Source organism: Salmo trutta, chromosome 4, assembly GCF_901001165.1.
Source record: "Salmo trutta chromosome 4, fSalTru1.1, whole genome shotgun sequence".
Lineage (NCBI taxonomy): Eukaryota > Metazoa > Chordata > Actinopteri > Salmoniformes > Salmonidae > Salmo > Salmo trutta.
This window is the reverse complement of record NC_042960.1, coordinates 45,968,074-46,098,414: the sequence shown is the minus strand read 5'-3', so window position 1 is coordinate 46,098,414 and position 130,341 is coordinate 45,968,074. Positions and strand designations below refer to the sequence as shown.

The 130,341-nt window shown below is 41.9% G+C and overlaps 5 protein-coding genes and 1 pseudogene across 11 annotated transcripts; 3 read left to right on the top strand and 3 right to left on the bottom strand.

The window, feature by feature from the left end:
* Positions 1 to 9,986: 9,986 nt before the first annotated feature.
* LOC115192471 (zinc finger matrin-type protein 3) lies at positions 9,987 to 16,540 on the bottom strand. Of its 3 annotated transcripts, none has more exons than XM_029751001.1 (6): positions 16,354 to 16,540; positions 13,358 to 13,749; positions 12,359 to 12,499; positions 11,891 to 12,060; positions 11,458 to 11,558; positions 9,987 to 10,216 (listed from the first exon to the last, which is right to left on the bottom strand). In XM_029751001.1, the coding sequence occupies exons 1-6, from the start codon at positions 16,469 to 16,471 to the stop codon at positions 10,008 to 10,010; spliced, it is 1,131 nt and encodes a 376-aa protein (XP_029606861.1). In that variant the 5' UTR covers positions 16,472 to 16,540; the 3' UTR covers positions 9,987 to 10,007. The 3 variants fall into 3 exon arrangements, with proteins under 3 accessions (XP_029606861.1, XP_029606862.1, XP_029606863.1); XM_029751002.1 differs by having other exon boundaries at positions 10,057 to 10,191; XM_029751003.1 differs by having other exon boundaries at positions 10,126 to 11,344.
* Positions 16,541 to 27,430: 10,890 nt separating this feature from the next.
* Positions 27,431 to 35,135, top strand: LOC115193033 (phosphatidylinositol 4,5-bisphosphate 3-kinase catalytic subunit alpha isoform-like; annotated as a pseudogene).
* Positions 35,136 to 35,299: 164 nt separating this feature from the next.
* On the bottom strand, positions 35,300 to 38,070 carry LOC115192470 (kininogen-1). Its single transcript, XM_029751000.1, has 7 exons — positions 37,751 to 38,070; positions 37,481 to 37,597; positions 37,299 to 37,374; positions 36,901 to 37,073; positions 36,159 to 36,266; positions 35,876 to 35,974; positions 35,300 to 35,724 (listed from the first exon to the last, which is right to left on the bottom strand). Exons 1-7 carry the CDS (start codon positions 37,961 to 37,963, stop codon positions 35,377 to 35,379), a joined length of 1,134 nt encoding a protein of 377 aa, XP_029606860.1. The 5' UTR covers positions 37,964 to 38,070; the 3' UTR covers positions 35,300 to 35,376.
* Positions 38,071 to 43,290: 5,220 nt separating this feature from the next.
* LOC115192469 (lysosome-associated membrane glycoprotein 3) lies at positions 43,291 to 46,102 on the top strand. The gene is made up of 6 exons (XM_029750999.1): positions 43,291 to 43,447; positions 44,127 to 44,311; positions 44,549 to 44,674; positions 44,934 to 44,988; positions 45,107 to 45,280; positions 45,488 to 46,102. Exons 1-6 carry the CDS (start codon positions 43,402 to 43,404, stop codon positions 45,628 to 45,630), a joined length of 729 nt encoding a protein of 242 aa, XP_029606859.1. The 5' UTR covers positions 43,291 to 43,401; the 3' UTR covers positions 45,631 to 46,102.
* Positions 46,103 to 46,560: 458 nt separating this feature from the next.
* LOC115192468 (methylcrotonoyl-CoA carboxylase subunit alpha, mitochondrial) lies at positions 46,561 to 64,300 on the top strand. Its single transcript, XM_029750998.1, has 19 exons — positions 46,561 to 46,865; positions 47,535 to 47,578; positions 49,095 to 49,234; positions 49,318 to 49,413; positions 49,548 to 49,669; positions 49,788 to 49,935; positions 50,058 to 50,179; positions 50,272 to 50,383; positions 51,002 to 51,083; positions 51,250 to 51,377; positions 52,927 to 53,110; positions 53,222 to 53,331; positions 53,419 to 53,635; positions 59,877 to 59,963; positions 62,015 to 62,064; positions 62,167 to 62,304; positions 62,555 to 62,659; positions 63,013 to 63,084; positions 63,229 to 64,300. The coding sequence occupies exons 1-19, from the start codon at positions 46,813 to 46,815 to the stop codon at positions 63,343 to 63,345; spliced, it is 2,127 nt and encodes a 708-aa protein (XP_029606858.1). The 5' UTR covers positions 46,561 to 46,812; the 3' UTR covers positions 63,346 to 64,300.
* A 110-nt stretch (positions 64,301 to 64,410) lies between these two features.
* Positions 64,411 to 123,333, bottom strand: LOC115192467 (probable phospholipid-transporting ATPase IF). Of its 5 annotated transcripts, none has more exons than XM_029750996.1 (31): positions 123,095 to 123,333; positions 102,047 to 102,163; positions 101,825 to 101,914; positions 101,362 to 101,442; positions 100,900 to 101,007; positions 99,000 to 99,128; positions 97,577 to 97,680; positions 96,138 to 96,185; positions 95,949 to 96,013; positions 95,737 to 95,818; positions 95,457 to 95,607; positions 91,707 to 91,904; positions 91,451 to 91,609; positions 91,051 to 91,229; positions 89,107 to 89,175; positions 88,927 to 89,000; positions 88,623 to 88,726; positions 88,053 to 88,234; positions 81,282 to 81,485; positions 79,817 to 79,970; positions 78,623 to 78,725; positions 78,371 to 78,516; positions 78,204 to 78,263; positions 77,732 to 77,859; positions 77,454 to 77,592; positions 76,575 to 76,640; positions 76,296 to 76,399; positions 75,405 to 75,570; positions 74,643 to 74,728; positions 70,190 to 70,326; positions 65,768 to 65,854 (listed from the first exon to the last, which is right to left on the bottom strand). In XM_029750996.1, the coding sequence occupies exons 1-30, from the start codon at positions 123,122 to 123,124 to the stop codon at positions 70,221 to 70,223; spliced, it is 3,432 nt and encodes a 1,143-aa protein (XP_029606856.1). In that variant the 5' UTR covers positions 123,125 to 123,333; the 3' UTR covers positions 65,768 to 65,854; positions 70,190 to 70,220. The 5 variants fall into 5 exon arrangements, with proteins under 5 accessions (XP_029606854.1, XP_029606856.1, XP_029606852.1 ...); XM_029750992.1 differs by lacking the exon at positions 74,643 to 74,728 and adding an exon at positions 73,625 to 73,755; XM_029750997.1 differs by lacking the exon at positions 65,768 to 65,854 and adding an exon at positions 73,625 to 73,755 and having other exon boundaries at positions 70,223 to 70,326.
* Between the last annotated feature and the right edge of the window lie 7,008 nt (positions 123,334 to 130,341).

Sequence of the window (130,341 nt, the reverse complement as noted above, 5' to 3'; positions counted from 1 at the left end):
ATAATTACATTTTTAATAAAGAACTGTACACATTTGTGACATCAATATGTAAAAAAAATCCTAAATAATTCTATACAGTAATATGAGATCTGTATGTAAAACTATTACATTTGTAATTTAGCAGATGCTCTTATCCAGCGTGACTTATAGTAAGTGCATTCGTCTTAAGATAGCTAGGTTAGACAACCGCATACTGTATCACAGTCAGATATACAAGATATGAGCATTCCATTCCAGCTAAACAATGGATATATAGCATTTTGCAAAAAACACAATTTCATACACATCTAAAATCTATTCATAAAAATCTGATAACAATAACATTTTACAAACACATGAAGGTACCCATAAGCAATCATTTATGATAAAAAAAAACACAAATGCAAAAAATGTGTGAATATACTGTAGCAGTACTTGACTTGGACTGAAATAGGTTCCTGTACTCATTTTGAAGCTCTGCAATACTTTTGAGCTAATATTCTATAAGAGGAACAGGAGCACAAGCAGTAGGACATTTGAGGTGCTGGTACTCAGCTCTGCTAAGCTCCTGCCCAAGTCAAGCACTGTACTGTAGCATTTTGGAAATAAACTCTTAATTTACTCTCTCCTCAGCTCAGCAGTATTTCCAGACAGACCAGTTGATTTTGGTACCTGAATAGTGTCTTCAAAGGGCACCTTATTTAAAGTAAACTGACTGGCTGTGATGAATCTGTAGTTGGAGAGTAATCAGTCACTGGGCCTGTACGTGCTTTCCACAGGTGGCTGGACCCAGCTCTGGTGACAGCAATCCCTCACAAATAGGTCCTCGGAAATCTTCCTTTCATTGAACAATTTCCAGTGTACAATTTCCAATGTAGTGATTTTAATAGGAATGACTAAAAAAGGGAAGTGCAGTCCGAGTGCTTGGTGGTTTGAGAAAGTGTGGGTGTTTGTCATTGACAGGGGATAAATGCCCTGGCTGATGCAGACGGTGATACGTTCCCACTTCTTGTGCGAGTGAGAGAAGGGTACAATGGCCATGTCATTTCATTCTTTCCCCATTCCATTAGAGACGGGGCACTATTAGTCACAAGGTAGCCAGTGCTGCTGACACCCAGACTGCTGTGGGGATTAGGTGTGAAATGAGACACTAATCTAACCAATGCAGTCACATAGACCACATTTTATACTATTGATCAAAAAGTAAATGACAGGAAGATATCTACTTTACAAAATAAAGATATTTCCATTAAATTGTACTTAACATAGCTCTGTCAATTACATAGAAGCTCAGAAGAGAGTGAGAGTCAGAGGATGCTATTGATATATTTGGCACTATATTTAACATTTCTTATCTCACTATGAATATGGAGTAACATAAAAGTCACCAATAAGTAGCCCCAAATTGGCTTTTTGGCTCAATTTTGGTATTCAAACAATGAATGAGTAATGAATACTTCACTATCATACTGTATCTGAAAACAGTGGTGGAAGGAGGACGCCGAAGGGACATGGGGTCAAGGGAGGGTATTTCACAACTATGGAGAACAAAAACTGAGCAGTGGTCATTGTGTCAACTGAACCAGCCTGCTCACCTTAACCAATGTACACGGCATAGCTCTAGGAGGCTTGAGGAAACTCAGTGCTTCCTCTCCTTCCTCCCCAGCACCAGAAGAACTTAAGCCAGTGCGAGACTTGCTTAAAAATGTACACTTCCTCTGTATTACCATGGGAACATAGCTTTTTTCCTTATCTATAGGGACCTGTTTAAAATCCAGAGTGCTATTCCCTAAGAGGCCAGGGGGGAATTTGACAAGAGTGGATAGCATTTGTTATGGTACTTCACAGGAGAGAACATTATTATTATGAAAACAAGTCTCCTCATCTCTCAAATATGGCACTCTCCAAGCTCAGATACAATACCCCCACATGTCACTTGGATAGAGAGCACTTAGTGCCTGCTGGTTCCAGCTCTTAATGAGGGTATATTTTTTACAGAACCCACTTTGCCCCTTTCCCTTGGTGACCAACAGAGAGTCATTCTACATTTTAGTCATTTAGCAGACACTCTTATATCCAGAGCAACTTACTGGAGCAATTAGAGTTAAGTGCCTTGCTCAAGGGCACATCAACATATTTTTCACCTAGTCGGCTTATGGATTCAAACCAGCGACCTTTCTGTTACTGGCCCTATGCTCTTTTCTGCTAGGCTACCTGCGGAGTCCACAGCTAAATGCAGGACCTCTATGGCGTGGTAAGGACAGATCCATAGCCCCCCTCTGATTTCATTGTGGGGGACAATAACAATGTTTAACCTTCCACATGAAAATAGAAATAAGAAAGATAAAAGCGAAAGAAAAAGGACACAGCCCTCCACACAACCTATCCAATCAGTCTTACAAGAGAAAGAGCTTGGTGACAGCTTGGTAAGTGAGTGCTGTCTCGTATGACTGCTAGGTGTATCACTAACCATGATCAAAAAAGGCAACAGTAAAGATGTATGTAGTTCCCCATGAAAGATGCAGCGCCCCCCTTGGACCAATCAGTGTATTTTTGTAAATGACAGATCTCTATGGCAAGACTCATCATTCACCCAAGTTTTGTCAAAATCGGGCCAGTGGTTAAGATATCGCGTGTGGCTAACTTACGTACAGTTAATTACTATAGCGCCCCCCTTGGGCCAATCAGTGTAATTTTGTAAATGCCGGATCTATATGGCAAGATGCATCATTCACCTAAGTTTTGTCAAAATCGAGCTAATGCTGTCTGAGATATCACGTGTGACTAACTAACGTACGTACGTGCAAACGTACGAACAGAGACAGAGACACAGTCGCCGCCCCGATTTCATCACGGAGGACAACTAGTCCAGAGGTCACGCCTATCACCATTAGCTGTTTGCAGGTCTGTGACTGTGATTACTCTTGTGTTGTCAAGTGACCAGTGTAGACTAAATGTGACCCTTTGGCACCCCCTGCTGTCCAGGAGTCAGCTTTACTTCTGAGCCATAACAGTTCAGAGAGCTAGATCCCTTGATATATATATATATATCAAATAATACTGTAGGTGGTTTGGTTGTGAATCCTGCCCATGCATTTAGGACAGTAGTCCTAATGTCCGAAAAATACATTCAATTGATGTATTTCCTTTTATGTTGCACTGACAATATCACAAAAGGGTTGCTCTCCCCAATTGGCACCTTTAAGTTTGGGTAAAATCATAAATATTTTCCACAGACAGTTATAAAACATCTGAGGTCCATTTTATGTCTCTGTCAGGCTCCTGAGGTCACTATTGGCTTCAGTAGGAAAATACCCTAACATCTATCAAGGCTTTTTAGTCTCCCTTTCGGAAACATTTCAACTCTCAGGAGACTTCAAAAGCAATGTTCAAAAACAAATCTGCCATTTTTCAACAAGCGAGAACAGTACTAGGATGTTGCCTGGGAACTCCAGGTATCTGAAACTGAGGTTATCCATCTAGTTACTGCATCTCAGTGCAAGAGGTGTCACTGCAGTCCCTGGTTTGAATCCAGGCTGCATCACATCAGGCCGTGATTGGTAGTCCCATAGGACGGCGCACAATTGGCCATAACGTCGTCCGGGGTAGGTTGCCATTGTGAAAAATAATTTGTTCTTAACTGACTTGCCTAGTTAAATAAAATAAAAAAATACATTTAGATCCTGTCAGTTACTGTTGCCTTTCAGGAGTTATTCATCAGTGGTTTCCTATTATGAGTATGCTATTAGCCTAACAAATACACCAGCATATGGTGGAATTATACACATACCAACCTGATTTCCTGGGACTGCAGGCCTTTTAGTTTGAGGGTTCTTGAGATGATGGATGGATGACTATGTAGACAAACACTAGGGCCATTATTTTCGGCTGCCGTTAAAGCAGCTCAATTGTCAAACAAATGCTTATTTGCAATTCCAACCTGTTAAAGGCGGCGTTCTTCTACACTGAACAAAAATATAAACGCAACATGTAACAATTTCAAAGATTTTACTGAGTTACAGTTCATATAAGGAAATCTGTCAATTGAAGTAAATTCATTAGGCCCTAATCTATGGATTTCACATGAGGAATACAAATATGCATCTTGTTGGTTACAGATACCAATGGTAGGGGCGTGGATCAGAAAACCAGTCCGTATCTGGTGTGACCACCATTTGCCTCCTGCAGCGCAACACAGCTCCTTCACATAGAGTTGATCAGATGGTTGATTGTGGCATGTGGAATGTTGTCCTCCTATTCCTCTTCAAATGCTGTGTGAAGTTACTGGATATTGGTGGGAACTGGAACATGCTGTCGTACATGTCGATTCAGAGCATCCCAAACATGCTCAATGGGTGACATGTCTGGTGACTACGTAGGCCATGGAAGAACTGGGACATTTTCAACTTCCAGGAATTGTGTACAGATCCTTGTGACATGGGGCCGTGCATGCTGAAACATGATGTGACGGCAGTGGATGAATGGCACGACAATGTGCCTCAGGATCTCATAACGGTATCTCTGTGCATTCAAATTGCCATCGATAAAATGCAATTGTGTTTGTTTTCTGTACCTTATACCTACCCATACCATAATCCCACCGAAGATCCCGCAGGTGAAGAAGCCGGCTGTGGAGGTCCTGGTCTGGCGTGGTTACACATGGCCTGTGGTTGTGAGGCCGGTTGGACGTACTGCCAAATTCTATAAAATTATGTTGGAGGTGGCTTTTGGTAGAGAAATTACATTCAATTCTCTGGCAACAGCTCTGGTGAACATTCCTGCAGTCAGCATGACAATTGAACACTCCCTCAAAACTTGAGACATCTGTGGCATTGTGTTGTGTGACAAAACTGCACATTTTAGAGTGGCCTTTTTTTGTCCCCAGCACATGGTGCACCTGTGTAATGATCATGCTGTTTAATCAGCTTCTTGATATGCCACGCCTCTCAGGTGGATGAATTATATTGGCAAAGGAGATATACTCACTAACAGGAATGTAAACAAATTTATGTACAATATTTGAGAGAAATAAGCTTTTTTTGTGGGTATGGAACATTTCTGGGATCTTTTATTTCAGCTCATGAAACATGGGACGAACACTTTACAAGCTGCGTTTACATTTTTGTTCAGTATAATTTCTTGCAATAACCCTCTGTGACTGTAAAGAATATTTCTCTCAAAACTGTGATTCCTAAAAGATTTGTCCGGAGATTTGGTCAACTCCGTCAGATTTGCCTAAAATCCTAAATGAATCAGGAATGAGCAGGGTCAGCTATACCATAAGGACCACTAATTCATGTCCTCATTACATGTAGTGCAACAAGACAACTCATAGTCTGTAAATTTAAACTAACAATATTGGAATCACAATGGTCACAACCAAATCTGTCAACTCCATCTGCCTGATAGATTAAGATACATTTAGTTAGGTTTTAGAGTCATAAAGCAACTGAGGAAAAACACAATTGCTACTGTGTATTCCACTTGAATGAATCAGAAAATGCAATTTTTGTCAAATCAAATCAAGCTTTATTTATACAGCACATTTCAGACATGGAATGCAATGCAATGTGCTTCATATTGTCATCCACCTAAAACATAAACTCAGTCAGATTTTTGTATAACGTCAACTCCATCAGAGTGCTGAAAGATCTGATGGTATGGTTATGAGTTAATTGGGGATTTTCAAATTAATTATTTTCGATATTTTACAAAAAAAATGCCGGTTTTGAGAATCTGTTGTCAACTCTCCGCCAGTGGCTTGTCAACTCCGTCACTGATGGCTAACCCATGTAAAATAGATTATTTTTGTTCAATATTCTGTTTTTTTATCACTGTTCTAAAAACATATGCTTAAACAATTGAAGTATTTGCTATGCTAGCCCTTAGGGATAGGCTAATGTTTGCTTTATAAATGTACTTTTAAGTTCTAAATCTAGAAAAAACATGCCAAAACGCTAACAAAATTAGCCCTGGAGCATTAATGCTTTTAAACAAAAACAAAAAACAGTTTGGAGAGTTGTATTAAATATTTGAATAATCTAATGTTAGAATTAAACAATCAAGGCCTTTAAACACTTGTTGGACAATAATTGTAAACATTTAATTGCTTTTATGGTGTCTGACAAAGTTGACATAAATCCAGTTAGATTATTATTTTTTATTTTTTGGAGGTTGGGGGGTTGTTGTTCCTTTACATGGTTTGTCCCCACTTTCAAGAATCCCTGAGCTCTAAAAAAGCTAAATTGTCTCTCAGCCTCATGGCAGAATGTGTAAAATAGCATGAGATTAGCTATAAAACAGCACATTTTTATTTCTGAACACTTCTACATTAATGTGGATGCTACCATGATTACGGATAATCATGACTGAATCATAAATAAGGATGAATGAGATGATACAGAGGCATAAATATCATACCCCCCGAAAAACGTTACAGATGCATGATTTTTGTAAGTTTGTAAGTTAAGCACTCATCATTGATCACGATTCATTCATGATTATCCGTAATCATGGGAGCATCAACATTAATGTAGAAGTGTTCAGAAACATTTTATATTATTAATTACAATACAAGTGACTACAAAATGATGCAATGCATTATTTACCATTAATTTCTACGTTTTAGCATCATTGTTCAAATAAATAAGTAGGGGAGTGTATATATGAAGGGTTACAGCAGGTTACAGCAGCCTGGTTACACTTTTCGCACCTTTTCAATACAAAGTAATTTTCGTGGCAGTTTAGGATAGCATTTTTGTTAAGCCTTGCCCTTTTCCTAACTTTAACCTCAGTCTCATAACCTGCTATGTTAATTCTCCTAAACTGCTGCGGAAATTCTCCTAACTTGCTACCATCCATTTAACATAACATATAACATAATTACTTCCTGTTATCCTCCAACAATTGACAAACCAATCAGAATAGAGCAAAGTAGTTACTAGGTCAAAATTTGATTACCATTACGATCCCAAAACAACTGATTCATCATATTTTAGAACTACACTACATTTAGAAAGCAATGTCTCCTATAAAATAATCCTAAACTCCTTTCAGTCATCCATTCAGAAAACATAACATTTGCCATAGTTTATCTGAGCAGTAGAGGGGGGAAAAAAACAAAGATACTTTAGGGTCATATCTTGCCATACATACTGTACACTAATCAAGATTAACATTTCACTAGAGAGATGCTTTATTTTGATCAACGCAGAGTATTAGAGCAGTATTTATGTCTGGGGGCATAATCTGTAGACCACAATATTAACGGGGAACACAAGTTTGTCAGCTGACCCTGTCATACAATGCACACATTCTCTCTCACACACACACTGCCACCATGCAACTCCCAATCCCCAACCCAGTTTCTCAACTCAATACATCCAGACAAATAACATGTATAACATTTTTTTATTAAATAGTTAGTCAATATTGTACCGTGACCAAAATAGGTGTTTCAATTGTTTCTAAAACAAATGTTGTCATTCTGTTATTCTTCAAATATACGTACATTCAAGACATTATAGAATTATTTTCTCTAAAGGGAAGTCAATTCAATTTAATTGGGATCTTTGGATCCCACATTTGCAATATTGCACCAGAGGAAATATTTCTGCCTCCAATGGAAATGGAGTTGATTGTTCTTGTGAATCATGTTTGTGCCGAAGGCAGCCATGAGATCAGATGTGATTGTGTGACATTAGAAAGGCACTGCAGCTATCCCTTATTTTCATCCCTTATCCATAGATATAATTCACTTCTTTCGACATTTATAAATCCATCTGTCTTTGAGAAATTATATTTCTGAACAACAGATAAAGAGAGCCAAACTCAGAGCCAGCCATGCATAGCGGACAATGATATCTTGTTGGAGGAGAGGAGAGTAGGAAATCAACAATGGTCTGAGTACACAGATAGGTCCATTGGATAGTGTTTGTTGTGCCTGTGTGGATCTCCCTGGGGTATGGCCTGTTCCCATGCCAGGTCACACTCCCTGATAGAGCGGCAAACAGATGTGCTGCTGCAGCACTACACTACTACCAGCAAGGAATGGCTCCTGCCTAATACCTCAGAGGACAGAGCACAGACTGCATAGCCACAGCCATAAAACTAGCATGGATGGATGTGTAGCAGCAGCCAAACACAACTCCACTTACTTAAACAGAAATAGGGCATCGAATGAGAAGACTACTAACATTGGACTAACGAATTGCACTCAGACCCACACTGTATACTCTGAGATACACACTCCCCTTTTAAGGGTTATGTTACATATCATTATGAAAGTGGTTAATTCCACTGCTGTGCTAGTTCCAGATAGAAATAGCTTATTTGCTCTGGGTGGTTAAGCTGAACAATATAGATCACTTAATGTGTAACATAATCAATGTATCCCATTTAATGAGTGGTTTCAACTCCCAAGAAAATCACAGCCCTGGGTGCAGTCCATCACAAAATGAAGGTTGAGAGGCACTGAATATGTATTAAAACAGCTTGAAAAAAAGTGGAGATGAGATTGCTGGGAGAGTTCCAGTAGGCCATTGCAATACAAGACAAATTAGGTTTAAGGAACGGGCAACATGTGGATGGATCCAACATTAAATGTGATCGACTTCCCTTTGGACCACTCTCTGTAAACATTTGATACAAATCAGATCGAGAAACATCAATAGAACTTTAACAAATAACAATAATTAAAGCAAATCCTGTAATCGTGTAATGTTGTCTCCGGCTGGAGAAGCCTGCTACTTTTAAATATCTAACAAATTCAATCAATCAATCAATCAGTATGAAACTCCACCCACTCCTCTATAACAAGGGCAATACTCCTTCCCATACACTACCTTGTGTCCAATATAATGGTCCCTTTTCTATCTCTCGCAAACTGGCCTAGTTCCTCCACTCCCACTAGTAGCATATTAGGAATATTTAAATATATTTATATTCTGATAATATCATGCACACATGTACATTGCACAAACATAATTTATACAGTGCAATACTAAAGTATAATCAAGTGTATACAAATAAAGTGATGTTGCACATGAAGCTCCCCCCTACATTAGATAACAGTAGATATTTTGTCTGGCTAATTGTCTATAAAAACAAACACTCATAAAGAGAAAACGATACACAGTAAATCTTATAAATCAAAAGGCAATGTTAAATTAAGACAAATAAACCATGGTCTGACTAGAACTACAAAAAAGGCAATTTTAAAATAGGTTACAAGAGCATTTATGAAAAACACATCATCTGAGAGCCAGAGAGAATACACTGTTAACGAGCAATCATTTTTCTGTGACTGAAAAAAAAAAAGAACCAGACAATGAACGCCTAGATTTACTTGTACACATGCATTGGATTAAGGGGTAGATATATAGGAACAAGAACTCAAGCTTTGTGTTCCTCCTCTGAACAAATTGGGCTTTGAACAGCCTAAATCCCCTTTTCTCTAAATTATAAAGAGTAGAGGTCATGTGGAAATAACCCTAAATCCCCCCAATTAAAGCTAGTCCTGCTCTGGCCTGCTCTATATTCTCCTGAGTTACTCTGCTTTTCGAAAAGCACACCTCCCATAGGGAAGTCAAGGGCTGACAGCAGCTGGCTTTTATAGCATCCCAAAATAATAAGGGACCAGGACCAGAGGTTGAGTTGACTGGCATGCCCAAGATGCTTGGAGTCATACCAAACCCATGTAAACACAGATGAGGAAAGAGAACAGTCAGTCAGATTTTTACAATTGAAAAAATACCTATCACTTAATAATTGTCATCGCAATCACAGTACATTCACCTGGTCTGGTCGAAGCCTGTAATAGAACTTTGCTTTCCTCTACTACACATAGCAATGTTCAGCTACTCAAACTCAAGTAATAACAAGGTTTAAACTGGGGAAAGGAAACCGATTGTGAGATAAAGTTCCCCAATACCCCACAGCCTGGTGGGTTCTTTCTATACTATTGGCAAAATTCAGTGTGAATCCCCCCCCCCATTCCCCTCTCTTCCCCGTGCTGCGGTGCTGCCCTCCTAAGTGTAGCCCAGATTCTCCATCTCGCTGCGGTAGCGCTGCTCCGACACCTTGCTCTTGTGCTGCTTGCTCTCCAGGTGAAGGCGGAAGTTGGCCTCCTCGCTGGCCCCAGAATTGCACATGGAGCAGTAGAACTGGCCGCTGGGCGTCACACACATGGCCAGGTCTCTGGGGATCCTCTGCCTGGGCCGGGGGTTGTAGTAGGGGGCTGGGTCACACATCAAGACATACACACCATAATGATGGCGAGTGAGTGATGGAGTGAGTGTTGAGCTGCTGCTCACCAGTGAACACAGTGTGAAAAGATGAGTGTGGCAGATAGATGCCAGGCACTGCAGGGGATGGAAGGCTGGCTGTGCATAGGATGAGCTTTCCACTGCCATGTCCATATGAATGTTACAAGAAGAAATACACGTGTCCCTCATTAGAAGAAGGGAGATGTACTGTATGTTGGTCAGAAAATAGATGCTCTGCTGTATCTGTGTGTATGGCTGGAGGCAACCATCACAGGCCCTTGCAGAGTAACTCTGACAGACAAAGCACATTTCTCTGCGAGAGACTGTTACACAGTTCTATTTCTGGAATTAAATCAGCAAAGTCTCTGTGCCCTGAGGGTAGGGAAGGGAGTGGGTGCAGTTGTGTCCTATGATCCAGGGGGAGAAGGCCATGGTGCAGGGTATGTGGAGTGGGGTGGTGGGGGGTTGGGGGTGGATAATAATAATAAAAAACAATTGGTGGGAGTTTATATTTGTCCTATTTCACACATGTACAATTGTGTATTAATTTGCATATCGCAGCTCTTCGGAGAGTGGTAAGGGGATGAACAGTGGACTGTGAGTGCTCTGTCTGATGGACACCTGCCACCTGAGCAGGCTGTGTCTGTGGATCAGCAGAGCGGTCGTCGGTTGCTGTACTGGTTTACATATCCAAAGCGCTGGGCCTGTGCTTAGTGAGTTCACAGTGACTAACCAGACTCAGCCTCGGCCACCCCCTCAACTTTCCTACGACATTTCCCTGGCAAAGGTGGCGATGAGAGAGGGGTATTCACTGCTGCTACGACCATGAAGCAAAAAACAATAGCCTCCACCTGCTGGCTGCCTGGACATGTGATATTTACATTTCATACATATTCACATGCATATCAGTCTCATTCACCAGCTGTCAAAGGCTTCATTAGTATCAATGAAAAGGAAATGGGCAACCACATCTACCCTCAAACATATACTGTACCTTCTGAAGACTATGAATATCCCTGAATTCATCTGATCGTTATGGGCCGTTCTGGCTCTGACAAGGCTTACTTGTCCAAGGCTTACTTACTTTACTTACATCTGATCTGTACATCAAAATTGTGGAACAACAACACATTTTTCCTTACATATTGTTAAAAGTTATTTGCTGTTTGGTCATACTTTATTACTGGCATGTCTTTGGTTCAGTGTGCTGTACCTGGCATGGCAGGAGGCACCTGTGAGGTCCTGCGGTTCTTGATCAATTTGTACTCGCTCCCCTCTTTCTTCGGACGCCTCTGGACACACTCAGTCGACTCTCTGAAAGATTGATAGATCATGTTACTGAGAGCAAGTCTTTAAAGTAACCCATGTGCAGTTTATAAACCGAACAATCCTTAAATAGCTAACAATCTAACAATAATAGCCACTATGATGGACAACATAATGGAATGCATCTTTCAAATGCTATTGCATTTTGCTTTAAATGGAAGCATTGAAACATAATCTGGATTGCATTTCATATAAGAGGGCATGGCTGAAGGGGCAGGATTTCTGTGTTAAGTATGGTTGGTTTAATAGCCATGTGCACATTGCATCTGTTGTTTGTCTTCCTGGTGGTAGGTGGGGAGGCAGTAGAAACACCCACTCACATGATGCTACTGCTCTGCTGGGCCTCAGCCAGCCGCAGTCTCTTGGCATGGTTCTTGCCCTGGTAGTGCGCCTGAGCCACGGCAGGTGAGCTGAACGAGGCGTCACACAGCTTGCAGTAGTCGTTCTCCGTGGCTAAGATCACCCTGCTGGCACCGTTAAATGACACCGGCTGAACACAAAAAACAATGAGTGAGTTTATACAAAGGGCTCTTTCACCAGCCAAAATGACACTCTTGCCAGTTCCAACGCTACATATCAAAAGAGTTAAAAACTTCAGTGATGACAGTTTTCTACAAACCATCATGGATGTTTCTAATGAGGAGATTCTATTTGATTTCAGTTCTCTAGATCAACAACAGAGATCCAAACAGTGAATGTGCTGAAAATCCACAGGCCTTGTACTTGCTCATACAGTACTATACTTTGCTGAACAATAACACATTCCTTGTGCCAACGCCAAGCGTTACCTGTTTTGGAGTTGCACTCTCAGTTGGTGCAGTCGTGAGGGGTTGCTGGGAAACTGGTTCTATTACCTCTGTAATCCTGATGGCAGGCAGCTGCTGGCTGCCTGCATAAAAATTTCTCAGCTTCTTACTGTGGTTTTTACCCTGGAGAAGAGACAATGTATGATTCAATCCCACAGCCACAGTTCAGTCCACTCATCGCACTGTCATTGTCATAGTGTCATATAGCAAATAATTGCATCATCATTGAGTGCATGGGTTAAGCATTCCATTTTCTACTTACATTTATGAGGGGATAACAGTGATGACTGACATGCCAAATAAACAAACATGGAATATACACTAAGTGTACAAAACATTAGGAACACCTTCCTAATATTGAGTTGCACCCCCCTTTGCCCTCAGAACAGACTCAATTTGTCAGGGCATGGACTCTACAGGGTGTTGAAAGCATTCCACAGGGATGCTGGCCCATGTTGACTCCAATACTTTCTACAGTTCTGTCAAGTTGGCTGGATGTCTTTTGGGTGGTGGACCATTCTTGATACACATGGTAAACTGTTGAGGGTGAAAAACCCAGCAGCTTTGCAGTTCTTGACACATTCAAACCTGGCACCTTCTACCATACCCCATTAAAAGGCACTTAAATATTTTATCTTGACCATTCACCCTCTGAATGGCACACATAGACAATCCATGTCTCAATTGTCTCATCTACACTGATTGAAGTGGATTTAAGTGACATCAATAAGGGATCATAACTTTCACCTGGATTTGCCTGGTCAGTCAATGTCATGGAAAGAGCAGGTGTTCCTAATGCTTTGTACACTCAGTGTAGTTGACATGCATGAGAAACATTTTCTGCCATCAAAATATATGTGTTGGGGTAGGCCTACAAGTAAGCTTGTCCCCAGGCTCAATTGCTACCACATATAGAAAGAGAGACAGCCTGCTGGTGGACGAGATTAGGGTACAAGCTACATGTACAGTAAATCAGCTCACCTGGTAGTGGGCCTGTGCCTGCTGGGCAGAGTTGAGGGTGACGTTGCACAGTTTGCAATACAGAGGCTTACACAGCTCATCCAAGGTAGCGTCCTGGTCTGTGGCCCCGATCTGAGCCTCTTCCTCCTGGGGCTTGGTGCTGAGGGCCACCTGGGCAGTGGGAGGTGGGACAGGGCAGGGGGGGCCCTGCATCAGCTGGAGGTGAGCGGGTGGTTTGGCAGACAGAGGGCTGTAGATGGGGAAAAGGAGGGGGTCCGGGGCCACTAGCACTGGTCTAGACGGCCTGAGGGTCTGTGGAGGGGGTCCAAGGGTATGTGTAGAAGGCATTGGCTGGAACAGCGGCTGTTGCTGGCCAAAAAGGCTCATTGAAGGCGTCAGCATAGACTCTGGTCCTGAGGGCCAATGCAATGATGGCAAAGTATGTATTAGACTGGATTCTACACTTATTATAGCCATGTAATAGCTGTATAACATTGGGAGGAAGCAAGAACTACAGTCATCAACTGTGTTCATTTCTCCTTGGTGAAACTGACACTAACAAATAGAACAATGGTGGGTTTCACAGTCCAGAGGTCATTGTGAAAATGACGCTTCCCCTGCAGTCAAGCATGGGCTCTGCTCCTTGCGAAAATAAGTTCCTCAATCATCTCTTGATCTGGCGCTGATTCAAACAGACTATTGCTTGCTTGACTGGATACATTTCAGGCAATCATGTGTGGCCACATTTTTTCTGCATAAGGGTTGATGTGGGGGATGGGTCAGTGGCTGCGCTCATGTCTGATGTTTCTGCTGCATCAACTCAGATTGGAGACCCAATAACAGTGTGGGATGTTTTTGATTCCAGCAGCCATGCAGTGACACCAAGTGAATGGCATGCTTGAAACTGAACTTTCCGATAACAAACAAAATTATTTTCCCGGCAATACTAGGCCCACCGTGTACATCAATGTTATTCTGATAAATGACAAAACGTAATCCAAACACCTGAAAATTCTCAAATATGAGCGGGAAAACAATTATCCAAGAAAATAGATTACTTTATATACATGTTTTCTGGGTTTTGCAATGAAGTAGAAACAAAACTGCTAATCTGCTTAGCCTTGTAGTGCAGTATACTGTAAACTGCTTTTCTTTCCCCATGCAGAGTAACAAGGAGACAAACCTGAATCACATGCTCATTGGAGAATATAGCCTAATCCCCAAAATAGTCAGGAACCTACATTGTCATCGCCCAAGGTCAAAGTAAAAGTAATATTTTAGAATCTTGAGTATAAAACACTTCTCCTGGGACTTAAAACACTGGGATCTCAAGTAAAATGCAAGTCCTGGGATATTAATGAGTATAGTAGTCATTGGCCATGTATCATGAGGAATGGCCTTGGGACTCTGAGTTGGAGCGAAGTATCTTAATAAGAAAAGTATTTTAGGGTTTTAAAGGACAGGTTTCTAATTCCATCATTTGGTATCTGTGCAGAAGAAAAAATAACCAAGAACCTTCAAAAGTTGAATAGCCCTTCACAGTGAGAGGTGTTTGTCCACATACTTATAGTTATTTCATGCCTTTTATACTGTCACCTATGCCACATCAATTATGAAGTGAAGAGTGTATTGCTCATGCAGTGGAAGCAAGTGCATGACTAGTCTTTGAATGGAGAAAGGTTGGAGGGAACTCATAAGAACTTCATATTTTAATTTCAGAATTACAGTCCTCTTATTCTGACAAGCATTTCGCTATACTCGCATTAACATCTGCTAACCAAGTGTATGTGACCAATACAATTTGATTTCATTTGCGAAATGTTCAATGCCTTGCAAAGTCTCAAGATAGACATGGTTTTAGCTTGGAGATGTGTTGAAAGACCTTGAGACCTATGGTATTTTGTTAATACTCAGTAATGCAGATAAAACAGATTAATTGCGGCTTAAATGTACCCATTAGTTAGCCTAGTTAGAAATGGCAACACAGCAGTTAGGCTATTGAGTTAGCAGTCTGAAAGGGCTCATTATTGCCAGTTCAAGTGAGTGATAGTTGATAAGAAGACTATAGGCTAAGATTAGGGGGCAGCTTGGAGGCTGTCATAAAACAAGACTGAATGATCAAATATCTCAATACTAATGTTTACCAATAAAGCTATATGAAATCAGGGTAAAGTACAAAATGAAGTTGCTTATCAAGCATTTATAACATCTCCAGGGATGTGACCTGCCAGACTCAGCTCTCTCGACCTAATTTAGTGGACAATGCCATTTCATATGATTACAGCAGACTGAGTTGACCTATTCAATACAATTAGGTCTGGAAAGATGATGTTGCAAAATATGCTATATAACAGGTTTAATCACTTAAGAGAATATTGCTTGGATAACAAGGTAAACTCAAGTCCAGACCCAAGCTGTTATTCATAATAATCCTTATCACCACCATTATCATCATGTGAATAATGTACACCACACCATGTTGTGTCAACGAGCTTGTGCCATGACAAGAGTAGACAGATTTCAAGAGTTGGGAACCGAGACTGTGAAAAACATGGTCCTCCCCCTAAAAAAGGGGACCATCATGTCATTCTACACCCACCGGTCTGACCATTATTACTTTAGCTGATTTTACATGAAACACCAGTCCACCGCATCACACCTGCACTGAAAGAGAATGAGGAACAGAGAGGGTGCTGTGGATATAGCAAATCAACTAATTTAGGTTGACATATATATTTTGGGTTGAATTGATCAGCAACCTATTATACCTCTGATTACAGATTTAATTTCAACATGACTGTTGGTCTAATCTCTTCAAATTAATGGGAAGGCTCAACCTCGACAAAAATGTTTTATAGCTGTACAGTAGGCTAGTACAACATACAGTATCATACCAACATGTTTACACCCTCTTCAATCAGCAAACTGCACTGGTTACATTGTAGCTGAGGCTGCATGCATCCATCCATTCGCAATGTCACGGCTACTGACAGCAATGAATGCGACCCTTTTCCTACCTGGTAACCGGGCGAAATAATGTCTGTTATCCCGATAGTTTAAAGGCGCCGAATTTCTGTAATAATCGGCACTTTGATAATAAGCAGCATCTCTATTCTTGACATGTAACGCCATCATTGCATCCTGGCCAACTTCGAACCAGTTTAGACGTGAGAACCCAGCAAGCTACTTTCAACCGCGAAGAGGAGGGGTGTGTTTTCAGAGTTATACACTATTATTTTTACGTTGGGCTACATTTTAGTGAAGCCTATCATAATAAACCCCAAACATTGAAACTACATATTTAAAACATTTGGTAAAGGTGAATCTTTGAAAAATATGCTTTATGAGTGTGTTGTTCTCTTGTTGGTACAGTCCACTTACTGCATTCAAGCTATCCGACACTCGGAAATTCATGGTCAACCTAGCGTCAACACACTACATTTAACGATATGATATCACACCGAACACAGTTGATCAGAACTGGAGGATTTGAATGACATTTTGGATGACATTTTGGTGTAGATAAAATACCATACTGATAACTCATTATACTCAGTATTAGGGTAGTATAGGACTTGGTCTTGAAAAATCCAGTGATAACTCTTTATACTCAGTATTAGGGTGGTATGGGATTTGATCTTGAATAATCCAGGGAAATTATGAACTCGACTAGCTAAGGGACAGTTCGAGGTGTCATGAAAAAAATGCATACCCCAACGTGAAAAATATTTTCACATGACCCTCCCCTTGTACTGCAAAATAAATTGTGCACCCCTCATAGAATTAACCCAAAATAATGTTTACGACCACAAATATCAATAACAGTAGCGACCCTGTGTTTATAAACGTGGATACTGATTTTGCTACTTAAACATGTTTTTGTAGCATGGTCGATGCCACGCAGGGCTGTGGGCTGGATAATGAGGCACATATATAAAAAAATAGACAGATATTTCACCGGATGTAAAAATGTGAAGCATCCGCTTGGCATTTCGACTCACTACAAAATTTACTTGTGAGAGGAAGCCAAGTGGCCAGCAGTTGGAAAATATGAAAGTAGATGGATTTTGGCCGGTATTCTGCTAATTTTCTCATTGATAAAACATTTGATCTCAATACCGTTTGCTGTTCCCAAAGCTAGAATCTGTTTTGAACGGAGTTGACTAAGTTTTGTAGACTTTGCCCTTTGCCCAAGTTTTTACAAATCATGTTGTTTAGAAGTGCAAAGGTGAATTGAGTTATTGCACACGCGCACTTCACAGTGCAGGCATTCCCTAACGGAAATATGCAGATGTATTCTAGAACAGGCAAACCGGATCTCGTTAGCTCCCTCCTTGCTTGTTCTGCCCACTATGATTTATTTGTTCCCATTGAAAACAACAGGATATGGTCTATCTTTTAGTTATAAAAATCTTCGGTGGAGGGTTCGCGGACCACCACGGACATGCGTACTCTCCATGCCTGTTTCTTTACACTACGCTCACAGCCGGCTGCAGACATTGATCAGCTGGGAAATCAGATTTTCTACATTTTGATGCCATATTTCTAAATATATAAAATATATGCAACGAATTAATTTTTTCACCAACATGTTTCCGTGCCAATGCACCACGCAACCAATAAACAAAGCATACCTACTTCGGGCACTTCAGTATCATAGTTTGCGTTTTCAACACCACAATAAACTATGTCAATCTCGACACGCAGATAATGCATACCACCCAATCTTTGTAGGTTTACCCAATTCGAAGGCTTGGTTTGACAATCTCTGAATGTCATTCAACTGTTTGGTGTTTTGTAACAGATGTCTCTTTCCATTCATCAAATGGCCAGCTGCACAGTTTGGATTAATTTATTTCATTTGTCAATTTAAAAAAAATACATTGATATAGACACACAGTACATTTTTAAGTGACCGGGATTGCACAATAAATCTGGGATTTATTTCCATTGTGGTCCCTATTTTTTACATGAAAACATTTACATACTGTAGATACAGACACATTATAGATTGAAAAAAAAATGCTCGACCTCCAAATGAGTATGAGGGGAGAGTTTAAGTACAGTACTTACAAGCTTGTTTTGGTTGGTCTGTAGTTTATTCTTTAGATGTTTGGGGCTGCTGGTGAACCATGATGTGCGGGCATCATCAAAGTGACACTAGACTAGCAATTTGCCAGTCGATAGGCTGTCTATAGCTAGATTTCCATCCAATTGGCGACAGATTTTCATGCGAATAGACTAGAATCTGCAAAAAAAATACAATATGTGCATTTTCCCATCAGAGTTGTGTTTCCATCAAATTGACTTGTTGCGGATAAAAGTCTACGCATAAATTTGTAGTGCACATGAAAACAACGTATGCAGCTAAATTCCCATACCAAATAAAAAATAAAAATGTATCGTTTTCCATCAAATTTTAAACTCCAGGCCTACAGATGGTTTTGACACAAAGAATGTTGATTAGGTATGTGGCACATGCGCTCTAGCCAACAGTTTGCAGATACAGTGGGGGAATTTTGGGTATTTTGGATACCTAATGAGAGTATTATGGACAAAAGTGCAAGATCATTTTTATTTTTCAAACTGCAGCCAAACATCATCATGTCACCAGAATAAGACCATCGATATTTACTGAAAGGAGCATCAAGCTCATCACCATGCACTTTCACCACCCTGTGAAGTTCATATTTTATTTTATCTGTAGCCTAATAAACTGCATGCTTTCCCGTGATGTCGTGACATTTTTTATCTGACGTACTTTACTCGCATAAAAAGGTTAGATGGAAACATGGTTAATGTCAAGTCATTTTGAGGATGCTGGAATTATAGGCTATTTTGGACCAACATGCACATGCCTACAGGATTTTTTTAAAGTAGCCTCATTAGATTAAAACATTGTGACTGGTTGTGTTTATGCCACATATAAAAAAGTTACATTAATAATATTTAGGCTACATTGAAGAGCCTGATACATTTTCCTGAATAACCAAGAAGTTCGGGGTATGTGTGTGTGTGTGGGGGGGGGGGGGGTTAAAAAAGATGTACATTTATACAGTACCAGTCAAAATTTGGACACACCTACCCATTCAAGTGGTTTTTCTTTATTTTCAGAATTTTTTCTCCCAATAAGCGCAAACCAGATGGCATGGTGTATCGTTGCAGAATGCTGTGGTAGCCATGCTGGTTAAGTGTGCCTTGAATTGCAAATAAATCACTGACAGTGTCACCAGCAAAGCACCCCCACACCATTACACCTCCTCCTCCATGCTTCACGGTGGGAACCACACATGTGGAGATCATCCGTTCACATACTCTGCGTCTCACAAAGACACGGCGGTTGGAACCAAAAATTTTACATTTGGACTCATCAGACCAAAGGACAGATTTTCTACCGGTGTAATGTCCATTGCTTGTGTTTCTTGGCCCAAGCAAGTTTCTTCTTATTATTGGTGTCCTTTGGTAGTGGTTTCTTTGCAGCAATTCAACCATTAAGGCCTGATTCACGCAGTCTCCTCTGAAAAGTTGATGTTGAGATGTGTCTGTTACTTGAACGCTGTGAAGCATTTATTTGGGTTGCCACCTGAGGTGCAGTTCACTCTACTGAACTTATCCTCTGCAGCAGAGGTAACTCTGGGTCTTCCTTTCCTGTGGCGGTCCTCATGAAAGCTAGTTTCATCATAGCGCTTGATGGTTTTTGTGACTGCACTTGAAGAAACCTTGAAGAAACTTTAAAAGTTCTTGACATTTTCCGAATTGACTGACCTTCATGTCTTAAATGAATGGTGGACTGTCATTTCTCTTTGATTATTTAACCTGTTCTTGCCATAATATGGACTTGGTCTTTTACCAAATAGGGCTATCTTCTGGATACCACACTTACCTTGTCACTACACAACTGATTGACTGAAATGCATTAAGGAAAGAAATTCCACAAATGAACTTTTAACAAGGCACACCTGTTCATTGAAATACATTCCAGGGGCCTACCTCGTGAAGCTGGTTGTGAGAATGCCAAGAGTGTGTAAAGCTGTCATCGAATCAAATCAAACGTATTTATATAGCCCTTCTTACATCAGCTGATATCTCAAAGTGCTGTACAGAAACCCAGCCTAAAACCCCAAACAGCAAGCAATGCAGGTGTAGAAGCACGGTGGCTAGGAAAAACTCACTAGAAAGACCAAAACCTAGGAAGAAACCTAGAGAGGAACCAGGCTATGAGGGGTGGCCAGTCCTCTTCTGGATGTACCGGGTGGAGATTATAACAGAACATGGCCAAGATGTTCAAATGTTCATAAATGACCAGCATGGTCAAATTATAATAATCACAGTAGTTGAGGGTGCAACAGGTCAGCACCTCAGGAGTAAATGTCAGTTGGCTTTTCATAGCCAATCATTGAGAGTATCTCTACTGCTCCTGCTGTCTCTAGAGAGTTGAAAACAGCAGGTCTGGGACATCAAGGCAAAGGTGGCTACTTTGAACAATCTCAAATCTAAACTATATTTTGATTTGTTTAACACTTTTTTGGTTACTACATGATTCCATATGTGTTATTTCATAGTTTTGAGATCTCACTATTGTTATTCAATGTAGAAAATATTTTTAAAAAATAAAGAAAAACCCTTGAATGAGTAGGTGTGTCCAAACTTTCGACTGGTACTGTACATTTTTCATTCAGATTTTTCAGGGGGGCTGCAGCACCCTCAGAACCCCTACTTCCAGCGGCTATGTCCAACACTCATTTCGTATGATATGTACGGAATAATACAAAATGCTCTGAGACCAGGTTGCTCTAAAACACCGAGCGCAAAAGATCAGCAGACAAACCATAGCTCCACTTTCTGTGAGATGTGTGCAGCTGAATCATGATTGGTAGGCTACCATGCATTTGTTCGTTATTTTTTATAATGCAATTTCATTGCAACTGATAGCTATGGTAAAATAAAAAATAAACCAAGATTCATCATAGATGATAGGAGAAATCTGCTGTCAAGTCGTGAGTAGCCCAAAGTCTCGCACTTGAGTTGCATTATCGAAGGAGCAGTTTGTGCCGGGGAAAACAGTCGTCAGTCATTAGTTAACACCAAATCAGATGTTATTAGTCACATGCGTCGAATACAACAGGTTTAGACATTACAGTGAAATGCTTACTTACAAGCCCCTAACCAACAATGCAGTTTTTAGAAATGAATAAGAACAAGAAATAAAAGTTACAAGTAGTTAAAGAGCAGCAGTAAAGTAACAATAGCGAGACAATATACAGGGGGTACAGGTACAAAGTCAATGTGTGGGGGCACCGGTTAGTCGAGATAATTTAGGTAATATTTACATGTAGGTAGAGTTATTTAAGTGACTATGCATAGATAATAACAGAGAGTAGCAGCAGCGTAAAGCGGTAGTATGGGTAGCCATTTGATTAGATGTTCAGGAGCCTTATGGCTTTGGAGTAGAAGCTGTTTAGAAGCCTCTTGGACATAGATTTGGCGCTTAGGTACTGCTTGCTGTGCAGTAGCAGAGAGAACAGTCTATGAAAAGGGTGGCTGGAGTCTTTGACAATTTTTAGGGCCTTCCTCTGACACCGCCTGGTATAGAGGTCCTGGATGGCAGGAAGCTTGGCCCCAGTGATGTACTGGGCCGTACGCACTACCCTCTATAGTGCCTTGCGGTCAGAGGCAGGCAGCAGTTGCCATACCAGGCAGTGATGCAACCAGTCAGGATGTTCTTGATGGTGCTGCTGTAGAACCTTTTGAGGATCTGAGGACCCATTCCAAATCTTTTCAGTCTCCTGAGGGGGAATAGGTTTTGTCGTGCCCCCTTCACAACTGTCTTGGTGTGCTTGGACCATGTTAGTTTATTGGTGAGGTGGACACCAAGGAACTTGAAGCTCTCACCAAGGAACTTGAAGCTCTCAACCTGCTCCACTACAACCCTGTCAATGAGAATGGGGGCGTGCTCAGTCCTCCTTTTACTGTTGTCCTGGCACCACACGGCCAGGTCTCTGACCTCCTCCCTATAGGCTGTCTCGTTGTTGTTGGTGATCAGGCCTACTACTGTTGTACCATGGTCAAACTTAATGATGGTGTTGGAGTCATGCCTGGCCGAGCAGTCATGAGTGAACAGGGAGTACAGGAGGTAACTGAGCACGCACCCCTGAGGGGCCCCTGTGTTGAGGATCAGCGTGGCGGATGTGTTGTTACCTACCCTTACCACCTGGGTGCGGCCTGTCAGGAAGTCCAGGATCCAGTTGCAGAGGGAGGTGTTTAGTCCCAGGGTCCTTAGCTTATTGATGAGCTTTGAGGGCCCTATGGTGTTGAATGCTGAGCTGTAGTCAATGAATAGCATTCTCACGTAGACATGGTGAAGGTGGTGAAGCTAGCTTGCGCTAGCTGTTAGCAAATGAGGTCTAATCGCAGTGCCAGTAACAGGCAGCATGCCTTGGTAAATGGTAACATTTAACGCTAATAGCTGGTTAGCAAAATCTTATTAAAATAACTAGCTAGATAGATATCTTTAGATTTCAATGATAACTCACTGACCATAACCAGAACAGGAGCCTTAGCTAACTAACACGTAACATTGTTGGCTACCGTTACCTGGTTGCTAACGTTACGTTAGTTAATATCAAAACAGATCATGAGTAGGAAAGGTCAGCTTGCAAATATCTTGTGAATGCCACCTATAGTACTTAACGGGATTTTGTTTTCTTAACTTCTGACTGTGAATTATATGATCTAGCTAACTATAGTTAAGTCACACCTAGATTTACTAGATAACTTTGCAGTTGTGATAATATTGTATGGCTATTGCAATCCATCTAAAGTTAGCTAGCTATTCAACTAACTAACATTATTAAACACAGCTGTAACCTTATGCTATATTATTAGAATAACAGTCTTATCATGAAACTACCAGCAGAGTCGTTAGTGAAATTTGCTACATGATCAGGATTGGACTGTTATTTATCTCCCTCTTGCCTTGGTAAGCCAGCTACACACACCCACTCATTGCTGCATGATTTTCTTGCTCGAGCTAGCTACCTACATTTGTTGAGGGGTTGTATCACAGTTTGATGTGGGCAATTTATTGTGATGATAACGATTCTGCTTCTTCCCTCTGTCTTCACACAGTCTGGTATCACAGACTAGACGTAATATAGTAAACGAAACACGGGGACACTCAAATTCCTATATGTTATGTTTGGTGTGGTTCCATGAGACAGAAGGTTACTTAAAGGAGAAGTTTTATTATTTTTTTACAACCAAATCAAAAAAAAAATATGTAAATGGCAAGTTATTGAAGGGTCCAGACACGGTTCCTGATTTGACCTCGTTTTGAAGATTACTCATTAAGAAATGCTAGCAGCCATGACTTTTTAGTGATTTCCCATGTTTTTGAGAAACTTGCCCCAAACAGAAAATCACTTCCTCATCCTCGTTGTGTAGTATGGGGGCCCTGGAAAACATCCAAATACATCCTTTTAGAAAAGCCAAAGTCATGTCAGTTTCTACAAGAAAGCGCATTATCAAATTTGATCACATTTCTGTAGAAGTGTGGGCAGAATGTTTTAATATTTTGCATAGAATTTTTACAAACAAAAGTGCATACCACCTGTAGCGAGTACCAAACGCTGGCCGCACATTCTGCATGATTGATTGTCTATTGGAACAATTTAAAGTAGGGGAGTGCCGGTATGAAAGTAATATGGGGCGAAAGTAACACAACCATTTTCTCAGATAACGCTAAAGCTAGAATGACGTAGTGAAGTCAGCACGTTCCTGATGTGGAGGACGAGCTCCCTGCAAAAAAAAGAGGCCCATTCTGACTATGTTTCACCGGGTTACCAACAAAAAGTGTTTTTCAGTTGTATAGTTGTTTAAGGTTCCAAACATATTGTCATTTTCGTAACCCATCTAGTGACTAAATGACAGCATATGTTTCAAATGTCAGACTAGCTAGTTTGGGTGTTAGCCGGGGAGGGATGGGTGGGACGAAAGTAACACAATGTAAATTGATGACCTGGAATACTTTTTTTTGTGACTGAATGTTTGAAAATTATGACATCATTAGAATTATGCCTTCATCAATTGACTTGATGGATCAGCTTCTCACAAGCTTTTATCGGCAGGTTAGTGGTTAAAAATATTATTTATGATTCTGGGAGTGAATTACCTTATGTCAAGCCATGGAAATTTGATAAGTATGATGAGTTTTCTGTTTTGTGAAGAGAATAAAGACAATAAAGAGGTTTATTCTATCAAGACCCGAGAAACTCACTAGCCGGCTACCACCGGGTTACTCAACCCTGCACCTTAGAGGCTGCTACCCTATATACATAGACATGGAATCAATGGTCACTTTAATAATGGAACACTAGTCACTTTAATAATGTTTACATAGTGCTTTACTCATCTCATATGTATATACTGTATTCTATTCTACTGTAATTAGTCAATGCCAGTCCGACATTGATCGTCCTAATATTTATATATTTCTTATTTCGCTTTAAGATTTGTGTATTGTTGTGAATTGTTAGATATTACTGCACTGTTGGAGCTAGGAACACAAGCATTTCATTACATCCGCAATAATATCTGCTAAATATGTGTATGTGACCAATACGTTTGATTTGACAAGGCCAGCTGGAGCGCACCTGACTGGTAGGGCTAGGCATGAATAAGCATTGAAAATTGTGAAAAACATCTACTTGTCACGTCGGTTGAAAGGAGAGGACCAAGATGCAGCGTGGTGAGCGTACATATTCTTTTAATTAGAAAAGACGCCGAACAAAACAATAAACATTACCCAACAAACCGTGACGCTAAAGGCTATGTGCCATAAACAAAGTCAACTTCCCACAACACAAGGAGGGAAAAAGGCTACCTAAGTATGGTTCCCAATCAGAGACAACAATAGACAGCTGTCCCTGATTGAGAACCATACCCGGCGAAAACATAGAAAATAAAGAACATAGAAAAATGAACATAGAATGCCCACCCTAGTCACACCCTGGCCTACCCAAAATAGAGAATAAAAAAACTTCTCTATGGCCAGGGCGTCACACTACTACATTCCCATTAAAGTGAGATGAGAAAATTATTGTTAATATAACTATTATGTGATCCATTTTAGTCAAAATAGGCAAAAAATTGTTGTTGCGCCACATTGCGATGTTGACGCATGGTTTATTTTTATACATTTTGAAGCTATAGCATTAATTATTAAATTGATACGAACATTAAATTATGGCTAATAATACATTTGTTGAAAGTAATGAGCATTACAAACCAGAAACATGAAGACAAGAAAGATTGTGTGCCCTCCTCGCCAGCTGTTATTTCTGTTTCAAGGCTATTTCACTCCCGCCCCGCTGGGAGGTACAAAAGTAACATTGCGCTAGTTCTGTTCTCGGTCTATTTCATTTAAACTCATTTACCCTAGAAATGAAATTATAGTTGCTTATGCTAGAGGACATATATACGTTTTGTCATAAAATATGGTGTCTCTAGCTCTATCGATCTCTATGTAATTAGGGAAAAAAAGAAAAGTGTTTCTTTTGTCCTGGTTCTCCCCAAAATGCTACAGCCCACACATCTTTGTAAAAGAGGAATTGTTGTTCAATATTTTGTTTATCATTAGGTGATTGTGTTTCTATCTCGTGTCTTGGTATAGGCTCTGAGATTAAATAGTAGGCTATATTATGTTGTGCTCCTATCTCACAGCAATACTACAGCCTAGGCTTACCCATACTGTCCAGGCTACCGGTCTATTTACTTTCGAGCATGCTTGGCTATTAAATGAGCGATGGATAAATGGTAGCCTAATATCTGTTGTGTAGCGGGAATAAACCAGTATGTCAGAAAATATGATTGATTTTAGCTCTATACAATAAGTCAATCAAACATATTAGGCTACATGTTGCTATGCAATCTTCTTACCAACGGCAAATGCATCCGTTTTATCATTAGGCTATTTTTTATTGTTTTTAAAACATATTTTTTATTATTGTGTGTCAAACACCTCCATTTCCCCCAAAATAACAATATTTGCTTGTAATACAATTCTTAACCATTTTAAGTTGTGCGTACTCATGGTCTGAGATTTGAGTGGAGATAGGCACACTTTCCTTTCAAATTGAAATTTGATAAATACCAACAGTTTGTGGGAAAAATGGCGCACGCAAGGTTTAGAGTCTTTTTCGTGTGTGCACATTTAATAATTGAGGCCCCCGTTCTTTTTAAGGTAAGAAGCCAAATCTGTTTGATTTGTCAATTACCGAAGTCTTAATCTCTTTTTTTTGTCTATATCCTCAGCCGTACATGTTTCTGTATTCAAATAAACTAGGTTTAGTGTTTCTTTTCTCCACATCCTGTGTTTGAGGAAGCTCCCTCATTTGGCTTACACCCTGATGACAAGACTGGCCTTTCACATTGACCAGAGCACAACTGTTTTCCTTGCCATACAGTAGTTGTCATTGTTAGCTGCATGTTTACTGCCATTAATGGTTTTAGACAGTGATAGCAAAAAAAGTTAAAGGTCTTGTAGAGCTTACCTTGTATAGCATAGGGCTACTTGTTGTTGCACTCTCAGGGAAAGGGAAAACTTTGGTATTTGGTGACAAATGTTGTAGGCTCTCGCTGTATGTGGAGGAGAAATAACTTCACTCCCGGAGACGGATGCATTTCTGTTTGTCATGTGACTCACAGACTGAGTAGGCTAGATCATCATGGACATTGATGGAAATAAACATGATTTGGCATAGCTGCTATCAAAACATAGGTTAGTTTGTCATTGGGTGTAGTGTTTTCATGCATTAGGGTCCACTGGTGAGTTGTGGCTAGTTATTCTGCTGCCCAGAAGAGGTGTGAAACTCTACACAGTCACACTACAGCAAGAGGCGGGGCTGGATATAAGCTACTGTATGATATTTATTTTCATAATTCAAATGTGCTCTTTTTTTGTTCTTCAGGAGATAAGGAACTATTCTCTATGAACTTTGTCTGAGTGTGGACTGTAGAAATGCCTCCTAGACCATCTTTTGGTGAATTATATTTGATGCCCCCCAGGATCGTTGTGGGTTGCTTGTTACCAAAGGGATGATCCTGACCCTCGAGTGCCTTCGTGAGCCCACGCTCATCGCCATCAAACATGAACTGTTCAAGGAGGCCAGGAAGTACCCCCTGCATCACCTACTACAGGAAGAGACTTCTTACATCTTTATCAGTGTTACACAGGATGCAGAGCGAGAGGAGTTCTACGATGAAACTAGGAGATTGTGATCTCAGGCTCTTTCAGCCTTTTCTGAAGGTCATGGAACCCGTTGGCAACCGAGAGGAGAAAATTCTTAACAGAGAAATTGGTAAGACTTAGGCTACTTACTACCCTGCCTCCTCTTTGTAGAGAGTAAAAAAAAACTTTTCAACAGGCTTACGTTTATATTAGATATCTTCTAAAACATCATATCTGTGAGTTTTTTTTTCTTCAGGATTCGCAATATGTTTACCCTCCCAATGTGGAATTGACACAAGAACCTCCAAAGCACATCCATGGCAATCTGGACAAAGGTAGGCATTGTTGTATCAATTAAAATCAAGCAATGTGATTGTAATGTCATGATGCTGCAATATGCCTAAGGCAGATCTAGTGGGTGTCAAACATCAACCTGTTTTTACTTTGTCAACACATATGCTAACACATTAATAAGCAACAAACAAAATGATCCTTATTCCTTTTCATGATAATCTCTTTCAAGGTTGTTCTCAGCCTGTGTGTGGTAATGATTATTCTCTCTTCTGTTCCTTATTTTATAGGTCAAATCATTGTAGTGATTTGGGTGATCGTCTCTCCCAACAACGACAAGCAGAAATACACCTTGAAGATCAACCATGATTGTGTGCCAGAACAGGTGATAGCCGAGGCCATTAGGAAGAAAACCAGGAGCGTGCTGTTGTCCCCCGAACAACTCAAGATGTGTGTGCAGGAGTACCAGGGCAAGTACATGCTCAAAGTGTGCGGCTGTGACGAGTACCTCCTGGAGAAATACTCCCTGAGTCAATATAAGGTTTGTTGGGCCCTAGTGAGCACTACATGTAACCAATGCATAGACATTGAAGCCTAACATTAGTTCTGACTCAGGTCTATATCTTAAAGGTCCAATGCAGCCATTTTTATCTCAATATCAAATCATTTTCGAGTAGCAATTAAGTACCTTACTGTGACTGTTTTCAATGAAAATAGTAAAAAACTACAATTAAAAACAGTTTCTTAGCACAGAGCAATTTCTTAAGCAAGAATTTGTCTAGGATTGTCTGGTAGGGGTCTGAGTGGGGAGAGGAAAACTGAAAAGTAGTTGTTATTGGCAGAGAGGTTTGGAACTCTCGTTCTTATTGGTCTATTAACTAATTTACCGCCTGGTGATGTCACCAGGCAGGCCAAAGTGCCATCCCACCACAACAGGCTGAAATTTCACAATTTCACAGTATTATTCCAACCTCATAGTGTGGAGAAGAAAAAATAAATATATACACTACCATTCAAAAGTTTGGGGTCACTTAGAAATGTCCTTGTTATTGAAAGAAAATGACATTTGTTGTCCATTAAAATAACATCAAATTGATCATAAATACAGTGTAGACATTGTTAATGTTGTAAATGACTATTGTAGTTGGAAATGGCTGATTTTTAATGGAATATCTACATAGGTGTACAGAGGCCCATTATCAGCAACCAATGGCACGTTGTGTTAGCTAATCCAAGTTTATAATTTTAAAAGGCTAATTGATGATTATAAAACGCTTTTGTAAATAATATAAGCAAAGCTGAAAACTGTTGTTCTGATTAAAGAAGCAATAAAACTGGCCTTTAGACTAGTTGAGTATTTGGAGCATCAACCTTTGTGGGTTCGATTACAGGCTCAAAATGGCCAGAAACAAAGAACTTTCTTCTGAAACTTGTCAGTGTCATACAATGCTGTGAGCTACTCCCTTCACAGAACAGAGCAAACTGGCTTTAACCAGAATAGAAAGAGGAATGGGAGGCCCCGGTGCACAACTGAGCAAGAGGACAAGTACATTAGTGTCTAGCTTGAGAAACAGACGCCTCACAAGTCCTCAACTGGCAGCTTCATGAAATAGTACCATCAAAACACCAGTCTCAACGTCAACAGTGAAGAGGCGACTCTAGGATGCTGGCCTTCTAGGCAGAGTTCCTCTGTCCAGTGTCTGTGTTCTTTTGCCCATCTTAATCTTTAATTTTTATTGACCAGTCTGAGATATGGATTTTTCTTTGCAACTCTGCCTAGAAGGCCAGCATCCCGGAGTCGCCTCTTCACTGTTGACTTGAAGAGGCGACTCCCTATTTTTTTCTTGTCTATTCTTCCTGTTGTCCATGAAGATTTATGTGCGAATCGACATCTACCATGGGGGGAGCAGATTTGTGACAACGTGAACACGCAGCGTGTGCCATGCTCTAATGCCAAGCTTTACACACACACAAAACACGTGGTGTCACAAACAGTGACTCACTCATCAAGATATATATTGTTGCTATTCATCCGATGGTAATGTGTTGATCTGTGATTTTTACACTTATAAGTGGTTCAGGGTGATTTACCGTGACTGTGCTTGTCTCCTAGGTGGAACGAGTGGCTGACCTACGACATGTACATTCCAGACATCCCCCGGGCGCCCGCCTCTGTCTCTCCATCTGCTCTGTGAAAGGCAGGAAGGGGAAGAAGGAGGCAAGCACTCAGTTTAATCAGACACCCCAGATCTTTAAGAGTTTAAATGATACCCTCTGGCTAGAACAGTGTTGAATGGTCTTACTTGAATGACCCGAGGTGTCCTCTATGTGCATGTTGAATTACTTATCGACTTGTGGCGTGGAGCGATCATGGCTGTGTAACCTAGGCATGAAGACTGTAACCAACACCTGGGCTGAGTGATATCACCTGAAGGTCGGAGAGATGGGTTTTCGTGCCTATGATGAATTAGAGATAAATGTCTCTAAAGGCCATCCTTTGCGAGCAACCTACTTTACACCTCAAAGCTAATTAACTTGAACTAAAACATAGTCTGTTTGTTTGCCTCCTATTCTTTTCAATTCAATTCAGTACAACTTTTATTCCACAAGGGGGCAATTAGGATGTTTGTGTTGTTAGTTACAAGTACCCTATATAACATTAACCCAAGCCTGTAGGAATGCATTCACTATTCTTTGTGGAAGGATGGCCATTCACAATATGTGTGTTAGTAACCGAAGCCACCCTTTGACCATGATCCTCTCCTCAGGAGCATTGTCCACTGGCATGGGGGAACGTCAACCTCTATGACGGCACTCACACTCTGGTGTCTGGGAAGATGGCTCTGAACCTGTGGCTTGTACCCCACGGCTTGGAGGACCTACTCAACCCCATCGAAGTCACAGGCTCCAACCCCAACAAGGTAAACATGTTAGTTAGCATGTTAATATGACCACTCTATATTTCTGTGATCTTCAGTTCCTATTGCAGTATAATGCCTGTATTCCGCACACACAGGAAACGCCCTGTCTAGAGCTGGAGTTTGACTACTTCAACTATCCTGTCAAGTTCCCAGATATGACCACTGTGGAGGAGCATGCTAACTGGACAATATCCAGGGAGCTGGGCTTCAACTACTACCAGTCAGGCCAGGTAATAGCATACATGGATATACACTGAGTGTATAAAACATTAGGAACACCTGCTCTTTCCATGACATAGACTGACCAGGTGAAAGCTATGATCCCTTATTGATGTCACTTGTTAAATCCATTTCAATCAGTGTAGATGAAGGATAGGAGACAGGTTAAAGAATGATTTTTAAGCCTTGAGACAATTGAGACATGAATTGTGTGTGTGTGCCATTCATAGGGTGAATTGGCAAGACAATATATTTAAGTGCCTTTGAACGGGGTACAGTAGTAGGTGCCAGGCGCACTGGTTTTAGGGGGTCAAGGACTGCAAAACTGCTGGGTTTTTCACGCTCAACAGTTTCCCGTGTTTATCAAGAATGGTCCACCACCCAAAGGACATCCAGCCAACTTGACAGAACTTTGGGAAGCAATGGAGTCAACATGGGCCAGCACCCTGTGGAATGCTTTTGACACCTTGTAGAGTCCATTCACCTGAGGAATTGAGGCTGTTCTGAGGGCAAGAAGGAGTGCAACTCAATATTAGAAAGGTGTTCCTAATGTTTTGTACACTCAATGTGCATGGTAGCTGGTCTGATGTGATGTCTGATCCTTTGCAGAGTAAAGGAGTGGCGCGAGATCACACCTTAACAGACAGTGATAGCGAGCAGCTGAGACAGGTGTGCAACCGAGACCCCCTGTTTGACCCCCATTTTTTAAAGACACTTCTTTCAAAAATGGAGAGTGAAAGAAAATGTATTCTGAAAGTCTTCAGTCACCTTTCTGTGAACTCTTGTGGGAATTGAATCGTCTTCTACTGCAGCACTTCTACCAATGTAATAGTGGTGAAGTTACTGTTGTTTTTCTTGCTCTTAGATGTATTGCCTTCTGAAGGATTGGCCAGCAATAAAACCAGAGCAAGCCATGGAGCTGCTGGATTGTAACTATTCAGACCCAATGATCCGTGACTTTGCAGTTCGGTGCCTTGAGAAGTACTTGACCGATGATAAACTCTCTCAGTACCTCATTCAGCTGGCCCAGGTAGGATTTATTTGGCTTTGGCTTCCAGAGTGACTTTCCTATCACGTTTCTTTGATTGTTTGGACGGTTGTCAAATATAAAATGTCATAATGACTATAATCTCCATACTCTCTTGTCAGGTTCTGAAATATGAGCAGTACCTTGATAACCCACTGGTACGATTTCTGATGAAAATGGCCTTGACTAACCAAACGATAGGACTTATTTTTCTGGCACTTAAAGTGAGTTACTAATAGTAACTTTACTGAGTCAATTCCATTACTTTCACAGAGTTAACTAATTGCTAATGCCCTATAACTCATCCACTTTCACTGTCCATTATGTGCCCTAGGTCTGAGATGCACAATAAGACGGTGAGCCAGCGGTTCGGCCTGCTCTTGGAGTCCTACTTCCAGGCCTGTGGCATGTACCTCAAGCACCTATGCAGACAGGTGGAGGCCATGGAGAAACTCATCAACCTCACTGACATCCTCAAACAGGAGAAGAAGAACGAGACTCAGAAAGTAACCCAGCACTCCCTCTCTCTCCAATACACTCAGGCTTATTGTGCAACATGATGATCTGTTAGAGAATCTCTGTGGTTTCAGCTTACTGTTCCGCGTTTCTGTTTCATTTCCGAAACTGACATCAGTGGCTCTGTTTACCTAATGTTGTGATAACTAGGCTTCACATTTCAAATAGGACATCTATCTTCACAGCTTGCTCTGTGTGGCCCTTGCAGGTGCAGATGAAGTTCCTGGTGGAGCAGATGAGGACGCCAGACTACATGGATGCCTTGCGGAACTTCACCTTCCCCCTCAACCCTGCACACCAGCTGGGAAACATACGGTGGGCATGCCACACTGGCACTCCTGTGCCTTACCCACATTCTGTATATAGACACTATTGAAACTGTAGATGGGGCATTCTGTTTCAATGGCTAAAATGGTCAGCAATCTCTCTTAAATGGCCCTAGTGGGAATATTACATTAATTTGATCTAAGAGAGAGAAGGTAACCTTTCTAGTTCCCCATCATAACGTTCTGCTCATGCATGAAAATGTGAAATGTCATCGGTAAGCCGATTGTCAACCAAAGTGCTCAGCCGCTGGGCCCCTCAGTGCGGACGACTTGCACTCTAACACTGTTCATCCAATTGATCAATGAAATTAATGCAGCTGCATGTGTTGCTTGCACCTTGTAAAATGCTCTGATACCCCCAGGCTTGAGAAGTGCAGAATCATGTAATCTGCCAAAAGGCCACTGTGGCTCAACTGGGAAAAGCCTGACATCATGTCCGAGCCCCTCTTCCAGAACAATGAGATCATATTAAAAAATGGAGATGTAATGTTGTACTGGATCAGTTCCGTTAAATGGATGGAATGTATTTAAATTCTGCCATGGCACACTGAATATGACTTTGTTTGTTTCAGACCTGTGACAGAACATGCTAACACTTCAGATCATCAGAATCATGGAGAACATTTGACAGAACCAGGGTCTAGACCTGAGGATGTTGCCGTACAACTGCATGTCTCTAGGTGACCGTGTGGGACGGAGCTCTCACAACATCATGCAGATCCAGTGTAAAGGTGGCCTGAAGGGGGCACTACAGTACAACAGCTCAGAACTACACAAGTGGCTCAAAGTCAAGAACAAGGGAGAGATGTGAAGAAACTATATGCCGTGTGGGCACTTTCCTTCACAATTGTGTTGGTTTGATAATCGTAAATCATAGTGTGTCATGGCTCAGATTTGACATTGTAACTCTGTATGTAGGTATGACCTGGCCATTGGCTTGTTTACCTGATGCTGTGTATTGTGTGACCACCTTCATCCTAGGCATCGGTGACAGACACAACAGTAACATAATGGTGAAGGACAATGGGCAGGTAGGACCTGAGTTCTCAACAAGCTATTGTCATGATTTTTTACAGACTCTCTTCCATACTACTGCTTTAACAAATGGACTGATATCAGTATCTACTGCTAAATCAGCCATTTTCAACATAGACTATATATTTCAATGGCCAAATTTATGCTTGGGATGGGTTTTTTGAGGCTAGAGAATTCAGAGGCAACAAGAATGTACTGATTCTTCTGCATTTCCCTCCTATTCTGTTTCTCAGGTTCTAGGAGATGTGCTATAAGGCCTACTTGGCCATCAGGCAACATGCCAACCTCTTCATCAACCTGTTCTCCATGATGTTGTGCTCCAGGATGCCTGAGCTGCAGTTGCCTACATTGCCTACATCTGTAAGACCCTGGCACTGGACAAGACTGAACAGGAGGCCCTGGACTACATCATGAAGCGGATGAACGACGCCCACCACGGCGGCTGGACCCCCAAGATGGACTGGATCTTCCACACCATCTGCCAGCACGCACTCAACTGAGCCCGGGCAGGGATACCTTGACCCAGCCCAGACCTGCCGGACACAAACATCATTTGTAAGAAATAAAAAAACTTTCATATTCAGCTTCAAAAGTGACTTGAAATGTAATTGTTCTGAACCACGTTTGTATGTTGAAGACAACGTTGTCATGGCCATTTAATATATAGCACGGAGTGTTAGCACAGGGAAATCCATACCGATTGTGAATGTTAAAATAATTTGGTCATCAAACAAGTCTCTTTACAGAAGGAAATTCAAAGAAATATGTCAACTTATTGGGCTATACATTGGTGTAAAAGGAAATAATCATTTTGATGTGTAAATGGTGTAATTGTTATTTAAGAACAAGGTTCAAGGGTCATCTTTGTTACTCCTCTTTATTTAATACAGTACTTTTATTCTGACAGGTTTATAGAGATATTGAATTATATTTTTAATATACTGTATTTTGTCATTACTATCAACAATGCTAATATGATTGTATTTATTACGCAGTCATCTTGCATGAGAGTTGGTTAAAATAATATTGTTTTAGTCATTCTGCTAAACAGTTGTAAAGAAAGTTTGATGCTATAGGAACAACTAATAATACTTATAACCAGTGACATCTGCATTATTAAATACAGTGTACTTTGTGTTTCAGTTTGTTCCTCAGTTAAATACTTGCATTGTATCCAGACTGACTATAATTATTTGAGAGTTATGTGACAGTGTACAAATAAACTTATCAGTTAAGTACTTGCATTTGTGGATAGTGTGTTGCTTTACAGAACAACAGCACCCAGCACAATTTAATTCATTTAGTTATTTGTTTTTCGTATCAAATGGCTAAACAGTCAAGATGCACTTTGACAAATTTGAAGGAATACTAAAGCAAGATTGAACTGCATTGTCAAAAAGAGATAATAAAAGCATGGTCATTTTTTATTTCAAATCAGCAGGTGTGCTTATGATACAAATGCACTATACAGCATGCACTTATTTTTTCCCCAGCAAGTCTAAATCACTTAAGCCCTCCTCTACCACTGGCAAAGGTGTTGGGCTTTTTTCCTGTGCAGGCCTCAGGGTTGTTGGGGGGACAAACTGCTTCCAGGGCTTGGAGGGGCAGTGGAAGGGGCTCTCAGCAGCAGTGGTGGGGGCCACAGAGGGCAGGGCTGGCTCTGGGTCTGTGTTAGCCATGGTCACAGCAGTCGGGCTGCGCTCCTGAGACTCCTCTGATGACTCCTCTTTGGCTGAAGCAGTAGAAGCTTGGGTTGTTTTAACTTCAGCAAAATTGTTGAAGTTCCTCAAGGGAGACCAACCAGGAGGTCTTCTTCTAAAGACTTCCTGTGAATGGAAAGATTTTTCTTGTCAAAATCCTCCATCATTTAGCACAAATCCCCAAAATGTATTGCTACACATCACTACCCTATTCATTTATCAGATTTTCTGAGCATCATTAATATGCTATAGTAGTACTGTTTGCACAATGTCTCACAAAATTGTCAAGGGGACCCGGTGCACATTCCACATTTGCTTCTGCAGTCTCATGCCTCCAAGGTGCCACGTCTACTGTGGAATTGCAGTGAGCGAGTTCCTAGAGAGATAGCATACAAGATGATAGCGATGCCAGGGACAAGCATTCATGATACAACACATGACAGTGAATTATTGTGAAATGTATTTCATTTACATACAGAAGTATTACAACACCAGAATCATATATTAGATCAAATACAGTAGGTTATTTAAAAAATACTATGAGCTCTAATGTAGTTTACCACATCAGGATCTGGATGACATTCGTCGTTCAGCTCTTTGTGGTCTGCTTTGGAGCAATTGCTTTTCCTCATATCGAACATCAGTCTATACCTGAATCCAGCAACCACCTGAGAAGAGCGTGTGAAAGAAAGTAGAAGTTATTCAAATACAATAGTTTGAGCCCCCACTCCCCCCCCCCCTCCCACTCAGTGAACTCTGGAATGACACTCCTAACACAAACAAGTGCATTGTAGTCCAACGGTCACAGCCATAAAGATTTCGCGACACGCACCACACCTCCCAATGCCAGAACCAAGGTGATGATTTGGTGTGTATTTTCATTGGAAGGGATGAGCAAAGATACTTATCTTCTTACAAAATATGATATTTTTTCTAAATCTCTGTTTCTTTGTGTTGTTTGTCATTGTTGTAAGGCCCAATACCCCCGATCCCAACTGGTTACGCTGTTACCTGATTCACACTATAGAGCGCCAACCGTACAATGCTGGCTCTGATATTTTCTTTTCGCAAGTTCCTTTCCAGCATGGGTTCCGAATCTATGGTGGATGCGTAACCAGGTCAGCCCTGGCCTAGTTCAGATCAGCATGATTTGACTTGCTTGGGCCCAAAAGTGTGAATCAGGCTTGAATTGAATTAGGTGTTTAGAGTCATGGTGCTTAACCTTCCACCAGGGGGTGTAGTTGGCTAGACTTTGTAATGTTTAATAACTCCCAGTGAGATTTGCAACTGATTTACATGTACCTGTCTAGTAGCGAAGCCAACACTGTTCAGGATGAAGTGGTGGCTGGAGTCAGAATCAGCATTGAACCTGGTGATGGAGTATGTCAAGGGATCCTTCAGGTCTTCACTCTCCACATCAATCTCCCTAGGACACCCCAGACACATGGTCCGTTCAGCAACAACAGGGGCCTCCACTGGAAGTCAGAGAGGGTTGTCAGTATCACAGTTTGTCTCAGCTGCTCAATAGAAAATTATTTTAGCCACATTTTTCCCAGAATGTTTGGGTGATTCCAGTCACTGTAAATACATATTCTGCAGCATGAGTCATTCTATGGTCAATATTTATTGGGTTGTCTAGAAATAGACTTGTCGGTGTTGTATGGCTTGGTCTACTTAGTGTGAAGTGAAAAACTAACCACCTGGGTCACAGAAAACTGCCAGGACCTTTTTATCTGTCTCTGACATGTGGACTGTTGCCTTACAAGGCCTTGGCACCTGATAAACAAAGAAAAAGTTTTTTTTTTTTACTTTCATTGCAAAGAGATGTAATCAAATAACAATGCATTCTTCACCTATTGAAATTATTAAAATGTACAGTTACCTTGTTCCCGGTAGGGAGGTAGTCACAGTCTCTCCAGACTTTGTCTCCCCCTGCTGGACAGTCAGTGACCCTGCTATTGAATTCCACAAAGTACTGAGTGCATGAGTCATTCTGAGCCTACAAGAGAGGAACGCATACTGGACTGTGACTCGGTGTAGGAATGTTCGTATTCCCTCTTCAACAACAGAGTGAACTCAAGATGTATACAAATAGGACAGGATAAATAACTACATATAAAATTACAATATTCTCAATCACTAAGCCACCTACCTTTGAGGACTCCAGAATCTGGTAGAGTGCTAGTTGATTTCCATAAGGAAGCTTCTCATTATACTTGACTAGGGCCAAGTCCACAGCTGCCTCCACATCTTTGTCATCACAGAACGCCAGGACCTGCTCTGGCTCCAGCTCCTGCCCCTGTCCTGGAGCCCAAAGCTGGAGAGAGAACACCACCAGCACACACAGTCTCACTCCAAGTTTCATAATGAATATATGTATGTCCCAGCTCCAGAGAGAATAAAATGTGAGACCAGATTTCGTTCCCTACTGGACTCCTACCTCTGAAATTATTGACTGTAGTCTATTCGCCTACACAAACCTGTTCAAATAAAATGAGACTGTGCCCCCCCCAAAAAGAAAGCCATCCAGGCAGTCCCAGTGATAGCAGAGTAAATGTTTACTTATCAGCTGTCACCACCATGCCTGCGCTCTTTAAAAATCAATACCCTTTTCTGAGTTGTAGAGAGTTTATGGCATGCAAGAAAAATAATGGACATGTTTAAGTAGATATTATCCTCCTACAGTTACTTGTTGTGATACCAGTCTGTTTGACACATCTAAAAAGATCCATGCATGACTGATAACAAACTATGTAAGAGTCAAGTGTACGAGTCAACTGTGTTAGATTCACGTTCCTGAGGAGGGTTTATTTTCCTGTCTCCTCTATAATGTAAGGAATTAAACCTATCTTACTGTGCTGTGAATGTGCTGGTCAAATGACACATTGTCCCAAATGAATTACCTGTAGTAGCCACTTCATATCATGCAATGACTATATCAAAACCTTTTGGTCTAATGAAAATTTATTGTCTATCCCTAAAGTAAACATAAATATAAGTTTAGTTTTAAGTGGGTGTCATATGGTAATACAATAATAAAGGTCTCTGCTATTTAGATGTAAATGGGGAGGGAATAAGACAACCTCTCTACCACAATAAAGACTTTGGAAGGGTAAATATGACGCCTAACCAGACACTTTCCAAGCCTGACCTGCATTGACACTGCTGCAGTACTGTGTATTTTAGGAGATACTTTGTCCCTCTCTACCTTTGACCCTGATTGCCTCCAATGCCTGCCTACGCATAGTTTGATTTCCCCAGCTCAGCCATTCCCAGAAACCAACTACAACTCTGGTGCAATAAAAATACAAATGCAATCTTTGATTAACCAATGGAAAACATATTTTCAATTTAGAGGCTAACATCTTCAACTCCTGACTAATGCAAACAAGTAATTGTCATAAGAAATGCGAATTCAACAGACCAGATGGGCTGGTCCCTTTTTGACCTAGTGGGCCTGTTTAATTTGGGGGGGGTTGCACAAAATTATCATTATCTGGCTAATAATGTGGGCCTCAAGGAAAGAAATTTACCGTTTCTTTTTCTCTGAAATACCAGAGACGATTTCTGGTACCAGTCCGTTCTGATTCAACATATGACCTTTACATGAACCAACCTACTTTTAGGCTATGATTTTAGGTTAAAAAAAAAATTGTCTTTTTTATTTCACCTTTATTTAACCAGGTAGGCTAGTTGAGAACAAGTTCTCATTTACAACTGCGACCTGGCCAAGATAAAGAACAGCAGTTCGACACATACAACAACACAGAGTTACACATGGAATAAACAAACATACAGTCAATAATACAGTAGAAAAAAAGACAAATCTATATACAGTGAGTGCAAATGAGGTAAGATAAGGGAGGTAAGGCAATAAATAGGCCATGGTGGCGAAGTAATTACAATATAGCAATTAGACACTGGAATGGTAGATGTGCAGAAGATTAATGTGGATCAGAGATACTGGGGTGCAAAGGAGCAAGATAAATACATAAATACAGTATGGGGATGAGGTAGTTGGATGGGCTGTTTACAGATGGGCTATGTACAGGTGCAGTGATCTGTGAGCAGCTCTGACAACTGGTGCTTAAAGCTAGTGAGGGAGATATGGGTCTCCAGGTTCAGTGATTTTTGCAGTTCGTTCCAGTCTTTGGCAGCAGAGAACTGGAAGGAAAGGCGGCCAAGGAGGAATTGGCTTTGGGGGTGACCAGTGAGATATACCTGCTAGAGCACGTGCTACGGGTGGGTGCTGCTATGGTGACCAGTGAGCTGAGATAAGGTGGGGCTTTACCTAGCAGAGACTTGTAGATGACCTGGAGCCAGTGGGTTTGGCGACAAGTATGAAGTGATGGCCAGCCAACGAGAGCTTACAGGTCGCAGTGGTGGGTAATATATGGGGCTTTGGTGACAAAACGGATGGCATTGTGATAAACTGCATCCAATTTGTTGAGTAGAGTGTTGGAGGCTATTTTATAAATGACATCGCCGAAGTCGAGGATCGGTAGGATGGTCAGTTTTACGAGGGTATGTTTGGCAGCAGGAGTGAAGGATGCTTTGTTGTGAAATAGGAAGCTGATTCTAGATTTAATTTTGGATTGGAGATGCTTAATGTGAGTCTGGAAGGAGAGTTTACAGTCTAGCCAGACGCCTAGGTATTTGTAGTTGTCCACATATTCTAAGTCAGAACCGTCCAGAGTAATGATGCTGGACGGGCGGGCAGGTGCGGGCAGTGATCGGTTGAAGAGCATGCACTTAGTTTTACTTGCATTTAAGAGCATTTGGAGGCCACGGAAGGAGAGTTGTAAGGCATTGTAGCTCGTCTGGAGGTTAGTTAACACAGTGTCCAAAGAAGGGCCAGAGGTATACAGAATGGTGTCGTCTGCGTAGAGGTGGATCAGAGAATCACCAGCAGCGAGAGCGACATCATTGATGTATACAGAGGTGAGAGTCGGCCCGAGAATTGAACCCTGTACCACCCCCATAGAGACTGCCAGAGGTCCGGACAACAGGCCCTCCGATTTGACACACTGAACTCTATCAGAGAAGTAGTTGGTGAACCAGGCGAGGCAATCATTTGAGAAACCAAGGCTGTTGAGTCTGCCAATAAGAATGTGGTGATTGACAGAGTCGAAAGCCTTGGCCAGGTCGATGAATATGGCTGCACAGTAATGTCTATTATCAATGGCGGTTATGATATCGTTTAGGACCTTGAGCGTGGCTGAGGTGCACCCATGACCAGCTCTGAAACCAGATTGCATAGCGGAGAAGGTACGGTGGGATTCGAAATGGTCGGTAATCTGTTTGTTGACTTGGCTTTCGAAGACCTTAGAAAGGCAGAGTAGGATAGATATAGGTCTGTAGCAATTTGGGTCTAGAGTGTCTCCCCCTTTGAAGAGGGGGATGACCGCGGCAGCTTTCCAATCTTTGGGAATCTCAGACGATACAAAAGAGAGGTTGAACAGGCTAGTAATAGGGGTTGCAACAATTTTGGCTGATAATTTTAAAAAGTGAGGGTCCAGATTGTCTAGCCCGGCTGATTTGTAGGTGTCCAGGTTTTGCAGTTCTTTAAGAACATCAGCTATCTGGATTTGGGTTGAAGGAGAAATGGGGGAGGCTTGGGCGAGTTGCTGTGGGGAGTGCACGGGGAGTGCACGGCTGACCGGGGTAGGGGTAGCCAGGTGGAAAGCATGGCCAGCCGTAGAAAAGTTCTTATTGAAATTCTCAATTATAGTGTATTTATCGGTGGTGACAGTGTTTCCTAGCCTCAGTGCAGTAGGCAGCTGGGAGGAGGTGTTCTTTTTCTCCATGGACTTTACAGGTTCCCATAACTTTTTTGAGTTTGTGCTACAGGATGCTAATTTCTGCTTGAAAAAGCTAGCCTTAGCTTTCCTAACTGCCTGTGTATATTTGTTCCTGACTTCCCTGAAAAGTTGCATATCATGGGGGCTATTCGATGCTAATGCAGAACGCCATAGGATGTTTTTGTGCTGGTCAAGGGCAGCCAGGTCTGGAGAGAACCAAGGGCTATATCTGTTCCTGGTTCAAATTTTTTGGAAAGAGGCATGCTTATTTAAGATGGTGAGGAATGCACTTTTAAAGAATGACCAGGCATCTTCTACTGACGGGATGAGGTCAATATCCTTCCAGGATACTCGGGCCAGGTCGATTAGGAAGGCCTGCTCGCTGAAGTGTTTCAGGGAGCGTTTGACAGTGATGAGTGGAGGTCGTTTGACCGCAGACCCGTTACGGATGCAGGCAATAAGGCAGTGATTGCTGAGATCTTGGTTGAAAACAGCAGAGGTGTATTTGGAGGGCAAGTTGGTTAGGATGATATCTATGAGGGTGCCCGTGTTTACGGATTTGGGGTTGTACCTGGTGGGTTCATTGATAATTTGTGAGAGATTGAGGACATCAAGCTTAAATTGTAGGATGGCCAGGGTGTTAAGCATGTCCTAGTTTAGGTCACCTAGCAGCACGAGCTCTGAAGATAGATGGGGGGCAATCAGTTCACATATGGTGTCCAGGGCACAGCCTGGGGCAGAGGGTGGTCTATAGCAAGCGGCAACAGTGAGAGACTTGTTTCTGGAAAGGTGAATTTTTAAAAGTAGAAGCTCGAATTGTTTAGGTACAGACCTGGATAGTAAGACAGAACTCTGCAGGCTATCTCTGGAGTAGATTGCAACACTGCCCCGTTCTATCTCGTCGGAAAATGTTATAGTTAGGGATGGACATTTCAGGGTTTTTGGTGGTCTTCCTGAGCCAGGATTCAGACACGGCTAGGACATCCGGGTTGGCAGAGTGTGCTAGGGCAGTGAATAAAACAAACTTAGGGAGGAGGCTTCTAATGTTAACATGCATGAAACTATGGCTTTTATGGTTACAGAAGTCAGCAAATGATAGCGCCTGGGGAATGGGAGTGGAGCTAGGCACTGCAGGGCCTGGATTAACCTCCACATCACCAGAGGAACAGAGGAGGAGTAGGATAAAGGTATGGCTAAAGGCTAAAATAACTTAGTGAAATAAGGCAATAAATACTAAACAAAACAGCAATGGACAAGACATATTGATGTTAGCGAGAGGCATGCGTAGCCGAGTGATCATAGGAGTCCAATGAGTGGCTTCAGGCAGCTTGCAGGCTGGGGCTAGCAAGCTAACAGAAGGGCCTTGGAGGGACGTCGTGACGGAAGAAAGTCTGTTGTGGCCCCCTCGTGCTATTACATCGGCAGACGGATCAGCAGGGCTCCGTGTGGTAAACTAGGCCAATTGGCAGAATAGGTATAGTGGCCAAATAATTTGTCCGATGTGCTCTGTACAGCTAGCAGGCCACGGCTAGCATGCTAGCGGATGGGATTTCAGGGGACGAAGTGACGGCGGAGCCCATTGACAAAAACCCCATTGGGCGAATCACGTCGGTGGTCCAGTCGTGATGAGTCGACGGGGGTCCAAGTCAGTTGGCAAAAAGAGGTATTGTAGCCCAAGTAGTGGCTGATGGACCTCTTTGGCTAGCCGGGAGATGGGCCTAGCAAGGCTAGCTTCAGGCTAAAGAGTTGAGTAGACACAAAACAGAACATATCTGACCTGCAACAGCACAAGGTGCAGTTAGTTACATCATATACTGTCCATCAGCCATTTAAATAATTTATAAATGAAACACTCTTTGCCCCTCCCCTTGAATGTGCTCATCACTTGAGCAAGATGTTTTGGGCTTCTGGAGAGGAATTCACCACATCACATCTCACAACCCACATTTGGTGACAAACAGCTAACTGAACACACAAGACGACAGACAAACTCAGCAACAACATGCATCGTGAAACAATACCTTTTCTACTGGTTGTGATCATAATGGGTGAGTTACATGCACCTTTATCTAATAATGTCTAATAATGTTTAATCTATTCAGTGTTAGTGGTAGTCTGATATAAGTTGAAACTGGGCAATGCTGCAATGCAATTAACCACAAAGTATGGAATCGTTAATCCGCAAACAGAATAATACAGGCCATTTGAATCTGATTTTGATTCTGAGATGATAACAGTGGTACTCTATAACAGTGGTCTGTTGAGATGATAACAGTGGTACTCTATAACAGTGGTCTGTTGAGTGCACTCAGAAAAAAGGTGCTATATAGAACCTACAAGGGTTCTTCAGCTATCCTTATAGTTTCCAGGTGGAACCCTTTTGGTTTCCATGTGAAAACCCTTTCCATAGAGGGTTCTACATGGAACCCAGAAGGGTTCTACCTGGAAACAAAAAGGGTTCTCCTATTGGGACAGCCGAATAACCTTTTTGGAACCCTTTTTTCTATGAGTGTAAAACATTGCTCGTAAACTTCATAACATTTTATAGACATAATCATGACCACTTCAACACATGTAGTAATACCAAACAAGTTGTTAGAATAGCTTATTTAGGTTTATTGTAAAAAAAAAAAGAAGCAGCTGAAGCCAAAGGAGGTGCTTGTGAATGGTGCCTTGTGGTTTCTGTAAGCTGTTTCACTTTACACTTCACTGCATACCCTTTTACAGGAAACAGCCTCATGACTGCTGCATTGGATCCTAAGCCCACTGAACAGGCCAACCTACCACAGAGGCCTGTCCTTCAGCCCAAAGAGACTGTTCCTGTCACCGGAAACTATGTGCTGAAAGACCCTGCAGGCACGTCGTGCATCAAACTCTCCATGGGAGTTGAGTACATAGTTATTGAGAAGAAGGTAGGGGCAGTCACTTTCTCAGCACTTTTTGTTTAGTACATTTCAGCACTTCTTTGTCAGGGGTGAGATCTCATGTGGGTTGCTACCTAAGCTGTGAAAAATAGACAACAGTCACACAAAAAATGCTACAGATTAATATTATATTAGAAGTAGCTGTAAATCCTACAACATCACTTGTTTGCTATTGTTTTTGTCCTTTTCCAATCCAATGCTACGTTGATTCTTTTTTTTCTTCAGAAACCTTCCTATTTCAACTTAGATCCTACCACCACCAAGACTACTGGTAGATGTGCTGAAAAAGAGGCAGTTCTCTCCCTGGCTTTTCTAGGAAAGGGAGGCTATCTGAATCTCACCTTTGAAAAGGTACAAATTCAGAAACTTCCTTTTTCTCATGTCTGACACATATGGCCACATTTTATAACTGGAAAACCTTTTTAGCCCCATATCTTTCTGACTCATACTGAGATAACGACTGTGAATTCACAGGTTGACCACAGTACTTTTCCATAACGAGCAGAAGCAGAGCCATAGATTATACATGGCTCTGAGTAGAAGCATACTCATTCAAATACATTTGCATGTTTGGCTTTGAATAAACACTTAAGTATTTGTCCACCCACAGGAAGGGAACCTTACCTATGTGTCAAAGATCACAGCTAATTTGGCACCAGGCAAAGGTAAGTAAACCATCATGATCTCACAAAATAGACACATGATGTGAAACAAATGCATATATATTTTTCTACAGATGTCATTGTCTGAAAAACAAGGCTGAGCTTATTCTTCCACAATTAGGAATTAAGAACTATCCTGGGGTAATAGAACATGAGAAGCTGTTCCCAACTGTCGCTGGCTGCAGCCTCAAGTGCTACTCTCAGACCGAGTTTCATCTGTCTGAAAACCTTCGAGTGAAGATTGTGTCTCTTCAGTTCCAAGCTTTCAAACTCACCAATGGGAAGTTTGGAAAGGGTAGGTCACTTTACCTGGGGCCTTTCTGTTCACGATTTACAAAACCATTTTATTTATGATTTTACTGTAGGGTTATATATGGTTTAATGCTCTTTGAAATGTAACATTGTAAACGTAATGTTTTGCCCTTTCAGCCCATCAAAAACAATTATTCAAAGTGCTAAGATCCAGATATTGTTTTCTAATGTCCCCCTTATGGCATTTCAGAGGTTGAGTGCAGGGCTGACTTCATCAAGAAGATCATTCCCATTATTATTGGTGCCACGGTTGTGGGACTCTTGCTGATTGCTGTCCTGTCCTTCCTGATAATCCGGGACCACCACAGACAAGCTGGCTATGACAGGATCTGAGAATGCTTCATGCAAAAAACATGAACACTTTTTATAGCCATGTTTTGTATTTCCTAAATGTTTTTTAGACTTTTATTGTTTTTTATCCATTACTCAATTATACACTATTTATTGTTGTTTTTAAATATTAAATATTTCTGCAAAGACATTATAAATAACATTATTACAGTAAAAAATATGTGATTGTGGTTAACACCTCTGTGTAAGTTTTCAATCATAATCAGCTAATATGGTCTGAATAATGTGGCTTTATTTTATCAATTAGAATGTTGATGCTTCCTAATGTTTGGAAATTATATTCTGTTTGAAGAGTGCATACATTCCCGTGTGGCTTTATCCAACTGGATTGCAATCCATTGCATGTATTCACGTGTGGCTTTATCCAGCTGGATTGAAATACATTATCTTCAAATGCACGTATAAGTATAGATTTATTGAATGCCTTTTTATTAAAACACACTGCCCAAAAACATATAATTCTGTAAGACATTGTTAATTCGGTCTTGAACCTCTCTGTGACCTCTCCTGAGGGTTAGTGCTATTCGAGATCCTTAGTATTTCCCGACCTTAAACACTAACCATAACCACTAATCATAACCATTTTACATTTCAACTTCAATAGTGTAGGGACACTCAAGGATCCCGCAAAGCACGGCCAGTCCAGAGACCCGGTTGACACTAGATAGAACATTCCACAAAGTCATAAACCTCGTCTATTTCTACAATGTATCTTCTTGATTTTAAACCTAACGCTAACCACACTGCTAAAATCATGCCTAACCCTTACCTTAAATTAAATTAAGACCAAAAAGTAAATTTTGGGTTTCGTCCATTTTTACGATATAGACTGATTTTACTTTGTGGCTGTGTTAACTAGTGGAAACGCAGAGACCCCACCTCCGTCTCGACCTTTTCTATTGGTTGATCATCTTACGGGTACACAAGAGAGACAGTCTTAGCAAGTGGAACTCTGTATTTGTTGTTATTTTCACCAAACTAAGAGCATGCTTTAGTTTTATAATTTCATAGAATACCAGTTCCACCGATCAACTCTAGTTGATAATACTTATTATAAAATGCAGTATCGTAACTAGTTAAGGCTTAATTGGTAAATCAAAATAATCGATTTCATAAAGGCAAACGCTTATAATTTCCACAATCGGCTGCAACTAGACAGCAGACATGTTTGCTGTCCTGAAAGTTCAAACCCTACAGGGTCTAAGAATATTTCAACAGTAAGTCGATAATGCTTGTCATATGTTGTGTTATGTTTACTATCACTGCAAGTTATCTATTCTAAATAAATGAGCTGCTAAGAAGAAAAGAAACATGTTTATAGCTTTTTGTCTAGACTGTTGGCTAGCTAGCTAACTAGTTAGCGCCTCTAGACGCAAGTCGAACGTGCATCAGAATATTGTAGTTATCATCTTAGTGTTAAACAAGTAACGTTAATATATATCCAAAACGACTAAGTCACTATCTTGTGTCGTGTCTTTCAACATAACTAACGTATTTAGCCTAATTACTTTTTAATATGCACCGATTTTGTGCAAGGTTAAATAAAGGTAACTAACTTAGCATAACAGCTAACAAACCAGCTAGCTTAACAGTTTGAATGGTGAAATGTTTTGTTTCCAAAGCAATGGGCAGTTCAGTTAATGCATATATATCAGCTAGCTAGTTAGTTAGATAATAGTCATTGTCTTTGAGCAGTGGTCATTATGCATTCGAGTATTAGACAGCTGTGATGAAGGCAGCCACCTGCACTATGGTACAATTAGCATGTCTGCCCTTGAAAGCCATTCATTTATGTAAACGGCTGTAACTACCGTAGGTGCTCTCTTGACATGACCTGTCCAACCAAGGTCTGTGTCCTGCAATGACCTGTGATTGTCTCATCTTAGGAAATGTATATGGACCAAAGGATCTGTACGGTTTGCCTCAGTTGGTAAGTAACATGGGACAATAATATTCACAGAAGTGCTGACTTTAATATTCTCTTTTTCTTTCCATCTAGATTGAACTGCAGAGAAAGCATTGTAAACTTAGCAAAAGAAAGAGAACGTCCTCTCACTGTCAACTGTGTTTATTTTCAGCAAACTTAACCTGTAAATATTTGTATGGACATAACAAGATTCAACAACTGAGACATAAACTGAACAAGTTCCACAGACATATGACTAACAGAAATTGAATAATGCGTCCCTGAACAAAGGGGGGGTGAAAAGTAACAGTCATTATCTGGTGTGGCCACCAGCTGCATTAAGTACTGCAGTGCATCTCCTCCTCATTAACTGCACCAGATTTGCCCGTTCTTGCAGTGAGATGTTACCCCACTCTTCCAACAAGCCACCTGCAAGTTTCCGAACATTTCTGGGGGGGAATGGCCCTAGCCCTCACCCTACGATCCAACAGGTCCCAGACATGCTCAATGGGATTGAGATCCGGGCTCTTCACTGGCCATGGCAGAACACTGACATTCCTGTCTTGCAGGAAATCACGCACAGAACGAGCAGTATGGCTGGTGGCATTGTCATGCTGGAGGGTCATGTCAGGATGCTGTGACACACCACCCCAGACCATGATGGACCCTCCACCTCCAAATCGATCCCGCTTCAGAGTACAGGCCTCGGTGTAACGCTCATTTCTTCGACGATAAACGCGAATCCAACCATCACCACTGGTGAGACAAATCCGCGACTCGTCAGTGAAGAGCTCTTTTTGCCAGTCCTGTCTGGTCCAGCGACGGTGAGTTTGTGCCCATAGGCGACGTTGTTGCCGGTGATGTCTGGTGAGGACCTGCCTTACAACAGGCCTACGAGCTCTGTCCAGCCTCTCTGTCCAGCTTATTGCAGACAGTTTGAGCACTGATGGAGGGATTGTGCGTTCCTGGTGTAACTCGGGCAGTTGTTGTTGCCATCCTGTACCTGTCCCACAGGTGTGACATTCGGATGTACCTATCCTGTGCAGGTGTTGTTACACGTGGTCTGCCACTGCGAGGACGATCAGCTGTCCGTCCTGTCGCTCTGTAGCACTGTCTTAGGCGTCTCACAGTATGGACATTGCAATCTATTGCCCTGACCACATCTGCAGTCCTCATGCCTCCTTGCAGCATGCCTAAGGCACATTCACGCAGATGAGCAGGGACCCTGGGCATCTTTGTTTTGGTGTTTTGTCAGTAGAAAGGCCTCTTTAGTGTCCTAAGTTTTCATAACTGTGACCTTAATTGCCTACCGTCTGTAAGCTGTTAGTGTCTTAATGACTGTTCACAAGTGCATGTTCATTAATTGTTTATGATTCATTGAACAAGCATGGGAAACAGTGTTTAAACCCTTTTAATTTAAACCCGAATTATCTTTGAAAGACAGGATCCTGAAAAAGGGATGTTTCTTTTTTTTGCTGAGTTTAATTGACTAAATTGGTACGTGTTACATCACTCATAGATCAGGTCTCTTTTCCTTTAGGGCAAGGCAGGATAGAGAAAGTACTCATTGCCAACAGAGGAGAGATTGCCTGCCGTGTGATGCGAACAGCAAAGAAGATGGGTGTGCGCTCTGTGGCAGTATACAGTGATGCAGACCGTCATTCCATGCATGTGGCCATGGTATGTCAAGGCTGTCAACTTTGACCCCTCAGTGTTATGTTTGTAGATGCAACTGTATTGATGAGGTTTCTCTCGTTCCTTAGGCAGATGAGGCCTATAACATTGGGCCAGCTGCATCCCAGCAGAGTTACTTGTCAATGGAGAAAGTCTTGGAGGTTGCCAAGAGATCTGGATCACATGTATGTCAAGTGCAGTATTGTATTTGTAGTATTTTTCATTCTCATTTATTTTGACAATCCACTGTTTCTCAAAGTCGCCATACCGGCTATCACTGAAGAATAAGTTGATGTTTGTAATTGTGTTTTTGTTATAGGCTGTCCATCCGGGATATGGCTTCCTGTCAGAGAATACAGAGTTTGCTGAGGCGTGCAAACAGGAGGGTATCATTTTCATTGGTCCTCCATCATCTGCCATCAGAGACATGGGTATCAAAAGGTATAGTTAAATGACTCCTCTTTTCAAGTCACTTTTCAGTTTTGTATGTTGTAAGTCTGATCTGAATAAGGGTTATTCAAAAGTTCAATCTTAAATCTATTCCTTTTCTTTTTCCTAGTACATCAAAATACATTATGTCAGCTGCGGGTGTTCCTATCATCGAGGGTTACCACGGAGAGGACCAATCGGATGAGAAGCTCCAAGCTGAGGCTGTCAGGATTGGCTACCCAGTGATGATAAAGGCTGTGCGTGGCGGGGGTGGTAAAGTAAGTAAGATATTGTAAATTCGGTTTTGAACCTCTCAATGTACAAACCAAAATGATTGTTTCATGCTATGATAGTGTGGTTTGTGTTTCAAGGCTCCTATGGTTCTGATTGGTTTATCTAGGGAATGCGCATTTCACACACCGCTGAAGATTTCCATGAGCAGCTTGAGTCTGCGAGACGAGAGGCTCGCAAGTCCTTCAACGATGACGTCATGCTAGTGGAGAAATTTGTAGAGGACCCCAGGTATGTAGAAGACGCTGTATATCTATTTGTTTTGGAGATTCAGACAATACCCTTGTTTAGATGTCGTGTGACCAGATTCCTTCCCTGACCAGACACGTGGAGGTCCAGGTCTTTGGGGACCAGCATGGAAATGCTGTCTACCTGTTTGAGAGGGACTGCAGCGTGCAGAGAAGGCACCAGAAGATCATTGAGGAAGCACCAGGGGTAAGTGCAGGGTACAGGACTCCGCCCAGTATCCTGCCCTGAACTTTAGTCACTGTTACTAGCCGGCTACCACCTGGTACTCAACCCTGCACCTTAGACTGCTTCGACACTGGTATTTTTTTATAATGTTACATACTGTTTTACCCATTTCATACTGTATTATAGTCAAAGTTAATCCTATATAACTACTACAGTACACACCTTTTCTATTCATATACTGTCCACAATGTCTATACACACCATCATATATACATATACACTGAGTGTACAAAACATTAGGAGCACCTTGTGTTAACTGCCTTGCTCAGTGGCAGAACGACAGATTTTTACTGTGTCCGCTCGGGATTCGATCTAGCAACCTTTCGGTTACTGGCCCAACGCTCTAACCACTAGGCTAGCTGCATTTCACTTGACCCGCGATAACATCAGCAAAATATGTACATGCGACCAATAACATTCGATTTTTGCTCAAAAGTAACATGTCTTGGTTTCCTGTGTAAATGCTGAATAGGAGACTTGACTGCACTATGGTTTGAACAACCTAGGCCGTGTGTGTGTGTGTGTGTGTGTGTGTGTGTGTTAATTATTTTTGGTTTGTGTTTGCACCGGTGCTTGTAGCCTGGTATAAGCGAGGAGGTGAGGTGTAAACTGGGAGAGGCAGCGGTGAGAGCAGCCAAAGCCGTCAACTATGTGGGAGCAGGTGAGCAGAGAATGGACCTCAAACATTGTTGCTTTGAACACTCACTCACTAGAGGGTTATGAAATCATCTGTTGTAATGTTTTAAATAGAGGCTTTCCCATCCTTTGCACTACCCTGTGCACCGGTGTGACAACCACATTTACAGTATGTCCCTGATTCTATGCAGGCACTGTGGAGTTCATCATGGATGCACAGCACAACTTCTACTTCATGGAGATGAACACACGTCTGCAGGTGGAGCACCCTGTGTCTGAGATGATCACTGGAACTGACCTGGTGGAGTGGCAGCTCAGGGTAAGATGGAAAGAAGGATGCCATCGGAAAGAGGGGGTTGGGGACATCAATGTGTTGTAATACACTGGGTGTACAAAACATGAACACCTGCTCTTTCCATAACATGGACAGACCAGGTGAATCCAGGTGAAAGCCATGATCCCTTATTGATGTCACTTGTTAAATCCACTTCAATCAGTGTCGATGAAGGGGAGGAGACCGGTTTAAAGAAGGATTTTTAAGCCTTGAGACAGTTAAGATATGGATTGTGTGTGTGTGTGTGTGTGTGTGTGTGTCATTCAGAGGGTGAATGGGCAAGACAAAAGACTGAAGTGCCTTTGAACGGGGTATGGTAGTAGGTGCCAGGTGCACCGGTGTGAGTTTGTGAAGAACTGCAAAGCTGGTTGGTTTTTCACGCTCAAGAGTTTCCCGTGTGTATCAAGAATGGTCCACCACCCAATGGACATCCAGCCAATTTGACACAACTGTGGGAAGCATTGGAGTCAACATGGGCCAGCATCCCTGTGGAACGCTTTCAACACCCTGTAGAGTCCATGTCCTGACGAATTGAAGCTGTTCTGAGGGCAAAAGGGGGTGCAACTCAATGTGTTCCTAATTTTTTTGTAGACTCAGTGGGTTGAGTGTATTTATGAGCTCCTGTAGAAGGCCTCATAATCCCAGAGATTATGGATTTTAATCTGCATAAAGATTAAATGAACAATTTGTTAAATCACCACCCTGATGTAGGGCTCCACGATATGGACAGAAAATCTTTTAGCAATCTTTTTTTATTTTTGATTTGTGATATAGATCAAACCACTTGGGTGAATTGTTGGAATCATAGTAATATAATTATTTACACTGAATGTACAAAACATTAACAACACACTGAGGTAGCGTGATGTAGCCTGGCCACCACTGTGGGCATTCAGAGGTACAGTAGATGAGTAATAACATGGGCTTTCTCTCTGAGGTTACGCAGCACAGCGGTAATGATAGCTAGCCACAAGATTAACACGTTAGATTACAGAGCAGTAATGCTATCACACAGCAGTCCTAAAGATAAGCTAACCATCAATGAGATGATTCACCCCAGCCATTACCAAATGTTCATACAATGCAAACTAATATTTTGTCCTCAGAACAGCCTCAATTCGCCGGGGCATGAACTCAACAATGTGTCGAAAGCATTCCACAGGGATACTGGCATAAGTCTTCAAAAATCCTTTTTTAACCTGTTTCCTCCCCTGAAGTGGATTTAATGAGTGACATCAATAAGGGATCATAGCTTTCACCTGGTCAGTCTGTCATGGAAAGAGCAAGTGTTCTTAATGTTTTGTACACTCAGTGTATATTAAAAAGCAAAGTGGAAAGCAGCATCGTTCTTCTTTGGATCAATCTGTTGACTGCATTTGACCTAACAGAACAGCATGCACATTTATAGTGGATCTAACAGCGATGAGGAGGAACTGTGTTGCTTGAGTGACAGGGCGAGGCTTTGTGTGTGGGAAGCAGCCGCAACAGGAGAGAGACGACAAACCGAGTCAACTATAAACTACTTGGCTCTCAGGTGGCTGCAGGCGAGAGGCTGCCCCTCCTGCAGGAGGAGATTGAACTGATGGGCCATTCGTTTGAGGCCAGGATATACGCTGAGGACCCCAACAACGACTTCCTCCCTGGGGCAGGACCCCTCCTTCATCTGTCTACACCCCTGGCAGACGAATACACACGCATCGAGACGGGCGTCAGGGAAGGTACAGTACACCCAGCTTACCTGTAACTACTTACACCTATTTTACGCTAGACTGTCAGACAGAACTCTTGATATAACCACATAGTGATGATGTACCTGTCTGTGTTCTCAGGAGATGAAGTGTCAGCCCACTATGACCCCATGATCGCTAAACTGGTGGTCTGGGGAGAAGACCGATCTGCTGCTCTGAAGAAGCTCAGATACTGTCTACGCCAGTACAACGTAAGAGCATTATACACACACTGGACACATCCCATTTCTGTTTCTGTCAGAGACTTTTCATTGACTTATGACCACTGATCCCGGCAGATCGTAGGCCTCAACACCAACATTGACTTCCTGCTGAGTCTGTCTGGACATCCAGAGTTTGAGGCGGGGAATGTGACCACCAGCTTCATCCCCCAGCACTATGAGCAGCTGTTCCCTAAACCCATCCCTCCCTCCAGGGCCACACTGTGTCAGGCTGCCCTGGGCCTGCTGCTCAGAGAGAGGACCAGCACCCAGACCTTCAGAGACCAGTCCAACGGTGAGGAACAACAACAGGCCTGTCTTTACAGGTCACTGAGAACTACACTACATGACGAAAAGTATGTGGACACCTGCTCGTCGAACATCTCATTCCAAAATCATGGCCATTAATATGGAGTTGATCCCCCCCCTTTGCTGCTATAACAGCATCCACTCTTCTGGGAAGGCTTCCCATTAGATGTTGGAACATTGCTGCGGGGGACTTGCTGATTTTCTGTCACAAGCATTTGTGAGGTCGGGCACTGATGTTGGGCGATTAGGCCTGTCTCACAGTCGGCGTTCCAATTCATCACAAAGGTTTTTGATGGGGTTGAGGTCAGGGCTCTGTGCAGGCCAGTCAAGTTCTTCCACACCGATCTTGATAAACCATTTCTGTATGGTCTTCGCTTTGTGCACAGGGGCATTGTCATGCTGAAACAGGAAACAAAGTTGGAAGCACAAAATCGTCTAGAATGTCATTGTATACTGTAGCATTAACATTTCCCTTCATTGGAACTAAGGGGCCTAGCCTGAACCATGCAAAACAGACCATTATTCCTCCTCCAAACTTTACAGTTGGCACTATGCATTGGGGCAGGTAGCATTCTCCTGGCATCCGCCAAACCCAGATTTGTTCGTCAGAATGCCAGATGGTGAAGCGTGATTCAAAGAACGCGTTTCCACTGCTCTGGAGTCCAATAGCGGCAAGCTTTACACCACTCCAGCCGACTCTTGGCATTGCGTATGGTGATCTTAGGCTTGTGTGCAGCTGCTCGGCCATGGAAACCCATTTCATGAAGCTCCCGACGAACAGTTATTGTGCTGATGTTGCTTCCAGAGTCAGTTTGGAACTCGGTAGTGAGTGTTGCAACCGAGGGCAGACAATTTTTATGCGTTTCAGCACTCGGCGGTCCCATTTTGTGAGCTTGTGTGGCCTACCACTTTGCGGCTGCGCCGTTGTTGCTCGTTGACGTTTACACTTCACAATAACAGCACTTACAGTTGACCGGGGTTTTACAGTTTGACAAACTGACTTGTTGGAAAGGTTGCATCCTATGACGGTGCCACGTTGAATGTCACTGAGCTCTTCAATAAGGCCGTTCTACTGCCAATGTTTGTCTATGGAGATGTTATACACCTGTCAGCAACAGGTGTGGCTGAAATAGCTGAATCCACTAATTTGAAGGGGTGTCCACATACTTTTGTATAGTGTGTGCGTGCATATGTACATATACCTTAGCCAAATTTAATCCTAGTAAAAATTCCCTGTCTTAGGTCAGTTAGGATCACCACTTTATTTTAAGAATGTGAAATGTCAGAATAATAGTAGTGATTTATTTCAGCTTTTATTTCTTTCATCACATTCCCAGTGGGTCAGAAGTTTACAATACACTCAATTAGTATTTGGTAGCATTGCTTTTAAATTGTTTAACTTGGGTCAAACGTTTCGGGTAGCCTTCCACAAGCTTCCCACAATAAGTTGGGTGAATTTTGGCCCATTCCTCCTGACAGAGCTGGTGTAACTGGGTCAGGTTTGTAGGCTCCTTGCTCGCACACGCTTTTTCAGTTCTGCCCACACATTTTCTATAGGATTGAGGTCAGGGCTTTGTGATGGCCACTCCAATACCTTGACTTTGTTGTCCTTAAGCCATTTTGCCACAACTTTGGACGTATGCTTGGGGTCATTGTTCATTTGGAAGACCGATTTGCGAAGCTTTAACTTCCTGACTGATGTCTTGAGATGTTGCTTCAATATATCCACATCATTTTCTTTCCTCATGATGCCATCTATTTTGTGAAGTGCACCAGTCCCTCCTGCAGCTTAGCACCCCCACAACATGATGCTGCCAACTCCGTGCTTCACGGTTGGGATGGTGTTCTTCGGCTTGCAAGCCTCCCACTTTTTCCTCTAAACATAACGATGGTCATTATGGCCAAACATTTCTATTTTTGTTTCGTCAGACCAGAGGACATTTCTCCAAAAAGTACGATCTTGGTCCCCATGTGCAGTTGCAAACCGTAGTCTGGCTTTTGTAATGGCAGTTTTGGAGCAGTGGCTTCTTCCTTGCTGAGCGGCCTTTCAGGTTATGTCGATATAGGACTCGTCTTACTGTGGATATAGATACTTTTGTACCTGTTTCCTCCAGCATCTTCTCAAGGTCCTTTGCTGTTGTTCTGGGATTGATTGGCACTTTTCACACCAAAGTAAGTTCATCTCTAGGAGACAGAACGCATTTCCTTCCCGAGCGGTATGACGGCTGCGTGGTCCCATGGTGTTTATACTTGCGTACTATTGTTTGTACAGATGAATGTGGTACCTTCAGGCGTTTGGAAATTGCTCCCAAGGATGAACAAGACTTGTGGAGGTCTACAATTTTTTTTCTGAGGTCTTGGCTGATTTCTTTTGATTTTCCCATGATGTCAAGCAAAGAGGCACTGAGTTTGAAGGTAGGCATTGAAATGCATCCACACGTACACCTCCTATTGAATAAAATGTCAATTAGCCTATCAGAAGCTTATAAAGCCATGACATCATTTTCTGGAATTTCCCAAGCTGTTAAAGGCACAGTCAACGTAGTGTATGTAAACTTCTGACACACTGGAATTGTGATACAGTGAAATAATCTGTCTGTAAACAACTGTTGGAAAAATGACTTGTGTAATACACAAAGTAGATGTCCTAACCGACTTACCAAAATTGTAGTTTGTTAACAAGAAATTTGTGGAGTAGTTGAAACACTTAGGTTGGAGTCTTTAAAACTTGTTTATGTAAACTTCCGACTTCAACTGTACGTCATACAGTACCAGTCAAAATTTGACACATATACTGATTCAAGGGCTTTTCTTTATTTTTATACTATTTTCTATATTGAAGAATGGTGAATACATCAAAACTATTAAATGACACACATGGAATCATGTAGTAACCAAAAAAGTGTTAAATATAAAATATATTTTGATTTGTTTGAGAATCTTTAAAGTAGCCACCCTTTGCCTTGATGACAGCTTTGCACACTCTTGGCATTCTCTCAACCAGCTTCACCTGGATTGCATTTCAATGAACAGGTGTGCCTTATTGAATTTCTTTCCTTAATGTGTTTGAGGCAATCAGTTGTCTTGTGACAAAGTTTGAGTGGTATATCGAAGATGGCCCTATTTGGTAAAAGTCCATATTATGGCAAGAACAGCTCAAATAAGCAAAGAGAAACGACAGTCCATCATTACTTTAAGACATGAAGGTCAGTCAATCTGGAAAATTTCAAGAACGTTTAACGTTTCTTCAAGAGCAGTCGCAGAAACCATACCATTAAGCGCTACGATGAAACTGGCTCTCATGAGGACCGCCAATGGAAAGGAGGACCCATAGTTACCTCTGCTGCAGAGGACAAGTTCATTAGAGTGACCAGCCTCAGAAATATTAGCCCAAATAAATTCTTCAGAGTTCAAGTAACAGACACATCATCAACTGTTCAGAGGAGACTGTGTGAATCAGGCCTTCATGGTCGAATTGCTGCAAAGAAACCACTACTAAAGGACACAACTAATAATAATAAGAGGAGACTTTCTTTGGCCAAGAAACATGAGCAATGGACAATAAATAGACTGGTAGAAATCTGTCTGAGTCCAATTTTGAGATTTTTGGTTCCAACTACCGTGTCTTTGTGAGACACAGAGTAGGTGAACGGATGATCTCCACATGTTCATGATGGCGTCGGAGGGGATGGCTGCCGTCTTATCGGCTCTTAACCAACCATGCTATTTTGTATGTTTTTTTTGTGTTTAACTTGTTTTGTACATAATGACTGTCTCTTATCACTGAAAAGAGCTTCTGGACATCAGAACTGTGATTACTCCCCTCAGATTAGACAGAGTTTTTCTTCAATGAGTCAGATGGGATCGATATACTACAGACACCTGACCAGCCCAGATCTCCTTCATTCGCTGGAGAAGGAAACTGAGATTTTGTGGAAAAAGATCAGGGTGCCTTGTGAGGATCTGGTGACGAGTGGCTAATCTGCCTTTGCCTTCCGTCCTGCTAGCTAACGTGTTGCATGCCGCACCAACAATTTGCATACCACAAATAGATCCACAGATAATGCAATCTCTATTGCACTCCACACTGCCCTTTCACACCTGGACAAAAGGAACACCTATGTGCGAATGCTATTCATTGACTATAACTCAGCGTTCAACACCATAGTGCCCTCAAAGCTCATCATTAAGCTAAGGACCCTGGAACTAAACACCTCCCTCTGCAACTGGATCCTGGACTTCCTGACGGACCGCCCCCAGGTGGTAAGGGTAGGTATCAACACATCCGCCACACTGATCCTCATCACGGGGGCCCCTCAGGGTTGCGTGCTCAGTCCCCTCCTGTATGCCCAGTTCCCTCATGACTGCACGACTCTAGCACCATCATTAAGTTTTCTGATGACCCAACAGTGCTAGGCCTGATCACCAACAACGATGAGACGGCCAATAGGGAGGAGGTCAGAGACCTGACCGTGTGGTGCAAGTACAACAACCTCTCCCTCAATGTGATCAAGACAAAGGAGGTGATCGTGAACTACAGGAAAAGGAGGACCGAGCACGCCCCCATTCTCACCGGCGGGGCTGTAGTGGAACAGGTTGAGCGCTTCAAATTCTTTGGCGTTCACATCACCGACAAACTAACATGGTCCAAGCACACCAAGACAGTCATGAAGAGGGCACGACAAAACCTATTCCCTCTCAGGAGACTGAAAAGATTTGGCATGGGTCCTCAGATCCTCAAAAGATTTTACGGCTGCACCATCGAGCGCATCCTGATGGGTTGCATCACTGCCTGGTATGGCAAATGCTCAGCCTCCAACTGCAAGGCACTAAAAAGGGTAGTGTGTATGGCCCCGTACATCACCGGGGCCAAGCTTCCTGCCATCCAGGACCTCTATACCAGGCGGTGTCAGATGAAGGCCCTAAAAATTGTCAAAGACTCAAGCCACCCTAGTCATTGGCTTGTTCTCTCTGCTACTGCATGGCAAGCGGTACCGGAGCGCCAAGTCTATGTCCAAGAAGCTTCTAAACAGCTTCTACCCCCAAGCCATAAGGCTCCTGAACAGCTAATCAAATGGCTATCCAGACTATTTGCATTGCCCCCACCCTCTTCTACGCTGATGCTACTCTCTTATTATCTGTTTGTCACTAATAACTGTACCTACATGTACATGTTACCTCAACTAACCGGTGCCCCCGCACATTGACTCTGTACCGGTACCCCCTGTGTATAGCCCCACTATTGTTATTTACTACTGCTCTTTAATTATTTGTTATTCTTACTTTTTTTGTGGTATTTTCTTAAAAATGCATTGTTGGTTAAGGGCTTGTAAGTAAGCATTTCACTAAGGTCTACACCTCTTATATTCGGTGCATGTGACAAATACAATTTGAATTGATCTGTGGTTCCCACCATGAAGCATGGAGTAGATGGTGTAATTGTGTGGGGGTGCTTTGCTGGTGACACTGTCTGACATTTATTTAGAATTCAACCAGCATCGCTACCACAGCCTTCTGCAGCGATCCGTCATCCCATCTGGTTTGCGCTTAGTGGGGCTATCATTTGTTTTTCAACAGGACATTGACCCAAGACACCTCCAGGCTGTGTAAGGGCTACATTTTGACATAGAAGATGAGTGATGGAGTGCTGCATCAGATGACCTGACCTCAACCCAATTGAGATGGTTTGGGATGAGTTGGACCGCAGAGTGAAGGAAAAGCAGCCAACAAGTGCTCAGCATATGTGGGAACTCCTTCAAGACTGTTGGAAAAGCATTACTCATGAAGCTGGTTGAGAGAATGCCAAGAGTGTACAAAGCTGTCATCGAGGAAAAGGGTGGCTACTTTGAAGAATCTCAAATATATTTGGGTTTAACCTTTTTTGCTTACTACATGATTCCATATGTGTTATTTCATAGTTTTGATGTCTTCACTATTATTCTGCAATATAGTAAAAATAAAGAAAAACCCTTGAATGAGTGGGTGTCCAAACTTTCGAGTGTGTGTGTGTGTGTGTGTGTGTGTGTGTATAAATACACACACAATTCTATTTTACTTGGTATTATTGTTTCACTCACATCTCTGACCTGTATTGTTGGAGCTTAAGAATTGCACTGAACCCTGCAATTACAGTACATCTGCGACCCTGTGCATGTGACTAATAAACTCTGATTTGATTTACTCAACTGTTGGAGGAGATCCTAAACTGTCCTTTTCTCCCATCGCAGATCCCTTCTCTCCTTTTGCCTCCAGTAATGGCCGGAGGGTGAACATCCTATACAGTAGGAATATGACCCTCCACCTGGGTGAAACTAGTGAGTCTGAACCTCCTTCACCAGGTCATAGACCAGTGGTCACCAGCCTTTTCTGAGTCAAGTTCACTTTCTGAGTTAAAATGACTGCCCAGATCTACAGCTCAGATTTTTTGGTTCATGACACAAAAAGCGTAAGCCTATGCAACATTATCCTATTGAAAACAGTATTGTAGCATTGAGTTTTGCGGTAGGCCAGGGATCATCATCAACTACTGTAGATTCAACCGCAGGACAATTGTTTTATAAATTCTTGAGCGGATGGTCGGGGGGCTGGATCAGAATTACAAATCATTTGTAGACTGCAAATTGACTGCAAGACGCCCAAACAAATATATTTGACTAAAACATAATTTCTCAAACCTTGCTTACATTTGTATACGATCATGTGTCTCTTTTATGTGTGAATACTTTTGGAACCGAAAACTTAGAGCTGATTTCCTGGTGTTTTTAGTCTTATGCAAAATAAATAAATACATTCTCAGAACTTGGGGGGACACATAAAACAACTCGCGGGCCAAATTTGGGGATCCCTGCAGTAGGCTATAGGCCCAATACATTATCACCACATATTGGCTGTGCTTGAATTGCCCTGCTAGTGCATTGTTGTTCAGACCATTTTTAAAAATATATATTTCAAATTTTGATGTAGACAATATGATCACACCGGTAATAGATCAGTTGTTGTATTACTTGTTAGGCACAGCTGAGTGAGCATACATTTACATTTTTATTTTACGGGGCTGATGGTGCCATCATCAGTCTCAGCGACGGGAAAGAGCAGCAGACTGAGGGTCCGCCTCTCAATGTCCCTCCGCTCTCCCTTTCCTCCACTGACACTGACCAAAAAGGGACACTGTCTTCCAGCTGATGGCGAAACTCGAGTCGCACCGCATTATTACACAAATTCATGTTCTTACTCCTATGAACAGAGAAAGTGCCTCTATTAAAAAAAGACCCAAGCCACTAATAATAAAACAAGCCTATCGATACATGTTCCTACTCATTCATTACAGCTGCAGTGCTGGTTGTAGCGTGAGTGGAAGTAGGAAGAACGCGCATTTTATTGCTTATAAAAGTGTTGAATAAAAAGTGTTGCCAGTGCTGAGTAAACTTAAACCACGCAGTCACTCAAAACCAGCAGCTCTTTGCTGTATTCTTTGACAGTCTCTCTCTAGTCATGGTTTTAAATGTTTTTAAATCTCACAGTAGGCTATCAACTGTGCTGTAGCTTTCAATAACGCCTGCTACGTTACTGCAGAAACAGTATTCTGAGCCATCCAATGGGCCAGAGGAAGGCCTATAGTGCACTTGATTTGCTCTCTGGGACCGCCAGAAGGCAGAGTTGGAACCTTCAGACATGAAAATGGTTATAAATGGGAATACTTTGCCTACCCGGCGCACAGGGCAGCTGAATCGGGTGAACTTACTGCCAACAATGTGAGACAAAAAAATAGTAACGCAAGGCTTTATCGTTTGGGATTTTTACAGATATGTTTGCAGATCGACTAGGAATGCCTTGAAGGTCGATCACGATCGACTAGTTGGTGACCACTGTCATAGAGAAAGCAGCCAGTAGAACCTGGTTTGATTGAAATGCTAAGTCAATCTTCATGTTGATGAGGAGCCCAAGTCTGTCCTCCTAGACCTTATTCTAATGACTGTTTTAAATAATTAATGTGGTAATGACATTGATTAATTAGTGTGTCTGATTCCTCCGTCTATAAGCAAGCCAATCTCCTCACTATAATTGAACTTTCAGCAGTCCATATGACATCATTAGTCACTCTCATCCTCATGTTTCACTGTTGCTGAGAATATTTTAATACAGAGAAAAGTACTTTAAGAGCTTTTAATCTGCTTTTTGTTTACTTGTCACATGAAATGTATGTCATTTCCACTGAGGAAAAAAGTTATTCATGTTTTATGTCCATACAAAAAAAAATCTTTAGAATAGGTTAACATCATATGCATTTTCTATAAAGGCAAATCTGAGTCCATTAATCAAGTGGCAGAGGAAAGACTTCACACACAACTTTTTTTTCTCTTTGCAGAAGTGGAAGTAACGGTTACATACAATTCAGATGGGACTTACTCTATGGAGGTACATGTTCTGTGTGTGTTGTGTTGTAAAAATTGCCATACATATGTCTAAGTTCTCTGTGGCAAATGATTTGCAACTGATGGGTTTTGTCCCCTTCATCAGATTGGAGGGGAAGGGTTCCAGGTGTCAGGGGAGGTGGAGACAGAGGGACAGACGTCATTCCTGCACTGCTCTGTCAACGGGGTGAAGTCCCGGCCCAAACTGGTCATCCTTGATAACACAGTACACCTCTTTTCTATGGTGAGTCTCGGTCCACTACAGCAGGGTTTCTCAAACTTGGTCCTGGGGCCCCCTGGAAGCACGTTTTGGTTTTTGCCCTAGCACTACACATCTGATTCAAATAATCAAAACTTGATGACTTGGTTATTTGAATCAGCTGTGTAGTGCTAGGGCAAAAAAACATGCACACAGGTAGGGCCCCAGGACCCTGCTCTAGAACACTGTCACTTTCCTTCTCAGGTCCTCTAACCCATCCTCTTCTCCCCATCAGGAGGGCAGCGCAGAGGTGAGCGTTCCAGTGCCCAAGTTCCTGGCTGGTGTGAGCACAGGAGCACAGGGAGGAGCTGTGGCACCTATGACCGGGACCATTGAGAAGGTAATAAATTATGGATCATCCCTTTTTTTCTCTCACCACCATTATTTCTGTCTATAAAAGCTGACCCAGCCACGCTGACAGATGATCTTTAATATGTTGCTCTGGGATATGATTTCCTTCCAGATGGTCAGTTAGCACTCAGGCATGCTGATTCATGGGATATTAGCTCACTCAGCAGCTAATGTCGGCACATTATTTAATCTGTACCTCCTATTGATGACATGGTGTGCATTGTTCAGACGTGCCAATTGATAAATGTCAGTTGTGGAAAAACAGACATTGAGACTCCTGTCCTAACAGGGCCATGTATAATCTATAGGTAAGGTCCTTAATATTATCTCCTCTTCCTCTAGGTGCTGGTGAAGGCAGGAGACACTGTGCAAATTGGAGACGCCTTGATGGTGATGAATGCCATGAAAATGGAGGTGAGCTTGTCATTTCCTACACTGAGGAGTCTACTCCCAACCCACACCCTCGCTCACCCACGTTGACTTTTCGAACCCTGTAGCCACTTACATTGTGCTGTAAATGAACTGTGGGTCCTCAGACTGTTCTCTCGCTCTCTGCAGCACACCATCCGAGCACCTAAAGCTGGAGTTATCAAGAAGGTGTTTTTCAAGGAGGGCTCCCAGGCCAACCGACACGCAGCCCTGGTGGAGTTTGAGGAAGCTGCTGAAGAGGAATAATCTCGTGTGAATATCCATGTGTGAACTTTCAGAAGCTGTAAGAGTTACTGTAGAAATCATAGGAAAGAGGCATTTACTATAGGGGTTGCAAACTGCTGTACCATCCTACAGGAAGACACTACAGGTCCATGTGGATCACACTGTACACAGTATGAGATGCCAGAAAATTCCCTTTGAGTTGTGGCAAATGTAGATTTAACAATACTGGTATATTTGCTTTGGGTTATTTTATCTTACATTTTCAGATGGCTGTATTAAAGTAGACATCTGGCTTTTGTAGTGTCCTCTGCAAAGTGCTCTTGTCTGTTTCTCTATGCAGCTTGGCTCATGGTACTACTGTAACTACTAAACCACTAGCTTTTTGGTGAGTGTTCTTCCTCTCCTTCAAACTTTTCTTTTTCTAGCTTCACTATAGCCTGGTCCCATATGCTCTTGTCAAGCCAAACATGCTTTAATGATAAGGAGTTGGCATGATAGCACAAACAGGTCTAGCACTCAGGCTACATCTCATGATTCAGATTCACTCCAGGCTGTGAAATTCAAATAAGGGCCATTTGCTGCTAATAGCCTCGCCTCACAGGCCTACCATGTTGTGTTTAATGACCAGAATCTGGTTACTTTACAGTCCAATAGCTAATACCAGGGCAAAGATGGCCTGCCATCTGAATTCATTTAACACGGTCATCTCTCATATCGTGTGACATACAAAAAAGATTGACCATCAAATAACCAAGAAGAGAGAAGGGCCAGAGCACATGTTTTTATAGGTGTTGTAATATGTCAGCGTTAGTGTTGAATCCCCGCAAGCACACAGTCCTGTGGTGAGTTATGAATGTCTACTAAACTGTGCGGTCATCCATTCAGTAATGCATCATTCACATTGATTTGTAATTAGCTGAGGGTTGTCAAATTGTTTTTCTAAAAGATAATTTCAGATAAACTTTCTCTAAATGTCTCATTTTGTGGTTTTATAGAGGTATACTACTATGCTGGTCACAGTAGTGTGTGTGTGTGTGTGTGTATATTAGTTGCATACACGATCTGCTGGAAAGGACAAAGGTTACATGCTTTTTAAAAACATTTATTCCGTAAACAGAATTTGCTTTAAACATCAGCAATGAAACCGTTTCACTGACAGGTGAGTAACAGAACGTTTTTTTAAATTAACATGATCAAGAGATAGGAACATGAACAGCTGACTTCATTGTCCCTAGTGCAGATGCATCCTTATTGCCAATGAAAATGGAGACTTCCGAAATAGATTTCAATATTCAAACACCTCTGAGTGGCATGATTAGAAGCTCTTTGTCAAATTTGGCCTCATGCCAGTATTCACCATCTGAACTAAAAGCTGCATATAAAACAAATGACAACCGTAGCATACTAGTACAATAAGTAAACTTCGCCAGAGTGACCAATGCTGACCTTGATAAATCGTGCCAGATGTGCTTACAAATATTGGTACAGTGCAAAGAAGAAAAAAAAGCTCCACTGACTACTTGATGGACATTTCAGTGTCTCCCACTTCAAGCTGATGAGGTAACCGCTACAAATGGCAACCAAATAATTCCCACGATTTTATATGAACTTGGACCATATTCAAATAAATCTGTGTGTGCGGGTGATGTGCATAAGTCACGGTCATTGATAGCAAGTTTAAAACGGTTGTCTCAATGACCCTCTAGACTCGACTCTGGCATTTCCGTTATTGTGGGCCAAAGGCCCCAAAAGATAGGATGCAGTTGAGTTCAGTCAGGTGATGGAAATAAATACGCAAACAAACATGAAGTGGTTAATAGCATAGGGGGGAAAGACACACAAACAAAAACATGATTTCAATGGTAATTAGCAATGGAAGGAAAATAACAATATTTGGGATTTTAAACAAGAACTGTAATATGTGCAAGCCATATTATACGTTGACAGCTATTTAATATCTCATTGGGAGCTATTATATGGACATTCTCTTGACATTTCTGAACAAACGTACTACTAACAATCTGCAGAAAAGGCATATTTTAGGGACAGTTTCCAAAAAAAAGCAGTCTCGAGACCTGATCATCCAACTGCTTTCACATTTTCATACCTTGAAAAATCAGGTTGTAAAAATGGAGGATATGGCTATAACGAGGCCCACCTAATTTCCTCAGGAAAGATGGCAGGCCTTCCACAGTCAGGTGAAGCAGCAGCAACACTAACCTACAGGCGTAAAGAAGTAGACCATGTTCTTTTTCACTCAAGTCTGACATTATTTCATCTTTGGTACCATCTTATTCCCTTTTATTATTTACAGGAAGAGAACAGAGGCCCATGTAGCATCTCTCAAAGTGGTGGTGCAAAGCATCATGTCATTGCTGGTCAGCCCTGCGCTGTATGGTGAGTAGTTCCTCTCCGTGTGGCAGGGTGGCACTACTGCTCTCTGCTACCTTAGCAATGAGCGGCCTCCATGGGTGCGAGCGTCAAGATGCTCCGATCGTTGGAATAGAAGGGGTCCGAGTCGCTCCATGATCTAAAAGCATCAACGACAGAGGAGTGAGGGGTATGGGAGGAGGACTAAGCTGAAACCTGCCTCAGGTGCTTCAATCCATCTCGGACCTGCCTAAAATACCCTTTTATTTACTGTTGGATGTGACATCCATCTTGCCATGGCATGGTACAGGAGTAGTTGAAGACCTTATCTGTATTGATATGAGGAGGCCCTGCCTTGGAACTGAAACCCTGTCATTCTGCTCATCTTCTATTGGTTTCCTGCCCTGTCACCAGACTTGTTTCCTGCCCTACACTTCAACCTACACGGGTAGCAGCACAAGCAAACAGAGTTAAACTCAAAAGGAGGAGAGAGAATAGGGTGATTACAGTGAGGGTTAGCACAGGATGATTTAACATGGATGACACAAACAGTCAACTTCCTCCTTCTCTCAGTAATGTCACTATATGCATAACCAGGTATACTAAATACTGTTTCTTTGAATGATATGAAGCTCAGACCTTGGCTATACAATTATATATGTGAACAATTTACACTGACTACCTACTGCTAATAGGAAAATATCATATAATCAATATATCGAAGACATCTTAAATATGTGCATATTTATAGTAAAATACATATCAAAGAGCCCTTGAAAAGAGGGCTCTCAACTGTCCTTCAGGAAAGGCACAAGGCCCCTTCCGATCTATCATAGCCTGTATAAACTAACATTGCCACCAGGGGGCATAGTAGGGACTTGCCACATCTTAACCATATTCAGACTCCTGTAGAATATAATAAATCATCTTGTTCCTCACTATACCCATTTTATCATCTTTGCATCACAAGTATCAATACCCTATGTGTGCTATATGGATTATAAGACAAAGACAACCGTTTTAAGATCTTGTATGTACATGGTGCTGTATGACTTCAAAAATAGGTATTTCTTGATAAATGTGTATGTTGGTGTGAATTGTCTAGTCTAGTGGTACTCGCACTTGATATCAAGCTATTAGTCCATTGTCTATGGCGATCTATCAGAACAGAAAACCAGGCAAGCAGCAGAATATTAGATTGAATAGTGACGTCAAGGTGATATAACAGCTGCATATGAATAACGTAGATGGGGGAAGTTGAATATCTAGATTTTAGACAGAGCGGCAACGACGAGAGGTTCAGACAAAGTGCAGCAAAGCAGGAGGAGGACCGTTATAGAAAAGATCAGGACACACGTGAACACATAAGGTCTGGTTACTCAGCATACATAATACCAAAGGCAGCCCCATGCAACAAGACAGTTCTCTTCTCAAAAGCACCTAAGGCTTCAAATACTTCACTTTATCAAATAAATAGCAAAAAGACTCCTATTCTCATTTTGAGACTACGGTTTTCCAGTACATCTCTGTCAGGGAGTGTGGTCCCGTGTTTCAGCTTAGGCACATCGACACCAAACACTGCAGCATGTCAAAACACAAGCATCATTCAGTAACAATACAGGGTACAGTAAAGTAGGGCTGATGTACTGCCATGCTGCCAGTCAGCGAGTATGGCCGATGGTGGGGTCTCTCTCCCACCGTGCACTGGCAGTATCCTAGCATTAAGGCCGGAACAAGTCTCAGTCTAACTTTGACTATTTTCTTTCTGAGTGCTCATCTCACCTCACTGTTGAGAGAGTGAGGGTGTGAAGTAGATGTGTGGGCAGACAAGGAAGGGGCTGAGAAAGCATTACACTGGCATCATGCTGTCATTGTCCATAGATACACACATACAGTATAACAAACTTTGGCAAGTCAGAGACCAAGAGTACAGTCGTGGCCAAAAGTTTTGAGAATGACACAAATATTAATTTTCAAAGTCTGCTGCCTCAGTTTGTATGATGGCAATTTGCATACACTCCAGAATGTTATGAAGAGTGATCAGATGAATTGCAATTAATTGCAAAGTCCTTCTTTGCCATGCAAATTAACTGAATCCCAACAAAAACATTTCCACTGCATTTCAGCCCTGCCACAAAAAGACCAGCTGACATCATGTCAGTGATTCTCTCGTTAACACAGGTGTGAGTGACCGGGAGGCCCATGGGGTGACGCACAATTGGCCCAGCGTCGTCCGGGTTAGGGAGGGTTTGGTTGGCAGGGATATCCTTGTCTCATCGCGCACTAGCGACTCCTGTGGCGGGCCTGGCGCAGTGCACACTGACCAGGTCGCCAGGTGTACGGTGTTTCCTCTGACACATTGGTGCGGCTGGCTTCCGGGTTGGATGTGCATTGTGTCAAGAAGCAGTGCGGCTAGGTTGGGTTGTGTTTCGGAGGACGTATGGCTCTCGACCTTCGCCTCTCCCGAGTCCGTACGGGAGTTGCAGCGATGAGACAAGACTAACTACTACCAATTGGATACCACGAAATTGGGGAGAAAAAAGGGGTTAAAATAAATAAATAAAACAGGTGTGAGTGTTGATGAGGACAAGGCTGGAGATCACTCGGTCATGCTGATTGAGTTCGAATAACAGACTGGAAGCTTCAAAAGGAGGGTGGTGCTTGGAATCATTGTTCTTCCTCTGTCAAACATGGTTACCTGCAAGGAAACACGTGCCGACATCATTGCTTTGCACAAAAATGGCTTCACAGGTAAGGATACCGCTGCAAGTAAGATTGCACCTAAATCAACCATTTATTGGATCATCAAGAACTTTAAGGAGAGCGGTTCAATTGTTGTGAAGAAGGCTTCAGGGCGCCCAAGAAAGTCCATCAAGCGCCAGGACCGTCTCCTAAAGTTGATTCAGCTGCGGGATCGGGGCACCATCAGTACAGAGCTTGCTCAGGAATGGCAGCAGGCAGGTGTAAGTGCATCTGCACGCACAGTGAGGCGAAGACTTTTGGAGGATGGCCTGGTGTCAAGAAGGGCAGCAAAGAAGCCACTTCTCTCCAGGAAAAACATCAGGGACAGACTGATATTCTGCAAAAGGTACAGGGATTGGACTGCTGATGACTGGGGTAAAGTCATTTTCTCTGATGAATCCCCTTTCCGATTGTTTGGGGCATCTGGAAAAAAGCTTGTCCGGAGAAGGTGAGCGCTACCATCAGTCCTGTGTCATGCCAACAGTAAAGCATCCTGAGACCATTCATGTGTGGGGTTGCTTCTCAGCCAAGGGAGTGGGCTCACTCACAATGTTTCCTAAGAACACAGCCATGAATAAAGAATGGTACCAACACATTCTCTGAGAACAACTTCTCCCAACCATCCAGGAACAGTTTGGTGATGAACAATGGCTTTTCCAGCATGATGGAGCACCTTGCCATCAAGCAAAAGTGATAACTAAGTGGCTCGGGGAACAAAACATTAATATTTTGGGTCCATGGCCAGGAAACTCCCCAGACCTTAATCCCATTGAGAACTTGTGGTTAATCCTCAAGAGGTGGGTGGACAAGCAAAAACCCACAAATTCTGACAAACTCCAAGCATTGATTAAGCAAGAATGGGCTGCCATCAGTCAGGATGTGGCCCAGAAGTTAATTGACAGCATGCCAGGGCGGATTGCAGATGTCTTGAAAAAGAAGGGTCAACACTGCAAATATTGAGTCTTTGCATCAACTTCATGTAATTGTCAATAAAAGCCTTTGACACTCATGAAATGCTTGTAATTATACTTCAGTATTCCATAGTAACATCTGACAAAAATATCTAAAAACACTGAAGCAGCAAACTTTGTGGAAATTAATATTTGTCATTCTCAAAACTTTTGGCCTCGACTGTACAAGTAAAAAGCAGAACGAGAATGCTACATCTTTAACAATGATCAAATAAATATAGCGTTACCTCAATTAGCATTCTCTTGAATAGATTTTGCAGCATAAACACATTGTCATAGATCAATAGAGACTTAGAGTCTGAACCTGGGCTTTGCCTACACTGTGAAGGACAAACACACTGACTCGGCAGGCATTGGAAAAGTTAAAAGCACAAAACTTCAGACAGGTGACAGAAAGCCCCCGAGTGAAAGAAGACTTGCATACGAGTACAGACTTGGAAGGAGAGATTACATAGACACATGGCTACATTGGTGAACATGTTGTCCCACTGAATATAGAAGACAAATAGACTAGAAGGACTCCATGAAGTCGATCATAGCATATGAGATAAATATGTCTCTATTAAAGAACATTTAAGATCCAGGATCCAGATACTAGTCTCCCTCCCTACAAACCTTTCGCTGTCACTGGGGTGCCTGTCCTACCAGTAAGACCTTAGTCTAGTCTACCTCTCTCTACTAGGCTAGGCCTTCACTACTCCTGGGGAGCAGTGGGCTCATCCTGCTCCAGCTTGTAGGAGATGCGCCTGCAGCAACAGAGGCTACAGAGTGTGGGGTCACACCTGTTGGCGTAGGCAGGGTCGCAGCGGCCCATCACTTGCGCCACCATCCGGCCCAGCCGGGCGCACCCGTTCTCCCCCTCTGAGTAGCAACACATGGAGTCCACACAGCCGATGCCCTGGTAGTTAGTCTCAATAAGCTGCAGAGAGAGAGAGAGAGAGAGAGAGAGAGAGAAACAGAGGAATGGCAAGGAAGGGGAGACAGAGGGGTGGCAGAGCACAACAGAATATTAGAATCAGAACACACACATCACGCCAATATCCACAAAACAGCCCAATGACTGTCCAGGGAGCCAGGAGGGGATTTTGGGGATTCGGAGCTCTTCAAAACAATAAGAGGTGGGTGATGATGCACAAGGTGTCAGACACAAATGTACATGGCCAAGCTGGGGAGGAGAAAATCAATCAAATAAAAAAAACTAAAATCTATACATTTAAAAAAAGTTAAACGATGCAGTATTTTCCAAGGCAAGGCTGTCCTTGTCCCTGGCCTGGCCAAGCCTTGAAGGCACTAATCAAATCACACAGGAGTTACAGTCAGTTGCCATGCCAGTCTGATGTGTGCTTAAAATCCTATTCTCACATTAATCTCAGTCAGCTCAGCTCCACATAACAATGATAAATAACGGTGATTCACTCGCAATCCAAAAAATCTACGGCTGCAAATGAATGGCAAAGGCAGAGAATTTTTTTTATATAAAATGCATAGCATTAAGTGGAGGAAAGTCGATTCCTAGACGACTCTGATCTCTTACAGCCAATTCTTGATTTTCCCGAGTAAGCGCTTGCGCAGTGAGTGCTTGAGCACTGCTAAAGAGGCAGTCCTGAACACATCCCAAGACTATCGACACTGGTTTGGGGTTACAATGCTCAATTCCCTCCTCTCCCTACCACTCAGAAACTACTGCATATTTGCAACAGCAGCAGAAACAGTGGTAAGAAGAGTGAGAATTAAATAGGTATTAGACTACACTGCCATGGATGTATCATTCTACTGTATCCTACATTAAACACTGTCCTCCAAATGTTACTGTATGAAAAACTGATGTGCAAAGGCAAGCCAGTTTTCAGGAGACATGTATATTCTTCTCAACAGGACTGATTACACAAACATCCTTCATGTTGTTTCCAACTTGACCTGTAGTTAGGGGACCACTAACATGGTTGGAGGTGGTGATGATGATTGACCGTTAAAGTAACCGTCCAGTGTTTCCAGATTTGTAGAAAAACTTTGTTTGATATAATGACTGTTGCTGGTTTAAAGGCATTCACAGACAGACAGGTGGAAAATGACGAGTCATGATTAAGTAAGGTTGGGTTTTGTTTTCAAAAACTAAAAGCATTGTATTTGGGACAAATCATTCACTAAACCTCAACTAAATCTTGTAATGAATACTGTGGAAATAGAGCAAGTTGAGGAGACTAAGCAGCTAAGATGGGTAGAAGTCTGTCCATAATAAAGTGTTGCTCTGCTTTCTTAACAAGGCAGGTCCTATAGGCCCTAGTTGTCGTACCTGGACTACAGTGGCCCAGAACAGGGCAGCACGGTGTCCCTTTAATGTAAACGGAGAGCTAACATTAATAATATGCATGTCAATATCTCCTGGCTCAAAGTAGAGGAGAGATTGACTTCATTACTACTTGTATGTGTCAGATGTATGTTGAACGCAGCAAGCTGTCTGTTTAAACTACTTGCACACAGCTCAGACACCCACGGGAGGGGCAGTATTACATAGAGCCATGACTACATGGAAATCTATTCCACATCAAGTAACTTATGCAAGCAGTAAAATGTCAGATAAAAAAACTGAGCAATGAGCCTCCCAAGTGGCGCAGCGATCTAAGGTACTGTATTACTACAGACCCAGGTTCGATCACGAGCTGTATCACAACCGACCGTGAACGGGAGTCCCATAGGGCGGAACACAATTGTCCCAGCGTCGTCCGGGTTATGGAAGGGTTTGGCCAGGGGACTTTACTTGTCTCATCGCGCTCTAGCGACTCTGTGGCAGGCCGGGCACCTGCAGGCTGACCTCGGTCATATGTTGAACGGTGTTTCCTCCGACACATTGGTGCGGCTGGCTTCAAGGTTAAGTGGGCGGGTGTTAATTTCTTTGGGATAGGGGGCGGTATTTTGACGTCCGGATGAAAAGCGTGCCCAAAGTAAACTGCCTGCTACTCAGGCCCAGAAGCTAGGATATGCATATAATTGGTAGATTTGGATAGAAAACACTCTAAATTTCTAAAACTGTTAAAATAATGTCTGTGAGTATAACAGAACTGAAATGGCAGGCAAAACCCCGAGGACAAACCCAATTTCTTTTTATTTTTTTTTTTTATTTTTTTTTTAAATGTGGCATTTCAATGGCTGGCACTTTTATAATAGGGCAAAATCGTCCCCGATTGCAGTTCCTAGGGCTTCCACTAGATGTCAACAGTCTTTAGAAAGAGTTTCAGGCTGGTTTTTGGAAAAATGAGGGAGAAGTTGTAGTTTTTCTAAGTGGCTCCCATTTTGGCTGTAGTGTTTCCAAGCGCATGGCCGAGAAAGCACATTCTTTTTGTTTATCTCCGGTAAAGACTAACAATTCTCCGTCTTAAATTTTATTGCTTATTTGCATATTAGGGTACCTAAGGTTAGATTATAAACATTGATTGACTTGTTTGGATAAGTTTATTGGTAACGTTTGGGATTCATTTTGTATGCATTTTGAAGGAGGGAAACAGAGTGGATTATTGACTAAAGCGCGCCAGCTAAACTGAGTTTTTATGGATATAAAGAACGTCTTTATCGAACAAAAGGACCATTTGTAATGTAACTGGGACCTTTTGGAGTGCCAACAGAAGAAGATCTTCAAAGTTAAGGCATATATTATATCGCTATTTCTGACTTTCGTGTCACAACTCCCTGGTTGAAAATTATTTGTTATGCATTTGTGTGCTGGGCGCTGTCCTCAGATAATCGCATGGTTTGCTTTCGCCGTAAAGCCTTTTTGAAATCTGACACAGCGGCTGGATTAACAACAAGTTACGCTTTATTTTGATGTATTGCACTTGTGATTTCATGGAAGTTAAATATTTATAGTAATTTAATTTGAATTTTGCGCTCTGCAATTTCACCGGATGTTGGCCAGATGGGACGCTAGCGTCCCAATGATCCGAAAGAAGTTAAGAAGTGCGGTTTGGCGGGTCATGTTTCGGAGGACTCATGACTCAACCTTTACCTCCCGAGCCCTTTAGGGAGTTGCAGCGATGAGACAAGATCAAAATTGGGAAGAAAAAGGGGGTAAAATACAAAATAATTCAAACAGAGCAACATGGGGATGGGTGGACAGGGGAGGATCCACACACGCAGAGGCCTGGCCTGGCTGGGCCAGGGAAGCAGTAGGGTTACTACCTTGGCAGCAGCTAATGGGGATCCATAATAAATACAAATACTACCTAGGGGAGCATAGGGCTGGGCCTTGGACGGGGGGAGGAGAAGCAGCTAGCAGTTGCCAATTGTCCTCCCCTCGGCTCCTGCCTTCAGCAGAGTCATATTCTGAGCTGACTGAACTCTTATCCTCTTCCATCTGGAAGCACAAAACAACCCATTAAGTCTCATGCACAGAAGAAAACAAGACAAATGAGCACAAAAACCACTCCCACATCCATAGGAGGTAGAGGATAGCCGCACCGATCAATTCGTGTCCAAAACAATTAGTGTACACTAACATTTTAACTAGGAGTCTGGGCACAAAGATGTTCCAATGAGCCAGTTTAGTAGTTTCAGTGTACTCTCAATTATGTAAATGTATCACTTTTAACTGGATGATTGAGGAATTAATTTAGAATTTGGCTTAGCAATTATTCTGTAAACATGTCAATCCAATTAGGAAATTGATCACTTGCTTTTGGATGGAGTGGTTGTCATTTTCTCTCCTCATTGTGCATATCTTAAGAAAATAATGCTATTGTTTAAAAGCATGCTGTCCAGAATATGATCCGGAGATACAGTGAATAAACTACTATGAAAATAGCATTCACCAGCTAGCAGCTTTTGCTCACTATAATTTTGGGCCTCAGAATTACTGTATTAGCAGCATACATTAAACAGTCTCAAGCTGTGCTCCACATGCTGTTATGACTGGAACTTTATATCAGGGTTGCAGCAGTGAGAGGCTGCTCTGCCCAATGCAGAGTGCACTAGGCTAAACTAAAGTGGCATGCAGTTGATAGACGATTTCCTAGAGCCAACATGCAGGGGTGCATAACAAAAATGCCTTAGCCTTATCTTTCCCTTTCTTTTTTACCCCTATCCCTTTTTCCTAGAAAGCTGGTTAGTTAGTTTGTTGTCTGCATGGGTAGGCCATCATTGTAAATAAGAATTTGTTCTTAACTGACTTGCCTAGTTAAATAAAGGTTAAATAAAAAAATATATTCTTATAATAAAAATGTAGCAGGGCCCCTCCTACTCTACCTAATTTTCCCCAGCTGATTCTTGGCTCTGGAAAGAGGCTGCAGTGCGATGAAGTCATCACCTATGACGACTCGATTGGAGTACATCTACAGAGCAGAGGGAAGGAGGCAAGGGCGCAACACAGAGAAGGTCAGTTAGGAGGGAAGACGACATACACAGTAGACACAAACAGAGGTTGATCATAACACACTCGTACAGACACACACGGACACACACCAGCCTGAGAAAAGAAGAAAATCATCTATCACAGAGACAGGACATGAGACTCAACACTGAGAAAGAGAGCTTTTATCTTCTAAGACCCACTGAGCAGCACTTTAACACTTAACTTTCTCCATCACAGATGCTAGAATTGCTGACTCGCCAACTATTTGATGCAAAAAAAGGCTTAATACGTGTAAGTAAACAAACAAAAAGAGGGTGTGTTAATATCAACCTTTTAAGCAAAGAGGAAGTTGTGACCACAAAAATGGAACTGTTCAAGAGGCTGTTTTCAAAAAACAGTTTGTTCAGCAATATGCTCCTACCATATGGCATCCACTGTCTAGCTCTTCCACCTATCAGACATGCTACAGTAGATTAAGATCTGGAACAGAGATGCACCCGCTTTGTTTGGAGCATGCCTTTGTCAGTTGCACAGTGAATTGTTGTTCTTGTGTTGTCTGAGGTGAGAAGCCATGCTTTGGTGTCATGCGTTTCCTGTCAGTGTATAGTTTATTACCGCAACCCACCCCTTCCCCCTCCTCTCGCTGGGTGTCCTACCTGAGACTTCTGGGTGCTGGTGGGCTGGAGGTGCCTATAGATCACCTTCTTGATGATGTCGGGGAAAAGGCAGGCGATGAGGATGATGATGATGGCGAACCAGGCAGAGCCGCTGGAGAGCAGCTGGACAAAGACAAAGTACATGTCCTGGGTGTGGAGGAAAGGCCTGGAGGGGGGGGGCAAAGGTCAGAGAATCACCCTGTTAGCCAGCCAACATCTGTTCAGGCTTAACTAACCCTGTGAGTAGAGCCTGGAATAGAACTTCAAGGTTTTCGACTGTCTGGGATAGACAGTCACTGAGGTGAAATTCTAAGTAGACTGTATGCCACATGCAGGACAATTACACTTGTTGATCTTATCACATACTACCGTAATTTCCGGACTATAAGCCGCAACTTTTTTCCCACGCTTTGAACCTCGCGGCTTAAACAATGACGTGGCTAATATATGGATTTTTCCCGCTTTCAATTTTTTTTTAAAGGAGATGACTTCAGTGGTTTCAGTGCACAGGAGGAAGATAGTGACCAATGACTTTCTTGGTAGGCTACTGTTTACTGCTAATTTTTTATTTTTTGTTACAAGCCGTGTTTCGTTAAAGCTTATTTATTTTTGTTACAAGCCGTGTTTCGTTAAAGCCTATTTATTTTTGTTACAAGCCGTGTTTCGTTAAAGCCTGTGTAAAGTTCATTTGTTTCAATGTACCGGTAGGCACCTGCGGCTTATAGACATGTGCGGCTTATTTATGTTCAAAATAAAAAACATTTTTTAATTCAGTGGGTGCGGCTTATATTCAGGTGCGCTCAATAGTCCGGAAATTACAGTATATAATGAAATGTCATGTGTATTAGAGATACACCGGTTGTGTGGGAAAGAGATGGCAGCTCAGCTCACCAGATGATTCCCCCATAAAACAGGGAGAAGATGAAGTAGAAAGCGATGGAGCCCCAGGTAACAAAGTGATTCATCCACGTCCAGAAGTGGGTCTCCAAGGCCAGCTGTCGACAGAGTGAAAGAAAAAAACATAGTTGGGTCAGAAAAGCATGTGAAAAGGTCATAGGAGAGTAGAGGCGTGAGGTGACTGACAACAATATCAACAAGTGACAGATTTCATGTGCTTTAAGAATTATTTATGAATTGAAGAATTGCAAAAACTCAACTGACATTATTTACCTTCAATGTAACAGTGATAACCATTACTGTGAATACCAAAGTGCCAAAGGTCCAGTTTCCAAACATCTACAAGAAAAATTAAATAAAAAAATGTAAGAATTTTCAAAGAGACAATACAATGGCTTAACATCCATCATAGGAATACTGCTTTAATAGTGATGTAGATCGAGTCACGTGTTAGTAGTCTCATATTTCCAGAAGACTAGGCCTAAGCCCTCTAAGCTAAATTGCTGACAAACTTGTGGAGACACTGGAAGTTACTGACTCGTCATCACGCACCCCTTGAGAAACATGGCACATCAAAAGCATAACCAAGCAGGGTGTTCATACAGAATGGACCAATGACAGCAACAGATGTTAGGGGGGTAACTATGACAGGGGTACGCATCAACTGTGATTCAGTCAACTCTTACCAGTTGTCTTTTAGCTCTCAAAATCTGATGGCATGCAGAGCATGAAAAGAGGGAGGAGGTGAAGAAGAGAAATGAACAAAAGAAAGCGAAAAAGAGCAACATGGTGACTGACACAGACAAACAGAATAGAGACAGGAGAGAGAGGGGGCTGCAGCCCAAATAGAAAAATCAAAAACAGCACAGCCTCCTAGAACAGTCTGGAATTTACTGCCATCACACTGCCTAACTTAAACTGAAAAGGAAATATTTCATATTACTGTGCACCTTGGTAAAAGACCCAATCAATATTCCCAGAGATCTGCACAGAACATTCAAAATCAGGTTCAAAGTCAAGTTCCCCTTGGAGCCAAGCTAGCTGGGGGGGGGGGGGGGGGGGGGGTGGATCTCCCTACGCTTCCCTCCCCCGGCAGAACCACTACCAGAGGTAGAACAGAGAGTACAGTACATGCAGCCCAGCCCACCTCACCTGTCCATTCCCCATGAGAGACGTGTCCTCCCCCATCAGGATGTAGGAACCAAAGAAGAAGACAAAGGCGTGGCAGAAGCCCAGCAGTGTCCAGTACAAAAAGGTCTTGAAGGAGAGGAGGGAATTCTTGCTGATGTCTCTGTTGGTGTGAAAGGATACAAAGCAACACGGTTCTGTCCGTAGCAAATGCTTGTTGTGTTTTCATGTAAATGCATCCAACGGAGGTACAGCCTCATTCTGTATGGAACAAATATGTCAAATAGAACACCATGTCCTACCTGTAGAGCACTGGCTTACTCTGCAGCATGTGTGGATGGACCTGTTGCTCAAACAGGCTGTACACCAGTATGGGCAGGGAGGTGAAACAGATGTTGTAGAGCGTCAGGTAAACGCTGTCATACAGAGTCTGGGGAAACAGGGCGGCAACAACGAGGTAGGACAAGATTGGCACATCACCCTGGGCCATGTACAACACAGCACACACTCACACCTGCCAAGATCTTTTTTCCCCCCACCGTCAACAAGGGCCTAGATTTGGCTAACTCCTTCTGTATATTGATGATTCAGAGATGGACAGTTCCAGTTGATGATCCCCCAGGGGGAGATATAGCTACACGTGGTACATTCAGAACAACAGGCATGTATATCACACAGAACAAGGTACACTGAAACAACACTCACAAAGCAACAGTAATAAGGGACCACAAAAAATTAACAAATAGAACTAATGAGACACTGAAAGACACTTACTTGTTGTGAAAACAGACAGAAGAACTGGTATAAAAACTGGGGCGTAATAAAGCACACATTCTAAAAGAAGACAAAAAGGGATTTAGACCCGAGACAAGCACATCTAGCTTCTGTATTGATTATCATTGTGTAAGACACCGCAAAGCATCCTTAAACATAGAACTCACCTTGTAAAAAAAGTACTGTACAAGGGTTGCAATTCTAATGTAGTAGAAGTGGCCATGGACGAGCAGTAACTTGGAAAGAAATCTAAACCTTGCTATTGCATAGTCACTGTTTCGTACTGCTTGTCTTCCCTCCTTGCCCATGATACCTGAAATTTTTGTACAGTTTGTTATTAGCCACTTTGTTCTGAAACTACAAGCAAAATGCACTATTGAGTAATGGGTTATTGTAATTTGATAGGGTGGAGGACTTACCTATGCCAACATGGGCCTCTTGAATCATGCTGACATCATTGGCTCCATCCCCAATGGCTAAAGTGATGGGTTTCTCTGGAGACGTTTTCAGCAATCTCACCACCTGCCAAGCACAGAATTCTCATTAAGCAACCCAAATGAGACCAGGAGCATGTCCATGGCAATTAGCCTTTACTGTAACACCAGCTACTGCAGATAAAACCACAGCACTGGGCAGATGCTCTACTCTCCCCAGCCATGACTACAAATATAAAAGACAAAAACTGAAGTTTTTCTAAACAATTTCAGTAAGTGTCACGTAAGTGCACTGTTGTGAGTTGTAAAGGAGTCTACAGACCTTATGCAAACTACAGAAACACAGCGCGACAGAGTACTTGAATGTAATTTTGCGTTACAAAATGGGCGGTTCCTTGAAGAACATAGTTCTGCCTATGTTGTTGCGTCGCTATGTCGACAAATCACGTTTTGGACTGCCCTAAATGAACCAAATATTAGTATCCCCCAAAAAAGGTATTTTGTTGAGAAGTGAAACAGTAAAAACAGCTGGTAGCTATGTACCTTTTCTCCGTAATATATGATGACATTCTATGTTTAGCTGATGGGAGAGAATACATTGAACCAGCATATCAAATTCAGATAATGTTGAAGGTTACACTGGCAAATATAAGAATATTTGCCAGGGCACATTATTTAATTATAAATCTCATTATTTCACATTGAATCTAAAAAGGGTAGTTGTTTTGCTGTGTTTTTAGCTAGGCTAATGCCGACTAGCTACTACTAGCAAGGGAAGACCACTCTTAGTTTTATTCACCACAAATGAGAAGACAAAAAATAAACTCTGCTATTGCCCACTTGTGAATGGGAGTCTAGGAAAGACGGACCGTGCGTTGCTCCAAAAAATCTGATTCACCCAGGCGCACACATACGGTAAATGACAGAGTGACCACTGTTGTAATCATAAATCATCTACTTCAATCACGTTAATTCTACTAGGTGTTATGTATTACTACAAAATTATTTATTTATACTAATGTATTATTATTGCTAATTTATTTAGGCAATTATCTTTATATTAACAATACATTTGTCTTAAATACTTGAGGGCATAAGAGATATGAGATTGGCGCTGTTGACTGATTAATTGATAAAGGAAAGCCCTAAAAGGCTGGTAGTGACAGTGAGGGGACTTGCCTTGGCCTTCTGCAGGGGCGCCATGCGGCAGCACAGCACGGCAGAGCAGTTCTTGCACACCTCCATGAAGAGCTTCTCGTGCCCCCGCAGTGCTAGAGACAGGCTGGCTCCGTCCACCACCAGGCCATGCTGGATCACATGGTCCTCTCTGATCCTACACACACACACACACACACACACACACACACACACACACACACACACACACACACACACACACACACACACACACACACACACACACACACACACACACACGAGCAGGTATAACTATACAGCACTAACGTGGAGGTCCTCGACACACACACACACACACACACACACACCTTTGTTTTACTATCCTTGTGGGGACAAAATAAAATTGAGTCTCATTCAAAATCCTATTTTCCCTAACCCTAAAAAAGCTTTTTTCCTTGTGGGGATCAGCGAAATGTCCCCACTTGCCTGAATTTTCCCTGTTTTATTATCCTTCTGGTCACCACCAGGATAGTAAAACCACACACACACACACACACACACACACACACACAAGTCAACAGTGCATCTCACACTAGAATGATTATGCATCATCTCCCAACATAAATCCACTTATTTTAAATTGAGTATAATAAAAAGCTTAATTGTCTTGATTTCTCATAACCATTTCGAAACTTTGTAACACAACGCGGTATATAGGATGTGTCGTGATTACCAAAAAAATGTAATTACATTTTTAAAAAAAGGTTCCGTACTCTTCCCTGGTTTCCAGACTGAGTCATCTGCAATGCATCGTGCCTAATGACACTATCCCCCCAGGGGACCATAAACAAGACTCCTTCACCATTAATAAGCCAAGGACCATTGGAAAAGGGACTGCATCCGTGGGCAAGAACAAATCTCTATATATCAGTGGTGATAAACAACAGAAGGTTCCCAGAGCTGCTCTGGCAACATCCTGACATGTTTAGGCTACACATAGCCCAGAATTCTCAACTCCACGATCCCCGATGGAGTGGAGTGCCGAGGCTATGAGGTTTATAAATAAACTATTGCAGCACCCAAAGAAAATAATGCAACTAAACAGGACAAACGTAGGTACAAGTTATGCATGAAAGAATTCTGTTTTTTTTAAGTATCGACTGATACGGACTCGATGTAGCCGGACGTAGACTACACTCCTCGCCACTCAACTCCATCGGGGATCGTGGAGTTTAGAATTCTTGGCTAGGCTACACAGTGATTCTATTAATTGGAGCACTGTCCTTAACACTCATAACTGATTACAATAAATATGAAGTTAAACTCTGTCTCCTATAGTTCTTTATTGCACCCAGACCTGTATATTACCCTGAATACATTAACATGCTGATGAGGGCTTGTAGACTAGTTAACCCAGAAGGACACAACATGGACCACAGACATGGTGAGTGACTGACGTAAATGGCATGGGGAGACATGGTGGTAGATGTTAGTGACAGTGTCCTACCTCCTGGCCAGTTGTCTGAGCTGCTCAGCACACTCGTTGTCAGACTTCTGCTGCACCAGCTCCAGGATGTTCATGGTGCGGTGGAAGTGCCCGCAGGACAGGCTGACACTGACCGCCGTCTCGTGCTTGTCCCCGGTCAGCACCCATACCTTGATCCCAGCCAGACGAAGCGACTCGATGGTCTCCTGGACCTTCTCCTGCAGCCTGGGGACACAGACACACACCAGTCACAGCAAATTAGCCTCTATGCCATATGAAGAACTAAAAAGGTAGCCCCAGAGGTGGGTTAATTTCCAGTAAACAGAATCGCCCCGGTATGACTAGGGGGAGGCTCTGTACGAGTGCACTGCACAATGATTGCAGAAAAAGGAATAATGTTAGTTATATGTGCGTGTCTTTCTTTCAGCTTCAAATGTTTTATCCCGCTACCACATAATGCAAACAAATGATAGGTTAAATGTGAAATCAATCTGATTAGCTTTAAAAAGGGCCAATCCACAGTTGAAACAATAACAAAGCAGGCTCCCCGCCTCTCAATATGCCGTTTCTCTAGAGCGAAATCAAATTATTCACGAGAGAAATCAAGTCAAGTACTATGTGGGATGATGGGCTGAAGGGAGTTGTAGTTTTCATTAAGCAAATATTCAACTTAGTTCAGCGCAGAAACATGGTAATTAATGACAATGACCATCATCCATTGTGCCTGCTCTTTCCGCCTCAGAGATGGATACACTTAAGACTGCTATGTTAGGTTAGATACACATACTGCATGAGAGAAGAATGTACACAACAATGAGAGAGAGGGATAGAGACAGTTTGTGAAAGTATGACTTATCTACTTTGAAGAACTAGTAAAATGATTTCATCAGACAGCTCTGCAGCATACTTTAGGCAGGTTAGCCTAGCTAAATAGGATGACTAAAGACAGTACAATATTGGGAGCACAGAAATAACGTCTGGCTGCTACTGCCTGGGCAGAGATGAGATGATGACTTTAAGGAATAAAAAATAAAGTCATCAAATAAAAACCAAGTAATATACACACACACACACACACACACACACACACAAAATATTTTATTATTTCATTGCAATTTCCTATTTTTCTATTGATATCTACCCAATGTGGACCTGAGACAATGGAATATTTTCAATGTTTTGGCAATTGAATGTTTCCAATTTGGTGCTTTGGAATAATTTAGAATTTATTTCAAAATGCATTTAACTTCTTTGGGATAGGGGGCAGTATTTTCACGGCCGGATAAAAAACGTACCTGATTTAATCTGGTTACTACTCCTGCCCAGAAACTAGAATATGCATAGAATTAGTAGATTTGGATAGAAAACACTCTAAAGTTTCTAAAACTGTTTGAATGGTGTCTGAGTATAACAGAACTCATATGGCAGGCCAAAACCTGAGAAGATTCCATGCAGGAAGTGCCCTGTCTGACAGTTTGTTGTCCTTCTCTATCGACATTACAGCATCTGTGCTGTAACTTGACACTTTCTAAGGCTTCCATTGGCTCTCTAAAGCCGCCAGAAAGTGGAATGGGGTGTCTGCTGTCTCTGGGCAAAGTACAGCAGCAGAGTTTGTAAGTGGTCAGCCTGGGGACAGTGAGACAGATGCGCGGTCACGAGACTTCAATTTTTTTCTTTCAGCCTTTGAATGAATACGTTGCCCGGTTGGAATATTATCGCTATTTTACGAGAAAAATAGCATAAAAATTGATTTTAAACAGCGTTTGACATGCATCTAAGTACGGTAATGGAATATTTTGAAATGTTTTGTCACGAAATGCGCTCGCGCGTCACCCTTCGGATAGTGACCTGAACGCACGAACGGAGGTATTTGAATATAACTATGGATTATTTGGAACCAAAACAACATTTGTTATTGAAGTAGAAGTCCTGGGAGTGCATTCTTACGAAGAACAGCAAAGGTAATCCAATTTTTCTAATAGTAATTCTGAGTTTAGGTGACCCTGAAGTTGGCGGATGTCAAAATAGCTAGCCGTGATGACCGAGCTATGTACTCAGAATATTGCAAAATGTGCTTTCGCCGAAAAATCGGACATAGCGATTGCATAAAGGAGTTCTGTATCTATAATTCTTAAAATAATTGTTATTAATACTTATTTTCCACCATAATTTGCAAATAAATAAATTAAAAATCCTACAATGTGATTTTTTTTGTTCTCATTTTGTCTGTCATAGTTGACGTGTACCTATGATGGAAATTACAGGCCTCTCATCTTTTTAAGTGGGAGAACTTGCACAATTGGTGGCTGACTAAATACTTTTTTGCCCCACTGTATAATACATGTAGTAATCAGCATAGATGTGGATCGTCATTTTATGATGCATGCAAATCTAACCCAGAGGCAGCTAATGGCAAGTGAGCCCTTGTTACATAATTGTTCTAATGGAGCATGGATACGTCCCATTACATTTCATTGTGACGGCCCCCTCAACACAATCGCAAAAAACGAGCTACAATGTTGGATCCTGAGCCTTTGTAAAGGCTTGCCTTGAAGCCCCTCTAACACAATTTTAAAGAGCCTATATCCCTAAATTCAGACACCCTCTCCCTTTCAGCAGCATGCTTGCAATGCCTTTGTGTTCAGCAGCAGCATACTAGGCAGGGCTGCATGTAGAAAGGCATGAGTCATGTTTTGAGTGGCTAAGTGCATTAGATCCAGGAGGGCTGAGCCCAGCCCCCGACCCCCTACACAGGGAGGCTGCTGCACAGTGCTGGTGAGTCACAATGTGCTGTCAAGGTAAAAAAAAAAAAAAAAATCTGTTGACAAGGAACAGAGGAAGGAGGAAGCGATCTGCCACTAGTGCCATCTTAACAATGGCTGAGCCTCAAGACCGTTTTCACATTGACGATAGGAAAGGGACATTTTAGAGAGATCAATTCTTGAGAGACAATACTGCTGTGTAAAGCTGCAAAATTAGCACGTCCAGAGGTCGCGCATCACACTCACCTGACAGTTGCCCCCCTCCGAGCAGAGCAAACAGAAAGAGCCAGACCAATGTTTTTTTGGGTCCGACAAAATGTACCGAAACCGATATACAGTGAGCTCCAAAAGTATTGGGACAGTGAATTTTGTTTAAGCCTCTGTAATCCAGCACTTTGGATTTGAAATTCTACAATGACTATGGAGGTTAAAGTGCAGAATGTCAGCTTTAACTGTAAGGTATTTTCATCCATATCAGGTGAACACTTTAGAAATTACAGCATTTTTTGTTCATAGTGTGTGTGTGTGTGTGTGTGTGTGTGTGTGTGTGTGTGTGTGTGTGTGTGTGTGTGTGTGTGTGCGTGTGTGTGTGTCAAGGGACCAAAAGTATTGGGACAAATTCACTTGTGTATTAAAGTAGTAAAAAGTTAAGTATTTGGTCCCATATTCATAGCACACAATGACTACATCAAGCTTGTGACTCTACACATTTGTTGGATGCATTTGCTGTTTGTGTCACTGATCCAATACCTTTGGATCTCATCGTGTCTGACGATATACTGTTTGACGCCAGGGAAATGAAAGAGTAATTGTCATTAAAATCAGCAATAGTCCAAGAAATATGCTTCAAATGTTGATTTCTTACATTGTGAAATGAATGATATCATGAGAAGTGTTCATTTAGATAAGCATGAGATTGCTTTTTTTTCTCCATACTATTTATTGAATATCGGTGGAATTATTGGCTGATACCGCTATAGCAGTAAAAAGCCACTATCAGCAGATAATATTGGTGAACCGATATATCGTTCAGGCTCCAAACAGAATTGTCTCATTGAGCTCAACACTCCTACAGTATAAATGGTAATACCAGAGCAATGTTTTTGAAACAACTGAAATTGCAGTAACAGCTGAAATTGTAACAGTCGCTGACGCCCGCTGGTTGATAGGCCTACCACAGAGTTAGGCAATCCTGGTCCTGGAGTGCTGTCGGTACATTACATGACCAAAAGTATGTGGACACCTGCTCCTCGAACATCTCATTCCAAAATCATGCGCATTAACATGGAGTTGGTCCCAACTTTAAAACACATTTCATGAAGCTGCTGAGTGTTGCAACCCGAGGACATACGATTTTCATGCGCTATGCACTTCAGCACTCGGCGGTCTCGTTCTGTGAGCTTGTGTGGCCTACCACTTTGCGGCTGAGCAGTTGTTGTTCCTAGACGTTTCAACTTCACAATAACAGCACTTACAGTTGACCAGGTCAGCTCTAGCTGGGCAGAAATTTGACGAACTGACTTGTTGGAAAGGTGGTCAATGAGCTCTTCAGTAAGGCCATTCTACTGCCAATGTTTGTCTATGGCTGTGTGCTCGAAGTGTCAGCAACGGGTGTGGCTGAAATAGCCACACCTGTTGCTCATTTGAAAGGGTGTCTACATATTTTTTTATACAGGGCATTCAGAAAGTATTCAGACCCTTTGACTTTTTCCACATTTTGTTAGGTTACAGACATTCTAAAATGGATTAAATATTAAAAAAATCTCAGCAATCTTCACACAATACCTCAATGACAAAGCAAAGAAAAAAAAGGAAAATAATTGTTTGCAAATGTATTAAATATAAAAACAGAAATACCTTATTTACATAAATATTCAGACCCTTTGCTATGATACTCGAAATTGAGCTCCTGTGCATCCTGTTTCCATTGATCATCCTTGAGATGTTTCTACAACTTCATTGAAGTCCACCTGTGGTCAATTCAATTGATTGGACAATATTTGGAAAGGCACACCTGTCTATATAAGGTCCCACAGTTGATAGTGTATATCAGAGCAAAAACCAAGCCAGGTAGGTCGAAGTAATTGTCCGTAGAGCTCCAAGACAGGATTGTGTTGAGGCACAGATCTGGGGAAGGGTACCAAAACATTTCTGCAGCATTGAAGGTCCTCAAGAACACAGTGGCCTCCATCATTCTTAAATGGAAGAAGTTTGGAACCACCAAGACGCTTGCTAGAGCTGGCCACCCAGCCAAACTGAGCAATTGGGGGAGAAGGGCCTTGGTCAGGGAGGTGACCAAGAACCCGATGGTCACTCTGACAGAGCTCCAGAGGTTCTCTGTGGAGATGGTAAAACCTTCCAGAAGGACAACCATCTCTGCAGCACTCCACCAAATCGGGCCTTTATGGTAGAGTTGCCAGACGAAAGTCACTCCTCAGTAAAAGGCACGACAGCCCGCCTGGAGTTTTCCAAAAGGCACCTAAAGACTCTCAGACCATAAGAAAGAAGATTCTGATGAAACCAAGCTTGAACTCTTTGGCCTGAATGCCAAGTGTCACATCTGGAGGAAACCTGGCACCATCCCTACGGTGAAGCATGGTGGTGGCAGCATCATGTTGTAGGGATGTTTTTCAGCAGCAGGGACTGGGAGAGTAGTCAGGATCGAGGAAAAGATCAACGGAGCAAAGTGCAGAGAGATCCTTGATGAAAACCTGCTCCAGAGCGCTCAGGACCACAGACTGGGGCGAAGGTTCACCTTCCAACAGGACAACGACCCTAAGCACACAGCCAAGACAATGCAGGAGTGGCTTTGGGACAAGTTTCTGAATGTCCTTGAGGGGCCCAGCCCCTCACGGACATTCATCAAGGAATGTATTGATGTCTTCAGTATTATTCCACAATGTAGAAAATAGTACAAATAAAAACACTTGAATGAGTAGGTGTGTTCAAACTTTTGACTGATAATGTACGTACATACATACCTACATGCATACAGTATATTTGGAACTCATGGATTATATTTTAACTGCTTATAAAAGTGGGGAAAATCTGTACATTTTCCTGTTTCAAAAATATATTTTTCAGTGACTACCAGCAGAAGCAGCTCCTCCTCCGTGAGCGCACAGGCCGTGTGAACAATGCTTAAATTGTTTTTCCAGCTATTTGCTATGGGATGGAACTGCCCCAATGAATTCAGAGGACTTCATAGCATAAATTATAACGGCAAAGTAAATGGACCAATCCTGGGGCACTCAAATGTGTGTCCATTCCGTTAGAACTTCTGGATGTGCTCTAGTCTCCATCACAATGAGTCTCTAGCGTAACAGCTTACTTGCCAGACAGCTTACTTCCACACGTGAGACTAGATCTGCTCTATCAGGTACAGATGGGGCTAAACCAAAAAGCTAATTGTAATTTACTTGTAAATAAATAAATCATAACAGTCACAGGAGCATGGGACCTGATAAACCAGAGGGATACACTAGCTAGAACCTTATCGCGAATCTGGTAGGACAAAAAGCATGACCAACTTTGTTGTTCATCAGGTTCTACTGTAGGTGACAAGGCGACATTGTCTGGACTAAAACAGCATAAAATCAGGTGTATCGCAAAGCATGATCAAATTAATTTGCGAGCTACAGTAATGTTGATAAACATTGAGAAATGGTTTGGTCCCAAAAACAATTGGAGGGGGGGGGGGGTCAAATTAACCAGTTATCAACTTTTGAAAAGCAGCTAGCTGTTAGCTTGCCAGCTTGTTAACGCCCATGCCAAGTTCAAGTCTTTCTAAACTAATATCTGACTAGCTCGGAAATATGAAGTTACTTCAGAATAAAAGTTAACTGGCTAGCCATCATACTGTGACATTATGAGCTAAATGATGAGTTCAGTGATTGGTCTTCCAGGTCGTGAAGTACAGTGTATACAGTGCCTTCGGAAAGTATTCAGACACCTTTCGGATATCATTGCTTGGTGCTCATAATGAGCTATCCCTTGACCAGACAGACACCAAACAGTGTTGTTGACATACTTGTCTTCCACCCCGGTCGCTCCCAACAGCTCCAGGTCCTTTTCTATGAAGCTGAAGACCTCAGCCAGCCTCTCCTCTCTCTGCTGCAGGGCCGCGCGGGCCTCGTGAAGCCGCCGGTCCACCTCCTCATACTCCTCCACATTGAAGTGTCTGCAGGCCACCACCAACGTCCGCAAGCCCTTCTGAAGAAGGGGAAGAAAGAGAAACGAGTAGCTGACAGGGACTGGCTTTATATCAAATAAACACTCGCCTGCCAATCACAAATCAAAAACAAATCTCTGTAGATCCTGATGTCTGGATAAATTGTCTGTTAAGTTGCAGGATTTATTGATTTTCTGGGGGAAAGGACCACAAGTAATATTTACACTGCTGTAAAAAAATTAAAATACAGAAAGAGTCAAAATCGGCCACAAAAGCCCTCGCATGGAAAAAAAGACAGGAGGCGACCCAGCTGCACTGGTGCTCTTCAGCACATTCAATAAAATATGTCATTCAGCGTAGCAAAAATCTGCTGTACATAAGGGCTGGAAATAGTGCCTTGTCTAATATGATGTGATGTGGGATACTCACCAAGGCAAATTCATCTACATGTACTCTTGTTTTGTCAATTTCTCCACTTTTAGTAAAGGGAAGAATGGCAGACTCAGCTCCCTTTGTAAATAGTACTTTCTCCCCTACAGCAATAGATAAAATATATTGCATTGTTATAGTGAGTATGGGCCAGATATGAAATACAGGGTAGCAGTAACAGTTAGGGAAATGAACTGAACAATGTTGCAGGACCAAATCAAAGGTGGGTTACATAATGTAATGAAATCCTAATACAATGTTTATGAATGAGCCATTTGTATAATATGGAGAGAAATCACTGTACCTGAGGGTGTCTGTAATATGACACTCATTCTCCTTCGGGTTGCATCAAACTCTAGTACATGGAGTAGTTTATACCTGTGGGACAAGAGAATAATAGGTTTTACATCACTTTCTATGCACAGTACAGGTTCATCATCGACATTAAATGTCCGCCTTTTTAACCATAGAAAATTATACTTACTTTTCTGACGTTCCAAATGTTTTTATTTCCATAACTTCTCCATGGCTACCAATAAAGGTTACCCCCATCCTGCAATGAAATTGTTTCATGTGACATTGCTGACCATAAATACTGTAACATGCAGACTGTCGCCCATACATAACCCATGACTATAACTGTAATATGCAGACTGTGGTCTGGAATGTGGTGAACCTCAAACTATTTGACTCAATAAATGTTAATTTGTCTGAGTGCTTGTATGCATTGGTCATGTCATATATATATATATATATATATATATATACACACACACACACACACACACACACACACACACACACACACGCACTGCTCAAAAAAATAAAGGGAACACTTAAACAATACAATGTAACTCCAAGTCAATCACACTTCTGTGAAATCAAACTGTCCACTTAGGAAGCAACACTGATTGACAATAAATTTCACATGCTGTTGTGCAAATGGAATAGACAACAGGTGGAAATTATAGGCAATTAGCAAGACACCCCCAATAAAGGAGTAGTTCTGCAGGTAGGGACCACAGACCACTTCTCAGTTCCTATGCTTCCTGGCTGATGTTTTGGTCACTTTTCAATGCTGGCGGTGCTTTCACTCTAGTGGTAGCATGAGACGGAGTCTACAACCCACACAAGTGGCTCAGGTAGTGCAGCTCATCCAGGATGGCACATCAATGCGAGCTGTGGCAAGAAGGTTTGCTGTGTCTGTCAGCGTAGTGTCCAGAGCATGGAGGCGCTACCAAGAGACAGGCCAGTACATCAGGAGACGTGGAGGAGGCCGTAGGAGGGCAACAACCCAGCAGCCGGACCGCTACCTCCGCCTTTGTGCAAGGAGGAGCAGGAGGAGCACTGCCAGAGCCCTGCAAAATCACCTCCAGCAGGCCACAAATGTGCATGTGTCTGCTCAAACGGTCAGAAACAGACTCCATGAGGGTGGTATGAGGGCCCGACATCGACAGGTGGGGGTTGTGCTTACAGCCCAACACCGTGCAGGACGTTTGGCATTTGCCAGAGAACACCAAGATTGGCAAATTCGCCACTGGCGCCCTGTGCTCTTCACAGATGAAAGCAGGTTCACACTGAGCACATGTGACAGACGTGACAGAGTCTGGAGATACCGGGGAGACCTTTCTGCTGCCTGCAACATCCTCCAGCATGACCGGTTTGGCGGTGGGTCAGTCATGGTGTGGGGTGGCATTTCTTTGGGGGGCCGCACAGCCCTCAATGTGCTCGCCAGAGGTAGCCTGACTGCCATTAGGTACCGAGATGAGATCCTCAGACCCCTTGTGAGACCATATGCTGGTGCGGTTGGCCCTGGGTTCCTCCTAATGCAAGACAATGCTAGACCTCATGTGGCTGGAGTGTGTCAGCAGTTCCTGCACGTTGCACCACAGACTGTCCAGGAGTTGGCGGATGCTTTAGTCCAGGTCTGGGAGGAGATCCCTCAGGAGACCATCCGCCACCTCATCAGGAGCATGCCAAGGCGTTGTAGGGAGGTCATACAGGCACGTGGAGGCCACACACACTACTGAGCCTCATTTTGACTTGTTTTAAGGACATTACATCAAAGTTGGATCAGCCTGTAGTGTGGTGTTCCACTTTAATTTTGAGTGTGACTCCAAATCCAGACCTCCATGGGTTGATAAATTGGATTTCCATTGATTATTTTTGTGTGATTTTGTTGTTAGCACATTCAACTATGTAAAGAAAAAAGTATTTAATAAGATTATTTAATTCATTCAGATCTAGGATGTGTTATTTTAGTGTTCCCTTTATTTTTTTGAGCAGTATATATATATATATATACACACATATACATATATATATATATATATACACATATATACATATACAGACATATAAATTTGATTTACCAGCAAAAGTACAAATGGGTTGAACAGCGAAACATGACAGCTGTCCTCCTGGGTACCTTTTAGTGGCTTCCACCAGTGCTTTCTCATCCGGCGAGGAGGCATAGTACTCCATCTGGGAGGAGAAGCCATTAGCGTGGGAGAAGGGGTTCCCCGGGCCGTCGCCTGGCTGCTCGTAGCTGATCTGCACTGTGTGACACAGCGATACTGCCTTCAGGAACAGCAACTTCTCCCGACTCTGAGAGGTGGCAGACAGACGGAGAGCGAGAGAGACAGACATGAGAAAAGTACTTAGAGTCATCAAACCATTGCAAGGGTCCAAATCCATGAGGACAGTCAATTAATAATTGTTTAACACATGATTGGAAATACAGACCTAACCATGTATATTTAATGAATGCACAGACAAAACATGTATAAATAATGTATTGCATGTATTGTGGGCGATATGGTGTTTACTAGAGGAGGCACAGATCCGTCAGGCGAGTCATCCGTCATCCCCTCGTGTATAAGCTTTCCATTGATTTCCTGGTATTTGATACCATTGATTGAACATTCACGGAACAGCATCTCATTCTCCGTCAGGGTGCCGGTTTTATCCGTAAACACGTATTCCACCTAGAACACACACACAGGCTGATCATAACACACAAACTCTGCGATGACGTTGAGCATGGGGCGCCATTAACAGTAGTGAAGTGCTTTATGTCCAGACCTGTCCCAGCTCCTCGTTGAGGTCAGACGTGTTGACCTGAGCCATCTGGTCGCTCTCCTCATGATAGAGGTCCAAGTCCCAGCCAATGAAAAACGAGCCCAGGAATTTCTGCATCTCCACAGTGACGTAGAGTGAGATGGGGATGATAAAGTTGTACAGGACCAGAAATGCCAGGAAATCAGAGATGAACTTCAGGATCTGTCAACAAGGAAGTGGGTGGAAAATAATAAAAAGAGGGAAATAATAGTATAGTGTATTTTATTGAAGTTAAGACTGATGTAAAATAATTTGTATTCAATTTTTTATTTATAGTATTTATAAATAGATAAAAGACAATTCATAAAATAAAAAATCCCCAAATACAAGGAACTGGAACACAAAAATACTCAAAGCCCGAAATTAGGCAGGAATCAACAAGGCAGAAATAAAAACACTTCAAAGAGAGGACATAGAAGGCACAGTACGTGGGTATGCATGGGTGTATATGTGGGGGCAGTGCGGGTGTGTTGGAAGATGGGGTGCCTGTGTGTTTTGTGTGATTAGGAAAGTTTGATGAGAAAAGTGAGTAAGGAAAATTGTAGCAAATACCAGAGCCCATGTGTGTCTGCGAGCAGGAGTTGTAACAGAGAGAGTATTTGCGCAGATATGGGATATACATTTTAAAATAAACAGAGCAGTGCAAACTGGCTCTAACCAGAATAGAAAGAATGGGAGCCCCCGGTGCACAACTGAGCAAGGCGGCCAGCAACCCGGAGTCGCCTCTTCACTATTGACGTTGAGACTGGTGTTTTGCGGGTACTATTTCATGAAGCTGCCAGTTGAGGACTTGTGAGTCGTCTGTTTCTCAAACTAGACACTAATGTACTTGTCCTCTTGCTCAGTTGTGCACCGGGGCCTCCCACTCCTCTTTCTATTCTGGTTAGAGCCAGTTTGCGCTGTTCTGTGAAGGGAGTAGTACACAGCATTGTATGAAATATTGAGTTTCTTGGCAATTTCTCGCATGGAATTGCCTTCATTTCTCAGAACAAGAATAGACTGTCGAGTTTCAGAAGAAAGGTCTTTCTAACCATTTTGAGCCTGTAATCGAACCCACAAATGCTCATAATCCAGATACTCAACTAGTCTAAAGAAGGCTAGTTTTATTGCTTCTTTAATCAGAACCACAGTTTACAGCAGTGCTAACATAATTGCAAAAGGGTTTTCTAATGATCAATTACCCTTTTAAAATTATACACTTGGATTAGCTAACACAACATGCCATTGGAACTGATAATGGGCCTCTGTACGCCTATGTAGATATTTCATTTTAAAAAGAATCCGCCGTTTCCTGCTACAATAGTCATTTACAACATAAACAATGTCTACACTGTATGTCTGATCAATTTGATGTTATTTTAATGGCCAAAAAAATGTGCTTTTCTTTCAAAAACAGAGGACATTTCTAAGTGACACCAAACTTTTGAACGGTAGTGCACGCACGCACGCACGCACGCACACACACACTTGAAGTCGGAAGTTTACATACACTTAGGTTGGAGTCATTCAAACGGGTTTTTCAACCACTCCACAAATTTCTTGTTAACAAACTATAGTTTTGGCAAGTCAGTTAGGACATCTACTTTGTGCATGACACAAGTAATTCTTCCAACAATTGTTTACAGACAGATTAATTCACTGCATCACAATTCCAGTGGGTCAGAAGTTTACATACATTAAGTTGACTGTGCCTTTAAACAGCTTGGAAAATCCAGAAAAGTATGTCATGGCTTTGGAAGCTTCTGATAGGCTAATTGACATAATTTGAGTCAATTGGAGGTGTACGCGTGGATGTATTTCAATGCCTACCTTCAAACTCAGTGCCTCTTTGCTTAACATCATGGGAAAATCAAAAGAAATCAGCCAAGACCTCAGAAAAAAAATTGTAGACCTCCACAAGTCTGGTTCATCCTTGAGAGCAATTTCCAAACGCTAGAAGGTACCACATTCATCTGTACAAACAATAGTACACGAGTATAAACACCATGGGACCACGCAGCAGTCATACCGCTCAGGAAGGAGACGCGTTCTGTCTCCTAGAAATGAATGTACTTTGGTGCGAAAAGTGCAAATCAATCCCAGAACAACAGCAAAGGACCTTGTGAAGATGCTGGAGGAAACAGGTACAAAGATATCTATAGCCACAGTAAAAATGAGTCCTATATCGACATAACCTGAAAGGCCGCTCAGCAAGGAAGAAGCCACTGCTCCAAAACTGCCATAAAAAAACCAGACTGCGGTTTGCAACTGCACATGGTGACAAAGATAATACTTTTTGGAGAAATGTCCTCTGGTCTGATGAAACAAAAATAGAACTGTTTGGCAATAATGACTATCGTTATGTTTAGAGGAAAAAGGGGGATGCTTGCAAGCCGAAGAACACCATCCCAACCGTGAAGCACGGGGGTGGCAGCATCATGTTGTGGGGGTGCTTTGCTGCAGGAGGGACTGGTGCACTTCACAAAATAGATGGCTTCATGAGGTTGGAAAAATATGTGGATATATTGAAGCAACATCTCAAGACATCAGTCAGGAAGTTATAGCTTGGTTGCAAATGGGTCTTCCAAATGGACAATGACCCCAAGCATACTTCCAAAGTTGTGGAAAAATGGCTTAAGAACAACAAAGTATTGGAGTGGCCATCACAAAGCCCTGACCTCAAACCCATAGAGAGGTTGTGGGCAGAACTGAAAAAGTGTGTGCGAGCAAGGAGGCCTACGAACCTGACTCAGTTACACCAGCTCTGTCAGGAGGAATGGGCCAAAATTCACCAAACTTATTGTGGGAAGCTTGTGGAAGGCTACCCGAAACGTTTGACGTAAGTTAAACAATGTAACGGCAATGTTACCAAATACTAATTGAGTGTATTGTAAACTTCTGACCCACCGGGAATGTGATGAAAGAAATAAAATCTGAAAAAAAAACAAAAAAAACATTCACTCTACTATTATTCTGACATTTCACATTCTTAAAATAAAGTGGTCATCCTAACTGACCTAAGACAGGGAATTTTTGCTAGGATTAAATGTCAGGAAATGTGAAAACTGAGTTTAAATTCATTTGGCTAAGGTGTATGTTAACTTCTGACTTCAACTGTACACACATACAACTTCTGACTTCAACTGTACACACACACACACACACACACACACACACACACACACACACACACACACACACACACACACACACACACACCTAGTGTTCAGGGAAACTCCAACTCATTTTCTGGTGCATCAAGGTATGGATATGTAACCTGATACCACAGTCCTCCGATTTAGCCTAACAGAAGTTGATTTATAAGCAAATTACCTCTACCTGCATTGCTCATCGCAATGGCCGCCGGTCCCCCCATTATGCCATCATTGACTTGAATGGAGACACCCATTCTATTAATTTTATTTCTACAGCGGCACATGCAGTCAGGAGAGGAGGAGATAATGTGTGTCTTAAATTATTATTTTAGCTATTCAAATGGTTATGACAGTGACCATAGTCATTTGGCTGGCCAATTACCATCATACAAAGATCCATGACCGTCACCGCCCAAGTGAAAACATTTTCCCACCTTCACTCATTCACTGCATTATCCACAAAAACAACAAACTATTTGCAAATAAAGAATACGTATCCAAGAATCCTATGAAATTAAAGATCATCAGTTTAAGAGAGTGATTTACCAGTGTGAATAAAGTGTCTCAGACAGTGACTGACCTGGCTGCTGTTTCTCTCCTGCTCTGTCTGCTGGTTGTAGAAGGGCTCGTCCCACTTGTTCTCAGCCTGCCAGGCGTACTTCAGGATGGTGCTGAGGATGGCCTCAAACAACAGGATGCCCAGGTAGATGAGCAGAAAGGTGTTCATGGACCTGAGAGAAAAACACCAAAGATACACACTCTCTGATATACTTACTGTAAAGCTGAACCTGAAATCTGAGAAGAAGAAACTCAGAAGTGTTCAGTGTTGCTGTAGAGGTGCAGAATATCCTAATGCTCACTTCTCCACAGCAGAGCGCTTCTGGGATTTGCACTTGTAGTTCAGGGCCATCTTGGACTCCATCCCAGTGTAAACTGCCACACCTGCAAATCAAGAGTGGAACTTTACTGAACCTTGCATAGACAACAACCAACTGGGCAACTAGGGACAAAAGAAGATAACTGAGGACAGAAAACAATATGACGACAACAGTGAGAGCAAGAAGCCACTTACCAAAAATTTCTTTGGTATTTTTCAATCTTGCTCCTCGAAGCAGCAGGTTTTCAGGTCCAAGGGGTCTAATGAAGCAGATACAACATAATAACTTTTCTTTCACCAGCAAATGGAAATAATGTGCTATTCAATCCATGCAACCCAGATAAAAATCCAATCAACTAGAAATGGCGAATTTTGCAATCTCACCTTACAATCTCTTCTTCTTGTTGCGTTACCGTTATTCGCCCAACAAACCTGAAAGTAGAGGCATTTCTTCTGAGTGGGAAGAGTTACAGAGTAGCAGTGAATCTGCAACACCCACAATCCCTAAAAATACCTCCATTCCGGCCAGTAGAAATGTGAAAAATAATAAGTGGTCCTTTTCAGTTATGGCAGTGGGCCCCATTGCGCGGCCCGCTCGTAGTGATTTTCTTTTGTTCCATTCATAATACATAACAATGAAACATACAATTTCAATTCAATGTGTTTAATGCAGTCCTGAATCACTAAACTGAATATATCTATTGTTCCCTGGATGGTAGATAGATGGCAGTATAGCGCAGCTGTTGAACAGAAAGGCCGAAATATAACTTTTGCCGATATAGCAACGACCGACACATACCAGTTTGCTACTAGCTAATTTTGCAGTCTGGTTGATATGGATCGATTTATTGCAAAGAAGAAACGTAAATCTATTGACAATGAAAATTAGGGGGAAAAGCTGGAGAACAACGTGACAGCAATGAACGAACAACCACTGGAGAACCAGGAAAATCAGGATGATTTGGGCGGGGTAATGCAGCTAGCTAACGTAGCTCCGGTGCCTAAGAAAAGGATACGGTCGATTCAAGAACACAGAAATTTCCAAGAGAAATGGACAGACAAGTATTTTTTTGTACTGCATGCTGGGACTAGTTTTGTCTTATTTGCCAGAAGGCAGTCAATTGTTTTAAACGAGCAAATTTAGAGCGACATTTCCAGTCACACCATGCCCACTTTGACAAAACATTTCCGCCACAAAGCAACCTCAGAAATAACAAAATAGCGCAACTCAAAAGGACAGCTCAAAGGAAAACAACAAACAATGGACAGATCTAGCACTGTTGCAGAGAAAACGGCAGATGCAACATATGAGATTCTCGCGAGAAACAAGAAGGCCTTCACAGACGCGGAGATTGTCAAAGATGTTTTTTGGCCTTAGACTGACCAATGCACACCTGGATCGCCTAACAAGGATAGCAACAACAGACTATACATTTAGAATGAATTCATTCAAGGAGCAGAAGGGACATTTTCGCTCATCCAACTACTGAGGTAACCCTTGATATGGGTCTTATACATGTGATGTAGCCTATTTGATGTGTCTATGTATACATTTGTGATGCGCTGAGCATCAAATCAATTGCATGTGCTCTATTGCTCTGAATTTGCTCTCAATTTATAATTGATCATATTGGAAGAAAAAGTACAACAAATTAAAGATCTGTGCAGCCCTCTGAATGATTGTCTCAACTCAAAGTGGCCCCATTACAAAAAATTGTGAGTAACACGGCGTTATGAGGACAGTGAAAGGAGAGCTCAGCATTCTGACTGGCCAGTAAGAGTAAGGTCTTCTGTTCTGGACTGTAGCTGTGACAATACTGTACCTATAAAGATCTGCATCTGGCTGCTGACACTCCACCACAGCATGTAGGGCCTCTAGCCTGGATACCGACTGAGACACCAATGTCTCTGGCACAGAGTAATGAGTCTACAAGACCAAAGAGAGAGTAGGGATATGTTCATGGAAAGGGACAAAGATAGCATTTTTATAGAATATAAATAAAAACATTTACAATGAGACAGTGAGCCTAGACGACAAAGAAATAGCCTAGTACATTGTAATGATTTACCAATGAAGGTAGCTTAATAGTGCCGTACAAATTGCAACAGTTCCACAGCTCCAGCCTCTGTCTACTGTTGGACAGGTTGAAGGCCACGAGGCTTGTTGGGTTTCCATTTATAATTGAACTGAACCACTCTATGACTGCTTGAGGGGCAAAATCCAATCTGGAGGCTAAAGGAGTCTGTCCGCATGCTTTCCAGCTGAAACAGTTTGTGCATATATTATGATGACATTTTGTGACATTTTCGGTTGTTGGTGCACACAAACATTTTAATGGAGGCAAGCCAAAGTCGGTAGCCGAGGTCTATGGCACTTCGTCGGTGATTAGTCAACAGTAGGGATTCTTCAATTAAGTGTTTTATTGAATCATTCTCATGCAAATTTTTGCACTTGAGAAATACTGCACCAAAACATAGTGTTAGATGTAAAATTGCATGACTATGCAAAAATATCAAAATCAATGACAGTTTTCTTGAGTTATCTAAGATTAATATAGACTATTTTGTGGCAGGGACTGGCTACGGCGTCTCAAGATGAACAAACAGTATTATTTACGCTTTTTTGTTTTTAAGCGAAGGTCTTTTAAGGGAGTATGCAAGCACACTCGTTCGCATAGCAGAGTTCGACTAGGCGCCAGGCGAACAGAAGCATGCTGACGCCTTTACCCATGTGCAACCTTTTGTTGCTCTAACCCCCTCAGTGAGAAAGCTAGTCCATCCCCCATTGGATTCTAATGTCATTACTGCAACACAAACAGCCATAAAAGACAAGTAGCTGGCACAGAAAGATGACAGAGGCTGCACTCCTGAGATTGCACAAGAAAGAATATATTGCAGTTGTCAAAAAAATCTTCTGTTTGTGGCAATATACTCTTCAAACGTCAAATTTCCAGAGTGGGCTCCCTGATACTTTTAATGATATGACCAATTTATTAAAAGAAAAAAAAAGTATAAATAAGTTATATGACAGAAGCATTTTGATTAGAAGCAGATAATTAGATATTGCCTCTGGCAAAAACACGATATCTCGATAGAATGCATAAGTACTAGTTCAGGGAAATGAAAGGATGGCGACGGGCCATGAAAAGAGCAGTTTGTCCTCGCTCTATGAGAGGGGAAAGCTAATCCTTTTAGGGCTCAGAGAGAACGAAAGCGAGAGCGGGGAAAGAAGATTAAAAGCCCAACCTTCAGATTAGTCTCTCCGTCCAGGCTGGTTGTGGTGATGTGACAAGTCCCCTCGGCTCGGTCCGATGATAAGAGGACCAAGTCCACTGGGAATGTCTCATCTTTGGCCACCCGGACTATATCCCCCACCTGAGCAGACAGCACAGAAAGACACGTCACAACAGATGAATGAGAAGCAAAACTCCCCCATGATATCCACGACCTCAGAATCCAATATTTTCTGAAGACAAGGACAGTGTAGTTCATTAGTGAATGCCACCATGCACTGTTTAAAAAAAAAAATACAGTTTTTCCCATGTGAAAACTGATACATTCCAGCTGCAGAACTGTTCAAACAAACTAAAACAGCCCTTGAATACACTTCTGGAATCTTCTGGCAGTTTAATTTATGATTTATTTTACCTTCAAAATGGATTATCAAAATAAACGAAAGATTAGTGCTAATCTTTCCCTTTCAAGATGATTCGATATGCATCTAGATACATGGGCTCCGATACGATACAGGAACAATACGTTTTAGTTTGAAACAATTCAGTGCGATTCGGTTTGATTAGAGAACGAATCGATGCGATACACTAACATTTGTTGCAAAACACATTCATTTTCCATTCTAAATTAAAATCTGCTGCTGATGGAGCTCATGAGCTGGATCTGTCTGAGCCGACTTCTCTAACTGTGTGTGTAAATGATGTATGTCTATGATGCATGCACTATGTAGGCACCGAAGCTGAAGGGAGACTAGGCATCCAGCACCCCACTACCACTATCAGATTACAGGGTGCAATGTAGCCTTTGTACCCACAGTTTGGTTCTGAAATCACCGTCACCCACTAATTAACTTGTCATTTTTGCACATTAAGTGTTTTAGCTAGTAATGTGTCAATATTTATTGTTTACAAAATAGCTATGGTACTGCTAATGAATATATAGCAGAACTTTGGATTACACCCCCTCTCTCAAAATCGAATGGTCTTGAAGTTTGGAAGTTTTTAATGAAGTGATCTTCTCCTCTCGCTTCGGCCATGCAGTGTGCCTCGCAAAAGAGATTGGTGTCCTCGTTGTGAAATGATCAACTTCACCCTGTATATCTAAAAATGACCATATACATTGATTGTTTAAAGCAAAACTACCAAAACTATTTGCTGATGGTGAACCTGAACAATCAAAATAAAATCTATTGTAAGCCCCGTTCAGCAGGTACAGTATAGCCAGATGAGATATGTCTCCGGTAGCTTATTTTTATTCAGGTAAAACACAATTCTCAACAGTGCACAGATAACAATAAACTAGAAAATTACAAAGGTTGTCACTCAATTAATAAAGCCTAATATCAGGTGTACCTTGCGTTGGTAAGCGCGCAAAGCTGGGCACAGTGAGCAGTTTGACTAGGCTGCTGATATTGCCTGGGGTTGTTCGTCACGCAAAATGACTTGTAGATCAATTACTGTCAACACAGTTACATGCAATTCGACAATGAAGAGGAGAGGACGCATTTTGGACGCATCCTGATTTTGGGATCCGCGGACCGATGCACTTGCATCTTAAACATTTGAAATCGGGGGCCGAAGCTTATAGTTGGCTAACATTTGCCTAACATTTGTTAATTGGGAAGAAATCCTCTTATTCAATAACTACCTGGTGAGTAGATAACCAACATTTAGGCAAATAATGTAGCAACTGAGACTTGTCTGTGGGGGGGTACCTTGTTTTCACATTCCTGGCCTGGCCAATTGGTTTACTGACAAATCTTTAACACAGTGGTACAAAGCACCAGCCAAAAGTGGGAGTTATATGAAATATAACCATTTGTGTGACATCTGTGTGTGGGTGTAAGGTTTGCTAAGTGTTAGGACGGTGTGCTGTACAAGGCAGGACTCATTATGACAGTGAGGTGACTCACTCGTATGTTCTTTGAGCGAGTCTGCACAAGGCTGCCACTGCGAACCACAAACACAGGCGCCCCGTTCACCTCGTTGTCCGCCTTGTGCCTCAGCCAGTCCTCATAGCCCTGAGTGGTGGGGGGAGGGAAGGAAAGAAGGGATGAGATTAGACTAGGGCTGCCCAACCCTCTTCCTGGAGATCTACTGTCCTGTGGGTTCAGTCCAACCCTAATTTAACACGCCTGATTCTACATATATTAGCTGCTCAACAAGACCTTAACTAGCTGAATCTAATACGCTATATTAGGGTTGGGCTGAAAACCTACAGGACAGTAGATCTCCAGGAAGAGGGTTGGGCAGCCCTGATCTAGACATTCTGACATCTAGACAAAGTATATTTGATAAGCAGTCATATTTAATTTGCTGAATATACAGTTGATGTTTTAGAAAAAAAGAGGAATTAAACATGTTAATACTCTCACCTGTTTGATGGCAGTTACTGTGATGACAAAGAACAAAGGAAGTCCGCTGGTGACAGGGGAAGTGGGGGTATCTATCATTAGCTGGAAAACAAAGAGATTATGTCAAAGGAAACAACAGCTGGCAATAATGTGGTTTCCTCATATAACCTGAAAACACTCTGGCCATTCATAAGCTGATGCCATCTATCGCAGAAAATGCATCATGAATAAGTATAACGAATGAACAAATGTAGAATTGGACACAGTAGTGGCCATAGAAAGCTTCAGAATATCTGAAGAAACCGTGTGGTCTCTGTGTAGCCTGATACATACTGAAGGTTAGCTGCTTGGGACCTCCAGCCACAGTATGCTCAAGAGCACACAGCAATTGTTGGTTACTGCGCACTGAATAGAACTGAGTTACGTCACACAGGCCTGCAACAACGAGAAACATAGTCGACTGGGTGCTGAGGAAAGCCCTTACCTGGACCAGGAATATGATGAGAAAATAAAAATTGGCTATTCTTCTGAACTGTTCAAACAGATTCTTGGGAACAAAATTCCAAACGGTGTACTAAAGAGGGGGAGGGGAGAACATGAACGTCAGAGTGTGAGTTGTTTGACACTGAAAGAAAGTGGTTGAGTAACTTGAACATTTGTTGACACTTTTGACACAAAAGCTAGGTATTCAACACCTCTGCCTTACCTTGGATGATATGATTCTGTTGTCTGCAAACCGCTGAGGGACATAATGGCCATGTCGAGGGAAGCGGTTTGCGATGTAAACCGTTCTGGTATCACTTTGATGGGGAGGGTCAAAGCCCTGGAGGAAAGAGAAGAGAGGGTAAGCAACAGGTCAAACTTATACAACTTACTCAGAACCAATATGGACAACTTTTACCTAGAGACTGCCTGGTCAGAAAAATGACAGCCCATTTTTGAAGAGCACTGTGTCTGTAAGCCTATATTTAAGACATGTTGAATGCAAACACTACTTTGCACTCTGATTATCTGTCAGAAACACACAGGCTCAGATTATATCCTGATTATAGTCTGTAGCCAGTGATCAAGCATTGTACTGAACAAAATATCTTTGACCGAATTAGCATAATTCTACAGCTGCACCATTGAGAGCGTCTCGACTGGCTGCACCAACTGCAAGGCACCCAACCACAAGGCGCTACAGAGGGTGGTGAGTACGGACCAGTACATCACTCGGGCCGAGCTCCCTGCCATCCAAGACCTCTACACCAAGCGGTGTCAGAGGAAGGCCCAAAAATGGTCAAAGACTCCAGCCACCCAAGCCATGCTACCGCACAGCAAGCGGTACCTGTTCACCAAGTCGGGAACCAACAGGACCCTGAACAGCTTCTAAGACAACTAAACAAGACTAGCTATTTAGCAATCAAATAACTACCTGCATTCACCCTTTTTTGCACTAACTCTCTTGCACACACACTGGACTCTACCCATGCACTTACATCCCAACACATACACACACACACACACACACACACACACACACACACACACACACACACACACACACACACACACACACTGACACACACGCATACTGTTGGAAAAGGATTTCACTGTTAGTCTACACCTGTTGCTTACAAAGCATGTGAAAAATACAATTTGAATTGATATGAGCCTATTCAAGTCAATGACACTTCTCTCATGGGCTGGTCAATAACTTCCTTATTGCAGGGAACTGAAAAAAAAATCCTAGAATTCTAATCCTAGAATGCTATAGGCTAGCCGTATCTTAAAATTACATTTCTGTACTCAATTTTCAAAAGAGTAAATTAATCTGGGTCACATGATGGGGAATAATAATGAAGACAGAGTGTGTCCATTGCTCATGAGTATTGAGAATGAGTGGGCCATGTCACCGATGCCAGACATCAGCACATGCATTCAATTACTGTCCCAGCCCACCCTCCTCAATGGGCTTTTGTGTTTGCACAACACTCTCACACACCTCACTCCCCATCTTGGCCATGTTCATTGCACCCAGGCAAAATCTCTCATCTAATGATCTGCCTGTGCTGCTAAGCCCCAAGCACATTTAAAAGCACAGTCTTAGTTCTCCTTGGTGATCAAACATCTCCATCTGTGGTCACTAGTTTGAATCATAAGCTATGTGTACAGAATGTGCTGCAGCAGGGAATGTCAGAGGGGAGGAGCCGACAATGTTAGAAAGATTACAGTTGTATTTTCGCCCGGCAGGCATGTTGACAGAGTTTCTGGAAATTCTTGTGTAACCAGTATCAGTGTCAATATGGCTGTCTGGGCCAGGGAATGAGTGACTAATCAACACAGTTAATTCATTGATAGACATCTGCATACGGTAACTCCTTGTTCTGAGATAATTATGTTCTATTGTTAGAGTCGGCCTACTACCTTTGACAAACTACTATTTACTTGAACAAAAGTGCTTTTGTCACCTGGTCTGTTGTGCCCCTCATACGCCAAATAACTTAAGTTATTTCATGCTCTAACAAAGCCTACAACTCCCATGATATCTTGAGGGAAACCCCAGAGCCCAGTTACATAGAGGGGATAATGAATGAGGAGCTGTAATAAATCAAACAGGGTAAATCCATTTGAATTCAATCACTTTTTGACAGCACCCCTTTCGATTTGAATGAAACCTTCCATACATATTTGCCCATTTTACATTAAGGTTTTTGGGTTATGCCCGCCATCGGTTGAGACACAACATGCTCTTGAATACAGGGTGGGTGTCATGTTTTGGCTAATAAATGTACTAAAATGGAAGCAAAATACAAATAACGAATTTCAAAATGGTACCAAAAAGATGGAGGTCTACACATCAGAGAATGTTGACTTGAATGGGAATACCTGTTGTTTTTAAATATACTGTCAATCCCCTAGAGGAAACCTATTGAAATCATATAAATATAGATAATAGAATAGACATGGCCATATAAAGTTGACATTCAACGTGGGTGGCCCGGCGGCCATCTTTGTTGTAGTAATTAAAGGTGAACATTTAATTTATAAATGTTTTATAGATGTTTAATTTTTTTTTACCCCTGATACAAACAAGAACATCAATTTACAGATTAACACAAACAGTGACTACATCTCATCTGCCCAGACCTGCATGCTCACACCCCCATCACTAGTGCCTGCAATATATTACCACATGGCCTTAAATTGTACTAATTTGTTTTTCTTTGGTTGCCCATGCTATTTCAATATGTACATAATAAATCATTAGCTTTTTCCATTGTGTTAATGGCAGATTTCCACATTCTTACCCATCATATGAAAAGCATTTTCTGACATAAATAACACTCCCTTAAGGATGCTTATGATATGTAGCTTAAGTTGCATGTACTATGCATTTTATATCTACATTTGTCAATCCAAAATTTATTTTTAATTGTGTCATGGAAATACATTTATTTCCTGTTACCAAGTAATTTACGATTTTCTATGTCTTTACTTTTCCATGTGGACCAATTTATCTGTGAATTCTGAAAATATATCCAAGGATTGTTCCATAGAGTTGTGTTTTTAGGGAGTGATATTGATTCTTGTAGAATAGATTTAATTTTCTTCCATATTGTTAGCGTTTAACTATGAAGTTGTTAATGTTCTTAGCTTTATCCTTTGAAAATAGACACGTACAAATATTCTGGGGATGAGCATGCATTCTTCAATATGTACCCATTGTTCCTCTTTAGTGCATTTAACTATATGTCCCATGTAAAAGCCTTGGGTAGCAAGTTGATACAATTCCAAGTCTGGAAGGTTAAAACCACCCTCAGATTAGGTAGATGTGAAACTTTATTTTTAATTCTATATGCCCATAAAATCTGTTATGACAGATCATATTCTTTAAAAAAAGTGTCTTCACTGGTATTTCTGTGCTCCACTTTTTGCTTTGCTTCCTGTCTTTAAGTTTGGTGTGGGTTTTTTCTTTCGTTTGCCTGTTCTTGGGAAAAGTTTGTGGGCGCTCATGGTGTCTTAAGCCCCACTTGTTGCTCGTCAACGTTCAGTGGACACCCCCCATGAGTGTCTTTCAGAACCCCTCCCCTCCTTTGTTCTTAAATGACTTGCCTAGTTAAATAAAAAGGGTTTTTTTTAAGAAAAGATTTTAGTGTATTTAGAAAATATTTTTAGCAAAGGGGGCATATTGGTCAGGTATAAATCAGGAGATCATCTGCAAATAAGTTTAGTTTCATGTTTACCAATACCTGTTACATTTGGGTCCTGTCTAATTCTTTCTGCAACCGGTTCAATGGCCAGTGCAAACATTAAGGGGGAGAGGGCACACCCCTGTCTTGTGCCCCTTTCTAAAGCAATTTCATCAGAATACATTATTTGTGTATGTTTTTGCTTTAGGACATTTGTAATAATTTTTATAAAATGTATTATTTCCACTGGAAAGTTGAAAGCTTCCAAAGTTTTGAATTTAAAAAAAAGTTAATTCAAGACGGTCAAAATTATTTTCGGCATCAACAGACATTGATCTATATCCAGTTTCTTTGCGTATTGTATTAAACTGAAACATGTTCTTGTATTTGTTTGTAAGTGTCGAGTTTTAATAAACCCTGAATTGATATGTTTCAAGTCTGGTAAGACTTTAGCCATTTTATTGCTTAAGCTTTTTTATTATTTTGTCACAATTTATTAAAATGTAGGTCTATAATCAGCAGGGGACTGGTTTTAATATAACTGAAATAAAACTGCTTGATGTTGTTTTGTGTAAATAGGGGTGCAATTTTGTTCTAAAATGCTGAATAGAATTCTAATCGGAAAGCCATCCATTCCTGGTGCTTTTCTCCGTGTGAATGTTTTAACAGTATATCATATATTTTTTTGGGGGGGGGGGGGGGGGGGTGATCTTGGTTTTTAGTGATTTTTTGTCCACTGATAATTGCTTCAGGGTTGTTGAGTCTAAGAAGGCTAGAGGATCCGTCCTTCTGTTTAATTCTGATTTACATACATTTTTCATAACGCTTTTACAATTGTTATTAATTGCGTTGGTTCTAATTACCGCATTTGTATCTTTTAAAACTATAACTGGCTTAGTGTGTATTTGTTTTGTGAAAGCTGCAAGATATTCACCAGGGGTCGGCTTTTCTCGGTCCAAAATACATTTTGGTTTTGTTCCTTCTCCAAATTCTGTCACTAAGTGTATTTTCTATTGCTGTAATTAAGAATGATACCGTAATAAAGCATGCATTTTAATCCAATAAATTGTTACATCCATTTTAGGAAATAAAAATGTAGTTAATTCTTGAATAGCTTTTCTTACTTTAAGAAAAAAAGAATAGTATTTTGTAGTTGGAAATAGTAATCCAGGTGTCCTGTAAATTATTTGTAGAGATTACATTTTTCATTTTTCTTTGGACTCTCTCTAAATGTGCCTTTTTTAATACTAAGTCTGTCAATCTTATTGAAGGTATGATTTAGGTCAACTGCTAAAATAATAGTTCCTGTCTGGATTTGATATAATTTACTGTATATTAAGTGCATTCGGAAAGTATGCAGACCCCTTGACTTTTCCACATTTTATTACGTTACAGCCTCCTTCTAAAATGGATTACATTGTTTTTTCCCCCTCCCTCAAGCTACACACAATACCCCATAATTTTTGCAAATGCATAATAAAAAATAAAAAAAATATCACATTTACATAAGTATTCAAACCCTTTACTCAGTACTTTGTTAATGCACATTTGGCAGCGATTACAGGCTTGAGTTTTCTTGGGTAAGATACAAGCTTAGCACACCTGTATTTGGAGAGTTTCTCCCCTTCTTCTCTCCCCTTCTTCTCTGCAGATCCTCTCAGGCTCTGTCAGGTTGGATGGGGAGCGTTGTTGCACAGCTATTTTCAGGTCTCGCCAGAGATGTTAGATCGGGTTCAAGTCCAGGCTCTGGCTAGGCCATTCAAGGACATTGAGACTTGTCCTGAAGCCACTCCTGCATTGTCTTGGCTGTGCGCTTAGGGTTTCTGTCCTGTTGGAAGGTGAACCGTCGCCCCTGACTGAGGTCCCGAGTGCTCTGGAGCAGGTTTTCATCAAGGTTCTGTCTGTACTTTGCGTCGTTCATCTTTCATTTGACCCTGACTAGCCTCCCAGTCCCAGCAGCTGAAAAACATCCCCACAGCATGATGCACCAACATGCTTCACCGTAGGAATGGTGCCAAGTTTCCTCCCAGACGTGACGCTTGGCATTCAGGCCATAGAGTTCAATATTGATTTCATCAGACCAGAAAATCTTGTTTCTCATGGTCTGAGAGTCCTTTAAGTGCCTTTTGGCAAACTCCAAGCAAGCTTTCATCTGCCTTCTGAGGAGCGGCTTTCGTCTGGCCACTACCAAAAAAATCCTGACTGGTGGAGTGCTGCAGAGATAGTAGAACCTTCCAGAAGGATAACCATCTCCACAGAGGAACTCTGGAGCTCTGTCAGAGTGACCATCGGGTGCCTGACCAAGGCCCTTCTCCCCCAATTGCTCAGTTTGGCCGGGCAGCCAGCTCTAGGAAGAGTCTTAGTGGTTCCAAACTTCTTCCATTTAAGAATGATGGAGGCCACTGTGTTATTGGGGACCTTCAATGCTGCAGAAATGTTTTGGTACCCTTCCCAGATCTGTGCCTCGACACAATCCTGTCTCGGCACTCTACGGACAATTCCTTCGACCTCATGGCTTGGCTTTTGCTCTGACTTGCACTGTCAACTGTGGGACTTTATATAGACAGGTGTGCGCCTTTCCAAATTATGTCCAATCAATTGAATTTACCACAGGTGGACTCTAAATCAAGATGTAGAAACATCAAGGATGATTAATGGAAACATCAATTTCGAGTCTCATAGCAAAGGGTATGAATACTTATGTAAATAAGGTATCTGTTAATCTTTAATAAATATGCAAAAAATAATCTAAAAACCTGTTTTCGCTGAGTCATTATGGGGTATTGTGTGTAGATTGAGGATTTGAAATTGTATTTAATCCATTTTAGAATAAGGCTGTAACGTAACAAAATGTGGAAAAAGGGAAGGGGTCTGAATACTTTCCAAATGCACTGTATACAAAAAAGTATGTAGACACCCCTTAAAATGAGTGGATATGGCCATTTCAGACACACCTGTTGCTTAAATTCAAGCACACAGTCATGCAATTTCCATAGACAAACAAACATCGGCAGTAAAATGGCTTTACAGAAGAGCTCAGTGTCTTCCATCATAAGATGCCACCTTTCCAACAAGTCAGTTCATCACATTTATGCCTTGCTAGAGTTGCTCCGCTCAACTGTAAGTGCTGTTATTGTGAAGTGGAAACGTAGAGGAGCAACAACGGCTCTGCCGCGAAGTGGTAAGCCACACAAGCTCACAGAACAGGACCGCCGAGCGCTGAAGCGCATAAGAATCATCTGCCCTCGGTTGCAACACTCACTACCAAATTCCAAACTGCCTCTGGAAGCAACGTCAGCACAATAACTGTTTGTTGGGACCTTCAAGAAATGGGTTTCCATGGCCGAGCAGCTGCACACGAGCCTAAGGTCACCAGCAAAACCAAGCGTCAGCTCGAGTGGTGTAAAGCTCACCGCCATTGGACTCGGGAGCAGTGGAAACGAGTTCTCTGGAGTGATGAATCACACTTCACCATCTAGCAGTCCAACGGACTAATCTGGGTTTGATGGATTCCAGGAGAACGCTACTTGCCTGAATGCATAGTGCCAAATGTAAAGTTTGGTAGAGGAGGAATAATGGTCTTCAAATACCGTAATTTCCAGACTATTAAGCGCACCTGAATATAAGCCGCACCCACTGAATTTAAAACAAATTATTATTTTGAACATAAATAAGCCGCACGTCTATAAGCCGCAGGTGCCTACCGGTACATTGAAACAAATGAACTTTACACAGGCTTTAACGATACACGGCTTGTAACAAAAAATACAACATTTCCAATGTCTTATCATCGACTCATTAAGACCAAGCTCCCGTGCAGCAGCTCTATTTCCTTTTCCAACAGCCAGATCAAATCGCCTTCCAACTTGAAAGCTGCATCATATGCATTTCTCCGTGTCTTTGCCATGATGAGGGTGACAAAATGACTACCGTAATCAAAATGGAAAGTTTGAGAGCGCTCGATTTAATCTAAACAGTAAACTAAAAAGTTGTTTGACCTTAACCCGTTCGGCAATTTCATTGGTCTAATGAAAGCTTCATGCCGCCAAAAAAACTGAGCACGTCACAGAATGTGTTTGTTTTTTGTTTTTTTTAAAATTGAAAGCAGGAAAAATCCATATATTAGCCGCGTCATTGTTTAAGCCGCGAGGTTCAAAGCCTGGGAAAAAAAGTTGCAGCTTATAGTCCGGAATTTACGGTACTATTTGATTTAGTATTTTAGGACCCCTTTAGGTATACAAATAAATAAATGTGGCCTTTACTACTATAGCCCAGAGAGACCCATTGAATAACATTCATAAAATGGCAACAATACATTTAAAAAAAAATAAAAAATCATAGTTATCAAGGTTTAAGTGTTTTCCCTATACATTTTTTTTTTAAAGCCCAGGAAAAAAATTAAGAGACCACTGCAAAATTATCAGTTTCTTCCATTCATGTGTCCTTCAAAGACAAATCTGCTCGATTCCAGCCTTGCCGAAGTACCCCCAGATCATCATCGATCCTCCACCAAATTTCACAGTGGGTGCGAGACCTGGAGAGGCCTACAAGTCACAGTGTCTCGCACCCACTGTGAAATTTGGTGGAGGATCGGTGATGATTCCTGATTCAGCTAGGCTGGAAATCAGGCAGATTTGTCTTTGTGAAGGACGCATGAATCAAGCCACGTACAAGGTTGCCCTGGAAGAAAACTTGTTTCCTTCTGCTCTGACAATGTTCCCCAACTCTGAGGATTCGTTTTTCCAGCAGGACAATGCTCCATGCCACACTGCCAGGTCAATCAAGGTGTGGATGGAGGACCACCAGATAAAGACCCTGTCATGGTCAGCCAAAATCTCCAGACCTGAACCACACTGAAAACCTCTGGAATGTGATCAAGAGGAAGATAGATGCTCACAAGCCATCAAACAAAGCCGAGCTGCTTGAATTTTTGCGCCAGGAGTGGCATAAAGTCACCCAACATAAATGTGTAAGACTGGTGGAGAGCATGCCAAGACGCATGAAAGCGGTGATTGAAAATCACCAAATATTGATTTCTGATATTGATTTCAACTCTTCCTAAGTTAAAAAATTACTATTATGTTGTTTAAAAATTAATATGAATTATTCGAGGTCTGACAACACTGCATCTTTTTCGCTATTTTGACCAGTTGTCATTTTCTGCAATAAATGCTCTAAATGACAATATTTTTATTTGGGATTTGGGAGAAATATTGTCAGTAGTTTATAGAATAAAACAAAAATGTTCATTTTACCCAAACACATACCTATAAATAGAGCTCTCTGTGTGTGTGTGTGTGTGTGTGTGTGTGTGTGTGTGTGTGTGTGTGTGTGTGTGTGTGATATACATATATATATATATATATTTTTTTTTTTACACATATTTAACTCCTTATGGGGTAGGCACAAAACTACCTTCATATATTTAAAAAAAAAAAAAGGTTACCTTCAGATGAGTCCCGAGCAAAACGTAGTGTCCCCTTAGAGCAAAACGTAGTATCCCCTTAGAGCAAAACGGAGTGTCCCCTTAGAGCAAAACGGAGTGTCCCCTTAGAGCAAAACGGAGTGTCCCCTTAGAGCAAAACGGAGTGTCCCCTTAGAGCAAAACGGAGTGTCCCCTTAGAGCAAAACGGAGTGTCCCCTTAGAGCAAAACGGAGTGTCCCCTTAGAGCAAAACGGAGTGTCCCCTTTCCATAGTGGTCATAATAGTTTGTAGGTCAAACCATTCGGACGTTAGACCGGTCTTCTCATGAAAACGTCCAACAAAACACTGCTCTAGCTCTGCCACCTTTTCACCCCAGATGCAGAAGTGCAACATCGGTGGATGCAAAACAACATCTCTAGCTTAAACTGACAGATTTTGCTGGGGATTTTTTTATTATGTTACTTAGATTTGGTGCATCAATCGACTCTTGGGGGTTAAAAAAGCTATAGAGTTCAATGGCTCTGACTGGAGAAAACTAAGGATGGATCAACAACATTCTAGTGACTCCACAATATTGACCTAAATGACATAGTGAAAAGAAATACAAATCTACTGAAAAAAAATTCTAACGTACAAGGCACTAAAGTATTACTGAAAAAAAAACACAAAGGAAAACCCTTCTTAGCCTAAATGCAAAGCCAACACATTACGGAGTAACTGCCTCCATATTTTCAATTCTGGTGGCTGCATCATGGTACAGTATGGATATGCTTGACATCAGCAAATACTGGAGTTTTTCAGGATAAAAAGAAACAGAACAGAGCTAAGCACAGGCAAAAATCCTAGAGGAAAACCTTCAGTCTGATTTACACCAAAGATTGGAAGAGGAATTCACCAATATGCAGAACAATAAACTACAACACAAGGCCAAATCTACACTGGAGTTGCTTGCCAAGAAGACAGTGAATGTTCCTGAGTGGCCAAGTTGCAGTTCTGACTTAAGTCTGCTTGAAATTCTATGTCAAGACTGCTGTCTAGTCATGATCCTCAACAAAGTTTGTCACGTTCACCGAATACAAGAAGTGTAGACCTTACAGTGAAATGCTTACTTACACGCTCTAACCAACAGTGCAAAAAAAAAGGTATTAGGTGAACAATAGGTAAGTAAAGAAATAAGAAAAACAGTCAAAAGACAGTAAAAAAATAACAGTAGCGAGGCTATATACAGTAGCGAGGCTATAACAGTAGCGAGGCTATATACAGGCACTGGTTGGTTAGGCCAACTGAGCTAGCATGTACATGAATGTATAGTTAAAGTGACTATGCATATATGATAAACAGAGAGTAGCAGCAGCGTAAAAGAGGGGTTGGGGGGGTGGGCACACAATGCAAATAGTCCGGGTAGCCATTTGATTACCTGTTCAGGAGTCTTATGGCTTGGGGGTAAAAACTGCTGAGAAGCCTTTTTGTCCTAAACTTGGCGCTCCGGTACCGCTTGCCATGAGTTTGAAGAGAGAACAGTCTATGACTGGGGTGGCTGGGGTCTTTGACAATTTTTAGGGCCTTCCTCTGACACCGCCTGGTATAGAGGTCCTGGATGGCAGGCAGCTAAGCCCCAGTGATGTACTGGGCCGTACACACTACCCTCCGTAGTGCCTTGCGGTCGGAGGCCGAGCAATTGCCGTACCAGGAAGGGATGCAACCAGTCAGAATGCTCTCAATGTTGCAGCTGTAGAACGTTTTGAGGATCTGAGGGCCCATGCCAAATCTTTTTAGTTTCCTGAGGGGGAATAGGCTTTGTCGTGCCCTCTTCACAACTGTCTTGGTGTGTTTGGACCATTCTAGTTTGTTGTTGATGTGGACACCAAGGAACTTGAAGCTCTCAACCTGCTCCACTACAGCCCCGTTGATGAGAATGGGGGCGTGCTCGGTCCTCCTTTTCCTGTAGTCCACAATAATCTCCTTAGTCTTGGTTATGTTGAGGGATAGGTGGTTATTCTGGCATCACCCGGCCAGGTCTCTGACCTCCTCCCTATAGGCTGTCTCGTCGTTGTCGGTGATCAGGCCTACCACTGTTGTGTCGTCTGCCAACTTAATGATGGTGTTGGACTCATGCCTGGCCATGCAGTCGTGGGTGAACAGGGAGTACAGAGGGGACTGATCACGCACCCCTGAGGGGCTTCAGCGTTGAGGATCAGCGTGGCAGATGTGTTGCTAAAAGAATAATAGGTGAATATTGCACAATCCAGGTGTGCAAAGTTACTATAAACTTACAGCTGTAATTGATGTCAAAAGGTGTGTCTAACATGTATTGACTCAGGGAGCTGAATACTTATGTAATGACTATATTTTAGTTATTTAATTGTGATCTAAAAATCCATTTTCATACCACTTTGTAATAAAATGTGAAGAAATACCTGGAAGTTGCATACTACGTCACAACTGTGCAGATATGTGCACCACGTTATTGCTCTCTCTCACTCTGTTGTGGGTGCATGATGTGCAAGGGGCGCTCAAGATGGCGGCATGAGAGGGTGTAACATTTCTAGCTGAGGAACAATTTTAGGGTTCTCTCAAAGTTTATAGTTTTAGACTGCAGTTGCAATTAGTTTTTTCACCAAAAATTATATCTAACCATACAATGTAGCTATTTTGAATAATTTTGTAATTAATCAAACCATTGAAATATATTTGACGATTTCTAACGAACAAGCTAGCTATCGAAACGTTTCAGCGTGTGTAGTTAAGTTAGCCTGCTAACGTCTTCATAGCTAGTAGAATGGAATCAGGACATGACCAAACTTTTGCTGAGATAATGGATGTTGAAACTTCCAAGGAGAAAAGAGGCATTGTTGAAACTCACTCATATGCTTGCAGTGTAAAAAAAGGGTGGTGAATATGATTCATACCCAAATACCCCAACCAAGGAGCAACTTCCAAAGAAGCTGAGAAGTGAACCATCAATGAGCCAGCTACAGGACACCGTCCGCATCCTCACGGCTAAAATCAAAGAGCACAGATGACATCATGGATTTGGTGAAAAAGAACACTAACAGTATCGTTAACCTGAAGAAATTGATTGATTTCAATGCTGAGGAAGTAAAAACTCTGAAGCAGCAGAACGCAACATTAAATTCAGCTTGCAAAGCAGGAGAAGAAACCCACTGAAATGGAGTCAAAGGTAAACGAGAATGACCGGTATGGTTGGAGATGGAATATTCGAATTTATGGAATAGCAGAAGAATCTGACGAGAACATCAAAGCAAGAGTGAAGGACATTTGCAGGGCAATAGTCCCAGAGGAGGAGCGAAATGTTGTTGCAGGTTCTCTGGATGTAGTGCACCGCCTGGGTAGGCTGAGAGATGTGGAAAACAACCAGCCTCCACGACCAGTGATCATGAGATTCATCTCCAGAACAGCAAGGGATATGACATGGAAAAGTGCAAAGAAAAATTACTGTGTAAAGAAGAACAACCTAAGGTTCAAGGAGCATCTGAAAGCATTTGACAAAGAAGCTTGGAATCATCTGTGGCCGATGATTGAGAGAGCAAGGAAGGAAGGGAAAAGTGCATACTTTGCGGGAGCCAAGGCTTTTGTTAATGGAAGGGAAATTCCCGCTGACGCCTAGCTTGTTGACTGCTGGATTTATCAAGTGAGTTGTGCAGGACTGAGTTTTATTTGCATCTGATAAAACTCTATATTTCTTGAGGATAGAGCATTGTTTATGTGAGTCAAACTATATATTCTCTTTATGGCAGGGAAATTCGCACTGACACTTAATGTTAGCTTGATGGCTATTCGTTTTACCAATCTATGGTACAATGTTATTTGCAATTGTATAAATATTATATATAATTTAGGTCAACCACTTGCGTGGTGCAAAGGACTGTTTTTATTTGCAACTAGTAAGAACTTTTCTTTTTGTGAGAACCCGATTCATGTGAACGTCAACAAGTTTAATATTCTTCATATAGTCAATGTGATAGTAAATGTCAATTTCTGTTTTTTCTATTAATGCCAGGGGAATCCGTAATATTTTGAAAAGGAAATCTTTATTTTTGTATTGTATGGGTAAGAGTGCCGACTTTTATTTCATTCAAGTAACTCATGCCTGTTCCACAGATACTGCGTTTTGGAAGTGTCAATGGGGGAATGATATTTGGTTTTCATTTGGTACTAATCGGTCAGCAGGTGTCGCTATTTTAAAAGGCAACTTTAAGGGTCATATATTGAGTCATGAAGCAGATAATACAGGGAGATGGATTATACTATTGGTAGATGTCAAACACATTCAAACTCATTGTTGTAAATAGTTATGCTTCCAATAACAAGTCAAGTAGCTATATTTTATTTAGAGACATTGAGAGAAAAATAAAGTAAAATGTCTAAATTTCCATTGGCCAAAGTAATATGGGGTGGAGATTTTAATACAGTATTACGTGATAATCTAGATAGATGGCCTCCTAAGGATAGCAATTCTGTTTGTGAGATAAGGAATAGATGTCTAAGGTTAGGTGTTCTAGATATTTGGAGACATAAGAACCCAGATAAGATTATGTTTACATGGAGTACCAAAGATGTATCTATACAATCCCGTATTGATTTCTGGCTGATATCTGAAAATATCTGTCCAATCTTGGGTGAGAACCTCCTTCCCTCAGCCAGGGCATTGAAAATGGGTCATAGATGGGTATTCCAGCATGACAATGACCCAAAACACACGGCCAAGGCAACAAAGGAGTAGCTCAAGAAGAAGCACATTAAGGTCCTGGAGTGGCCTAGCCAGTCTCCAGACCTTAATCCCATAGAAAATCTGTGGAGGGAGCTGAAGGTTCGATTTGCCAAACGTCAGCCTCGAAACCTTAATGACTTGGAGAAGATCTGCAAAGAGAGGAGTGGGACAAAATCCCTCCTGAGATGTGTGCAAACCTGGTGGCCAACTACAAGAAACGTCTGACCTCTGTGATTGCCAACAAGGGTTTTGCCAACCAAGTACTAAGTCATGTTTTGCAGAGGGGTCAAATACTTATTTCCCTCATTAAAATGGAAATCATTTTATAACATTTTTGACATGCGTTTTTCTGGATGTTTTTTATTGTTATTCTGTCTCTCACTGTTCATATAAACCTACCATTAAAATTATAGACATAAAATAATTATAAATTATTAAAATTAGAAATTCCATGATGTTCATGGAGGCATTATTTGCAGAGGCATTATTTGCAGAATAAATGGTTGCAGTTCAATGTATGATTAATATAATTCACCAATACATTTCTTGGTAGTCCAGAAAACTTGCTATCAGGTTGTAAATTTCAGCTGGCCTGGTACATTGTTTGCTGCCTCCACCCATTCGGGATGCACCGTTTCAAGTACTCAATATTTTTTACAAAAAAAGAGACAAATTTAAATAAGGCTGGTAATGTCAATACAATCTAACTAGCAAGGGCAATGATCATAAGTCAGTCTTTACATGGCTAAGAGGCTAGCATATCTATTTATGTAGCAAGCTAAAAACACAGAGCCTAACATTAGCCAGCTAGCTATATGCTGGGATGTCATGTCATTGGAGGAGTGGGTGACTGACCAACTTTTCCCCCTCATATCGTTTTTTAGTGGCTACTGCTAGAGATGCAGGTGTCATTTGGTTAGCTAGCAAGAAATGTGAATCGCTTTGCTAGCTATCTATGCTGAACTTGAATGAATGTTATCCAGTTAACACATCTCTTGCACTTGTAAATTCACTGGCTATCTACTCAGATTTCTGAGCACTCTCGTCTGATTGTGCATGAGCGCATAATAACTGATGAATTTACGAACACACGCTGAATATGACCGGTGTCAGTAAACTTTAGCAAAAAAGTTATACAAAAAGTTGTTGCCTGCAGCACAGTTAGTCACTAAAGCTCTAGATAACATGTAAACTGGCTCTGCTAGGGCGAGTAAAATGGTCAGTGAGGCGCTCTCTCATTTGAGTCTGGAAGTAGCTAGCAATCTAGCCAACTTTGGCCAGTTAGCTTGGTCCTTGTCTTCTGTTTGAGGAACGTTTGGCTCAACCAGAGTGTCCAGTGTCAATAGTGCAGTGTACGCTCTGAATTTATGAACAGATAATGTGACAACGCTCTGAATTTACAAATGCAGAGCACACTAACACATAGGAGGCAATTTACAAAACGGATCCTTGTACATTTACATTTAAGTAATTTAGCAGACGCTCTTATCCAGAGCGACTTACAAATTGGTGCATTCACCTTATGATATCCAGTGGAACAACCACTTTACAATAGTGCATCTAAATCTTTTAAGGGAGGGGGGGGTAGAAGGATTGCTTTATGCTATCCTAGGTATTCCTTGAAGAGGTGGGGTTTCAGGTGTCTCCGGAAGGTGGTGATTGAATCCGCTGTCCTGGCGTCGTGAGGGAGCTTGTTCCACCATTGGGGTGCCAGAGCGGCGAACAGTTTTGACTGGGCTGAGCGGGAACTGTGCTTCCTCAGAGGTAGGGAGGCGAGCAGGCCAGAGGTGGAAGAACGCAGTGCCCTTGTTTGGGTGTAGGGCCTGATCAGAGCCTGAAGGTACGGAGGTGCCGTTCCCCTCACAGCTCCGTAGGCAAGCACCATGGTCTTGTAGCGGATGCGAGCTTCAACTGGAAGCCAGTGGAGAGAGCGGAGGAGCGGGGTGACGTGAGAGAACTTGGGAAGGTTGAACACCAGACGGGCTGCGGCGTTCTGGATGAGTTGTAGGGGTTTAATGGCACAGGCAGGGAGCCCAGCCAACAGCGAGTTGCAGTAATCCAGACGGGAGATGACAAGTGCCTGGATTAGGACCTGCGCCGCTTCCTGTGTGAGGCAGGGTCGTACTCTGAGAATGTTGTACTTGTCATCGATCATATGGGCAGGCAAGTTCCCATTCAGTTGTCAAAACGTGGGTTGGGACAAGCATGCATTGACAGGCAAGCTGCAGACACACGAGCAGGCTACTATTCCCCATCATTTATGAGTGCAATTTTGACAGCCAACTAGCTGAAAAAGTTTGAGAGGGTTTATCTAATGTTCACTTGTTAGATTTTAGCTCATCTCGCTCTGGCTAGCATTAGTTGTTGATGTGCATAACTGGAGGGAGAGAGAGCCTACCTTTTCAAGGTTGTTTAAATCAATAGGACTGTAAAGTTCCCAATGTAACATATTTGAAGAAATCCATTCAGGTGTATTTTGTGCGAGTGAGCGTTGTGGTCAGCATGTCAGGGTCACAAGCAGCTTATCGGCAAGATGAGAGGAAAAGTTCAGCTAACAAGGGCAACTACAAGGAGCTTGCAGAGGTAATTGCACATTACGATACTTTACTTTCTGAGCATATGGAAGCCCCTACAGTCTTCTCTAGGTTGTCGAAATCAATTCAGAAAGATTTGATCACTTCCATTAAAAGTGAGATTAAAAAGAGGTTGACGCAGCGCATTTTCTTGCTCAAGTAGGCTTTCCACTTTCCTCCGGTATTTATTTAGCAAAGGTGATAACACAATCACTCCTGACAGACCGACTCAAACTCTTCACATAAATGTTGCAGCAGCCTAGGCTACACCTAAACATTAGAGATCTGACATGCTGTATGGGATGAAATCAAGATGATTTTTCAGTCTTATCAACTGCAGGCTACTAATAATAACAGCTGCATACAGCCTATGCGCCATGTCCATCTGGCTAGGGTAAACAAATTGGTAACCTTATGTATTTATAGTCCATTTGTTTGTCAGGAGGAAATGTTTAAAAAAATGTTTATTCAAACTTGAGCTGACTAGGCTGACTATAGCTTTTCAATCCCAAATTATTAACTGGAATGAATCAATCAACATAGTGATGACAAACTGAATTAATTTTTAATTAGACCTACAGTTGCATAGGCCTGTATGACGCAAACACGCATATAGCAAATTCAGCCCTGTGAGTTATATTGTCCATCAATTGTGGTCTCTGTGTGGAATAAACCCTGTTAGTCTAGTATAAAACAGAGGTGGGACCAAGTCACAAGTAAGTCTCAAGTCTTAGCACTCAAGTCTCAAGTCAAGACTGCCAAGTATCGAGTCAAGTTTCAAGTCCTAAACAAGTCATAATGTGCTCTTCACCAAATGTAATACCATTTCATATTTTGAACAAGAGTAATAGTTAGCATATTACATTCATGCAAATCATGAATGCTTTTTAAAATATCTATATATTTATTACTTTCCAAATAAACGTTATATATTTCCATGGAAATACATGGGTAGCCATGAGAAAGAGACATACACACACAACCCCCCCCCCCACCCGAGGATAGCTATGGAGCGCAATCGGGCGATGTAGGCTTGTACACAATCGCCCAACCTTACACACACTCTCTCTCTGTGGTTACAGTAGGCTAACGTATGTCAATGGTTTTAGGAACAGCAGTAACATCAGGCAGGATTTAGTCTACCAACTGCCTAGTCAGTTGTAGCTCAATCTTGGGTGCAATGATCATGTTCCCACACTGCCTGACTGTGTGGAGGCTCATTGATTTAACGTTACATTAGCCTACATGATACACTAGTAAAGTAATAAAATATATAGCTGTCGGCTATATTAGCCACGACTTACCGTTTTTTGTGCAGCTTCAAATGTCGAACGAAGTTGGAAATTGTTGCACCTCCGTCTGTAATTTTCTTCCCGTATTTTTTGCAATTTGCAATCTGTTTTTTGTTGATACAGCGTCGTCTTTATATCCGAAAATAATAATTTTGGGTATCATCTTTCCAAGGGCTCCATCTGAATTCACCCGCCGACGTTCCTCTGCACTGCCACGCACAACTTTTTCTCAGCTGGCACAATTTGATTGGCTGCTGTCCGATTCAAACTGTAATCCGTTAAATGAAGAGTTGATGCGCTGCACACTTTCTTAAATAGCATAATTTTCAATATTTGGGCTTGGGGAGGGTATCAAGTCAGGTCGAGTCATAAGGCACAAGTACAAGTCAAGTCACGAGTCATTGGTGTCAAAGTCGAGTTGCAAGTCATCATATGTGACTCGAGTCTGATTCGAGTCCAAGTCATGTGACTCGAGTCCACACCTATGAATATAAATATATTTAAATTTAAACAAGTATAAGGTTGCTGCAGTTTGACAGGGTTTTCATCCTCCCCAGGACCAGGAGTTTTTTTAAACCATGTGACCTGATTAGAAAAACTGGTCCCATCATAGCTGTATAAAACCTTTTTAGAACTGATTAATCATTGTCATACCCTATAGGGTCTGGCGTTTTCCTGGTTAGGTTACAAGATAAGGAAAAACACCGGGCCCCGGGGGGGGAAAACAATTGTCCCATCACTCTGGGACCTATGGTGCCACCAGTCTGCTCGCAGTTGTCAGTTATCGTCAGGTACAGCGCATTCGGAAAGTATTCAGACCCTTTGACTTTTACCACATTTTGTTAAGTTACAGCCTTATTCCAAAATGGATTAAATGAATTGTTTTCCTCATCAACCGACACACAATACCCCATAATGACAAAGTGAAAACAGGTTTTTAATGCTCAGACCCTTTGCTATGAGACTTGAAATTGAGCTCAGGTGCATGCTGTTTCCATTGATCATACTTGAGATGTTTCTACAACTTGATTGGAGTCCACCTGTGGTAAATTCAATTGATTGGACATGATTTGGAAAGGCACACACCTGTCTATATAAAAGGTCCCACAGTTGACAGTGCATGTCTGAGCAAAAACCAAGCCATGAGGTTGAAGGAATTGTATTTAGTGCTCAGTGACAGGATGGTGTTGCGGTACAGATCTGGTCAAGGTTACCAAAACATTTCTGCAGCATTGAAGGTGCCCAAGAACACAGTGGCCTCCATTCTTAAATGGAAGACAATTAGAATCACCAAGACTCTTTCTAAAGCTGAGCAATCAGGAGAGCTGGGCCTTGGTCATGGAGGTGACGAAGAACCTGATGGTCACTCTGACAGAGCTCCAGAGTGGAGCTGGGTGAACTTTCCAGAAGGACAACCATCTCTGCAGCACTCCACCAATCAGGCCTTCACGGTAGAATGGCCAGACGGAAGCCACTCAAAAGGCACATGACAGCCCGCTTGGAGTTTGAACTCTTTGGCCTGAATGCCAAGCGTCACGTCTGGAGGAAACCTGGCACCATCCCTACAGTGAAGCATGGTGGTGGTGGCAGCATCATGCTGTAGAGATGTTTTTCAGCAGTAGGGACTGGGAGACTGGTCAGGCTCAAGGGCAAGATGAACGGAGCAAAGTAGAGATCCTTGATGAAAACCCATCCAGAGCCCTCATGACCTCCGACTGGGGCCAAGGTTCACCTTCCAACAGGACAACGACCCTAAGCACACAGCCAAGCCAACGCAGGAGTGGCTTTGGGGCAAGTATCGATGTCTTTGAGAGGCCCAGCCAGAGCACGGACTTGAACCCGATCGAACATCTCTGGAGAGACCTGTAAAAAGCTCTGCAGCAACACTCCCCATCCAACCTGACAGCGCTTGAGAGGATCTGCAGAGAAGAATGGGAGAAACTCCCCAAATACAGGTGTGCCAAGCTTGTAGTGTCATACCCAAGAAGAATTGATGCTGTAATCATTGCCAAAGGTGCTTCAACAAAGTACTGAGTACTGGTCTGATACTTACATAATGTGATCAGTTTTTATTTTCTAAATTTGCAAAAATGTCAAGTTTTATTGAGGGGGGGGGGAAGGGTCTGAATACTTTCCGAATGCACTGTATGTGGATGATCGGGGCTTTACTCAGGAAGGTTTCTTGGGCTACTTTGTGTCAAGTGGGTAGCAATGCGCAGCCTGTTAGACTATGAATTCTGAGATGTCTGAGTTTAACTTCATGGAGAAAGTTGTTGCCCACACCTATCATGGCACTGCTGTAATGGAATGTGTCTGCTATTTGTATTTACAGCTAAGTCCCCTCCTGTTCCCTGATTATTATTTTTTTTTTTTAAAGACGTGATTACCCCTCCAATCCACTACCATTGTCAAGTCTCTCCTGACAAGAACTTTAGGTCACATGTGCTCTCTCATCCACTGGCACATTTGAATGTTTCCTCTCCAAGCACTGAGTAGGCCTGTCAATTTTCTCTCATTACTCTATGTAGAGTCAATCACATTACACAAATTATTTTACTCCTTGCATGGACTAACTCATTATTTGCCCTTGTCTAAATGTGTTTCTTGTCTTCCCAGTCAAATCCTGTCCTGCCCTCAGTGGAAGAGTTGATCTCTTCTCCAACACCATCCATGATGAGCCTGTCCTGCACTGAAGCCTACAGTATAAACACCTCAACTCATGCCTCATACCCTCACTGCTGTAATCCCGTCCCAACACTGTAAGTAGCCCTCATTCACCATAATATTGTAATATAAATATTTGTTATTATTTAGGTAACAAATGTGAAACACGCTTTGTCGTCTGTGGTCCGCACCTATGTTGGTCTCCCATCCTCATAATTTGTTCATGTCCCACTAGCGTCTAATTGTCCAAATGCACGGCTGCGTTCACACTGTATTGCAATAGAATTTTCACAAATGCCTTTGTCATTCCCAAACATTCTATGAATTTATGAATGACCATATAAGTGCTTGCGTGTCAAATGTACAAAACGTGTCATTCTTCCTGGGCTGGGGGTGTATTATGAACAGATTTAATAAGAGTTAATGTTGCTAAAACGCTGTCAGTTCCACTTTAAGATGAATACACTAATTGTAAGTAACGTTAACTAACTCGATAACGTCTGCTAAATGGCTCAAATGTAGCTAGTTATAGTTAGCTAGTTTAGTATAACTAACTGGCCAACAGCTTAGCTCATCGTACAGAACAGCCAACTTGCTATATACATTTGAGTTACGTTAGAATGTATAAGTGAGCCCTGGTTGGATTAATGCAGTAGCTAGCTGCTAGCCCTGCTCATCTTTGGTAAATAAACAAGCCAGCTAGCTCAGCGGCGAACTTACACAGGCACCCAGCCAGTTGGTCGGATTCTTAACTCTTCAAAGCAACCAGGTTGCTGTATCATATTGTTTCATGTGCATCAACGTCTTTCTCAATAGAAAAGTCCACTTGCTAGCGGATATTTCTAGCTAGTTAACGAGTATTTCTAGCTAGTTAACGAGGATACTTTACTTACCAGCTGTTGCCGTATCCACCGTAGCAGCATCCTTGCCAAATGTCATCCAAAGTAGCCAGCAAGGTGGCTAGCTAGCTATTCCCGTAAACCCTTCCCAAACCATAAATATTTCCTTTTACAGTCAGGTCTTGTGTCCGTTACACAAAACATCCAGGCTGTGTGATTATGTGATCAAAGATGATCTCTACCATTACATGGAAGTAATTATGTCCCTATTAATGTGACGGCTGCAAAGTCTGTCTCGTCCATAGAGAATGATAGAGGCCTCTAGTGGCCAAAAATCCGTATTAGCATGTGCAGCGCCATTCAGGGATTCCACCATTTTAATGTAGTCAACTGGGTGGGACTCCTGGTGACCCTGTTGGGGTCATATCCAACTGGTTCATCAGGAGTGATAAGCCAATTGTGAAGGACATTTAGTACTTCAAAATGTGACCCACCACCTAGACTGGGTCCTATGTAACAACATTTGAAATTGTGTTTTTTACATTGGATAAAAGTAGAGACTCGGAACTAAAACATTTTATATTAATGGGAAAGTAATTATGCTTTGAAAGTTGCTAAAAGTTTGAGAAATGGCCTGGGAATGTTTTGGTACACCTACTGGCGAGCTCTTTGTCTACACCCATTCAGCATTGTTCACGCCCTCTTAAACCTTAGCCCCACTAGTCTCTTTAAGGATTCACAGTGTAGTAAACAACCAAAGATTTCAAGACTAAGTGGTGAAAGTAGTAGCAAAAAGTAGTAGTAAAAATACACAATCTAATCCTTGATCTATATCCTAATCTGACTTTGGTGCAGGCTATGTTCTTCACATTAGTCTCTGGTAAGCACACACTATATCAAATAGAATCAAGGTTTACTTGTCACATGCACAGGATACAGAAAGTGTAAACGGTATAGTTAAATTCTTACTTTCATAGTGGAGTCTTGTTTAGACATGTAGCTAGCTAGCCAAACAATGAACCATAATCCCAACTCTAACGCTGCGTTGAAAACAACTGGGAACTCTGGGGGGGGGGGGGGAATGTATTTGAATGGTCATCCAACTCAGAATTCCAACTCGGGGGGAACTTTCTAGAGCTCTGACTTTCCGACCTGAAGATCAATGATGTCATGATTTGACTTTGCATTTTTCCAAGCTCCCAGTTGTTTCCAATGCTGCAATACTACCATGCATGAATCTGCAAGTAGCTAAACTAGGTTAAATTTTAGCTATCAAAGCAAATGGCTTTCTGAGACTACACAGATCATACACATAACGTTAGCTTGCGAACCAGCTAGCCATTTGCGTTGCTATCTATCTAATGTTTAACCTAGTTGTTTAGCTTTAGCTACCTGCAGATTCATGCATGGTAGTATTGCAGCGTTGGAAACAACTTGCTTTATCTTGCAATGAAAATGACTTTCTGACAAAATTAGAAACGTATAATATCTGAAAATGTTGCTAGATGTTTACCCATATACATGGATGAACACTTCGCCATCTGTCATAGATGCCATGGTTGCCCTTAGTTTGAAGATGTAATCCGGAGATAGTTTTTTTTTTTATACAACAGCCTTTTGTGTTCTCTTTTGAACTCTCTCCCCATTTGGCAATCATCTCTCTGCTTCCACTGATTTAAAAACTCGGTCAACTTCATTCATAACGACACCGTTTCTTCCTCGCCACTGTTATCAGAAGACTACAATCTCTGGTTCAATTAAATTTTTTTTACCTAAATCTGGGATTTTCTCATTGTCTGATTCATTTTCAGAATCGGAGTCAGCATGGCATGATCATCCTCAAAGTACAGCGCAACTTTTTCAGTTCCTCATGTCTTAAAAAAAAAAGCAGTGGTAGAAAGGATTATCCACACATACTGAGCAGCTCATGTTATAGACAGATACAAGGCAGACTAACCCAAACTCCTATCCCGGCATGTCCAGTCAATCCATTTGTTAATCAAATCATGGCTAGCAGTAAGGTTCCTGTGTTTTTCCCTGGCTAAATCAACTGGCCTTGTACCTTAACAATTTTATTTGTATTAACGGGGGGGAGAGATTCAAATGTCTCTCCTATGAAGTAGTGATGTGCAACATACGCCTAGCTTCTTGAAACGGGTCACACATGCTGTCAGACGCTAAAATGGCACAAATGCAAAGATGAGTCCTCTGTCTAGCTCTATGGTCTTGTGTCTACTGTCCCACATCCTTTGTGGACCCCAGGAAGAGTAGCTGCTGCATGTGTGGAATGCCATTTAGGTCTTTGCGTGTCAAAAACGTGCGTGTCAAATAACGCTTGTTGACCAATCATGATCTGTATATGACTACACGTCACAATACTTTTTTTTTTTTTACATCGTCTTTACACATTTATTACACTAGCACTCATATTTCATGTCAGTGATTCAACGATAATACCTATGCAATGATGCTGGTAAAGTTGTTGCACAACTGCCATTGCCGCACAAGGGAGAGGCAAAATGACCTCATCTGTTGCATTAGCGATGGTTGTGAACGTGGGGCATAACCATGCTAGTCAGAACTAGGACACTCAGAAATGTACGACTTGCTAACTGGTTGTAGTTGTACATGTGCCGAGGTTAACGAATTAGCAAATCGAACGTTTCCTAGTTCTGACTAGCATGTGAATGCAAATGCCGGGTAAAAACAACAGGGATCTCGGAAATCTGACTTCAAACTACAGTTTGTTCAAGACAACTGGCAACTCTGGGGAGGGCGAATGGGGGGAAAAATAGTTTAGAACTTTCTGACCTTAGGATCAATGATGTCATGATTTGACCTAGTTTATTTCCAGAGTTCCCAGTTGTCTTGAAAGCACCATAACGATCTAGCTAGGTGTCATCTGAAGAACCCCTAATTTTATAAGACAGTTTTTGTATTTGATTGAAGATTGTCAGACCTGGTCTGGTCAAGCCATGCTTATACGTTTATATTGGGGCAACATTGTAGCTGGGAAGCTTATTGCGAAGAATATCAAATTATTGCAGTTTCTGGTCATTGTTTTCAGGCTGGTTGGATTGACGCTAGCTAGGTATCTACCCCAGAAGTTGCCAAACACATCTGAATCAAAGATATTTGTGAGTGTTATCAATGTCGACAAAATGCTTGCTTATTAGTCTGTATTTTGACCGTCCGGGTTCCACAAGGGGGCTTAGCCCTCTCATTCACTTGTGCCCCACAGTATTAGTTTTGTCACTATATAAACAAATATAATGATTGCGTGAAAGGTTGCCACAAAATGTGTATCTCCACTGCTCTGTCAGCACAATGGACAGAGCGTGCTACGGTATGTGTAAGGGGGCTAGGGAAAGCAACCCATACAGAAAAGTAATATATTGCAATATACAGTGCCTTCGGAAAGTATTCAGACCCTTGACATTTCCACATTTTGTTATGTTACAGCCTTATTCCAAAATGGATTGAATAAAAATCTTCAAAGTTAAATGTTTTTTGGACATTTTTGCAAATGCATTAAAATATAACTAATAGCAAAGGGTCAACACCTATGTAAATAAGACTTGGAATTGAGCCCAGGTGCATCCTGTTTCCATTGCTCATCCTTGATGTTTCTACAACTTGATTGGAGTCCATCTGTGGCAAATTCAATTGCTCGGACATGATTTGGAAAGGCACACACAGGTAATGTAAGGTCCCAAGGTTGACAGTGCATGTCAGATCAAAAACCAAGCTACGAGGTCGACGGAATTGTCCGTAGAGCTCAGACAGGATTGTGTCGAGGTACAGATCTGGGGAAGGGTACCAAAAAAAATACAGTGGCCTCCATCATTCATAAATGGAAGAAGTTTGGAACCACCAAGGCTCTTCCTAGAGATGGCCGCACGGCCAAACTGAGCAATTGAGGGAGAAGGGCCTTGGTCAGGGAGGTGACCAAGAACCCAATGGTCACTGACAGAGCTCCAAAGTTCCTCTGGAGATGGGTGAACCTTCCAGAAGGACAACCATCTCTGCAGCACTCCACCAATCAAGACTTCACAGTAGAATGGCCAGATGGAAGCCACTCCTCAGTAAAAGGCACATGACAGCCCGCTTGGAGTTTGCCAAAAGGCACCTAAGGACTCTCAGACCATGAGAAACAAGGTTCTCTGGTCTGATGAAACTAAGATTGAACTCTTTGGCCTGAATGCCAAGCATCACATCTGGATGAAACCAGGCACTGCTCATCACCTGGCCAATACCATCCCTACTGTGAAGCATGGTGGTGGCAGCATCATGCTGTGAGGATGTTTTTTAGCGGCAGGGACTGGGAGACTAGTTAGGATCAAGGCAAAGATGAACGGAGCAAAGTACAGAGATCCTTGATGAAAACTTGCTCCAGTGCGCTCAGAACTTCAGACTGGAGTGAAGGTTCACCTTCCAACAGGACAACGACCCTAAGCACACAGCCACAACAATGCAGGAGTGTCTTCGGGACAAGTTCCTGAATATCCTTGAGTGGCCCAGCCAGAGCCCTGACTTGAACTTGATCCAACATCTCTGAAGAGACCTGAAAATAGCTGTGCAGAAATGCTCCCCATCCAACCTATTCAGAGCTTGAGGATCTGCAGAGAAGAATGGGAGAACTCCGCAAACACAACTGTGCCTTTTTTTAGCGTCATACCAAGAAGACTCAATGCTGTTATCGTTGCCAAAGGTTCTGCAACAAAGTACTGAGTAAAGGGTCTGAGTACTTATGTAAATATCATATTTCAGTTTAATTTTTAATATATTTGCAAAAATGTCTTAACCTGTTTTTGCTTTGTCATTATCGGGGATTGTGTGTAGATTTGTGGGGGGGGGACTATTTATTTAATACATTTTAGAATAAGGCTGTAACGCAAGTTCTACAGAGCATCAAGGATGCTCCAACTCCTGAAAAGCTGGTTGGTTTTTATCAAAATCTTGCTTTGGTGTGTAGGGCACTGTCCATGTTGACAGAACTCAGCAGAGATTTTGTGCGACTTGAACTTCTGTTTATTGTGGTATAGCATTATATAAGCAGAATTCAATATAATTCCAATGCAACAATCCAAATGACGGTTAGCCTATTGGTTTTTGTGGTTGTAAATGAAACTGTATACATTGGAAACATGTTAATGGTAGGCTGGCATTGCTTAATTTTTTACGTGGGTTGAATTTGTGTATTGTGCCACATCACAACAAGCCTATATGCCTATTTATTTGGTAAGACAGCTGTGCATGGCTGCATCTTACTGTATTAGGCTATTTGGATCTCCATTCGCCTCTTGTTTTACTGCATTTGTTTACTCTTAATGTAACTAGCCTAAATATAGGTTGTATAATGTCTTTATCGAGCTGATATTTTGTTTCCTAGGCCTACTACTTGGTAGCTTGTTTTCTGTTTGCATTCCTTTGGTGGCATTTGCAGTTGTCAGTATTCTAAGCTAAACTGCTAGTCAGTATTTTTGTTTGCATGCATGAATAACTAGGCTACTTACTACTTTCAGAATTTAGTTTGCATTATTTTGGTGAGATGCACATATGCCACACATGTCAGATGGATGGATTATCTTGGCAAAGGAGGAAAGCTCATTAACAGGGATGTAAACAAATTGGTGCACAAAATTGGAGAGAAATAAGCTTTGTGAGTCTGGACAATTTCTGGGATCTTTTATTTCAGCTCATGAAACATGGGTCCAACACTACATGTTGCGTTTCATATTTTTGTTCAGTGTATCTTGTAGCCTATATTCATTACCAAAACAGCCTTAGTTTACTGTGTAGGATGCTGTCCATTGTGCTGACACAGTGCAGCGGAGATTTTGTGCCAACCTGTCACTTCAAAAGCTTTCAATGATCTCGAAGTCTCTGCATTTTTACTTAGTTTATTTTTGGTATAGTGTGATATAAGCATAATTCCAATGCAAGAACCCCCAATTGATTTTGACTCTAGGATGAATAAGGTGTAACTGCTTGGGATATGTTGGGCTGGCTGACAGGATCACCATCCTTTCTCCCCTGCCTCTGGGATGGTTGCATGGCAGGGAGAATGTTGGACAAGCCTACCTAGCTATCATTTTTGATCCTGCTCTTATTTCAAGTACTCAGACGTTTTCCCATTGGTTGTACAAATAATGGTGTATTATGACCTGTGTGTGTGCTTCTTTGCAGTGTTTTATTTTAACTTTTTTTTTTTTTTTTTTTACAGCTTTGACAGCGCTACTGACCCGAGTGGTAGCGCTTGGCTTGCTCTTGCAAATTCAGCATACACAATATTCTCAAATATCATTTTGTTATTTTACACGTCAAATTAAAACCTTGTTTTGCACGTAGCTAACTGGGATCCTAGTAAACTAAAATAAACTTTCTCCCCAGCTACATCCCTGTCGTGACTAGATTCATTACCGCTAAAGATGAGCTTTACCATAGAAATACCATGATAGTTTGTACCAAAGATTTTTATAACTGTGTTTGGACGTTTTGAAGCCAGACAGCAACTTGACGTTTTTTGTTGCTATGGCGATAGCTACCTAGAGGTAGGTTAGTTTAGTAGTAAACTAGCTAGCTAGAGTCCCTCCGTAATGACAGAAAATATTATTTTTAACCACACAATTGTCATCTGTGATGACAGCTAGCTAGGATTTATATGGATGTGACAATTGGCTAATCTCACTGCCCTCAGGATGCACAACGACAAGCTGGTGCAAATGACTAATGCACCGGTGTTGTGTCGGTACTTTCATCAAATAAATAATACACAATATTATTTTGTGTAAAACTATAACCACAGTCACAGTCATAATTATGGCTTAACCCTGCCTATTCCTAAAATGTATCTCATTAAAATCTGATTTTAAACCTAACCTTAACCGTATGCCTAACCTTAAATTACAACAAATCTATTTAGTCAATACAGGACTAAGATTGAATCGTACTATACCGGCTCCGACGCTCGTCGGATGTGGCAGGGCTCGCAAAGTATTATAGACTACAAAGAGAAGCACAGCCGCGAGCTGCCCAGTGACACAAGCCTACCAGACGAGCTAAATTACTTCTATGCTTGCTTCGAGGCAAGCAACACTGAAGCATGCATGAGAGCATCAGCTGTTCCGGATGACTGTGCGATCACGCTCTCCGTAGCTGACGTGAATAAGACCTTTTAAACAGGTCAATATTCACAAGGCCGTATCTAATCAATTTTTTTTTTTTTACTTAACACTTGTTTTTCTTACAAGCCCTTAACCATCAATGCAGTTAAGTAAGCATTTCACTGTAAGGTGTTG

Coding starts and splice junctions, on each gene's coding strand:
- LOC115192471 (XM_029751001.1), bottom strand. CDS start 16,471: ATGATGGCGTTACATGTCAAGAATAGAGATGCTGCTTATTATCAAAGT. Junction 12,061..12,358: donor AGAGTGCAACTCCAAAACAG/GTAACGCTTGGC, acceptor TTTTGTGTTCAG/CCGGTGTCATTTAACGGTGC. Junction 10,217..11,457: donor GGTGCCTCCTGCCATGCCAG/GTACAGCACACT, acceptor TGTGTGACCCAG/CCCCCTACTACAACCCCCGG.
- LOC115192467 (XM_029750992.1), bottom strand. CDS start 123,124: ATGCTGCTACGGTGGATACGGCAACAGCTG. Junction 76,641..77,453: donor CTCTCATGGGGAATGGACAG/GTGAGGTGGGCT, acceptor TTTTTCTTGTAG/ATGTTTGGAAACTGGACCTT. Junction 73,756..75,404: donor CCAGCACCCAGAAGTCTCAG/GTAGGACACCCA, acceptor TTGTGCTTCCAG/ATGGAAGAGGATAAGAGTTC.
- LOC115192470 (XM_029751000.1), bottom strand. CDS start 37,963: ATGAAACTTGGAGTGAGACTGTGTGTGCTGGTGGTGTTCTCTCTCCAG. Junction 37,375..37,480: donor ACCTCCCTACCGGGAACAAG/GTAACTGTACAT, acceptor TTTGTTTATCAG/GTGCCAAGGCCTTGTAAGGC. Junction 37,074..37,298: donor GGCAGTTTTCTGTGACCCAG/GTGGTTAGTTTT, acceptor TCTGACTTCCAG/TGGAGGCCCCTGTTGTTGCT.
- LOC115192469 (XM_029750999.1), top strand. CDS start 43,402: ATGCATCGTGAAACAATACCTTTTCTACTGGTTGTGATCATAATGG. Junction 44,312..44,548: donor ACATAGTTATTGAGAAGAAG/GTAGGGGCAGTC, acceptor TTTTTTCTTCAG/AAACCTTCCTATTTCAACTT. Junction 44,989..45,106: donor TAATTTGGCACCAGGCAAAG/GTAAGTAAACCA, acceptor TTCCACAATTAG/GAATTAAGAACTATCCTGGG.
- LOC115192468 (XM_029750998.1), top strand. CDS start 46,813: ATGTTTGCTGTCCTGAAAGTTCAAACCCTACAGGGTCTAAGAATATTT. Junction 50,180..50,271: donor AAATTTGTAGAGGACCCCAG/GTATGTAGAAGA, acceptor TTCCCTGACCAG/ACACGTGGAGGTCCAGGTCT. Junction 59,964..62,014: donor CCTCCACCTGGGTGAAACTA/GTGAGTCTGAAC, acceptor TTCTCTTTGCAG/AAGTGGAAGTAACGGTTACA.